The 144179-nt window shown below is 43.9% G+C and overlaps 3 protein-coding genes across 3 annotated transcripts; 2 read left to right on the top strand and 1 right to left on the bottom strand.

Moving 5' to 3' along the window:
• Window positions 1–23284: 23284 nt before the first annotated feature.
• ND-SGDH (NADH dehydrogenase (ubiquinone) SGDH subunit) lies at window positions 23285–118106 on the bottom strand. The gene is made up of 4 exons (XM_067095695.1): window positions 117826–118106; window positions 33748–33962; window positions 24081–24187; window positions 23285–23663 (listed from the first exon to the last, which is right to left on the bottom strand). Exons 1-4 carry the CDS (start codon window positions 117902–117904, stop codon window positions 23525–23527), a joined length of 540 nt encoding a protein of 179 aa, XP_066951796.1. The 5' UTR covers window positions 117905–118106; the 3' UTR covers window positions 23285–23524.
• Window positions 118107–121446: 3340 nt separating this feature from the next.
• On the top strand, window positions 121447–123321 carry LOC136833098 (uncharacterized). Its single transcript, XM_067094745.1, has 2 exons — window positions 121447–122324; window positions 122772–123321. The coding sequence occupies exons 1-2, from the start codon at window positions 121447–121449 to the stop codon at window positions 123319–123321; spliced, it is 1428 nt and encodes a 475-aa protein (XP_066950846.1).
• A 349-nt stretch (window positions 123322–123670) lies between these two features.
• Window positions 123671–124534, top strand: LOC136833097 (uncharacterized). Its single transcript, XM_067094744.1, has one exon. It carries the CDS (start codon window positions 123671–123673, stop codon window positions 124532–124534), a length of 864 nt encoding a protein of 287 aa, XP_066950845.1.
• Window positions 124535–144179: the final 19645 nt, after the last annotated feature.

The raw sequence follows: 144179 nt of genomic DNA, 5'->3' as shown, positions 1-144179 counted from the left end.
TGTTGAGAATTTGTGCTGAATATCTGATGACTTCCCTCTATACTTTCTTTCTTTTGAAAGCTTTTTAGCAAGAGTTTTGCCGAGTATATTTTCTTCTAACTATTTTACACACATTTTATCACCAGTTGTTCTTTAGGTGCATCGATAGTAATCCTTGTATTATCCAGATTAATAGCGCCAAGGATCTATCGGATAATGGCAGAACCCAAATAATAGCGAGTAAAAAAATCTAGGGGTGTTCAAGGGGAACTCTGTACCCTTTCTCACCTAACCTTATCAGTATCAGTATGCATACCGGTATGCTTATAAACGACAACTATCACACTTTAAACTGAAAAATTGATGCAAAAGGCAATTATCAACTGTTTTTCCCCTTATTTTTACCAAAATATACTGCATAAATACTTTTTAAAAAATGCAACCCCTTCTTTTTCTCTCCCCAGTAGGCAGGTAGCATACCTGTTTTTACTCACAGCATACCATGGTTTTATGATCATTCATGTATTTTTATTCAGCAACTTCGTTATCAGTTGTTACCATATTGTATTACCATACACGAGATAAAAATGGGTAGGTTATGTGTGAACTATAGACCTAGGCTAGCCCAGGTCTTACATGCATAGTATCCACAAGGGCAGCGAAGTGGGCGTCCACACCCACACCCTATCAACTGCCTCCAGCCGGAGGACTCCACCACAGAGGACATCAGCAACGTCGACAGGAGGAGGCCACACCACCAGCAGAAGGAAAGGCCGGGGCTTTGCTATTACCACCAGAGGTTCGGTAAAGCTGCTCGAAATTGTGAAGCCCCCTGCCTTTTTTCCCCTCCAAAAAACGGGGGAAGCGGCGGCCACCCTTACAGGCCGCCATGGCAGCAGCATCCGAAACACCCAGGGGCCCCACACCAGTAGGCTTCTACGTCTACGACACTGTCTCCAGCAGGATGATGCTGATTGACACTGGGGCCATGCGGTCAGTATTCCCGCCTTCCAGAGAGGACCGCAGACGTCCGCTGGACCCGGCTGCCTCCCTGATGGCCGCCAACGGATCCCGCATCCTCTCCTAGGCACCAGGCTCCTGTCGTTCCCCATCCTTGGCCGGAGGTACGAGTGGAACTTCATCGTCGCGGACATTAGGACCCCGCTCCTGGGTGCGGACTTCCTTGCTCACTTCGGACTGGCAGTCGACGTCGGTCGCAAGCGCCTGCTGGACACAGAGTCCTGCCAGTCCCTGCCCTTGTCGCTGGACCCCAGGGAGCCCACAATCTGTTCCGTTGCGCCCCACCAGTACGGCTCCCTCCTGAAGGAATTCCCGGAGGTGTTCAAACCCGAGCTTTGTCAAGTGCCTGGGCCCCTGCCAAACATGAGATATATCATCACATCAAGACAAGGGGCCCCCAACGCAAGCAAAGTTCCGGAGGCTTCCCCCACAGCGCCTTCAGGAGGCCAAGAAGGCCTTTGCTGAGATAGAACGGATGGGCATGTGCAAGAAGGCTCCCATCCCATGGGCCTCCCCCCTTCACATGGTACAGAAAGCAGTTGGCACCTGGAGACCCTGCGGCAACTACAGGCAGCTCACGCTCCCTACAGAATCCGACCACTACCTTCTACCAAACATGCAGGACCTAATGGCCTCCTTCCACTCGACCAAAATATTCTCAAAGTTAGATCTCTTGAAATCATATTTCTAGGTACCAGTAGCTCCAGAGGACATCCCCAAAACCGCCATCGTCACGCCTTTCAGGTCCTACGTCTTCGCCTTCTCCATCTTCGGCCTGAGGAACGCAGGGGCGACCTTTCAGAGACTGATGGACAGCATCCTTGGGGACCTGAACTTCTGCATCTGCTACGTCGATGATATCCTAATTTTTTCCAGATACCACAGGGAACACCTACGGCACATCCGGAAGGTCCTGCAGAACCTGCAGGAGAGTGGCCTCGTCGTCAGGTTCGACAAGAGCACCTTTGGCGTTGGTAAGGTGGAATTCCTAGGCCACGAGATATCCCCAGGAGGCATCCGCCCCGTTTCATCGAAAGTCGAGGCCGTCATCAGGTTCCCCATCCCTACCTCCGTCAGGGCCGTACAAGAATTCCTTGGAATGCTCAACTACTACAGGAGATTCATCCCGGGGATCACGCACACCATGGCCCCCCTGACGGAGATCCTCAAGGGCCGTCCGAAGACCTTGGAGTGGGGCCCCGACCAGCAAAGGGCCTTCTCCCTGACAAAGGCCACCCTCGCCAAGGCAACAGCTTTGGCCCACCAGGACCCCAGCACTCCCCTCCAGCTGACACCGGACGCCAGCAGAAAACTCAGCCCCACCGAGTCCCGCTACAGCACCTTCAACAGGGAACTCTTTGCGGTGTACCAGGCGGTACATCGCTTCAAATTCCTCCTGGAGGGTACGCCCTTCACAGTTTGGACGGACCACCAGCCGCTGGTCCACACCTTCACAAAGCTGGGGGATGCATGGTCCTCCAGGCAGCAGCGGCACCGTGCGGAGTTCACCTGCACCATCAAGTACCTCCCCGGCAAGAAGAACCCAGTAACTGACACCCTCTCGAGGATCAAAATCGACGCAATGCAGCTCGGGATCGACTACGAGGACCTCGTCCCTGAACAAGCCGCCGACCCAGAGACTCCAGCTTACCACACCTCCATCACATTGCTGAAGTGGAAGGATGTGCCCCTCAGCCCTGGAGGGCCAACACTGCTGAGCGACGTAAGCACTGGCCACCCCCTCCCACTGTGCCCGCCTCCCATCGGCTGGTCTTCGACGTCATCCACAGACTGTCCCACCCCTCCGGAAGAACGACGGCCAGGCTGCTGGTGGAAAAGTTTGTCTGGCACGGTATACAGAAGGACGCGACGGCCAGAGCAAGGCAGCGCATACAGTGCCAGGCCAGCAAAGTAGGGCGGCACACCGAATTGGAGGTGAGTGACTTTCCCTAGCCGGGAAGACGTTTCAGGCACATCCACGTTGACGTAGTGGGTCCTCTTCCCCCATCAGGAGGAGCAAGATACGTTCTAACAGTCGTTGACCACTCCACCAGGTGGCCTGAAGCTATGCCCATGGAAGAAGCCACCTCCAGTGCGTGCGCAGAGGCCCTCCTCTCCAGCTGGATCAGCCAGTTCGGTGTCCCAGACCATATGACTACGGACAGGGGCCCAGCCTTCCTGTCTGAGCTGTGGACCACCCTGGCATGCCTGTTGGGGACCACTCAGCACAGCACCACCGCCTACAACCTCACAGCCAATGGAATGGTGGAAAGGTTCCAAAGGTCCCTCAAGGCATTGCTCATGGCTCGGTGCACCTCCGAGAACTGGAAGTATCAGCTGCCCTGGGTCCTCCTCAGGCTGAAGACCGCCCCCAGAGCCAACGGCAACCCGTCCGCAGCAGAAAAGGTCTTCGGGGAGACCCTCGTAGTCCCTGGGGGAACTCATCACAGAGGACTGGGATGACTTAACAGCGCAGAGGCTCCACGACAGGGTTGGGAAGTTCGCCCCCTGCGGGCGGACATATAACGACAGGACGTCCCCCTTCATGCCTCCCGGTCTGTCCTCCGCCACCCACGTCTTCGTCAGAGACGATGCCGTACGTCCACCCTTAACCAGGCCCTACAGGGGGCCTTTCCTCGTACTTGAGAGAAACAAGAAGGCATTCCGGGTGGCCGTCCATGGGAAGGAAGACTGGGTATCAATAGACCGCCTCATGCCTGCATTCCTGGAGGAAGACGTCGGGGGCAATCCCCAAATCCCCCTGCAGGAGGTGGCGCCTCCACAGCCCGCCCCATCCCCAAGAAAACCTTGTGGGCGACCCCGGAAGGACCCAGGTCCAGCAGGAGGGCAACCCAACACACCCATCCACAGGGCACTGAAGAAGACAAACACCCCTCACCCCCCCAGCTGGCATCGAGAAGTCGGAGCCCCCTCCGCCGCCCCAGCAGATACCTGCTTTGATCAGACGTTACCTGTCTTGTGGGGGAGGGGTATTGTAAAGTCCCTGCTCAACGGGTTCTCTATGATGAACATCATTACCTGTTTTTGCCCTTATACCACGGCCAACCAGTGTTAATCATCATGTTTTCTGTATGCGACCTAAGGTCGCACGTCCGCATGCCGCTTTATACATCAACCTTATCATTATTGTATAATTGTATATTCATTACCTGTTCATTTGCCCTTATACCACGTATGTGTCAGAGTATTTTTATGTCCAACCAGCTATTGTTAATCATCATGTTTTCTGTATGTACCTGTCCTGTTTTGTGTAGAGAAATAGTTTGACCTCAGGTCACTATGTAAATTTTTGTACTATATACATATATATATATATATATATATATATATATATATATATATATATATACACATATAGTCTCTGTGTATACATATATCCATACATATGCCGCTTTATAAGTGGGTCATATATATACACATATATATACATATATATATATATATACATATATATACATATATACATCAATAAACCAGCAGTACTTGTCTTCCTGCTCATTATTTATATACACATATACTACATCATATATACACTCATTATATATATATATATATATATATATATATATATATATATATATATATATATATATATATATATATATATATACATATATATATATATATATATATATATATATATATATATATATATATATATATATATATATATATATATATATATATATATATATACATATATATATATATATATATATATATATATATATATATATATATATATATATATATATATATATATATATATATATATATATATATATATATATATATATAGGAACTGAAATGACAGTAATTTAAGTGAAACAAGATGCAATGAAAAAAATACATAAATATATATATTACATTGACTTATTTCAATAGTTTCATAAATTGTTCAGCTGAAATCAAACATTCCTTGAAAGAATAATGCAGTTATATACTGCATACAAATATTATACAATATATAATATGGATACCTTTAATTTACTTACACTGAAAGAATATACTGTACAATGGTAGGAAAACAAAGTCATGCAATTTAATGTAATGCTTTTTTTTAAAAGTTAGTCAGTGTTAATTTGTTTCCAGTGTTTCATCGGATAAAAACTGGCCCCTCTGCCCATTGAAAATGATGTAAACTGCATTATTATGAGAAAACCTTCAAATTATGATTATTCTGCCGTTTTGGGGCCATATTTCTTCCGTCGGATCGAGAGAGAGAGAGAGAGAGAGAGAAATAATTTCTGAGAGAGAGAGAGAGAGAAACCAGACTGCCTGTAATATGAGGTAAGTTTACATTGGAACTGAAATGACAGTTGTAAAGAAACAAGATGCAATGCATAAAGTTACATTGACTTATTTCAATACATTAATTGTTCACGAAATCAAACATGTATATTACCTGTTATTATTTCATATTTTTATATATCTTGCAAGGTGTCAAAGAAATTTAATGTAATGCTTTGTTTTTAAAAGCAGGTAAAGGGTTACTGCTACTTTATTACAGATCCAGGCAGTTTATTTCTATAATCACGTCATGTACTTACCTGTTATTATTTCATATTTTTATATATCTTGACAAAGCCAGCCCAGATCCAGAGAGACAATGGAATTGGACTGTGACCTGAGGTCAAACAATAAACAATAATATGCAGTGAACAAGTACAAATTACAATACAAAACATACAGAACTACAATATGGATACAGTCTTGATGCCTGTGAATGAAGAAACATGTGATACACAATGTGTGACATTTGTATAAATACGCATAAAGTAAAAATGGTTAAAAATGCGTGACCTGGCACGTTTTAGGCGTGACTAATTGAGTTTGAAGAAAATGGGAAGTCACCAAAGAAAACATGCTCAGCGGAGACTTAATCAATGGCGCCGCCGAAACACTACGCTGGCGCCGATGTGGTGACTTTACAAATACCAAGACTAAGTCGCCGTGTCGGTCCGTTAATGGCTCCGGGATACTCCGGGGGTCACCACTGTAAGGTGTCAAAGAAACGAGCAGGTAAAAGTTACTGCTACTTTATTACAGATCCAGGCAGTTTATATAGCGGCCGACTGACGCTGGCCCGCGAGAGACAATGGAATTGACTGTGACCTGAGGTCGAAACAATAAACAATAATATGCAGTGAACGAGTACAAATTACAATACAAAACATACAGAACTACAATATGGATACAGTCTTGATGCCTGTGAATGAAGAAACATGTGATACACAATGTGTGACATTTGTATAAATATGCATAAAGTAAAAATGGTTAAAAATGCGTGACCTGGCACGTTTTAGGCGTGACTAATTGAGTTTGAAGAAAATGGGAAGTCACCAAAGAAAACATGCTCAGCGGAGACTTAATTAATGGCGCTGCCGAAACACTACACTGGCGCCGATGTGGTGACTTTACAATCTCTCCATATGTATCATTGTCCGGCCTTTTTGCCAATGTATGTAACCACTTCTGTATGTTTATTGTAACACGAATTATTCTCATTTATACATCATCTAACAAACACAAATTCTTGCCCAAATGCGTGACATGGGATCCGCAGGTCGGTGAACATCTTTCCGTCCGCATTCATCGATACATGCCTGGCTTCCGAAAAATAAATCAGTCATACCCAGACCTGTCATTTTTAATCTCACAACTGGTGACCTGAGGAGTGACAGGTAAACATGCGGTTTTGGCCCAGCCATTAATGAACTAAATACAGCCGCATTTACCTTCAGAGAGCCTTTAGCTGACTCAAAATGGCGACACAGTCTCGGCCTCTGAAAGCTCTTTCCTCAGAGGAACCCCACGCCATTAACGGACTAATAACGGCGTCCCTGCAAGGGCACGTTTTCGCATTTTGAACGGTTTGGCCCTAGCCATTCACGACTCACCTCGACCACTCAAATTCTAACACCAATAGCGGACTAAATACAGCACATACTCGCGTTTTGGTGTGTGACAGTAAAGATGGCAGACTCTGAATTACAATGTGAATCCCGAAACACGGAAATCGTCTGCGTGCCCCTTTCGCCCACAAAGCCATCTGTGGTGAAGGTCCCCCCGCTTTCACGCCTGAACACAGCATCTTGGTTTCTGCGTGCTGATGCTCACTTCCACGTGGCACACATCACAGATAAGAAGACCAAGGAAGAAGTCCCAGGGTCTCCCCTCAAAACGCGCCTACAGACATACCCACCGCCCCCCCAAGGAGGGGCCGTGGGCGCCCCAGAGGCCGCGCTGTGGAAGATCCAGTAGTCGACGCTGCCCCGCGCCCACGGTTCTCGAAGAGAAGGGGTCGCCTCCTGCTCCCCCAGCGCCTCCATGATTAATTTTCATGTCATCTAGTAATTATCTCTGTAATCATTGTCTGGGGGGGGGAAGTACTTGTAAAGGCGTCAAGCACCTCTTCATTTCTGCATTAATCACGTCATGTATATTACCTGTTATTATTTCATGTCTTTGTATATCTCCCCATACATATTATTGTCTGGCCTTTTCACCGATGTATGTAACCACTTCTGTATGTTTATTGTAACATGAATTGTTCTCATTTATGTGTCATCTAACAAACACAAATTCTTGCCTAAATGCATGACATGGGATCCGCAGGTCAGTGACCACCTTTCCGTTCGCATTCCTCGATGTATACCTGGCTTCCGAAAAATAAATCAGTCATACCCAGACCTGTCGTCTTGAATCTCACATGCTAAACAAACGAACTGGGAAACAACTGTTTTGAGATTTTGAGGGATTGTCCTGTAACATAAAGTATGTTAGTTTATCTTTGTATATATACCTGTTTTACATTTATGTACAAAAATAAAAATAATTCCATTAATAAATTTGTTTCTTTTAGGAAGTGAAAAATTGTTTTCCTAATTCCTTTGGTAATAGGCTTAATCAGCTGATTCTGAGTGTGTAGACATTACAAATGGAGGGACGATCCATTATTTAATACATATTATGATGATTATATGTCAATAAGTTTCATTACCATTACCTATTCGACTTTTACAAACAGATACTATGCGTGTAATACCTGGGCTAGCCTAGGTCTATAGGTCACACATAGCCTACCCATTTTTATCTCATGTATGGTAATACAATATGGTAACAACTGATAACGAAGTTGCTGAATAAAAATACATTAATGGTCATAAAACCATGGTATGCTGTGAGTAAAAACACAGGTATGGCTAGAATGTACAGTATAGTAAATCCAATTTTCGAAGGGAAGGAAATTCCAACACTTGCAAAAATGTCACCTGTGCATGGAGTAAACTAATCCTCAAGTCTGCATGAACAAAATAGCCTTAGAAATAAAAAAAAAAACAATCGAGGAGGAAAAGTACATGCTAAAACAGGAAACAGAAATAGGTCTAGCTGAAGTTGACTCCACCCCTATTCAAATCTGAGAAGAGTTAAAATATAAAGTCATTTGAAGGAGATAACAGACTATACTAGAGAAAAACTGAGTGAGTATAACGGTTTAGTTGCATATATGGAGACACACTTGGAAATACAGAGGAGAAAACCCATAGAACAGATATTCCACACGCTCATTATTAAAATAGTTTAACCAGACCACTGAGCTGATTAATAGCTCTTGCAGGACTGGGCCAAAGGATTACAATAAAATGGAGTACTAGGTCTAAGCCATAGGCTAAGCACTGGGACTAAATGATGAATGAATAATGAAATTTTAAAAATATGCAAAAAGGCATATGCTCCCATACTAAAACACATGCACACACTAAATACATTTACTCAAGTTTCCATCTGCACAACAGAAAAAATAAAACTGAGCAATGACAAAAAATAAATAAAACTGAGTAATGATAAAATTCTGAATAACTTAGGATTTTTAAATTTCGATTTTTTTTTTAGCTGCCCCTTGGGCTTTTGTATTTTCATAAATTACTTTTTATATTTTATTAATTAATTTACATTTTCTCATGAATTTTAAAATTGGGCCAATTGAAAATGTTGCACTCTGATAAAACTTCATCAATCGATCCATTTCCATAAGTTGATAACCTATGTTGGTTATATTTTGGACATTCGTATAACATGTATAACTGTTATTATCACTTTGCATTCTGAGCATTTGGGATCTGGTTCATGTGGGGTCTCATCAAGTATCCATATATCAGACTAGTATTACCTATTCGGAGACATGTTAGAATTACTTGCGCATGTCTCTCTCTTTGGGGTGATGAACTCCATTTTTTAACTCCAGGTTTTATTTGCTTCAGGTTCTTCATTCCATTTATTTCTAATGCCTACTTCTATATGTTTCATATAATCATTAACAGGGATATTTACATTTGATCTTGTTATATGGGCTGCCTCTTTAGCTGCTTTACCAGCCTCTTTGTTTCCCTTAATCCCTACATGCTCCCATTATTATATAACTTAAGGAGTTATAATTTTATTTATTGTACAATTTTATGTTTTGGTTTGTAACTCTGAATGGCCTCGATGGTGCTTCTAGAGTCGCTAAAAATCATAAAGTTATTACATGAGGTTTTTTTAATTATTTTATGGCTGATGCTATTGTACATAACTCAGCTGTATATACTGAGGCATTAGCTGGTAGAGAGAATTGATACATTTTGTCTTGGGATACTGCAGTATATCCCACTCCAAGTTTTGATTTAGATCCATCCATGTATATTGCATAATGTGGAGATTTTCGGCTAATATTCCTTGTTGTATGTTGTCTATGATGTTCTGGGGTATGAGTAACTTTTTGATAAATATTTTAAGTGTGTGAAATTCTTATTTAATTAATAGTCCAAGGAGGAGATAATTTTACTATTGAAGGCAATTACACGTTTATATTCAACGACTTGTAAAGTCCCCGCTCAATGGGTTTCCTTTGGTGAACCTCCCGTTTTCTACGGTGCCTTTTTCTTCTGACCCTAGGTCATGATACCTAGCCATGTTTTTATTATGTAATTATGCATTTATTACTTACTCATTTGCACTCTTATGTATTGTATATGTGTCAGAGCATTTTTGTGTCTAATCTAATAATTTTATTTGTCACGTTATTTGTATGTACCTGTCCTGTTTCACATAGAGAATAATTGACCTCGGGTCACCTGTATGTCTTTGTACTGACATCCGCACGCCGCTTTGTAAGCAGGCTGCTCCCTCAATAAACTAGCAGTCAATGTCTACCTGCTCTTTCTTTTGCACCCTCTCACAGTGGTGACTGCGGAGAGGTTTCCGGAGCCATTAATGGACCCAGACGGCAACTTAGTTTTGGCCCGATGAACTACCCCATGCCCCTAACGGACTAACTACGGCGCTTTAACAGTGTTCGGGCGTACCAACCCTCGTCGGCAGATCACCAGCGTCATTTGCGGACCCACACTGCATGCTCCCAAGCGTGTATTGATGCGAGTGTTAACTCACACTCCAAGTGAGAGTGCAGAAGCGAGCATGGACGCAGACATTCCCTCCCACATACAAATAACCGCGAACTTCACGGAGTCTGATATCTCCCTCGCGCATAACCCACTCACGACCTCCCCAACGCCAAAGCCCGCAAGCTCCTCCACGCTGGCACCCGCTCCTCACGCGTTGCCCCTCCTGATGGACCAACCAAGGTCGGCCCTCACCATAAAGCTGCCTCCGTTCACACACCACAACCCATCATCATGCCTCTACAGGGTCAAGGGGCAATTTAGGGTGGCAGGCCTGACCGGCGAAGTGCTGCAGGCAGATGTTGTGATTAACGCCCTACTGGAGGAGGTTTACAGGAAGATCACCCCATGGGTGACGTCTGCCGCAAGCCCTGCCACCTACCAGAAACTGAAGGCCTCTCTCGTTGAGACCTGCTCCCTGCCGGTCTCCGAGAGAACCGCCCACGCCCTCGACCTCACCAACAATGCCCAGCACGACACGAACCTCCTGGAGACGTGGAACGCCCTCCAGGACCTTCTCCTCTTACTCGGGACGGACTGCAGCTGCAGGCACACGGAGATAAGCCTGTCGAAGGAGATCTTCCTCCGTCAGCTCCTCCCGGAGGTTTGGGCCCAGATCTTGGAGCCCTACACCCTGCCGGTCGAGGAGCTGATTAAAACGGCACAGCAGCTGGCTGACTCCACGAGGGCAGCGAAGTGAGCATCCATGCCTGCACACCCCATCAACTGCCTCCAGCCAGAGGAAACCATGGCAGAGGTACCAGTAGACCCAGAGGACATTCCCAAAACTGCCATCATCATGCCCTTCAGGTCCTACATCTTTGCCTTCTCCACCTTCGGCTTGAGGAACGCAGGAGCGACTTTCCAGAGACTGATGGACAGCATCCTGGGGGACCTGAACTTCTGCGTCTGCTATGTCAATGACATTTTAATTATTTCCAGGTCCCACAAAGAACACCTGAGGCACATCCGGAAGGTCCTGCAGCACCTGCAGGAGAACGGCCTCGTCGTCAGGTTCGACAAATGCACCTTCAGCATTGAAAATGTTGACTTCTGGGCCACGAGGTATCCCCAGGAGGCGTCCGCCCACTCACATCGAAAGTCGAAGCTGTCGCCAGGTTCCCCACCCCTACCTCCATCAAGGGCGTACAAGAATTCCTCAGGATGGTCAGCTACTACAGGATATCCATCCCCAGCGTTGCACACACCATGGCCCCCCTGACGGAGATCCTGAAGGGCCATCCGAAAACCTTAGTGTGGGGGCCTGACCAGCAGCGGGCCTTCTCCCAGACGAAGGCCACCCTCGCCAAGGCAACCGCCTTGGCCCACCAGGAACCCCCCCCCCCCCGCGCTAACAACGGACGTCAGCAATGTCGCCTGTGGGGCCATCCTGGAGCAGGTCGTCAATGGAGCCCCTTCTTCAGCAGGAAGTTCAGCCCCCCAAAGTCCCGCTATAGCACCTTCGACAGGGAACTCTGCGCAGTGTACCGGGCGGTACATCACTTCAAATTCCTCCTGGAGGGCATGCCCTTCCCAATTTGGACGGACCACCAGCCGCTGGTCCACGCCTTTACAAAGCTGGGGGATGCATGGTCCTCCAGGCAGCAGCGGCATCTCGCAGCCATCGTGGAGTTCACCTGCACCATCAAGTACCTTCCCAGCAGGAAGAACCCTGTAGCAGATGCCGTCTCAAGGATCAAACTCAACGCAGTGCAGCTTGGGATCGACTACGAGGACGTCGCCGGGGAACAGGCCACCGACCCAGAGGTTCCAGCTTACCATACCTCCATCACGTCGCTCAAGTGAAAGGACATGCCCCTTGCCCCTGGGGGCCAACACTGCTGAGTGACGTGAGAACCGGCCACCCCCACCCACTGGTGCCCGCCTCCCGCCGTCGTCTAGTCTTCGACATCATCCACGGGCTGTCCCACCCCTCCGGCAGGACGACAGCCAAGCTGCTGGCAGAGAAGTTTGTCTGGCACGGCATATGGAAGGACGCAACGACCTGGGCGAGGCAGTGCATCCAGTGCCAGACCAGCAAAGTAGGGCGCCACACCGACTCGGGGGTGGGAGACTTCCCCCAGCCAGGAAGGCATTTCAGGGCACATCCACGTCAACGTAGTGGGTCCTCTTCCCCCATCAAGAGGGGCCAGGTACCTTCTGACAATCGTCAACTGCTCCACCAGGTGGCCCAAAGCGACGCCCATGGAAGAAGCCACTGCCAGTGCGTGCGCCGAGGCCCTCCTCTCCAGCTGGATCAGCTAGTTCAGTGTCCCGGATCATATAACAACGGACAGGGGCCCAGCCTTCCTGTCTGAGCTGTGGACCACCCTGGCACGCCTGCTGGGGACCACTCACCACAGCACCACTGCCTACAACCCCGCGGCCAATGGATTGGTTGAAAGGTTCCACAGGTCCCTGAAGGCGTCCCTCATGGCCCGTTGCACCGCTGAGAAATGGAAGTACCAGCTGCCCTGGGTCCTCCCCGGGCTGAGGACCACCCCCAGAGCCAAAGGCGACCCATCCGCAGCAGAAGTGTATGGGGAGTCTCTTGTAGTCCTGGGCGAACTCATCACGGGACTGAGACAACCTAACAACCCAGAGGCTCCGCGACAGGGTCGGAAAGTTCACCCTCTGCCAGTGAACGTGCACCGCCAGTCTGTCCCCCTTCATGCCTCCCAGTCTGTCCTCCACCACCCATGTCTTCATCAGGAATGACGCCGTCTGCCCACCCTTAACCAGGCCCTACAGGGGGCCCTTCCTCGTGCTGGAGAAAAACAAAAAGGCGTTCTGGCTGGCCATCCACGGCAAGGACGACTGGGTGTTGATAGACCGCCTCAAGCCCGCACTCTTGGAGGAGGACGTCGACGACACCCCTCAAAGCCCCCCGCAGGAGACGTTGCCCCCGCAGCCCATCCCGCCCACAAGAAAGTCGCATGGCCGCCCCCATAAGGCCCTGGACCCAGGCAGGGGTACAGCCAACTGCTCCCGCACGCAACGCACCCCCCAGCTGACATCGAGGAGCCGCGACCCTCTCCACCGCCCCAGCAGATACCTGCTTTGATCAGACGTTACCTATATCTTTGGGGGGTGTGGGGGGAGGATTGTAAAGTCCCCGCTCAACGCGCTTCTTTGGTGAACCTCCCTTTTTCTACGGTGCCTTTTTCTTTTGATCCTAGGTTGCAATACCTAGCCATATTTTTATTATGTAATTATGCATTTATTACTTACTCATTTGTGCCCTAATGTATTGTATATGTGTCACAACATTTTTGTGTCTAATCTATTAATTTTATTTGTCACGTTATCTGTATGTACCTGTCCTGTTCCACATAGAGAATAATTGACCTCGGGTTACCTGTGTGTCTTTGTACTGACGTCCGCACGCCGCTTTATAAGCGGGCTGCTCCCTCAATAAACTAGCAGTCAATGTCTACCTGCTCTTTCTTTTGCACCCTCTCACAGACTGTCTTCTAGCTCTAACATGGAAAGGTGGTGAATGATTGTTTATAAATACATCTCTTAATTCAAATAATTTTTTTGTTGGGGAATCACTTGTCTGAATTCTCAGGGTACTCTTCATTATTACAAACTCTCTATGGAGAGACAGTGGTAGTTCACATGATGATGTTGGTGATGATCTAAAGGCTCCTGAACATATTCTAAGGCCTTCGTTGTGAACTGGATCCAAAGTTCTCAGCGTTGCGTCTGATGCTGAGCCATATATTTCGCTTCCATAATCAATGATACATAACACTGTTTTGCTTTGTACAGTAAAATAAGGGTATGTCTATTGGCTCCCCAAGTGCTGTTTGATAGTTTTTTAATTAGATTTAATGCTCTTTTACATTTAGATTTCACGTAAGTTAAGTGGGCTTTCCAGTTCAAGTTGGTATCAAATACTATTCCTAAAAATCTTGCAATTTGACCAATTGGTATGGAATGAGTTCTAATTTTTAAATCTATTTCTTCACCTTTTTTCCACTTTTTATTTTCATAAAACATAACTGCTTGAGTCTTTTGTATGGATAATTTAAAACCTACAAATGAGGCCCATCCATCGATTTTTATTACAGTTTTATTAATGATATGCTCTTCATGTTTTGTGTGAGATGCTGAATAATGTATGGTAAAATCATCCATATACAAGTTACTTTTAATTCCAATAAGTAGATTATTACTGATATCATTTATTGCTAAGTAAACAGTGTGCCACTAAGGACGCTTCCTTGTGGAACACCACTTCCAAGTGGAAATGCACTGGACAATACATCATTATTTCTCACTTGAAAAGTGCAATTTGTCAGAAAGTTTTGGATAAACCTGGATAAATGTCCATGGATACTGTTTTTAGGTAACATTTTTAATATTGCATATCTCCATGTAGTATGATATGCCTTTCCAGTGTCAAAAAAGACAGCTATAGTAATTTGTTTTTGTTCAAATCCTCTTCATATGTGGTCTTCTAAGTTAGACAGAGTCCAATGTAGTCCTGTTACTTTGTGACCCGAATTGAGTGGGAGTCAAAATTTTATTTCTCTAATGTGCCATGTTAGTCTAGCATTTACCGTTTTTGCTGGTAATTTGCATAAGCAACTTGTTAAAGAAACTGGTCTGTAATTGTTTACATTACTGGGATCCTTCCCAGGTTTGGGGATAGGAATAATTATAGCTTTACGTCATTGGTCAGGAAATAAATTTCAAAGCCATAAGTGATTATAGAACTGTAATAAGTATGACTTTGCCAAAGGTGCTAAGTGGCAGATCATTTTACAAAAAATATTGTCACCTCCAGGGGCAGATTTATTGCTGTTCAAGAGAGCAAATTCAACTCTTCTATATTAAATTTTTTATTATAATATATGTCTTCTATGGTTTCAAATTTATTGTTATTAATTCTATACTATTTTTCTTTGTGCAGAAGTGTTCTTCTCAATTTTTGTCACTACTTACTTTTGCTAAATTTTCTCCTATTATATTACTTATTTCTTTTGGATCAAGTATTCTTTTCCCATCTTTTATTATGGATGTCTGTGTGGTTTAACATGGGTACCATTTATTTTCCCGAATTTTTCCAATATTTTTTGTATGGGAGTATTAATAGAGAGATCTGATACATATTTTCCCCAAGAAATGATTCTTCCTCGAATTACTTCTTTTTAAATTTTTCAGATATTTTGTATTATAGAAGTTTTAATGTATCAATAACTAATAATATAGTTAGTTTTTGCAAATTTTCTTTTAATATCAGTAATGCTTTATTTATTTTACTGAACTTTCTATTCAAATTATCTAATCTTCCAATCTAGTGTTTTATTTTTATTTATTCTGTTAGTTCTTCAGACCACCATGGGACTTTGTATTTTGTTGGATGAGATTTTGATTTTGGTATTGTTTTATCAACAGCATTTTTAATGAAATCAACAAGAAACCTATTTGTTTCATTATTGCCTTGTATATACTAAAATGGTGGGATATTCCTAGTGTGTAATTCATATCGCTCCCAATCTGCTTTATAAATGTTATGATGAGGGACATGCTTGGTGTGATTATTTTGTAATAATGAAATTATTATTGGGAAATGATCACTGGTATACAAGTCATCAACTGTATTCCAATCCAATCTGTCTATTATGCTTGTACAAGCATAGTATGCTTAATGTACTGGGATAATGTTCAATGTGTTTTTGAAAAATATGTGCTGATTTTGTTATCATTTATACAGCACATGTCATTTGAATCTATGAATTCTTCCATTTTACTTCCTGCTGTATTTGAGTTTACACAAATACAGTCCTATATCGGGCTGTGAGCATTAAAATCACCTACTGTTAATGTAGGTTCCTTGGCATTGTTAAGTAATTATTTAAGTTTATCAGTGTCATAATTTTAATTAGGTTGGTTGTATAAATTATATATTACATAATTATTACATTTTTTATTCGAATTTCAATACCTGATATTTGCAAGTCAGTAATGTTTACAGGTATTTTTTGTTTGGGAGTATTAGTAGAGATATCTGATGCATATTTCCCCCTGAAATTATTTCTACTTGAATTGCATCTTTTTAAATTTTGCAGATATTTTGTTATAAAATGGTTTTTATGTAATAGTTGCTAATAATAATATAGTTTTTGTAAATTTTCTTCTAATATCAGAATTGTTTTATTTATTTTACTGAACTTTCTATTGAAATTATCTAATCATCTGCCAATTTGGTGTTTTATTTTTATTAATTTTGTTAGTTTTTCAGACCACCATGGGACTTTGTGTTTTGCTGGATGAGACTTTTATTTGGTATTGCTCTGTCAGCAGCATTTTTAATGAAATCAACAAGAAACCTATTTGTTTCATTATGATCTTGCATATACTAAAATGGTGGGATATTCCTAGTGTGTAATTCATATCGCTCCCGATCTGCTTTATAAGTGTTATAATGGGGGACATGCTTGGCAGATTATTTTGTAATGAAATTAATATTGGGAAATGATCACTCATATACAAGTCATCAACTGTATTCCAATCCAATCTGTCTACTATGCTTGTTGTACATAGAGTTGTCTACTGAGGAAAACGTTCCATGTGTTTTTGAAAAATATGTGCTGTTTTCATTATCATTTATACAGCACGTGTCTGAATCTATGAATTCTTCCATTTTACTTCCTGCTCTATTTGAATTTGTACAAGTACAGTCCCATACTGGGTTGTGAGCTATAAAATTACTAACTATTAATATACATTCCTTGGCATTGTTAATTAATTCTTCAAGTTTATCAATGTCATAATTTTTATTAGGTTGGGTTGTATAAATTATAAATTACATAAATATTGTTTTTATTCGGATTTTAATACCTGATATTTGCAAGTCAGTAATGTTTAAAGGTACTTTGTCATAACATACTTTGTTATGTACATATAGGGCTCTACCTGAATTTCCTTCTTCCTCTCATGATGTAGATGCTAAGGTGTATTTACCTATTGTTGACACCGTTTTGTTGACATTTTGTAAACATAATATGATTGGTTCATATTCTTTTAGTAATCATTGTACTTCTAGGTGTAATCTGGTCAGTAGACCATTTATGTTCCATCGTATAATATAGGTATTGAAAATATTATGTTATAGCGGTTGAGTTTTATTTTCTTTTTTTGTATTATCAATTTAGATTTTTTCTAATAATTTACTCATGACATTTACTTGTTTTTTATATAATATATTAAGTGTGTAATGCACAAGCAACCTTTTTCATGTGTGCTCAAATCACTGGTTTCTTTTTTTATATTTGTTAAACCATCCTTTGTTATGTTTTTGTTATTATTGCACAATGCAATGAAACAGTCGTTAAATCCACATTTGTTATCATGTATATTTCTTGTTCCATTTGTTCTTGTACCAATTACTGAAGATGGTGTAATCCCTTCTCCCTTGCCCTAATAATTTTTATCTATGGTAAGGATCAGTTCCTTGTTGGACTGGTCGGTACCGTTCTCGGATAGCACTCTGCAGGGCCCGAGTTCGAATCTTCAGCTGGCCAATGAAGAATTAGAGGAATTTATTTCTGGTGATAGAAATTAATTTCTCGCTATAATGTGGTTCGGATTCCACAATAAGCTGTAGGTCCCGTTGCTAGGTAACCAATTGGTTCTTAGCCACGTAAAATAAGTCTAATCCTTCGGGCCAGCCCTAGGAGAGCTGTTAATCAGCTCAGTGGTCTGGTTAAACTACGGTATACTTATTCATTATGATATGGATCTACTATACTTCGGTGTTTTGGATATCTGCTTCCATAGGTTTTACTACAATTTTAGGAGACAAAGGTATAATCTTAGCTTGCTTTTGTTTTTGTTCTTTCTTCATATCCTTTGTCTTTAGTTTAACCAATGTTTCTCTAATAATAGTTGGTTTCTTTGTTTTGGGTGGTGTTTTCGCCCAAGGTCTCTTTTTACCTTTATTTTCTAGTCCATCACAACTTTCCTCTGCTACTTCTGTGGTAGTATCTTCTGGAGCTATTTACATTAATATTTCAAATGAATTTGATAAAATATTATCCATATCATTTGCACCTGTTTCTTGATTCTTTACAATTTTAGTTTTTTTCTGGAAAGTATTTATTTCTTGAAATTTAGTTTTCTGTGCTCCGTTACTTCAAGCTGTATGCATTTTTGTTTCATTATTGGTTCTTGTTATTGAAGAGTATGCATGTTTCTTAGATGGATCTTGAATTCCGCTCACTTTTAACTCTCATTTAGACTTTTATAGACATTCCAGTTCTTTCTTGTAAGATTTTCAATTCTGTATTGTACATATAGTACATACTTTCTTTGGACCTTGAGCGATGATCTTGCCCACAGTTTACACACTTTGGCATGTTTGTCAGAACCACAATAAGCACTTATAGGTTCACTGCGAGAGTTTTTCTTCATGTGTCTATATTTACTACAATTTTGACATTGTAGTGGCTTTGGACCGTAAGGTCTCGGTTCTCTATTTTGGCCAAAATTTTTATTTTTTGAGGTAGATCTTGACCTTCAAATTTTATTTTTGCAATTCTTAATATTTTATTATTTTGTTTACTTGGTATTATATATATCTCACAATCTTGGACTTTGGGATTTCTCATTTTAAGAGAGTCCAATACCATATTCTTCTTGACCGGTTCGTCAGTATTTTCAAGTAGTACAATAACACCCTGAATGCTGTTCATATTGTCATGTTTTTTTTTATAATTACATTTACATTATCAATACTTTTTATGGACAAATAGCCTTCAGATTGGTTTTTGTTGTGGTTTTCATTTGTCTGGATGACATTTCTGTTGTTGGATGTCTTTTTAATAAGTAGTTTTCCAACTTCAAGGCTGCAATTTGTTGTTCTGTTTCCATGGTTAGAAACCATGATCAACTTCCACTCCCAAAGAGGGAATCGAAACGAGTCATGGTTCGGTCAAGATTATATTTACTTTTTTTGGGTTTGCTCTGTACTGGAGCATAGGGTTCCAGTGTACACTAGGATTTTTTTAGATTTTTCTAAACAAAGGTTGTCAGAGGAGGTTCCAGCGGTCATCAACTGTGCCAAGTCGGTACCATTAAAGGGCCCAAGGGTACTTGAATCTTTATAACTACTATTCATAAAGAATAAAATATAAAAAAAAATAAACCTGAAAACCTTAAAAAGATATCATCAGCCTTTCATGGAGTTTATTCTTCCACCAAAGGCGCAAGTGAGAACCAACTCCCAAATGTCTGGCCCCTACCCTACCACAAGGGATGGCACAACATGATTAGAATGGCCCAAGTGTAAGCCAAACCCGCTTGCTAGGACCAAGAGTATTACAAGAACACAATCATCCCCACCTAATAATATTATGGGCAAACAGGACAGCATGCCGAGAGTCCTAACCCAGAACCAGAACCCCCCTGGAATTTGTGGTCCAGCCCTGCAAAATTGTTCTGCTTTTGAGCCATCAATCTGATATCTCTCGGGTCCGAACATTATTGGGCAGTTGATGATCCTACCACAGTTCCCACTACTGTATTTAACTTCGGATATAAACCCATTCCTAGCTATGTATCTTTTCCTATTTATCGGGTCCAATAAATGTTAGCAGAAGTGGAAAATTCCACAAAATTTGATCCAAAGAAATATATAATGATATATGGGACTCTTGGACTCAAACCCAAGAGCAAATTCCTGGGGTTCAAGAGCCCCCTCACCACATCAAGGTGGTCCCAAATCAAGGGGGAGATATTCCACAAAATTCCAAACCAATCTACATACCTGCCTATAGAGTGGCACATTCCCAGAAGGAGAATATTGACAGAGAGGTTAAAAAAAAATTAAAAGAGAAGTGATAGAGCCTTCCAAATCGTGGTCTTTTCCACTTTTGTTAGTTCCAAAGACAAGACAAGATTTATAAGAGTAGTGGTAGACTTTAGAAAATTAAATATGATAACAGTAACAGATGCATACCCAATGCCATCCATGAGAGATCTTACTAAGTCCACTGGATCCAAGAAATACTTTACAACAATAGAACTGCTCCAAGGATTTCTACAAATTCCTTTGGATGAAGAAAGCAAACGATTGCCTTTTTCCACCAGTAATGGCAGGTATCAGTATGTAAGAATGCCTTTTGATCTAAAGTCAAGCCCAGTGACCTTTGTGAGTGTAATGGATATGACTCTGGGTGGATTGCTAGGTAAGGTGTGCATCGTTATATACTTTAGATGATCTGATAATAACCACAGATGCAATCGAGGAACATATAAAACTGGTCAGAGAAGTCCTAAAGAAATTGAGGGGAGCAAATTTTAAGGGAAATTAAAGAAACGCACTTTACTTAGAGAGAAATTGGCTATCTGGGACATACTCCAAGTGAAAGATGTGTTGAAGTAAATGACTTAATTAAAAAATATCCTAGACCTCGATGCAGAAAGGAGGTGAAGTCATTCTTGGGTTTAGCCAGTTTTTACCGGCAATATATAAAGAATTTTGCAACTAAATCTGCTCCACTAACAGATATATTGAGAAATATGTATCATCTGAATGGAAAACTATGTAACAAGAAGTATTCAAAGAACTGAAAGAAAGACTAACCGATTCACCAGTACTTATTTTTCCAGACTTTAGTAAGGAACTCTTTCTGGCAATAGATACAAGCTCTACCGGTATAGGGGCATGCCTAATGCAAAGACACAATGATAAATACCAAGCTATAGTTTACTATTGTAAAAAACTGAAGCCCACAGAAGAAAACTACTGTGACAGACAAAGAATATGCTGATTGGTTTTGCCACAAACTAATTATAAGTACTTTATATAATAGAAACCCTGTTTTTAATATACATTTCTACCAACCTCTATTCAAGTCAGTTTCAAGTTGTTCCTACACAAATACAAACCTTCATTCTTTACATATCACAGGATTTAGCTTGAAAACACATGCTGGAACTACCACTCAAATTTACTGACAATGTAGTAAAGTACCAAAAGGCACTCAAGGAAGGAAGCCCCGCCCACCTGTCGGTCTGCACCCTACTTTGCTTCCTGCAACTGTCGAGTTCAGACATCTTTTATGACTCTGCCCAACTTTTGCTGTTAAAACTTTTGTTGTTTGAACATGAGTATTCCTCTTCCTTGTTTGAAAGTGAACTACAGTTGATTTTTTGTGTTCAACTGCCCTTCTCCTCTGTGGGACAGCAGAGGTTGAACTTTGTTAAGGAAGGAGTTTTCCGAGTACACTATATCTCCTGACTCTGTAAGCTGATCTGTGGACGTCGTCTTTTCCAGTGTGGAAGGAGAATTACAGCCTGGATGAGAGCTCATGACAATAAGGGCACTGCCTTATACTTTGCACTCAGTAGGAGCCTGTCAGCTTTCAGGTATTATATGTGGAGAGGTGATCAGTTTGATCAGTCGCAAAATGCAGAATGATGCCCACTGGTTTTGGACCAGAATGGTGGCTGCTCAATGGGTTGGATAGTGAGCCCAGCTCCCTTTGAGGCACGTAGCACTTCATCTCAGCAGGAGACAAGATAGGAGTGACTGATTCTCCTCCCCTCTTTTCTTCCTCCTTTTCTGGTAAACAGTGCGCTATTCTGTTTACAAACTGGACGGACGCGAGTGCAGGTTAGTCATCTGGCTGGGCACCAGTTTTTTAATGAAGGGATGCAAGTTGCCCTCCTCTCTTGGCAAGGGGAAAGGACAGAAAATAAAGCAGACCTGTTGATCGAATTTACCTGTTTTATTGTCTCTGTCACTTCAGTATGGGTTCTTATAGTCTGACGAAGTAATGGCATACAAACCATTTACTTAATCGTCTGGAAATCTGGCAACTGCTACATCCTATATGTGCAGTATGATCCTAAATGGACCTGGAAGGTAACATCCCAGGTTGGGCGAACCTACCAGCCAGTTCAGAGTACCAAAATTCCTCCCACAAATGGGTAAATCTCCTATGGAAAGAACGAAGGTTTGTATTTGTGTAGGAACAAATAGCAAATTTTAAAAGTAATTTGTATTTTTCCTAACATACAAACCTTTAGTTCTTTAAACTAGCACCCCACCTCAGCCACTCATCTCTTGGGTACCTGGGCTGGAAGGTAAAGTGAAGTACAGACCGACAGGCGGGCAGGGGTCCCTCTGCCTGTCGGTAGTTTACTACCCTGTTAAATAGTTTGAATGGATGCTCCAGCTTGAGTTCACAAGCTAATTCCTATGATATGTAAAGAACTTCAGGTTTGTATGTTAAGAAAAATACAAATTACTTTTAAAATCCACCATTTTTCCTCTTTTGAAAGGCACATCAAGCATGAACAATCAGTGGCATAGTTCATGCTTTACATACAGTATATAATACGATTAAAAAAATTGTGCGGTACATTTAATACATATTGTTTAATCAGTACACAATAATTTTTATTCAAAATGCCATAATAAAATATTTCACATCTTGGCACAATGAACTTTACACATTGGCAGGCAGCCAACAAGTGAAGTGAAAAAGTCCTGAGGTTGGTTATCTAGGATTCAACAGTTCCGGTACAATAAGGTGTTCATCTTTCTCTCTTTACAACCAGTTTGTAATTTCAATCTATACAATCATATCAAATGACTCTGCATGTTTTAAGCTGTAGTAATTACATGCATTATCCTTTATCTGGTTACGTTTAATCAGGTGATGTGTATAAGCTGAAGTATGCTGGTTGTTAATTCATTTTATCCGTAAATTATTTTGCAGGAATCTCTCTCTTTAAAATTATACTGTATAATGAGGCTTTTGTAATAATTTTTGTTATTTCACTGAGGTAACAAAAATTCATTTAAGAAAATTACATTTTATTTACAATTAATTAAATAGAAAGAATCCCTTGATTCTCTTTCATAATAGAAACAGCAAAATCCCTTTCATAATAGAAACAGCAAATCCACTTCCAATATCCAAATCTTTTCCCAGTAATCTGAACTGATTATTTGCTCCTGGTGATCTGAGTAATGCTGTGAGCACAGAATATTACTTACACTAAATCTGGGACATTGGCTAAAAAGACAATTGCATGATTTAAAATCCTCTAGATTCTCTGTTCTTTTCAAATTCTTCCCTCACCCATTTGTGATACTTGGTAAGAACAGGCTGATAGTGGTAAGACTGGCTATCTCCTCGTTCAGCCATTACTGCTTCAACCTTCTTCTCCAGGAGCCTGTAATAATAGTCTCATTCAATATGTAACATTCAATATGTAACATGCATTTTCTTAGAAGACCTAATGTTACTAATAACTGGGAACTGCGGATTCACTTGAGTAACTTCCCATTATCATCAGTTACAATGATTACAGGTTTACTGTTCAATAGATATACTCAATTTACCAATAAAAAATTACTTCTGCTAAGTCAACATCTGAGGTCAAGAAGAGGGTACTGTATGTTAAAATCCTTACACAATTCTGGATAACACAGTTACAAAATGAGGATAGGAGACTGCTAAACCTAAGAGCACTAACTGTGACAATAGTGTGTCTGATAGTCAACAACAATCCTATTATAATTACTACTATAATACCTAAGCAGGAATATCACATCTGCATAAAAAAAAAACAGTAACCTTTACAACTAACCTCATCTGCTTTTTTTCATTCTCTTCAAACATGAAGTGAAGATACTTTTCATAATCTTGCTGATAGCTGGTGTAAACATATCTAGCTAGGAATCTGGTGATGGGATGCTGAAAAAAAATAATTAGGTAATAAGTACCTCAATACAATATTCAATAAAATGATATTTTTATAATAAAATAAAGTTTGTTCATACTTACCTGGCAGATATATATATAGCTGTATTCTCCCGAAGGTCCGACAGAATTTCAAATTTGTCATCTGACTTGTTCAGTGGCCGGTCAGTTGGTTAGTACACATTCCCGCTTGCCCAGATTAATGCAAACATCAGGAACCATTCCCATTTTCTATTCAGATTTTCTAACGCCACTGTCTCCTGAGGGGAGGAGGGAGGGCAATATGAATATATATATCTGGCTAGGTAAGTATGAACAAACTTTATTTTATTATAAAAATATCATTTTGTTCATGAGACTTACCTGCCAGATATATATATAGCTGAATACCACCTTTGGAGGGGGGTAGAGACAGCTAAGAATAATGGAAACAATTTTAGAGATAAAATATTTTGGTTCCTTACCTGATAGCATAGCTGACTGAGTGGTTACTGTCACCCTAGCCTGCTTCTGCTTTACTAGAGACCCCAGCAAGGTAGTGACCTATAAAGCTGGCGACTGCTAGATGATCTGTCAACGGGGGCGTGACCACAATGTGACTAGACCATAGATCATAATACCAGGACAAACGAGTATACCAACCACCTAACCAGCACTTTAAGATTTATGAAAAGATTGGGAAGACTGACTCCATCAATCGACCCACCAACCATAAAAAACACAACAAAACACAATTAAAAACCCCTCCTAAACAGGATTAAAGGATAGGAGCAGAGCTACCCCCTGACCCCAAGGTTGTAGCAGCAGCAACGTATGGTCCCAGAGAAAAGCAATTTTCGTATGCTACCTTGACATCTCTTAAGTAGTGTGAGGCAAACACCGATTCACTTCTCCAAAAAGTGGCACTGATAATATCACTGAGCGCCATATTTCTCTGGAAAGCCATGGAGGTAGCGACTGCCCTAACTTCATGGGCGTTGACTCTCAACAACTTAAAGTTGGAGTCGTTGCAACAAGAATGTGCCTCCTTAATGACATTCCTAATGAAGAATGCTAACGCTAAGTTTCTTATGACATGGGATTAACAGGATGTTTCACCTGCCACCATAAATTGTCCGAGGGACCTCGCAGGTCCTGAGTCCTTCTAAGGTAATACCTTAGAGCTCTAACAGGGAAAAGAACTCTCTCAGGATTCTGTCCAGCAAGGTCAGTCAAACCTTTAATTTCAAAAGATCTAGGCCAAGGATTAGAAGGCCTTTCATTCTTAGCCAAGAATATAGGGGACAACGAGCAGACAGCATTGTGTCCCTTGAAGCCCACATGACGGCTGAAAGCCTGAACTCACTCACTCTCTTTCGCCGTCCTGGAGCAATGAGGAAGACCGTCTTTCTAGTAACATCCCTTAGAGATGCTGAATGAAGAGGCTCAAAAGGACTGGACATTAAAAACTTGAGGACAACATCCAAATTCCAAGTAGGGGGAATAGGCCGGGGAACCTTGGACGTTTCAAAAGATCTCAAGAGATCGTGGAGGTCCTTATTATTAGACAAATCCAGTCCTCTGTGGCGGAAAACAGAGGAAAGCATGCTCCGATACCCTTTGATAGTTGGGACTGCCAACTTGAGCTTTTCTCTCAAAAAGAGAAGGAAATCAGCTATTTGGCTCAAAGAGGTCGAGGAAGAGGAAACTCCCTTCTTTCTGCACCAACCTCTGAAGGTTGCCCACTTCGCTTGATACACTTTGATAGAGGAAGCTCTTCTGGCTCTAGCGATGGCCCGTGCCACTCGGCCAGAAAACCCCTCGCTCTGACCAATTTCTGATAGTCTGAATGCAGTCAGGTTCAGAGCGGGGAGGTTTTGATGGTATCTCGCCAAGTGGGGTTGTTTGAGCAGATCTGCTCTCATAGGTAGTGACCTGGGAACGTCCACTAACCAGAAGAGAATCTCTGAGAACCATTGGTTCTGAAGGCCAAAACGGGCGATGAGCGTCATCCTTGTTCCTTGAGAGGCCGAGAACTTCATGAAGCACTTCTCCCAGAATTTTGAACGGAGGAAAGGCATAAACGTCCAGACCCGTCCAATCCCAGAGAAGAGCATCTATCGCCACTGCGCCTGGGTCTAGAACAGGGAGCAGTAGATGGGAAGCCTCGCCGTTCTTGAGGTCGCGAAGAGATCCACGAGAGGGCGACCCCAAAGATTCCAGAGGTCTCGGCAAACCTCCTGATGAAGAGTCCACTCCGTCGGAAGAAGTTGGTGGCGCCGACTGAGCAGGTCCGCTCGAACATTCTCTACCCCTGCAACAAATCTTGTGAGGATTGTAATGTTGCTGAGCTTGAGCCCAGAGGAGAATTACTCTCAAGGCTGAACAGGGAACGGAAGTGTGTTCCGCCCTGTTTTTTTGAGGCACGCCAATGCAGTAGTGTTGTCCGAGTTCACTTGAACAACGTGATTGGCAACTTGAGACTCGAAGACTTGGAGGGCTAGGAAGATTGCTGCCAACTCTTTGATGTTGATGTGCCAGGAAATCTGTTGCCCTTTCCAGGTTCCTGACACTTCCTTTCCCCCCAGTGTTGCTCCCCAACCCGCCAATGATGCGTCGGAAAACAACACTAGGTCGGGGCTCAGAAGCTTGAGAGAGATCCCTTTTCCCAACTTCACAGGATCGAGCCACCACTTGAGGGAGTCTTTTATGGAAGGAAGGATCCTTAATTCTTCTTCCAAGTCTTCCTTGTTCTTCCAGTTCTCCAGCAGAAAGAACTGAAGAGGTCTGAGATGTAGCCTTCCTAGAGAAACAAACTTCTCCAGCGAGGAAATGGTCCCCAGCAGACTCATCCATTCCCTCACCAAGCATGTTTCCTTCTCCAAGAAGACCGCGACTTTTTCGCAACAATGAACTTGCCTTTCTAGCGACGGAGACGCTAGAAAAGCCGCTGAATTCATCTGAATCCCCAGATAAACGATGGACTGGGAGGGGATCAGATGCGATTTCTCTACGTTGATCAGAAGTCCCAGGGACTTCACGAGATCCAGAGTAAAATGAAGGTCCTCCAGACACCTTCGTGCGTCGAAGAAGCACGGATCAACCAATCGTCCAGGTAGAGAGAGATCCTGACTCGAGAGGTGCAACCACATCGCTATATTCTTCATGAGAAGAGTAAACACCCTCGGGCTGTGCAGAGTCCAAAGCAGAGAGCCCTGAATTGGTAAGTCTTGCCCCCAAGACAAAGCGGAGATACTTCATCGAGCGGATGAATCGGGACGTGGAAGTACGCATCTTGAAGGTCTAAAGACACCATCCAATCCCCGGGACGAAGAGCTCCTAAAATTGATTGAGACGTTTCCATCTTGAACTTGTCCTTCTGGACAAAGTCGTTCAGCCTGCTGACGTCCAAGACAGGTCTCCAACCTTCTGGATGTTTCGAACCAGAAACAGTCTGTTGTAAAATCCCGGGATTTTGTGTCTAAGACTGGCTCCACTGCTCTCTTCTCGAGCATTTGTTCGAGAAGGTCGAACAGTATCTTCTGCTTGGCAGGGTGGTACTTGGGAGATAAATCTCTGGGGTCGAAGACAAAGGGACGGAAGAGTCAGGAAAGGAATTAGGTAGCCTCTCTCTACTACTTGGAGGGACCAAGAGTCTGCCCCTCTCTCTCCAGGCTTGAGCAAAATGAAGAAGCCTGGCTCCTACTGGCATCTGGAGGAGAACGAGTCACTTGCCCCCCTCTTGGGGACGACCTTGCCTCTATGGAAACCTCTGCCTCGAGGTGCGGGTTTAGAAAAACTTCCTGTGGAAGATCCTCCACGAAAGGGCTGCTTCTTCTTAGCTTGCTGAGGCAAAGAAGACGCTTTCCTTGTCAAGGCGCTGAGGGACGCTTAGAGGACCTGGAAAGGAGGTCTTGAGTGGCCTTCTCCTGAAGGCTGGAAGCGATATCCTTAACCAAGGTCTGGGGGAAGAGATGGCTAGAAAAGGCGCAATGAAAGCTCTCCTTCTGAGATGGAGAAACAGACTTCGCCAAAAAGGAGCAGAACAATGCTCTCTTCTTTAAAAGAGCTGACGAAAAACTGCGAAGTCAGATCTTCAGAGCCATCTCTGACGGCCTTGTCCATGCACCGCAGTATGCTGGACAGCTCCCCCAGACTAATAGAACTAGGGCTATTAGCCTTAGTGTGCAGAACGCCCAGACACCAATCCAAAAAGTTAAAGACTTCCACCGTCTTGAAAAGTCCTTTGAGGTGGTGGTCCATTTCAGTGAGAGTCCAGAAACCTTAGAAGAGGACAAGTGGGATCTCCTAGAGGCGTCCACAAGACTAGCAAAGTCCCCTTTAGAAGTAGAGGGAACTGTCAAACCCATATCTTCCCCTGTGTCGCATCAAATTCGGATTTACCCAACAACCGAGAAGGAGGCAAAGCAAAAGAAGTCTTCCCTTGATTCTTTCTAGTCGACATCCAGTCTTGAACTTTCTTAAAAGCTCTCTTGGTAGAGAAGGATTTCTTCATTTTAAGAAAGCCAGGAGATTTCCTCGCCTGAGACGAAGCCAACTGCGACGGGGGGGAGCGAGGAGCTGAAGCTTGAAAGGTTTCAGGAAATAAATCCTTAAACAGACAAGTCAGGGTCTGATAATCGGAAGAAGCAGAAGGAACAAGTTTCTCTTCGTCCGAGGGTTCTGACGGAAGAGGTTCTTCTTCCTCAACTGGAGGGTCAGGAGAGCAAGGAGGAAGGAGTCCGGAATCGCCGATACGCCAGCGGGACCTAACGTGCTTGGAGGTAGTGGCTACATCCTGAATAGCCTGAACAGAAGAAACGGGAAGTTGATCATCAAGAAAAACTGCAGGCGTGGAAGCAACATCCGCAGGATGAGAAGAGAGAACACGAGGAGAGCGAGGAGCGTCCTGGCGGGAAGCGCGCGCAGCTCCGTGAACTGGCACGGAAGGAGCTTCACGATGGAGAGCGCGAGAAGCGTCCTGGGTGGAAGCGCGCCGAGACACAGGGTGAGGCGCGCGAGAAGCGTGAGGAGCGCGCGAAGCGCTAGAAACTCGAACCTGGCGCGCATCGGGAGAGACGTCAAAATCTTCAAAGAGAGAAGGAATTTCTTTAAAACCTTCCTTAGGCGCAAGACGAGAAGCTTCAGGAGAAGCAGCAGACGAAGACGACGAAGAAGAGAGTGGGAAGGCCTAGACTTCTTCACAGGCAGATGCAAATCTTTACGACGCTAGCCTGGCCTTTCTACGATCCATAAGAGAATCCAGCTGCTGTTGCATGCCTAACAAAATCTGGCAAGTAGGGGACACAGCTCTCTTAGAAGACGGACTGAATTTGCGAGAAGGCGAGCGGTGAGAAGTCTTCTTCTTTCCCAATGGGGAAAGCTCTCCCGTCTTAGCGCGAGCAGCGTCAACCTCCGTAGAACGAAACTTCTTCCGTTGAGGGACTTCCTCGAAACTTTCAGGTGACGAGCGTAAAACGTCTAGAGGAAGAGGACGTGAAGCGTCCTCTCCTCTCAGGCTTCTCTTGAGGGGTCGAGAGTCCAACCGAGCGCTCAACCCCGACAAGGGGAGGACATGTCGGAGGACGAAGCATTCCTTATGGATGCGTGCCGAGCACGATCCCTGGCAGCCTGGGTGGAGTCAACAGGACCTGCCGAAGGGACGCCAGATCGGAGGGGAGTCCCCGTCCCCTTCATGCGACTTTCACATGCCCTCCCCGGGTCTTGGGAGTTCGGCAGAGGTCCAGGCCTAGAAGCATTATAGGGTCGATCTGACGCCCCTCCACAACACTAGGGGGATTAACACACACTACACTTTGCGCTTGCAGGGCATTCACTTTATTTTCAAGAGCGCGAATAGACTCAAGAACGAGAGTCAGAGCATTACTTTCTGCAACAACCTCAGGGCCCGAAGGCAACACTAAAGGGTTAGGACTACAAGCTACAGGGTTACTAACGTGAGAAATCCCTGACCGACCAACTCCACAGAAACACTCCTGGAGGAAGACCTCCTCACCCTATCACGCTCAATTTACGCATATAGGATTCGTCATACTTCTTCCATTCTCCCTCAGATAATCCCTCACATTCATTACAACGATTGTCCACAGAACATTCCATACCTCTACATTTCATACATAAAGTGTGAGGGTCTACCGAAGCCTTCGATAGCCTCACCTTACAACCACCCAAGCTACAAACACGATAGCTAGAGGAAGACATTATATAAAGAAAAGTCAAAGGCAAAATTCAAAAAAAGGTCCAGAAAAGCGTATGCCAAGCCACAGATCCAAGTCGATACCAAAAACAACCAAAATACTCAAGTGACAAAATATTGAAATCCAAAAGCAGAGGAACTGACAACAGGTGTTGACAGTCCGGCGACAGAGAAAATCTGAATAGAAAATGGGAATGGTTCCTGATGCCGCGCCTCCAGCGGGAATGTGTACTAACCACCTGACCGGCCACTCGCGTGTGCCGCGAAATTTGAAATTCTGTCGGACCTTCGGAGAATACAGCTATATATATATCTGGCAGGTAAGTCTCATGAACAAAATAATAATTCATGATTCTCCAAATATAATTCTCTTATTTTACTTATGCAATATCATCAGTATTGTGCACAAGAATTTATAGGTGTCATCTGACTTGTTCATGGATTTGGGTTTCAGAGGGGCCCTCTTACCCAGATTAATGCAAACCAGAGCCTTTTATCACAATCCAGCCTCAGCCACCCACTTCGTCCCTGTGGCTGAAGGAAAAATGTAGCTACAGAAGTGGCTAGTGGCAGGTGAGTGAGGGATATTCCCCTATTTATCCATCATAAAACATCACTTAATGAACTTGCTACCAAGTCAATGACCGTTCTACCTGGCACCAAATATATTCTTATATAAAAGGCTTTGGATTGTATACTTTGGAAATAAAATATCATCAGCACTGTCACTTGCAAAGCAACAAAATCTAGCTGCAAGAGAAGTTGTCATACTCATGTAGGCAAATTACCTTCTGATCTTTTGGTATTTTTTTGGTATAGGAAGCCATTGATAAAATATAAAATTTCCAATAAAGTTTTTTAGGCAAATGAAACAGAATATGTACTGAAGGCAGCTTAGACAAAGAAGTAACTGGACCTGATTTTATATAAAACAAGTAACAAGTCTTACTTAAACATCGTCAAATACAAATTACATTAGAGTGAAAATTATGAAATCCATATTAAACACATATGAAGCACTATCTGAAGAATCTAATTTATATGAATCAATAGACAAAGGTGAGACAATTAATCCTCAGTATTACTAGCACAAAATACTCTCCAAGTCAAAATACCATCAACACTAAAAAGAATTTTTCACCTGAAATTGCCTCATCTAAAAAAAAATTCTATAAACTCAACAGACTACAGTATTATTCCTGATTTTTGCTCCAAAGATTATAAAAATATCAAATACTTAAAAGTAATTTGTATTTTTCCTAAGTATAGACACTATAGACTTTTATACAAGCATATCTTTGGTGCCAGATAGAATGGTCACTGATTTGTTAACAAGTTCATTAAGTGATGTTATGAGGGATGAGTGAGGAATACCCCTCGCTCACCTGCCACTAGCCACTTCTGTAGTTACATTTTTCGTTCAGCCTCAAGGAAAAAGTGGGTGGCTGAGGTTGCATTATTATAAAAGGCTCTGGTTTGCACTGCTAGGAAAAATACAAGTTACATTAAAAAACAGGTTTTGATGTAGGAAAAACTGATTTTTGGTAGTCGCTGTTGAGTTCTCAAGGTGTTACCCTCCATGGTGTGCCAGCGCTCCATGGTAACTAGACAAATACGTCAAAGAAATATCTTTAGCCTGGTCTTGTAGCTGGGTACTGTGTCGTAATGAAAACACCATGACACTTTTATTATTATTATTAAAAAAGTTTAACCAGACCACTCAGCTGACTATCAGCTCTCATAGGGGTGGCCCGGAGGATTTGGATGAAATGACAGGTCTAGGCTAGAAGCCTAGCACTGGGACCAAATAGGTCACTCGGTAGTGATGAATGAATGAAAATGAAATTTAAAGCTGCACAAAGGCATACACTCTCATACTGGAACACTCACACAATAAATACATTTATACTAATGTTTCCATATGGAGTACAGTACACTCATTGAAAAGGTATATTAAAATTCAAAATAAATTAAGTAAAATTTTAAAATTCATTAGACGTCTAAGGGTATTCGTACTTTAAAATTCATTAGACGTCTAAGGGTATTCGTATTTCTATTATTTACTTTTTATATTTTATCAACTAAATCACAGCTCCTCATGCATATTAAAATGGGTATTAGTGAAAATATTGAAGATTCCGACAAAATTTCCCCCATTATTTCCAAAGGTTGATACTCGCTGTTGATTATATTTTGGACAGTCACGTAACACGTTTGACTGTTATCAACACTTTGCATTCTGGGCATTCGGGAGGAGGGCCATGTGGACTGTCCATCAAGTGTCCATGTGTCAAACGAGTGTGACCTATTCGCAGACGTGTCAGAATTACTTGTGTGTGTCTCTCTCTCTGACATGATGTGCTCCATTTTCCAACACTGGTTTTTATGTTTCAATTTATTATTTATAGGTTCCTTGTTCCACATATTTTGCCATTTATTTACAATGATCATTTTTATCTCTTATGCAATCACTAACTGGGATTTTTACATTTGCTCTTGCCATGCAGACTGCTTGTTTAACTACTTTATCGGCTTCTTCATTTCCCTTAATCCCTACATGGGCAGGAATCCAACATATTTCAATATTTTTTCCATTATTATACAATTTGTGAAGTTCATATCTAATTTCCTATACAATATCATTTTTTGAGTAGTAACCTTGAACTGCTTCTATAGCACTTCTTGAGTCACTAAAAGTCACTGAGGACATGGCTTCACACAAAAAATTTCCCCTTGCTCGACCACGTCAGGTAATCTAGTTTTATGAGTGGGGTGGCATGCCATCACACAATGCTGAGTGGTTGACAAGGCTACCAAAGCTCTTACTATTGGCTTTGAAAATGAACTTCCATCCCAGCAATGGTATACAGTACTGATACTGTAATCAAGAAAGATAATAAAAAGTTAGATAGGTTGGATAGTGCGGTGGGAAAAAGCCAACAAAATTTGAGAGGTTGAAGTAATAATGGAAAAGAAAGTAAGTATGGAGATTTCCCAAGTTCAAGAGCCTTTTTGCCTGTCATAAAGCTCCAACATCAACTAAGACATTCCATGCTGAGCCCATGTGACTTAAACAAGGAATTCTATACCTGAAATGGTTCACAATGGAAGGACTTTATTTGCAAATAAGCTTTTCTTTCATGTTTTCAAGCATATTAGGACTACTATAAAGTGGGGTGCTTTAACTGAACTTCACTGTAAAAAAAAAATTGTAATTTGTGGAGAGATTAAATTTAAATTTAAAAAAACTGCATACACTTGATGAAAAGAGTGAATATACCTATACAATTTTTGGTACTGTACAGTATATGCAAAAACAAAGCAAACATCAACACAAGGCAAATACTTTCATACTTACAGAATAGTATTCCCAGTGCTTTGGTGTGTAATCCTCTGGAATAGGTGCAAGCTGAGCAGGGCCAACAAAAATATTAGTGGCTAAAACCAGAGTGCCAAGTGGTATTACCCCTAACATGACATAAAAATGAAACATATCCTTAAACTTGTGCCATTGCCAACGAGAAGGCGTGATGTACATTTTTCTAGGGCCATGACTTCCCATTTCACGTTGAACTGCAAAGAAATTTTCTTTTAAATTCAAAAGGAAGGTTTTGACAAGACTGATCATGACACAAAAAAATCTTTGATTTTGAGATTGTGTAAACATAATTACATAAAATATATTTGAAATGGTAATTCCGATCAATGACTTCTCTTCCTATCACAAATATGGCAATATTTCAAGGTAGACCGCATTTTCCTAGATATACAACCTGAAGTGTTTTACACAGATATACCTTCACCATGAGTTGGTGTGGTCACTGAAGCTTAGTAATAAGGTACACCATAAACTAGAGGCCGGTAAGTGAGGAGGTGGGGATATCACCACTTACATGACTTGAAAACCATAATTTTTTACTTTGGCAAACATGGATAAATGCAAGAATGGTTAGAGATAGGATTATGATGAAAGAATCCAGGTTTGTATATCTAGGAAAAATGGGAATCTTTATAATAAACATAATTTTTGAGTAAAAAATCTTATATTTTTCCTTTTATATAGGCATATCTTTATGTGCAAGATGGAACCTATTAAAAACCTGGTAACAAGGTGGTTAAGCAAGTGGGGATGGGGGTGAGTAGGGGAGTATTCCTCTCTCACCAACTATCACTGTCACTTTTCCTTCAGCCACAAGGACTGCGCAGGGCAGCAGAAGTGGAATTATTTACCACTGATTTTCAAAATTGGTTACTTGTTCCCACGGGAATACAAAACGTCACCTTTTATAAAGGAGACTTACTCTTAGGTGGGAAGTCAGTCCCCTTCAACTGACTGGAGTTGAGAACCACCACAGAAATGCCATGAACCTGGTTGCCTTGCAAGAAGGGAAGTGAGATTGATTTATGTCTATTAAACTGGCATCACAACACCTATAGTACAGGATCATTTGCTTACAACATGGGAAAAAAATGCAGAAATGGTATTTTCATGATAAAAGTAAGTTTTATATATACTTACCATGTAATTACATAACTATACTTTTCTACTTGCACAGAACTTAAAAATTTGAACTTCGCAGTAGCTATTCGTTCATTAATAGTGCAGGTAACTACCCCGCCCCCTATCGGGGAACAATTAATAGAACAAAATAGAGATAGTCACTTCTTTTGTGTTTATGTCCATCAGAGGGGAGGGAGGGAGGGCTCTGATCTTGTAATACGCGACTATCTTTTGTGTTTATGTCCATCAGAGGGGAGGGAGGGAGGGCTCTGATCTTGTGAATACGCAAGTATACCTTAGTTTAACCAGACCACTGAGCTGATTAACAGCTCTCCTAGGGATGGCCCGAAGGATTAGACTTATTTTACGTGGCTAAGAACCAATTGGTTACCTAGCAACGGGACCTACAGCTTATTGTGGAATCTGAACCACGTTATACCGAGATATTAACTCTATCACCAGAAATAAATTCATCTAATTCTTCATTGGCCGGCCAGAGAATCAAACGCGGGCCTAGCAGAGTGCTACCTGAGTACGATATCGACCCGTCCAATGAGGAACTTGATCTTGTAATTACTTGATAAGTACATATGAAACTTAATTTTATCATCAAAATATCACTTTCATATACATTATGTAACTTACCAAGTAATTACATAGCTGAATCCTATATTGATAGGTGGTGGGATATCTGTTCCAAAAAGTCAGATATGAAGATGAATTTGCAACATAAAAATCTGTTAGCATTGATAAAATACTTGTCGTAACTTTACCTGGTAAGAAAGCCACAGTAGTTCATTACTGCCTTGGTCTGTGCTCATCTTGACCTGTGGCAACTTAGTGGAATAGCAGCGATAAGTCCCCTACTTTTGAGAGGGGGCTTTGGAGTGAAGGAGTCTTCCAAACACCCATAAAGCAACAGTAAAAGCTGCCCTTGCCCTGGGCACAATACCAAAATACAATAGACTGAATAAAATAGTTACCCACACCAATAACAGTAAAAATTAAAAACCATCACACCACTACTGCAGACTGGTGGGCACTCCTGGTACAAGTACCCACATGCTCCCCAAAGAACTTGACATCCAAAAACTTCAAGGCGAAGAAGTTGCGGATAGGAAGGGTTGCTTCCTATGCTTCCTCCCAAACACCAAGCCAGCCACGGACAACGGACCTAAGTTACTGCAATTTTCGTGTGTCATTTCAATTTCTTTAAGATGCTACGAGTCAAAACTGGAATTAAATTTCCAATATGTCGACTGGAGGATTGCTGAGAGCAACATATTATTCCTATTGTTATTATCATTATTATTACAGTATTAAAGTAGTTTAACCAGACCACTGAGCTGACTTTCAGCTCTCATGGGGCTGGCCCGAAGGATTAGAATAAAATACCAGGTCTAGGCCTGAGGTCAAGCACTAGGACCCAATAGATCATTCAGTACGATGATGAACGAATTAAAATTAAATTAACAACTGCACATAGGCACATAATCTCATACTGGAATGCATACAGTAAACCCCCCGTATTCGCGTTCTCATGATTCGCGGACTCACGCATTCGCGGGTTTCTCTGTGGAACATATCTAGCCATCATTCACGGAAAATTCACCCATTCGTGGTATTTTTCACTGAGAAATATTCACTAATTACTATATTTTCATATAATTTTCATGAATAAATGCACTTTTTGTGATAAAACTACTGCATTAAAATACTCAGGTATATGCATTTTTACAGGGTTTTTCTGTGTTTAAACTATCAAAATGGGCAGTTCTAAGTGTTTTTAGAGGGGTTTTAAGTATTCGAGGATTTTAGCTATTTGCGGGAGGGGCGTGGGACGCATTCCCCGCGAATACGGGGGGGGGGTTCACTGTACATACAATAAATACATTTACTCATGCTTCCTTGCATACACACTAAAAAGGTATATTAAAATTGAGAATATAAGTTAAGTAATATTTTACAATTTTACTTTTTTTTTTTTATTTCAACACATGCTATGAGGGTTTTCAGGTATATTAAAATTCAGAATACATATAAGTTAAGTAATATTTTACAATTTTACTTTTTTTTTAAATTCGACACATGCTATAAGGGTTTTCGTGCTTTTATTATTGACTTATTTTTATATTTTATTAATTAAATCACAGTTCCTCATGAACATCAAAATCAGAATGACTGAAAATATAAAAGATTCTGACAAAATTTCCTACGTTGATTTATTTCCAAAAGTTGACAGTCGCTGTTGGTCATACTTCGGACATTCATACAACACGTCTGACTTTCATTATCAACTTGCACTCCAAACACTTGGGAGCCAGGCCAAGTGAGCTGCTCATTAAGTGTCCATGTGTCAGACGAGCATGACCTATTCTGAGATGTGTCAGAATTACTTGTGCTTGTCTCTCTCTCTCATATGAACTCCATTTAAACATTAGGTTTTATTTGTTTTAGTTTATTATTTTCAGGTTCTTCACTCCATATATATTGCCATTTATTTATGATACCCACCTTTATGTGTGTTAAATAATCAGTAACAGGGATAGTCACATTTGATATTGTCATGTGGGTTCTTCTTTGGCTGCTTTATCTGCCTCTTCATTTATTTCCATCCCTACATGGGCAGGGGTCCAACATACTTCTACATTTTTCCCATTATTACATAACTTATGGATAAATAATTTAATTTGTTGTACAATATTATTTTTTGATTTGTAACTCTGAACAGCTTTTATAGCTCTTGTTAAGTCACTAAAACTCACAAAATTATTGAATGATATTTCTTTATTTTTATAGCTGATGCAATTCCACACAATTCTGCTGTGAATATTGAAGCATTATAAAGAGAACTGATAAGTTTTGTCTTGGGACACTGCAGCATATCCAACTCCATGCTCTGATATAGCTCCATCTGTATACATTGTGTAATGTGGACCTTTTCAGCTTATATGCTCTATTGTACGTTGTCTATGGTGTTCTGGTGTATAAGAGTAACTTTTTGATAAATATTTCGGGTGTGTACAAATTCTCATTTTATTCATTGTCCAAGGAGGAGGTGATTTTACTGTTAAAGGTAATTGTATATTTATATTCAGCGATTAAAACAATCTTCTAGCTCTAACTGGGAAAAGTGGAGGATGGTTATTTACAAATGCATCTCTTAATTCAAATCATTTTCTTGTTGGGGAATCACTTGTCTGAATTCTTAGAGCACATTTCATTGTTACAAGCTCTCGTGTAGAGATGATTTTGGTGATGATTTAAAGACTCCTGAGCACATTCTAAGGCCTTCATTGTGAACAGGGTCTAACATTTTCAGCACTGTGTCCAATGCCGAGCTATATACTTTGCTTCCATAATCGATGATAGACAGCACTGCTGCTTTATACAGAACAGTAAAGGTAAGTCTATCGGCTCCCCAAGTAGTGTTCAATAGTTTTTTAATTAGAGTGAATGCTCTTTTACATTTTGCTTTTACGTATGTTATGTGGGCTTTCCTGTTCATGTGAGTATCGAGTACTAATCCAAAAAATTTTGCTGTTTGGCCAACTGGTATATTGTACTATGGTTTCTGATTTTTAAATCTATTTCTTCACCTTTTTTCCAATTTTTATTTTCATAAAACATGACTGCTTGAGTTTTATTTATGGAAAATTTAAAGCCTACAGATGAGGCCCATTCATCTATTTTTACTTTGCTTTTATTAATGATTCGTTCTGCATGTTTTATTCGAGATGCTGAATAATATATGGCAAAATCATCCACATACTGGTTACTTTTAATTCCAATAGGTAGATTATTACCGATATCATTAATTGCTAATTATTATTAAAAAAGTTTAACCAGACCACTGAGCAGACTATCACCTCTCATAGGGCTGGTCCGAAGGATTTGCATGGAATGACAGGTCTAGGCTAGAAGCCTAGCACTGGGACCAAATAGGTCACTCATTAGTGATGAATGAATGAAAATGAAATTCATAGCTGCAAAAAGGCATACACTTTCATATTGGAACACATTCACACAAAAAATACATTTATACTCATGTTTCCATATATACTCACTACAAAGATATATTAATATTCAAAATAAATTAAGTAAAATCTTAAAATTTACTTGTTTTAAAATTCATTAGACTGACTGATTGATTTTTCATATTTTATCAATTAACTTACAGCTTTTCATGAACATTAAAATGGGTATTACTGAAAATGTTGAAGATTCCAACAAAATTTCTTTTATTGATCTACAGTATTTCCAAATTTAGATAATCGCTGCAGGTTATATTTTGGACATTCACACAGTACATGCTTAACTGTTATCAACACTTTGCAACCTGGGCATTTGCGAAGAGGGCCACATGGACTGTTCATCAAGTGTCCACGTGTCAAATAAGTATGGCCTATTGAAGATGTGCCAGAATCAATCTCTCTCTCTCTCTCTCTCTCTCTCTCTCTCTCTCTCTCTCTCTCTCTCTCTCTCTATGATGAGCTCCATTTTCCAACACTGGATTTTATCTGTTTTATTTTATTATTTTCAGGTTCTTCATTCCATGTACTTTGCCATTTACTTACAATGATTGTTTTTATATATCTTATATAGTACTAATAGTGATGTCTACATTTGCTCTTGTCATGTGGACTGCTTCTTTAGCTGCTTTATCAGCTTCTTTATTTCCCTTAACCCCCACATGGACAGGGATCCAACATATTTCAAAAATTTTTCCATTATTATACAATTTATGGAGTGAAAACTTAGTATGTTGTACAATACAGTAAACATCCCGTATTCACAGGGGATGCGGACCACATCCCCTGCGAATAGCTATAACCCACGAATACTTTGAATCCTTCTAAAAACACTTAGAACGGCCTATTTTGATAGTTCAACCACACAAAAAAACACTAAAAATGCTTATACAGGTATTATCCTACTTACGATGGGGTTAGGTTCCAAAAAACCCATTGTTTGTTGGAAAAAATGTATTTCGACTATAGCCTAGCCTACACTAGGGTATTTGGTACCAAGTATACATGTATGGTAGCCTACCCTACAATATAAAGTATACTCTATACATACACAGTATAGTGATTATTAATATTAGCTAATTCTGGAGGTTCATGCAGAGGGACTTATGATAATTCAACACAAAGAGAAATTGAATAGCCTACACCATGGTATATCGTAGGAATATACAATAGCGTAGCCTACATTATACTGTCATCTACTCTATCTTCACCTATCATATTACAAAACATCAACATAACAAATATGCATCTTTTCCACGAATCTTTTAAAATGTTATGTCTTAATTCACTGTATCCAATAATATTGTATATATGCTTTTGTATTATAAATTGGGATCACAGCGATCAATGTTTCAGTTTGGGAATGTTTACGCGGTGTTTATTTCGCTGCATTTCACTCAGTTCAGAGCACTTTTCTTGCTTCTAGTTAGCGTAAATGAATTTCTAGATACTTTATTTATATGGGGCAAGGTTATTTTTATTTACGCAAGAATATAAGAAGATGGGATACAGAGTTGGAGGAAAAGGAACCGGTCTATTGTAATTTGGTCTCTTGCTGCCTGATTGTACACTGCTGCCCACGCAAAATTTAAAAATATTTCATAAATATTGTCGTATCGGTATTAATTTCTTACCCAATTGCAAAATCGAATTATCGTAAGGTGAACTGTTGTAACTCGAGTACTACCTGAGTATTTTATAGTTTTATCACAAAAAGTGCATTTAGTCATGAAAATGAGATGAAAATACAGTAATTAGTGAAAATTTCTCAGTGAAAAATACGGTGAATGGGAGGATGTTCAGCGAATAATGCGTATATATGTTCCATAGAGAAATCCGCGAACTGGTGAGTCTGCGAATCGTGAGACCGCAGATACAGGGGGTTTATTGTACTCTGTCAAGGCGACTGGCGATGTTACTACGGGAGGAGCTTTCTTGAAAGGAATGGTGTAGCCCTCCTTGAGTACCTGGATTACCCAAGGCTTTGCTCCTCTGCATGATCATCCCTTCCAAAAAAGTAGAAGTCTGGCTCCTACTTGGGCACTGAGGCCTCAATTCTTATTTCTTGGGGTTAGGCTTGAACAAAGCTTCTTGATGGACTTCACTGGAGGTCGTAAGTTAGTTCTAGGTCTAGGCTGAGTTTTAGCTTTTCCCCAACGAAAGGGCTGGGGCTGTAAGGGGGAGAACGATCTCAACGCAGAAGGAGCCCAATCTCTAGGGCATCTGGTGGAATGAGCCAACAGATCAGTCGTAGACAAAAGTATCTCCTTAACTGTTACTTGAGGAAAAAGAAGAGCCTTATCCAAAGGAGCGAAAAGTAGAGCTGACTTCTGTGTCGGCGAAGCTCCTTTCGAGGTGAACGAACACCAGAGTTCTCTCTTTTTAAGTACTGTACACCCAAAGAAAAGAGGGAAGCAAGTTCTGCAGAGCCATCTCTTACCCCTCTATCAGCGCACGAAAGTACCCCTAGCCAATCATCAGAGGGAAAGTCCTCATTGACATCTAGGCAGTCTTCGATCTTTCTTGCAAGAGCCCCGACAGCCCAATCAAGAAAACTAAATATGCACTTATTGGCGCCGATAAATGACAAAAATCACTGATTTTCATTTATCGGTGCCAATAAGTGGAAATCGGTGAATATCGGCGGCAAAAATTGATGATTTTTGTCGCTAGACAAGCACCAAAAAACTGGATCGCCGCTGACCGGGTACTGCCTGTATTTTGAGAACTTTAAAAATATTCTTGATAAGATGATCCAGTTTCGGGGAGGAAAACATTACCTTGGCTGTAGAAAAGGCAGTTCTACAAGCCGAATCTACCAGGCCCAAGAAGTCCCATTGGGAGGAGGCAGAAACTCCCAAGGAAGGAGCTTCCCCGATGGCATAGAACGTGTACCTCATCTTCCTTAACTTACTGGGCAGAAAAGCAAATGTCACTTTGCCCTGCTCGGGTCATGTCAAGAACAGCTAACCCCATATTCACCATGTAAAGAATGACCAACCCTTTCTGGTCCAAACTCCAATTCCACATGAGGGCCAGTACCAAATATGGCAAAACGGTGATTCATCTACACTTGTTTCGCTGTGTTTAGTACTAGCCCTCGGGGGTCAAATGTATTTTGCCTTTAGTACTAGCACCTGGGGGCTCAACTGTCTGGTACTGAAGTGTTCAAATCTAGAACAGTGAACCTGATTACAGGCAGTCCCCCAGTTTACAACGGGGTTCCGTTTTTACGCTGCATTGTAAACCGAAAATCGTTGTAAACTGAAAAATCATTGAAAATCGTCAAAATTCCTAAGAAAACCTTACTTTTAATGCTTTGGGTGTATTGAAAACGATGTAAACTGCATTTTTATTGAGTTTTTCATCAAAAAACCCTCCAAATTTTTATTATTCTGCCGTTTTGGAGCAATATTTCTTCCGTCGGATCAGCGTACAATGCGTTGTAACCCTGGAACATGCGTTGTAAACCAGGAAATAATTTCTGATGAATATATTTGAAAAGCGTCGTAACCTCGGAACGTTGTAAGCCGGACCCGTCATAAACTGTGGACTGCCTGTATTCCCATGTAAAGAATAACAAACCCAATACAGTAAAGCCCCTGCATTCGCGTTCTCATGATTCGCAGACTCACACATTCGCGGGTTTCTCTGTGGAACATATCTAGCCATCATTCGTGGAAAATTTGCCCATTCACAGTATTTTTCACTGAGAAATATTCACTAATTACTGTATTTTTATATAATTTTCATGAATAAATACACTTTTTGTGATAAAACTTAAAAAACTCAGGTATATGCATTTTTACATGGTTTTTCTGTGTTTAAACTATCAAAATGGGCAGTTCTAAGTGTTTTTTAGAGGGGTTTTAAGTATTCATGACTTTAGCTATTTCTATGGAGGGTGTGGGGCGATCCCCGCGAATCACGGGGTTCACTGTAATTTTTTTGTAAAGAATAGCGAACCCTGTTGCAACTGGGTTTGCTAATCTTGACATGATCCCCCTTGCTCTCTCTTAAGAGGCCAGCCAATCATGTACCTCCAGCCAATCATGAACCTCTCAGAGAGTCTTCCTCAAGAAGAGGAACCTCTCAGAGAATCTTCCTCAAGAAGAGGAAAGGACTAACTTGGGCAGCTTGGTACCTTCAGAAGACTTGTTTCCTCATGAGGAAGGTAGAAGCTGGAGAAGATGGAGCAGCAGGAACGAAGTCTGTGAAGCTCTCAAGGAGAAACTTCAAAAGACACGAATAAGCAGAAGATGGGACTGTTCCTGAACAACTTCTTCCTCCTCTGAAGATATTGGAGACAAAGACTTGTCTTTGGTTGCAGGAACTGATAAGGTTTTCTTCAAAAGCTCCATAAGTTCCAACAACTGGCGCTGAAGAGGGGCTAATGAGTGATCCTCTTGAATCGATGTTGACAGCGGATGAGAAGGAGGCACCAGGCGTCCAGAAGCAGTCGAAGGGCGCTCGGCCGTTGGCGCCGGAAGCTCGGGAGCTGGCGCCGAGTGCTCAAAAGCGGAAGTCTGGCGCGAGACAGCAGGCGCCCATATAGCCCGACTTCTGAGGCGGCGCTCGGAAGTCAGGGCTATATGGGCACTTATAGCACTCAGGACTGTCTCCTATCAACTGATGAGAGTTAGTGGGAGAAACAGACTAATCCTGATAGCTGCAGGAGGGTTGTGGGCTAACCTTTCTGTACCTCTTTACTGCCAGAGGAGACGCATTGCCAAGCTCCGCATGTCTCTTGAGCAGGGGCGACAAAGAAGAGAAGCAATACGGGCACTTCCTGCCCAGACTGGACTTCTCTGAATCCGAGGAAAGCTGATACACAGAAATGTCTTTCCAATGGCTTTTAGCCGAAGCCTGGGAACGAATGACAGGCAAACCCCACCAACGTCCCTTTGACCTCCAGTAAGTCTTCCCCCAAGTGAGGAGGAGCAGGACAGGGACCTTCATCTAGGAGTACAGTAAACCCCCAGGATTCGCGTTCTCACGATTCGCGGACTCACGTATTCACAGATTTCTCTTTGGAACATATCTATCAATTACTTGTGGAAAATTCGCCAATTCGCGATATTTTTTTACTGAGAAATATTCACTAAATACTGTATTTTCATCTCATTTTCATGACTAAATGCACTTTTTGTGATAAAACTATTAAAATACCCAGGTAATGCTCGAGTTACGATAATTCACCTTACAATAATTTGATTTTGCAATGGGGTAAGTAATTAATACTGATACAGCATATATTATTTGTAAAATATTTTAAATTTCACGCGTGGGCACAGGCAGCAGCGTTATCAGGCAGTGAGAGAGACCAAATTACAATAGACAACTTTTCCTCCATCTCTTTACCCCATCTTCTAGTTTAAAAAGTAGAAGAGAATGATAAAAGTATTGTTAGTAATGTTATACTCTTGCGTAAATGCGTACAGCCATAAACCAAGAAACTGTTGTTTTGCTTATAACCGAATCGGATACCAAAGCCTTTTACCTGGTATTTCAACCATCCTACGGTAATAAACAATTACCGTACATTATGGCACAATTGACATTAAGTAGAATAGGACTGATATATTTTTACATTATACCCCTATTCGGTATGGATAAAAGATCGGCAAGGAAATATACTGCTAAATATAAGCTGCAAGTTGTAGCTGAAGCTGAGAAAACAATGTTCAGGCTGCTGATGACTATGCTGTACTGTAAATTATCATGCATCGGTAACATGGATAAAACTCAATCGTAATTAAAATGGGAGAGAAAGTATTTTAATCAAAACTACTGTGCATGAAAGAACACATTGCTGTTATTTTTACGCCGATAAACGATAAATACGTAAAACTTGTATTATGATGAAATCAAGTGAAAATAGCGAACGGAATCTTGAATTTTTTTTTTACACAGAAGAAACGCCCCCAAATAGCCATCGTCAATTTGTCATCTACTAACGAAAATAATAGATGAATTAATTTCACAACGAGACGTATTTTAGCTATATTTCGACTTAAAAACACTTCGTATAAAGAAAAATAACCTTACCCCATATAAATAAAGTATCTAGAGATACATTTACACTAACTAGAAGCAAGAAAAGCGCTCAGAACTGAGTTAAATGCGGCGAAATAAACACCACGTAAACATTTCCAAACCAAAGCACTGATCGCTATGATCGCAATTTATAATACAAAAGCAATATAAGAATATATACAATATTATTGGATAAAGTGAATTAAGGCATAACATTTTAAAAGAGCCATGGAAAAGATGCATATTCGTTATGTTGACGTTTGTATAATACAATATGTGAATATAGAGAAGAGTATAATGTAGGCTACGCTACCGTGTATGTAAACAATATATCATAGTGTAGGCTAAGCTAATTCTTGTTTGTTATTCAATTTCTCTTTATATTGAATTATCATAAGTCACTTTGCATGAACTTCCAGAATTAGCTGATATTAATAATTACTATACTGTGTATGTAAAGAGTATATTTCATAGTGTAGGCTAGGCTACCATATATGTATACAGTACATGGCACCGAATACCCTAGTGTATGCTAGGCTATGTTCCAGATACGTTTTGATATTTCTTATGTTTTTTCCAACAAACGATGGTTTTTTATACAAACGATGGTTTTTTTTGGAACCTAACCCAATCGTTAGTAGGATAATAACTGTATAAGCATTTTTAGTTTGTTTTGTGTGTTTGAACTATCAAAATAGGCAGTTCTAAGTGTTTTTAGAAGGGTTCTAAGTATTCACGGGTTTTAGCTATTCGTGGGGGGGTGTGGTACGTATCCCCCGCGAGTATGGGGGGTTAACTGTATTGGTGGGATGGACAGCCACCTCTTCAACATGCACAACACTGTCACTTTTCACTGCATTGTCACTAGTCACATTTTTCTCCATAAGAGATTTAATAGCACTTCCCATCTCCATAATGGTATTAGATAATACTCCAAACTTCTAATCAAACCTTGATTTGAGGCTGGCAATGGCGCGGAGAGCGGAATCATGGGACCCTGGATCAGGAGTTAGTGGTAAAGTAGGATGGTTTAGGATGGGACAAAGTGGAGGATTTAGAGAAGTAATAGTACTATCTTCCTCTAGGAAAAAGGGCAGATTCTGTACTATCCCTATTCTCAGCCCTTCTTCTTTCTATCTCTCTCAAGTTTCTCCTCTAGGAAAAAGAGCAGATTCTGTACTATCCCTATTCTCAGCACTTCCTCTTTCTATCTCTCTCAAGTTTCTCTAAGTGAGATTTTTAGGTCTTCCATTTTTTCTCCGCCCAATCCTGACACTCTAAGCAAGTATTATTCATACTACTGTACACTCTTGTCCCCTACATTTAGCGCATTTAGTATGCAAATCATAAGAAAACTTAGTTTCTGAGCTCAGCCCCGTGTCACCTGGTGAAATTCCATTCTTACACAAATTTCTAGGTATAAATATTGCTAAATATACCAGAGAAAAAAGCTTTCAGGAATGCTGGAGTTACTACCCCCAGATCGAGCATCTTCAATAAAGACGTCGGTATAACCAAGGGTGAGTGAAGGAATCACAACCACAGAGCCACACTCGATAGACATCCCCATGTCAAGATCCCCGGGAAGAGTGAGGGGCCGTACCAGCGCCCATGCTCACCAGCCCGCCACGCGGCGACTCCAGCGCCATCTGAACTCATTCCATTTCTAGCACTTGATTTTGACGCTGCGGTGTTTTGTTTGCCTTGTGTTTTCGGCTTATTTTTCTTCTGCATCATGTCGTCGAGCAGCTTTACCGTATCCAAGTTAAGTACCATCTTATTGTGGGGTTGTCTTATGAATTGTTGGCTGTCTTAGCCCGTATTTATTAATTATTCGTGGCTTTGTTATGACGCTATGGCGTCCCCCAGCCAGCCATGTTGTCCGCGAGGTTTACCCACTCAGCTTGTTCTGTTTGGGTTTTTCCTGGTCGGCTCATGCCTTATACTTCCCCATAGGTCTCATCCTGGTGGTTTTCTAAGCTGGGTTGTTCGGTTTTTCTCTAACGATAATGTTTTTGATCCGTACCTTTGGGTTCCCGCATCGGGTTCCTGTTATATTCCCGCTTAGACGTCTCCCCAGGATGTTTCCTCTTGGACAGTTTAGCTTTATATTTATAATTTATAATTTTATTATTTTATTATTATTATTATTTGGCTGGTGCTCGACATCATGCTATCTTCTGCCTTGTCTAGTTCCGTGGGGACGTCAGGCTCATCCTGTCGCTTCCTTCGGTTAGGCTATGCGCCGAACACAAGTATATTTTTATTTTATTTTATTTTGTTTATTTTCACACACATTTGGTGATTTATTTGGTTATTTATGCTGTAGCCTAGTGTATGTTAGGCTTTTATTGCCCCTTTGACCTCCTGCTCTCCCTTCCCCTGAGTTAGGTTAAGTGAGAGGAGAGGGTCAGCAGGTTGAGGGAATTTCTGTTGTCGTGCCTTCCTCTGTCCGTTGTTTGGGTGTTGGAGTGAGTCCCCACTCTCTTCCCTCTTCTTTACGAAGGGGTTGAAGTTTTTTCCGTGGGTGTGTCTCCTCCACGAGTGTTAGCCCTCCCTTACGTTCGGCTCTGGCTGGTCTTCGACTCGGAAATTTCTCTCCCTGTTGTTCCCTTTTCCCCCCTTTTCCTTCCCCCCCCCTTTTTTATTTTGGACCATAGGCTATGTCTATGTGTATAGGTGAGAGTACAGAGGTCTTAGTCGTTTTTTCCCCCTTTCCCTTAGGTGTAGGCCATGATTTTGGGTATCATGCAGTTGAGCGGGTGAGCTTCTCCCCAGTCTCCTGTTTGCCTCTGCTCTGGCCTACTACCTTCCCTGTCCCACCCCTCCCCCTACCCTGTTTTGGGTCCAGCTTCTCGTCATCTTCTCATGCGGGTGATGTCGGTGTCCGACTTTCATTCCGAGTTGTGGATCTTTCTGGTTGAGGGATTCGCTCCCTCCCAGAGCTGATTCCAGGTGACTCGTTGCTGGACTCAATGCTTCGTTTACCCGCTCTCCTAGGATTGAGCAGGTTCTCGAACTTCTCAGGGTTTCCTTCTCGGCCTTGTTCTATGTTTGCTCCGGCGTTCGAGATGCTCTAGTTGGGTTGACTGGCGCTTACATCTGCCCTGGTGGATCGTGGTGTTTGACAGCCTCACCCTTCTTTGGTTCTCTACGATAAGGTCCTGAGATTCCCGGTGAGGGTGGTACCGGACTCCGGGGAATGTAGACTTGTATTTATTTTTGTTAACCAATTATGTTACCATCTTATATATGTTATATTTCCCGGCTCATCCCGCCTGTGGATTTGTGTGTGTTTATATAATGCCCGGCTTACCCCGCCGTCAGATATTCATTATTTTAATTTTTTCCGCGCTCACCCGCCCGTCGAATAGGTATTTATTTATTATTATTTCATGATGGCCATAGAGTCCGGTGATTTCACCCCTGGGTTCCGCCGTCCTGTTCCCGGCATCCCTTGCGGTGAAGGTCCCGTTGATTCAGCTCCCTCGTTCCGCCGGTTTACTCCGGCAGTCGGGTTTTTTTTATCCAGCTTACCTTATTTTAAGTTACTTTCTAGTAGGCCCGTCTTTGACAAGGTTTTTTCATTCCGCCGGAGTACTCCCGTGGTTTACTGAAATACCCTTGCCTGCTTAGTTTAAGTTTCTTAGGAAGGTAAGCTCATTTACTGTTTTCACTTACAGACTGTTCACTGTGAGGAACCCGGGTGTACCGCCACTCTTCAACAACCCTATGGCCATGTGGTGTGTCGGACCCACGCTGGTTGTGCGGTCCGACTTGATGATTTGATCGTTTGGCACCCGGAGGGCTGCGAGGTGTGCTTTGCTCTTTGCGGGTGCACCCAGGACGAGTCGGTAAGCTGTTTGCTTTCCACCCGCATGTTAATTTCTGCCTTCCATATCGCGATATTTTGTATTTTATTTTATTTAAGGTATTTTCTAGCCTCCCTTTGATTCACCCCCTTTTTTCAGGCCGACGAGTCCTCCAAGAAGGAGGCTCTTGAGTCCCTCCGCGCTTGGGTGGCTGGGTTTGGGAGAAACGTTCCGTCGGGGAAGCCATACGTCCTCGACGAGAAGTGGAGAGATCTTCTCTACCCCGGAGCCCGGATTGCTGCGGCCGTACCAGCTGAAGTGGCCGCACCTATCATCGAACAGATCCGGGTCGTGACCCAGCCACTCATAGATGAGACCCTCTATGCGGAGGTTTCGGAGGACGTCGCCGCTCTGGACTTGGACCTGGAGCCCATGAATACTGAGCAGGACCAGGTAGGTGGTGAGGTAAGTGAGGCAGCGGGGCGGGCGCCCTGTTTGATTCCCCTTCTTCATCCACCTCTTCTTTTCAGGGCTTCTCTAAGTCTTCCATCTTGAGGGACAGTGCCCCACCTACTGTCCCCAAGTTGAAGGCTTCGTGGAAGGCGAAGGGCTTTAAGTCCTCGTCTTCCCGGAAGGCATCCCCCTTCCCCCCGTCGAAGGCAAAGGTTTCCGCACCTCTGGCCTCCGGGAGCAAAGCTGGAACCTCGGGCAAAGGAGCGAGTAAGAGGGCGGCCAGACCCAGCCCTCCTCGCCAGCCTCCCTTTGACCCTGAGGCATTTGCTGGGATGCTTCTGGCTAGATTTTCTTCAGAGGTTGATTCCAAGCTTTCTAAGCTTGCTGACAGGTTGCAGAGTCAGGAGAATCTGATCGCTGATATGGCGAGCTCCGGCGGTGCCGGACCTAGTTATCAGATCCCTGATACTGCTTCCCTCCCTCCTTTTGATGTTGGAAACCCGTGGCGTTTTGCTCTCCGTGCCATTCGCCATGAGGATACCCTGACTATCGAGGGTATCGAGGGTTTGGGCACGAGACGTCTGGAGGAGTTGGAGTTCTTCCCTCCTGACCTCTTGCCCCCCTACCCAGGCTTCGTTAGGCTGACGGAGGAGGCCTGGGTACGATCAGATAAGGTCCCAAAGGAGACGGTGATCTTCCCTAGGGACCAAGCACAATCAGCTCTGCTTCGCACTCTCACAGAGTGGCAAGCGGAGAATACAAAACTCACTCCGTTCAAGGGCAACTATACGATGTTCTCCTTAGGAGACAAGTTGCCCACTCCCTGCCTGAATAAAGTTGCTTTGGCGACGGCCCAGGCCTGCTTCGAAGGCAAACCCTTGCCTCAGCTCAGGGAGACGGACTCCACATCCCTGGTATTCCCGGGAGGTGAGGAGTTCTGGAGGGACGCCCCATCCACCTTTACGGTGGGTAAATTAGATGCCTTCTGTGCGTCCTCGCAATTCAGTGAGCAGCTTCCCAAACTCCCAGAAGCTCTCCTGAAGACGGAGTTCGAGGCAAGGACAAGACTGAGCCGGTCTTTGAATTCCTTGTGTCTGTCAGAGGCGGTCGCCGTCTCATGCGCAGACGAACAGCTCTTCCAGGTTCTGGCTAAATCCCTGTTAGCAGGTTTTCAGTCAGACCTGTATGACTTCATGGTGGCTAAGTTGGAGTGCCGCAAATTCATTTTTGCGGATGCCACCATTCGTCATGAGCCTAATAAGCTCATGAAGAGTTCCATCTAGGGGATTAATCTCTTCCCAGAGGACGAAGTCTCGAAGGTTCTGAGCGAAGCTACTAGGGCTAATCAAAGCCTTCGCGCTAGGTGGGGTATTTCCGCCTTCAAACGGAAAACTCCCGAAGCTGGCAGTTCCCAGGGTAAGTCGGGGAAACGCTTCAGGAGAAGGAGGCCTCATCCCCAGACAGTGGTTCAAGCTGTCCCAGTCTCGGCGGTAGGCCAACCCTCCACCTCCAAGGCTCAACCCCACCAATACGTGCTGGTTCAACCAGCCCAACCCCTTGCTGCACCATCGTACGTCTCTTCTCCGGCGTACAACTCCTCCTATGAGGGCTGTGGTGTCTTTCACGGCCTTAATAGAAGCGCAAGGGGAGGCAGAGGTCGCGCCCCATACAGAGGTAGAGCTGGATCCGCCTCTCGGGGAAAATCAGGCCGTGGTAGAGGAAGCAAACCCTCTTCCTCCCACTGAGACCAGTCAGGTAGGTGGTCGCCTCTACTGGTTCAAAGACCAGTGGACCTTCAGCCCCTGGGCACACAGCATTGTGTCCAAAGGTCTGGGTTGGAGCTGGATCAAGGATCCCCCTCCTTTGACCAGGTTTTACCAACCCCCCTCCAAAACCCTACAGGATTTTGTGACGGAGCTTCTCAACAAGAGAGCAATAAAGAAAGTAAGGCACCTCAAATTTCAAGGCAGGTTGTTCACTGTTCCAAAGAAAGATTCCGGTCAACAAAGAGTGATTCTAGATCTATCACGTCTAAATCGCTACATAAGATGCGACAAGTTTCGCATGCTTACGGTAGCTCAGGTACGGACTCTACTTCCGCGTGGAGCCGTCACCACCTCTATCGATCTTTCAGACGCTTACTATCACGTCCCAGTTGCGCGGAACTTCTCTCCCTTCCTGGGTTTCAAACTCGGGAAACAAGCCTACTCCTTCAGAGTCATGCCTTTCGGACTCAATGTAGCTCCCAGAATTTTTATGAAACTGGCGGAAACAGTCGTTCAGCAACTATGGTCCCGGGGAATCTCCCTGGCGGCTTACCTGGATGATTGGATAATCTGGGCTCCGACAGTTCAGGAGTGCTGGAAGGCTACGACCATAGTGATCAAGTTCCTGGAGTCGTTAGGCTTTCAGTTGAACAGGGAGAAGTCCCGCCTGACTCCGGAATCCCGGTTCCAGTGGCTAGGCCTCCAATGGGACCTGACCTCGTACAGACTGTCCCTCCCGCCATCCAAGCGGAAGGAGATTGCCGCCGCTACCAGGAAATTTTTGAGGGACAAAGCAGCATCCCGCCGGTCTCAAGAGAGAATTCTCGGCTCACTTCAATTTGCCTCAGTGACGGACCTGCTTTTGAAAGCGAAACTAAAAGATATAAACAGTGTGTGGCGGAGACGAGCCAATGTCAGGCTCAGAGACAGGGTCTCTTCAATCCCGCGAATCTTGAAGACAAGGCTCCGGCCATGGTCCACAGCCAGTGGCCTGTCGAAGTCAGTTCCACTCCAATTTCCCCCTCCGGCGTTGGTAATCCACACGGACGCTTCATTAAGCGGTTGGGGAGGGTACTCACCAACACAAAAAGTTCAAGGAACGTGGTCTACAATGTTCCAACAGTTTCATATAAACACCTTGGAAGCTATGGCAGTGTTTCTAACACTCAAGAAACTTCGCCCCACCGGCCAGATTCACGTCAGGCTTGTGCTGGACAGCGCCGTAGTGGTTCACTGCATCAACAGGGGCGGCTCCAAATCAGGTCACGTAAACCAGGTGATGGTAGCTATCTTCTCCTTGGCGAACAAGCACGGCTGGCATCTGTCAGCCACCCACCTAGCGGGGGTGCGGAACGTGGTGGCGGACTCCCTGTCCAGGACTACTCCGTTGGAGACGGAGTGGTCTCTGGACGGGGACTCCTTCAGTTGGATTCGCCGCTGGGTTCCGGGCCTCCAGGTGGATCTGTTCGCCACGGAGAGCAATCACAAGCTTCCCTGTTACGTGGCTCCCAACCTGGACCCCCAGGCTTTCGCCACGGATGCGATGTCCATAGATTGGAATTGTTGGGAGAGGATCTATCTGTTTCCTCCAATAAACATGTTGTTAAAAGTTCTGCACAAACTCAGGTCATTCAACGGCCAATTAGCTCTGGTAGCTCCCTATTGGCCGAAGAGCAACTGGTTCCCTCTACTACAGGAACTCAAGTTGCGGTGTCATCAGATACCCAAACCCAGACTGACCCAAGTAGTACAAACAAAGACTGTCAGCTTCCTTAAGAATTCAGAATGCCCTGGTTTTATGGACTTTATAAAGTTTGCTGCAAAGAAGGGAGCAAACATTGACCCCGTCAACACTCTGTTTTTGGAATCAGACAAGAGAGATTCTACTCTCAGACAGTATGATTCGGCAGTCAAAAAATTGGCGTCCTTTTTAAAGGCATCTGGAGATCAAACTATGACAACCAACCTAGCAGTTACTTTCTTTAGGTCATTGTTTGAAAAAGGCCTTGCCCCGGCCACTATTACTACAGCTAAATCAGCCTTAAAGAAGGTATTTTTGTACAGTTTTAATATCGACCTTACAGATTCATACTTCTCCTCCATCCCTAGAGCATGTGCCCGTTTGAGACCAGTAACTCGCCCTCCTTACGTTACCTGGTTCCTCAACGATGTTTTGAAATTAGCCACTGACATTGATAATTCTCTATGCTCATATCTGGATCTGTTAAGGAAAACCTTGTTTCTGATTAGCTTGGCTTCAGGTGCCAGAATTTCAGAGCTATCGGCCCTCACTAGAGGTGATGATCATGTTAATTTCCTTCCGTCCGGAGAAGTCCTCCTTTCCCCTGATCATACGTTCCTAGCAAAGAATGAAGACCCTCAGGACAGGTGGTCCCCCTGGAAGGTGGTGCCTCTTCCTCAGGACCAGTCATTATGTCCAGTATATACCTTAAAGTCTTACCTACAAAGAACTCCACAGTTTAAGTCGGGTCCTCTTTTCATCAGGGAGAAAGGTGGTACTCTCTCTTTGAATGCTATAAGACAACAAATTCTGTATTTTATTAAACAAGCTAACCCGGATTCAGTCCCAAAGGTTCATGATATCCGAGCAGTAGCTACCTCCACTAATTATTTTTATAATATGGATTTTGCCGAACTTACCAAGTATACAGGATGGAAATCACCTCTAGTGTTTAAACGCCACTATTTAAAATCACTCGAAGCTCTAAAATTTTCTACAGTGGCTGTGGGGAGTGTCATCTCCCCACCTTAATTATCCTTATCCCTTCCTTTTTCCCCCCGCCCTGCCTCATTTATTTCACTGCCTGCCTTTCTGGATCAATCATGCCTCACTGCCTTGCTCCTCATAATCGATACTGGTATTACCTGATTATTGTTTGTCTTATGATTTGGATTTGATATGTTGTGGATTTAGATTAAGTCAGAGGTACTGAAGCGGTTTTTATTTTGTTTCATGTACCTCAATTTTTGTCTTTCATTATATCTCATTGCTCTTAGGTTTAAGTTTGTAATTACTGGTTATTCTATTGGATTGTAGGGGCCCTTTATTTTCCCCTATTTGTACTATATGTTGGTTTTTCTACCTTGTTCCTAGATTAAGTTTACTATTTCACTGTATCTTTTTGATGTGGGGTGTATTATTCCACCAGTATTTACCTATAGTTAAGCCCAATTTTCATTGTTGAGATATTTTAATTAAATCTATTTTTCCATAGCATGTGTTTCTTTCCGATTACCTTTTGTATACTGTTGTAGCTTTGCAGTCTTGGCATGATTCTCTGACACTATTTCACTGGGTGACACGGGGCTGAGCTCAGAAAAGGGATTTTGACAAAGGAAAAATCTATTTCTGAGGGAGGCCCCGTGTCACCCGGTGACCCCCCCAGAGTATTTTGAGGTACAGGTTCGCCCCCCTACTGGCTCATGCCAAGCCTGGGGGTGGTGCTAGTCTGGAATGAGTTCAGATGGCGCTGGAGTCGCCGCGTGGCGGGCTGGTGAGCGTGGGCGCTGGTACGGCCCCTCACTCTTCCCGGGGATCTTGACATGGGGATGTCTATCGAGTGTGGCTCTGTGGTTGTGATTCCTTCACTCACCCTTGGTTATACCGACGTCTTCATTGAAGATGCTCGATCTGGGGGTAGTAACTCCAGCATTCCTGAAAGCTTTTTTCTCTGGTATATTTAGCAATATTTATACCTAGAAATTCGTATAAGAATGGAATTTCACCGGGTGACACGGGGCCTCCCTCAGAAATAGATTTTTCCTTTGTCAAAATCCCTTTATTCTAGTTTTACAACACTCTGAGCAAAAGCAAACACTACATGCACTAGAATCCGACATGTTAACTGAGGAAAATAAAAAGTTTTCATAATAAAACTAATATTGTACTACTTACCTGAACACCTGAATTAGCCCTGGTTACTGACCAGCCCAAACTATATCCCCATAATTTTACCCACAAAGTGGGTAATTAACTGTCAGCGTTACCAATGCTACAGGTAAAATCTTGTCAAATGAGTTACCTGAGGTACCATTGACAATGCTGCTGCAAATACCGGCCGACAGTGGCCGACATCCCCAATAAAGTCACTCACTATCAAAAATTGAAGTAGGGAGGAGGGTGGGAATCATTCAGGTGTTCAGGTAAGTATTACAATATTAGTTTTATTATGAAAACTTCATATTGCAATACACCCCGTGAACACCTGAATTAGCCCGATTAACAAAATTTTAATGGAGGTGCGATCAATCTAATTCAGCCCGACCTGTCAACGGAGAATATGCTGGTAACTCATTATCAATCTACTATGTGTAAATGTATGTGTAAATGTACATCACCATTTCAATCAATGCTTTCGGTGAAGAGACATGCTGGAGAGTACTTTGATCATCATTCAGGTCAGTACTGTCTCGGTCCGTTGACCTCCCATGTGGCTCTTCAGAACCCCTCATGTATGGAGGAACACGATGAACCTCCTATGTGGCTATTCAGAGCCTCTCATGCATGAAGGGGAATGAAGCAGTGTGCCGAACAGCTGATCCTCCGGGTAACCCATCTAGGTTGCAGATAAGACCCGACGATCGACAAGCGAAGAAGTCTCTCAGCGCTGACGAAAGAGCCTAGCCTACTAGAGAACCCCCTTGGACTATCATAGGGAAATTATCAAAGACTAAAATGCTTAAAAAAAAAAAAGTACTAAACCTAAGTTCATGTGATTATACTATTACTGCTGCCTAAGATTCTAAAGACTAAAAGGAATTCTGGTTAACCTAAGAACTTTCACACTAAGAGAATACCACCTCAGCTAAATGAACTCACCCTAGCTAACAGAGTTAGCCGCTACAAACAGACTAAGAGAATAACCCTCCGACAAGGCGAATTGAAATGTCTCTCATGTAAAAGGAAGTAAACATTGAGACAGACTTCCAAGTAGTCGCCTCCAGAAAGGAAGATGAAGTGGCCATATACCGAATACTGTGTGGTTGGGGTAACACAGAGCTTGAAGACAACAAAGAAGAACCCTGAGAAGCCTGGGAAATCATCTCCCTCAGAAGGTAACTAATCGCATTCCTTGACAGCGGACGGGAAGGATTCCGCGGAGAGACAAGAAGTGTACGTGGACGAAGTTTCTCAACCTTTGATAAACAGACTTTTAATGCTCGCACCGGACATAAAGACATCTCTGCTGGATCGCTGGTAACGAACTCTTGCAGATAAAGAACGCTAAACGAATGAGGCAGTGGGTTAACCTCCGACTCTGACTTCGCAACAAATTCCGGAAGAGACATATACATATCATTCCCTGCCTAGGAAACCACCCTAGAAACTGCCTGAAGCTCACCCACCTTTCTAGCTGTAGTTAAAACCGTAAGAAAAAGCACCTTCTTAATCAGTTGTCTTAACATTAGAACCTGCGACAAATCCCACGGAGGAGCCAGAGTCAGCAAGACAGGACGTTTACTCGTAAAGGAACATAATAAATCATGGATGATCTTACTACTAGAAATTTTCGGGAAGATGGAAACTACATGTGCTGCTAGGCATTGAGCGGTAGCCAGCAATAGCCGAATATGAAAGAACCTTGACTTTCCGAAGGAATAAAAGAAAATCAGTTATTTTGGCTATAGAAGGCCTAGAGATGGAATGACCTTCCTTACGACACCAACTTCTATACATTGTCCAGCTGACCTGGTAAAGTTTAGGGGTTGACTTCTCAAGCTGAAAGAAAGCTGTCTAGACACAGCTTTAGAGAGCCCGGTCTGCCTAGCTACTCGCTCGGCAGTCGCCTGCAACTAGGTTCAGCACACAAGGGTTTGGATGATAATGGTGAAAATGCGGTTGTTTGAGAATATCTTCCGCATGGGAAGGAACATCAGAACTTCCATAAGGAGCTTTAGGGGTTCTGGAAACCAAGGGTGTAGGGCCAGCAAGGAGCTATTAGTCATAGACGTCTTGACACTCTCCTGCAATTTCCTGATTATCTGATGAATGAGACCGAATGGCGGAAATCATGAGATTCCAATTTTGTAACATCGCAACAGTGCCTATCGACATGGGGTCCACCACTAGTGAGAAAAACCGGAAGACGATGGTTTAATCTCGTCACGAAAAAGTCCACAGATGCTGGCCACTTCCAGAGAACCTGAAATACTACTTCCTGAGCCAAAGTCCCCGATTCAAGTTGGGGAAGAAAAGACACTTTCCATTCTTTGCATCTTCTCAGGACTCTCTGTGTTATAGTATTGAGTTCTGTTGATCTTGTTCCCCCCCCCACCAAGCTCTTCAGATACGACATGGCAGTTACGTTGTCGCAAAACAGAGCCACTACTCTGTTGCGCATTAGGACTGAAAAAATACCCGAGGGCTTCCTTTACAGCCCTGAGTTCCCGAAGATTTATTAACCACCACAGAAGATCCGACAGGCAAGAATCGCTCCAGACTATAACAGCGTTCTCGTTGCGGAAGTCCCAGCTATTCCTGAGACATACCTGAAGAGAAAACTCATCTGGACACGAGACCCTGGAATTAAAAGAGAGAGAAGACATTCTCCCCAAGAGGCTTCTCCAAGTTGGTATTGGCTGTTCCCTGTTGGACAGGAACACCTCTACTTGCTGAAGGACCAACTGGATCCTCTCCAGGGTTAGGAAAAAACCTCAAAGGAAGAGAGAGAATCCGCATCCCTGAAAGTTTATATATTGTGTTGGAACTAGGCAACTCTTGGCAAAGTTTAGATGAATTCCTAGTATCTTGCATAGATTCAATAAGAAGTCCCTCACCCTTACTAGCTCCTCCAGAGAGGAGGCAAGGATCAGCCAAGGGTTAGATACTTCAACATTCTGTACCCTCAACAATGAATAATTGCTGACACCAGAGACATGAATTAGAAGCAACAAAGTTCATCGTACTGGCCACATCACCTGAACCCTGAGTAGCCACACGAATCACTGCCTCCTGTGACGCTACTGCTGACGACGACGACACGAAATTGACCATGGAGGAGACATCCTTCTCTCTAAAAAGACTGTTGCAGAGCGCAAAAGGCACCCTCAACAGAACCCTCTTATGTATGTCCGGATTGAGAGGTGGAAGACGATTTAAAAAGAAGTCCCTCCTCTTCTTGCCAAAGAACATTGTACAGCAAGCCAAAATGTTAGCCTGGTAAGCCAACCCCACCGAAACCGAAGTGATGAGGATGTCAAACAACACAGGATCGGAGGGAGTATATCCAACTTGTCTGAGAAACCCTATCAATCCAGACAACACCCACATAGAGTGTGAACAAGGCCTCAGACTGGCTGCGAAAAGTGTCCTCCAAAATACAAGCCTCACGAGATGTAATCGCTACCAAACGATTCGACGAAGGAACCCGAGAGGGAAGAGTCTCAACAGATTCGTTGAAAGGAACTCTGACACAGGCAGAAGGGTTACCCACTACCCTATAGAACCCCTTCCGATTAGGAAGCAAGGTTGAATCCTGTCTACCCGACCCGATAAGAGAAGCTAACCTAGAGTCCGCCTTCTTCAATGCCTGCTCAACTCGGCCAAACCAGACCAGTTTACTTGATGTTTGGGAGACTACTGGATTAGTTGCATACAACAATTCAAACATTGCTTGGTTTGTTTGTGTAGGTTCCTGGAGCCTGGACTGCGGATAGAGAGAATGGATAAAGTCCACCGTCCCCTTATACTCGCTTTCATTCGCTGGAGAAAAACCTATATCTGGTACCGGCTCCTCTTCTTCAAAAGAGCAATCTCTGTTAGACTGCTTTGACCGAACTGGGACAGGAAAAGAGACAGACTGGCCACCAGCAAGAGCTACATCCGATAACCCGGAACTCGCTACACCTGGATGTGTGAGACCAACACCTGACATATCTGATCCCATCATACCTAAGCCAACTGTAACCGGGTTGCACAAACCCTGTACCAACTAAAGCCGATGACAAAACTTGAGTCAGTCGCACACGACTGCGTAAACTCCGTACCACCCAGTGACGATGATGTAACACCTGGGACGAACACACCTGGGCGACAAACACCCATCCTGCGAGCGGAAAGGCCGCAACACCTGATCCATCCAACGCCAGATGAACCAATGCCGAACCAGGACGGATATCCGGAGCTGAAGTCACACTAATTAAGGGAGAGGGAGGAAGAACTCCCTGATGACCCAGAACCAAAACCGAACCCTCATTTAACACCTTAGAAGGAGGAACACAAATAGCCACAAGAAAAGTTGAGAAAGAAGTAGAAGAAGGAGAGAAAAAAGAAAGAAGCCACACTCGGAGTAACACCAGAGCACCTACCGCCGACGTTGGACAGGTGGAGAACATACTAACTGGTCCAGACTCAAAGGTGTTTCTCAGGACAAGCTATGAGCTGCGGAACCAATGGGGACCAAAGAAGGAAAATTACCAGTTACTCTAGTGAAAAAGAGGGGCTGAGGACACCATCGGTACTGATACACTCAACGATGGCGCAGACGAAACACCAAATGCCGTAGCATCCGCAAGAACCGCGGTGGGCACATTACTTTTTAAACCAAGTAAAGGATGAAAATATGGAGTTGCGGAAGACTCCACAACCGCCTGTGAAGCATCTACACCAGAAGCCTGAGAAAACTACAAGACCCGTGTAAGGTGCTAAAGAAGACAGCTCCGCCAAAGGTACACCTTACCTCAACCCCAAAGAGAGAGAGAGAGAGCTGCTGAAACTCCAACATTACAGGATTGAACCAATGAAAATTCTTTGCTCTGCTGAGTTAATGGCAAAGAAATCAGGATGAGCACGAGAACACTCCGAAGAGCCCTCCAAAGAGTGACCCAATAAAGAAGACTGTGTAAAGACATTGGAAGAAGGCTTAGAAGAAATCAGGAAAAGGAAAACTCAGAAGAGGCAGAAGAGGCCATAGCTTTTAGAGAAAGAAACTAGACTGACTCTGTTCCCCCTTGATAATCTTGACAGACATCTCATTAGCAAACTCAGGAAAATTCTTCAAGGCATGATCGTGAATATTGGAAAACCCAAATTTGAAAACATTGTCTAACTAGTAATCTATAACCCTGTGACAAACCCAACAATTCTACATTATACTAGGCCAAACTGAAAACCTGATCACCAGAATTACCACCACCGCAAGACAAACCAAACTCATCCACCGAAGGAAAAGGAACCTTCGAAGACGAAGGAGCATTCTCCAACACTTCAGAACCCAACAAACCTGAAGCCACATCTGAACGACGAACCACGGACTTAGAAACCTTCTGTTTTAAAGAACTTGAAGCAGGAAATAAAACCGAAGATGGATCCAAATACAAAGTCATCACACTAGAGACCCCAACCGAACCCAAAGAAGACTGCAGCTTCCACTTCTCTTCCTGAACACTTTCTAACCTATTTTCCCTACTCGTCTGTGTCTTGCCTAACTCTACATGAACCTCATAACTTACACCTTGAGTGGGAAAGGGGGAATCTGCTACCAACACTGCCTGCTCCGTGCCAGGGGGGCCGGCAGAACCTACCTTCAAGACTAGCAGTTCTCCATGACCGCCGGCACCCGTTAGGGCTGATTCTGGAACAGGCAGGGGGACTGAAAAAGAACGATTACAATCAACTATGCTACTATTATCACTATCTCTATTCTCTGTTAGCTTACTCATCAGGCTAGAAATAGGATGATAAACTGTCCTCTAACTTCTTGAATAACTCTGAATCTAACGCTTCCTATCTACTGATTGTAATCCTACAGCTGGTCCTGACCTGCGCTTACTCTTCGAGGCAAAGGATTTTCTGTGTTTCATATAATCCACCAATTGATCTACTGACCAAGAACTATACTCGTCACATCTCTGACTGATACTACACTGAACCTTCCTACAAAAAATACATACAGAATGTCGATCGTGTTTGAGGGTGCTCATCCTACGCTTGCAGGACATACAAGACCAATGAGTGGCAGTATCTCCAGCGGTAGAAGGCTCGGTCGTTGAAGCTGTAGACGAAGTGGAAGCAGCAGTGCTAGCAGACGATTACGTCTTCTTGTCTGGCTTATCTAATTGAGTCCAAAGTACCGATCCAAAGTCAATATCAGGAGAGAAGTTCCAAATCCAGTCAATAAAGCAAAAAACCAGGAGAAAAGGCATTGAAAACACTCCAAAGGCATAATTTGATATCCAAATTCTTTAATGGGGGTTGAGCTAAATGACCAAGAGTTCGCCGGATGCGGGACACACCCACATAGCACAGTGAACTAATAACAATTGGGGATGTCGGCCTCTGTTGGCCAGTATTTGCAGTAGCATTGTCAACGGTACCTCAGGTAACTCATTTGACAAGATTTTATCGGTAGCGTTGGTAACGGTAACAGTTAATTACCCACTCTGTGGGTAAAATTATGGGGTTATAAGTTCTGGAATTCAGGTGTTTAGGGAGTGTATTGCAACAGGAAGTTTTCATAATAAAACTAATATTGCAATACTTACCTGAACACCTGAATTAGCCCTTAATCCCACTAGCCCAAACAACTCTCAACTACCCATCCCGCTATAGTGGGAATTTTAACAGCCATCGTTACCAACGCTGCAGGTAAAATCTTGTCACTTGAGCTACCATAACAAACAGTTGGCAACGCTGACACAGGTGTGCGCCGACACGCCCCATTTTCGTCAATTGCTTTATTCAAGGCCAAAATTGATGTGGGGAAGGAGGGTGGGAATCATTCAGGTGTTCAGGTAAGTATTACAATATTAGTTTTGTTATGAAAACTTCATATTGCAATACACTCCCTGAACACCTGAATTAGCCTGATTAACAACATTTAGAGGAGGAGGGATCAATTTTATTGCACGCCCCTTTGACAACCACAAGAGATGGTAGCTCACCAATCTACTCTGCATAAGATATCCATTTAGTCAAACACTCACCATATCAATCAATGGTTTCAGTGAAGAGACCTGTTGGAGAGTACTTTGATCGAGTCAGGTCAGTGCTCTCGGCTAGGATACCTATCTAGTTAAACACTCACCTTATCAATCGTTGCTTTTGGTGATGAGACATGATGGAAAGTACTTTGATCACCTGTCAGGTCCGTACTGTCTCAGTCCGTCGACCTCCCATGTGGTTCTTCAGAACCTCTCATGTATGGAGGAGTACGGTGACCTCCCATGTGGCTATTCATAGCCTCTCATGTATGGAGGGAAATGAAGCAATGTGCTGAGCCGCTGATCCTCTGGATAAGGTCCAACGATTGACGAGCGAAGAAGTATCTCGGCGCCAATGAAATAGCCTAGCCTACTAGAGTACCCCTTGGACTCTCGTAGGGAAACTATCAAAGACTAAGATACTTAAAACGTACTAAACCTAAGTTCATGTGATTATATTATCACTGTTGCCTAAGAATTCTAAAGACTAAAAGGAATTCCACTATCTGGTTAACCTAAGAATCTCTTCATTATGCGAATACCGCATAACGCCCCTAGAAAATAGACTTCGCCGCTAACGTGGCCTAAGAGAATAACCCTCCGCACTAAGCGAATACCACCTCAGCTAAATGAACGCACCTTAGATAATAGACTTCGCCACTACACGTGCAAAATAGTGCGACATCTCTTGATCTCAGAGTCACTGGTGTTGTTACTGTTGTTACTACTACAACTATAAACTGAAGTTTGATGTTCGACGCGCGTTCTCACATTCAAACGGTTTGTGGCCAATGAAGCCCTACCCACAAAGTCAGGCTTGAACAGACTTTCTTCAAACCGTTAGACAATGTGTTCGACAACCAAATACCCCATTCACACGTTTGAACATCACTTCAAACAGTTCTGTCGAACCGCGTTCGACGAACCGTTTGACCGTGTAAACCCCCCCTTAAGAGAATAACCCTCCGAACTTCCGCGTTAATACCCCCTCAGCTAAATGAACGCACCCTACATAATAGACTTCGACGCTAAACGCTGTGAGGTGAATAAAACATCTCTAAGTAAAATGAGTAAACACCGAGATGGACTTCCAAGTAGCTGCTTCCAGAATAGACGGCAGTAAATAATTCCGGGGAAAAGGAAGATGAATTGGACATACTCCGAATACTGTGCGGTCGGGAAAATAAAGAGCTGAAGACGACGAAGAACAACCCTGAGAAGCCCTCCGAAAGTAACTAATCACATTCTCTGACAGTGGACGGGAAGGATTCGCGGAGACACAAGTGTGTGCGGAAGCGGAAGGAGTTTTGCAACCCTTGATAAATAGACTTTAATGCTCCCACCGGACATAAAGGTATCTCCGCTGAATCACCAGTGATGAACACTTGCAGATAAAGAACTTTAAACGAACGAGGCAGAATTTTAACCTCTGACTCTGTCGTCGCCGCAAATTCCGGAAGACAGACAAATATGTATCATTCTCACACAGGAACCCAACCTAGAAACTGCCTGAAGCTCGCCCAACCCTTTAGCTGAAGCTAAAGCCGTAAGAAAAGGCAACTTCTCATTGTCTTAACGTTATAGTTTCAATAGGTTAAAAGGCAGGGGAAAGCAAGATAAATATTGAAATACTTCCAATAAGTCCCACGAAGGGGGCCCGAGTCGGCAAAAACAGGACGTTCAATCTTACAAGAACTTAATCAACGATTATCTTACTACTTGAAACTTCAGGAATGTTTAAAGTAAATATACCGCTAATCGTTGAGCGGTAGTCAGCAATGGCCGAATATGAAAGACTCTTGATTTTCCGGAGGAATAAAGGAAAATCCGCTATTTTGGCTATGGAAGGTCAAGAGATGGAATGACCTTCCTTACGACACTAACTTCTATACCATTTCTAGCTGAACCTGGTAAGGCTTACGGGTTGACTTAATCTAAAAGAAAACTATTTAGGCACAGTTTTAGGGAGTCCGGACTGTTTAGCAGCTCTCTCTACAGTTGCCCTGCAACTAGGTCCAGCATGCGAGGGTTTGGAAAATAATAGAAAGAATGCGGTCTTCTGAGAAGTAGTAGTTTCGCATTGGTAGGGACAACGGAACTTCCGTAGGGAGCTCTAGGAGTTCCGGAAACCAAGCGTGTTATGGCGAGCTATTAGAGTCCAGGTCGCCTTGACACTCTCCCGTAATTTCCCTATTACCTGATTAATGAGACCGGATGGAGGAAAGGCGTACACTTGCATGTGAATCCAACTTGTAACGTCACCTTGGTGACTATTGAAATGGGGATACCATTAGAGAAATAATCTGGAAGACGATGGTTTAATCATGTTGTGAATAAGTCAACAGTTGCTGGTCACTTCCGGAGAACCTGACATATTACTCCCAGAGTCAAAGTCCACTCTCCCCCACAATACCTGAATGAGAGCGACCTAGCGAATCTGCCCGTACTTTGAGACTCCCGATATAAAGTGGGGAAGAAGAGACACTTTTGTTCTTCGCACCCTCTCAGGACTATGTGCTATAGTATAGTATTGAGTTCTGTGAGCCTGTTCCCCTCCGAGTTCTTCAGATACGACACAGTAATTACGCTGTTGCTAAACACAGCCACTACTCTGTAGCACACTAAGACTGAGAACAACTGAGGGCTTCCTTTACAGCATTGATTTTCCCCGAAGATTTATTGACTACTCCCATTCCGAGGCCTGGATTCCTCCAAGGTTGATTCCCAACCTTGATCTGAGGCATCTGTGTACAGATGAACGTCAGGAAGAGGGGAGTCGATAGACCTTTCCCCTGTCAGATGCATTTCTGACTACCACAAACGATCCAACAGGCAAGAATCGTTCCCGACTATAACAGCGTTCTCGTTGTGGAAGTCCCAGCGATTCCTGAGACATACCTGAAGAGAGAGCGCATTCAGACACGAGACCCTGGAATTAAAAAAGAGAGAGAGAGAGAGAGACACACATTCTCCCCAAGAAGCTTCTCCAAGCTGGTAATGGCCGTTCCCTGTTGGACGGGAACCCTTCTATCTGTGAAGGACCGATTGGACTCACTCTAGGGTTGTGAAAACCCTCAGAGGAAGAGAGAGAATCCGCTTACCTGAATATGTTAAGAATTCCATAGAATTCCCTCGCTCTTACTAGCTCCTCTGGAGAGGAGGCCAGGTAAACAATCGTCTAGATACTTCAACACTCTGTATTGTCTACCTACTTCAACACACTGTATTGTCTAGATACTTCAACACTCTGTATCGCCTAGATACATCATGATCATGATCATGATCATGATCTGTATCGTCTCGATACTTCAACACACTGTATCCTCGACGATGCATAACTGCCGACACTGGAGACAAGAGTTAGAAGAAACCATGTTCGTCATACTGGCTACGTCATCATCCTTAAACAAAATTAGCTAAGGCTAATGGTGTTCTAAGCAATCCCTCTTATGAACGTCCGGATACTGAGGGGGATGATGACCAAGATAGAAATTTCGACTTTCCTGCTCCAAACGTCGTAGACGAAGCCAAAGCTTTCGCCTGGTGAGCCAGACCCCTCGAGATAAATTTATTAGGCTGCCAACAGCCACGGATCTGAAGGGACATAGCCGTCACTCTTTAGAACCCACATTATAATAACTTGAACCGCATCCAGAAAGAATGCGCAAGAGCCTCAGTCTGATTGCGCAACACATACCCCTAAGCACCTGCTTCCCTACGAGCCAAAACGACTCTGGAGACTCAAACAGGAATGCCTCAACCGATTCGTTGAGGGGCAACCTGACACCTGCCGAAGGATTACCTCGAACTGCGTAAATTGTCCTACTCGGAGAGATAAGAGAAGAGTGCTGTCTATTAGAAGCAACTACCGATGCTAAGTGAACATCCGCCTCCTCCAAAGCCTGGCTAACCCGATCGGACCAAACCAGCCAACACGAAAAAGAGGCAGGAGCTGGTTTATTGTCATAAAAACCTCAAATTCGGGAGGTCCGGAGCCCTTGCTTGAGGGTACTATGAAGTAACATAATACTCAAGCCTGTGTCCTTAATCGTACTGCTGGCAAGAGGACATTCTAAGTCCACCAGAATCTCCTGCACCTACGGATAAGAATCCGCAATCGGACCAACCTAACCAGAATGCTGCGCACCCGCTCCTAATCGGGTACCCGGAGCTGAATCCGCATTATTGGACCCGCCGGGAAGAGAAGGCTAAACCGATAAAAACCTGGAGCCGATTCCCCATTATTACCAAGGGGAAGACGAGTGAGAGTAGCCAAACCAACATTGTTAAATCTTGGGGGAGGATGCACAAACGAAACCGCTGCAGAGGGACGGAAGAAGATGAAGGAGAGGGAATGAAAGAGGTATAAGCTAGCCTGAGTTACTGCCACGGAAAATGCAGGCGATGAAAGCCGCAGACCGCTCGAAGGTACCGCATGCTCTGCCAAAACCCGAACTGGAATCGACGGGAAAACCCTGTGAAATACCTGATACTATCGGGACAGCCGCATGAAGCGGAAGCAAGGGGATGGAACAAGAGACCCCTGTGGCCAAAATCTGCCGAAACAGGGTTTTCGCCTGTCCGGAAGCTTCTCCTACCAGAGAAGACTGTACTAAGGAAGGAAAAGGCGGGAGGCATAAGCCGCAGAAAAGACTGGAGCAGAAGAAGAAAGGGGCGAAGAGGAGACTGAAAAGGGAGCAACAGAGAATGTGGGAGCAGGAGATGAAGCGACAGATAACGAAGAAGAAAACTTAGAACAAAAAGGAACGAAGGTATACCGAATCTGGCCCCCCTCAATAATCCTGGAAACATATCTGACATGAATTCTGGACATTACTGTGTCACATACTCTCTAATGTTAGAGAAAGCATTCGAGAAAAACTATAACCTCTCGCCATAGGTCTATACCCGTCGAAAAACCCCGCCATCCGTCTTATAACCTGCCACAGCTAATTGCAGGTCCCGCAAATTACTTTAGAAGCCGAAAGGGCACACCATAATCTGCCTTACTAGATGGAGGATTAGAAAATACAGGGAAGGGGGGAAACTACAGTAGGAGATTTAGAAAACAGTAGGAAGTGAGTTAGAAGCGAAAGCAGAAGGATTCTGCCCCACGTAACTGAAACATTGACTTGAGACAGAGTCAGGTCGAAAGAAGAGATGGAGAAACTCTTGTCAGAGCACAACAAAAACCACTCGAACCCGAAACCGGAACCTGTTCAGGAGAACGACACTGCACCGTTAAAACCTTCTCCTCACTACCAAACCTATCCTCTTTTATCACACCTAGATCTTGATCCTACCATTATCAACATTACATTTATCAATATTACAAGGGGGTTGGGGGGGGGAATCCTTCACTGCTTGCTCCGTGCCGAGGGGGCCAGCAGACCCTACCCACTCAGAGGCTTGTGGTTCTACCATTACCCTCAGCACCCGTTAGGGCTGGTTCTGGAAAAGGCAGGGGGGCTGAAAAGGAAGATGAATTAGACATCCTAATACTACTATTATCCCTATCTGAGAAATGTTGAAGACTAGCTATTGAATTTTCCTTACTAACTGCAATCCTATCCTCTATCTGTTTGACTACCATTGAACTCGCTAAATCCATCAACTGATCTGTAGCAGAAGTCTGAGACATTTGAGGCAACAAGAATCTGACTGACGTCTGCCGCCATTACTAGCCAAAGACTTGCGATGACGAATGTAATTGTCCCTCTCTTGTGCCTTCCAATGGGAACATTCATCACAATGAGTCTGGACATCACATTTACCCTTCCTACATACCTGACGGAATGTCTATCGTGTCTCAATATACTCATCCGTCTTTGCAGGAAGAAGAAGCGATGAGCGCCAGAGTACACCGTCGTAGGCAGTCGAGGCTGACGTCAAAGCCGTTGGCACGGTAGTAGAAGGTGAAAAGTCCGTGACGCACAATAGAGACCAGGAACCAGCGAGTCCAAATCCAAAAGACGTTCCACGTCGAAGATATTCAGAAAATCCAGGAGAAAAACCGTTAAATACAACCCAGGTCTTCACCACAAGTCCAAAATACAAAGAGAAGTCGGGCAATAGGATTAAAACCTCGCACAGCAGAAGGAAACAACCTTCCAGCAGCGCGAACAAAAAGCAACTGATGAAAATGGGGCGTGTCGGCGCACACCTGTGTCAGCGTTGCCAACCGTTTGTTATGGTAGCTCAAGTGACAAGATTTTACCTGCAGCGTTGGTAACGCTGGTTGTTAAAATTCCCACTATAGTGGGATGGGTAGTTGAGAGTTGTTTGGGCTAGTGGGATTAAGGGCTAATTCAGGTGTTCAGGGAGTGTATTGCGATCCTAAAGTTAACTAACAAAAAATCCAATAATGATAGAAAACCACAGCAACAAATTGTGAATACTTCACCAAGATCAGACAAAGAAACATCCAAAATAGTGATGAAGTTAGCTGTGAAAAACTACCGATGTTGATCAGAAGCCAGCAGGAAATGAATTGAACTCTATGCTAAGTTGTTTCCCCAAGTCCCGGATAGTGGGCGGGACCTTACCACCTATACACAAACGATAGAACCACCGCCGCACGAATATCGCATTTTTTAAAAGTAAAATGCATTTTTCCTAACATACAAACCCAAGGTCCTTTACACATGGGGAATACTTTCGGCGTAGCTGAACTTTCCGCTAAAGACTTACAAGGCATGAGTTGGTATTACTACCAGCTGGGCATGTGGTTGGTAACAGAGGGAAGCCCACGGTATCAACCGGCAAGCTTCACGCATTCACTTTACTTTCTGGTCTAGGGCAGATTGTGGGGAGGCTGAGGTGGGTAACCTGAGTAAAGGACCTCGGGTTTGTATGTTAGGAAAAGTGCATTTTACTTTTAAAAAATGTGATTTGTTCCTACACAAATACAAACCCTTGGTCCTTTACATATGGAGACTCAAGATTCTGTGGGAGGAATCTGAGTGGAGGTCTCTGAATGATTGGAAGTTCAACTGCACCTTATGTTCTGGAATAAGAGCCAGGAGGACATGGCCACTGGACCATGGGCACCGTTGTGAGAACTGTGGTGTCACAGGCCAGTCTACTAGACCGTCCTTGCTGTGACGGGGTTACGGAAAATAAATGATCACACAGCAAGGTTAAAGCCAAAGAGAACCCTTCCCAGCCACATAAGGGGTGATTGGGAAACATCAGGGACTAAGGATGAACATAAGGAATGGGTTTGGTAATTAGCCCGCAACCCCTTCCCCGCCTTGCAGGGGAAAGAGGGGACATTACATCTAATGTGTACCTGGAAGGCAACAAAGATCGGACACTCAAGGAATGAAACTCACCTACGTCAGATGTCTGGTTCAGCTTGTACGGCCTAAACTCTCTGCCCAAGAGAAAAGGTTGGATGATAGGGGGGAAGCGAGAGCCAGTCACTCACCTTTCACGCCCAATCATGCATGTACAACAGACGAGACGCAACTCTGTCCTATACGGGAGCTGGGTAAGTTACACAACTTGTTGAGCAGCCACCACTGGTCCCAAGGAGAAGGTATCCAAGGACCGATGGGTAACGTCCCTTAGGTAAAAAGAGGTGAATGTGGTCTGGCGTCACCACACCCCCGCCTTCAGTACCTGCTTAACCGACAGGTTCTTCTTGAATGCTAAAGAGGGTGCAATCCCTCTGATTTCGTGAGCATGAGGGCGTAAGGTACTGGTGTCGTCCTCTCCAGCTGCTACATACAATTTCTTGATAACCTCACGAAGCCAGAAAGAGATCGTGTTCTTGGACACCTCTTTCTTAGGGGTCCCAGTGCTAACGAAGTCATCGACACTCAGGCCTGAGGTGCCGTGTTCTCTTCAGATAGCGCCGTAGCACCCGTACAAGACAGAGTCGTAACTTGTCAGGGTCACTGTCTGCAAAGTCAGTTAAGGATGGGATGTTTAACTGTAAAGGAAAGTCCCTGTAATTCGCTAATCCTCTTCGCAGTGGCTTGTAAGGGGCACGAGTTCGGCTCCACAAAACGAGAGACGCGTCCCACTCAGGGGGTCTGAGTTCCCTGGGTGGGCAAGACCATTCGAAGCTCTTCATCAGCAAAGATATTTCCAGGGAGGACGAAGTATCGATGCCTTTCAGCTTCAAGACCAAGGCTATGGCCGCCCTGTATCCTTTTACCGCTGAAACTGATGAGCTTCTCCCAACGAAGAAAGACGAGGAAATCTGCTACCTGCTGAAGAGTGGCTATGACACCAACCACAGAAGACGGCCCACTTACCCTGGTAAACCGCTGCTGAGGACTTCCTGAGGTATCCTGCCATCTCTGTTGCTGCCCGGCGAGAAAAGCCTCTCGCTCGCAAGAGATGATGGATGACCTCCAGGTGAAAAGAGACAGGGAGGCCACGGCCTGATGGTACCATTCTACATGGGGCTGACGAAGCAGGTTGTGCCAGAGGGGAAGTTCTCTCAGAATGTCAGAGAGCAGAGCCAGCAGGCCTGGATACCAAAAGGCTTCCGGACGCTTGGGGGCCACTAGGATCGTTCGAAGCTTCGTCGATCCCAGAACCTGACTGAGAACTGGGCGAAGGAGACAGAACGGGGGAAAGGCATACACTTCGAGGTTGTCCCATGAGTGTTGGAAGCTTTCTGTTGTACCGGGTGGTGAATAGGTCGACTACTGGACACCCCCACAGATTAAAGAGTGTGTCCGCCACGGTCTGATGGAGGGACCACTCGGACCCCACTATCTGATCCCGACGGCTGAGCACGTCCGCCAGGACATTCCTCTTGCCTGAGAAGTACCTAGCCAACAGCTCCACGGAGTGGGCAACTGCCCATTGATGCACCTGCAACATCAACTCGTGAAGAGCTCAGGAGACAAGACCCCCTTGCTTCTTGACGTATGCCACCACAGTCGTGTTGTCGATCATCAACGCTACCAAGTGTCCCACCAAACAGTCTTGGAAGCACCGGAGGCCCAAGAATGCTGTCTTCATCTCAAAGACGATGTGAAGGTGCCGGTCGTGTTGGTCCCACACACCTTAAGTCAGCAACTCCACCAGGTGAGCGCCCCAGCCCACCTTCGATGCATCTGAGAAGAGAAGCAAGCCCGGGGGGTGAGAGGCCAGAGGTGTCCCTATGCAGAGGTTCCTGTCGTCCACCCACCAGGCGAGACCGTTCCTCACCTCCTGCGAGATGGGGACGAGAACCGACTGGGGTTCCTGAGACTGATCCCAGAAGTCCCTCAATCTCCACTGGTGAGACCGAAGGTGGAGTCTCCCACGCGGAACGAGTTTCTCCAATGATGACAGGTGGCTGATCACAGCTTGCCACTGTTGAGCAGGCTGGTCCTGATGTGTTAGGAACTGCCTCACCACTTTCCTGAACATGCCGATTCGAGCCTGAGAGGGAAAGACTCTGCTTGCTGCCGTGTCGATCAGCATGCCCAGGTACTGGGTCCTCTGTTTGGGAGTGAGATCGGACTTCCGAAAGTTAATCACGACACCCAGTTCGTGACACAACTCGAGGAGACAATTCCTGTCTTGTAGCAACTGCAAGCGAGAGCTCGCCAGGACTAGCCAATCGTCAAGATACCTCAGTAGACATACCCCACGCGAATGAACCCAAACTGAAATGTGGGTGAACTCTCATGAACACCTGCGGAGCGGTCGATAGACCAAAGCAGAGAACCTTGAATTGGTAGACCACTCTGTTGAGGACAAAGCAAGGGTACCAACGAGACGATGGATGAACTGGTACAGGTATTCCCCTACTTACGATGGGGTTAGGTTCCAAAAAACCCATCGTTTGTTAAAATAATCGTAACTCGAATATGGCCTAGCCTACACTAGGGTAATTAGCACCATCTATACATATATGGTAGCCTAGCCTACACTACACAGTATACTTTATGCATAAATGGTATAGTAATTATTAGTGTCAGCTAATTCTGCAGGTTCCATGCAGATTGACATGATAAGTCAGTACAAAGAGAAATTGAATAACAAACAAGGCCTAGCCTGCACTTTCGTGTATCATATACGGTAGCCTAGCCTACACTATACTGTATTCTATTTTCACGTAACACCGTACTATACAAACATCAAAATAACGAATGTGCATCTTTTCCATGGATCTTTTAAAAAGTTATGCTTTACTACACTGTATCCAATCGTAAATATTCTTATATTGCTTTTGCATTATAAATTCCGATCATAGCGATCAAATGTTTTGGTTTGGAATCGATCACGTGGTCTTTATTTCGCCGCATTTAACTCGGTTCAGAGGGCATTTCTTGCTTCTAGTTGGCGTAAATGAATCTCTAGATACTTTATTTATAAGGGACATATATATTTTTCGTTATACGAAATGTTTTTAAGTCGAAATATAACTTAAATATGTCTCGTTGTGAAATTAATTTAGCCATTTTTTTCGTTAATAAATGACGTTGGCGGCTGGCCGTTTGTTTTGTGTAAAAAAAAAAATCAAGATTCCGTTCGCTATTTTCTCTTAATTTCATCATCATACTACGAGCTTTTTGTATTTATCTTTTATTGGCGTGAAAACAGCAGTAATATGTGTTCTTTCATGCCCAGTAATTTTGATTGAAATACTTTCCAATTTTATTTGCTGTCGAGTTTCATCCATGTTGCCAATGCACGATAATTTATAGTCATTAGCAGCTTGAACATTCTTTTCTCAGCTTCAACTACAACTTTCAGCTTAAATTTACTGTAGCAGTATATTTCCTTGCCGATCTTTTCTCCAAAGCGGATAAGGGTAGTGTAAAAACAAATCAGTACTTAACGTCATTTTTAACATAACTACGATAATTGTTTAACCGTACGATGGTTGAAATATTAACAAAACAACAGTCTCGTTCGGTTGTTTATGGCTGTACGCATTTTTGCAAGAGTATAAGGTTACTAACAATACTTTTATCATTCTCTTACTTTTTTAACTAGAAGATGGAATAACGAGATGGAGAAAAAGAAGTTGGTCTCTCTTGCTGCCTGATTCTACAGCAACTGTAGTATACGTGTTGCCTGTGCCCGCTCGAAATTTAAAAATATTTTCTAAATATTGTCGTACTGGTATTAATTGCTAACTCCATCGTAAACTCGAATTATTGTAAGACGAATTATCGTTACTCATGCACTATCTGTATTTACAAACGCAGAAAAATTGCAAACGAACACTGACCTATTTTAACTTCCGACACAATGAGAGCGAGGTCAGCTCATTGAATTAATCCTATTCCAGCCTCTCGGGCCAACGTATCGTACACCGTACGCTGCCTGATTGTACGTTGTTGCCTGCGCCAGTTGCCTGCGAAATTTAAAAATACGTATTTTCAAAATATTGTCGTATCAATATTAATTGCTAACCCCATCGTAAAAGCGAATTATTGTAAGTCAAATCATCGTAACTCGAGCACTACCTGTACTTGGAAGTACGCGTCCATCAAGTCGACCATCAGCATGAAGTCGTTCTCCCTGACGGCTGACAGTACCGTGCATACCGTTTCCATCGTGAACCGTGTCTGGCGAACAAAATGGTTCAGGGGAGAGAGATCGATTACCAGTCTCCAGCCGCCAGAGGCCTCTCCACGAGAAAGATCCTGCTGTAGAAGCCCGGGGACCGATCCTCGATGACTTCGATGGCGCCCTTGCTCAACACCGTTTCAACCTCCTGAAGAAGGGCCTGTTTCTTCAGTGGGTCTTGGAGATAAGATGGGAACTGGACCGGAGTGTCAGTGAGGGGAGGCAGTGACACGAAGGGTAAGAAATATCCCTCCTGGAGGACATCCACTACCCAGACCTCCGCTCCGTATCGCTGCCACGTTGCCCAATGGCTGGAAAGGCATCCCCCAACCAACGGCAGCATCTGAGGGGGCTCACCGTCCCTAGTGAGCTCCTCCCCTCTTCTTCTTGCCCTTACCTTTCCTTTTGGGGGGACAGGTTGGCGAAAGGGACCCTGTGGTTCCTTCTGTGGAGGCGACGAAGAGGAGGGCTGGACTTTACCCCGAGCAACCGTCGAAGCACCAGACTTCTTCGGGGCTGGGGTGCTAGCCTGGTTCAGGGACTGGGCCGTAGGACGAGAGGGCTGCGCAACCCCTTTCATCGCTGCCTTGTGGACAAGACGGTCGAGTTCGTCAGCCTTTCTCTTGCCCACCGCAGCGTCCACCTCCCCCTTGGGGAAGAGGGAGGTGGAGTCCAGGATAGGTCCATTACGCAGAGACACTGCAGCTTCCATACCTAGAGACCTGGTGATCCGGGATAGCACTGCATCCCTTCTCTTCAGCAGTAAGTTGGCCCAGAGGTTTGCTGTCTGGTGGGCTAGAAAGGAAATAGCCTTACCCCCCGACTGGCAAAGACTCCTGAAGGTCAGATCCTCGCCCTGAGTAGACGAGGCTGCGGTTCTCGACAACGCGAAGGCCCAGTTGTCAAGCTAAGACACCACCTGGAGGGTAGACAGAGCCGTGCCCTCCAAAGCGCCCATCTCAGCTTGCGAGAAAAGCGCATGCTCTGCCAGCAGCTGAGCCGAAGTGGCACCGGGTGCTAACCCAGTCAGCCCTGGTTCCACGACCTTCATCTGCAGTCCACCTTCTGACGGTACATAGTACTTCTTCTGTCTCGGTAGAGGGGGAGGTAACAGCTCGAGCAGAGCGAAGTGACGACGACTGTCTGGAGACTAAGTCGTCCAATTGGCTGAGAACACTGTCCACAAGAGGAGACCACGGGAGACCAAGAGAGGGCTTGGGCTCCCTCCTGGAGGCGTAGAACACCTCCAGCCTAGACGACCGTTCCTCCAAAGGAGCTGGAAGCGGTTCCTCTAGGCCGCTGTGCTGACGGATCAGCACAATAACTTCTACAAATGCCCTCTGCATTTCCAGGGTGTTCAGATCCCTCTGAAAAGGGCCTTCCGGGAAACGGTCATCCAGGAAAGCCCCACCTGCAGGTGAGCCCGAGACCGACCCCGCCTCTCTGCCTCGCACTACAGCAGCGTACGACCTCTTGCTCAGGGCCGGACGCTCCTAAAGTTGATTGCCCGAGAGCCTCAGCCCCGGCAACCCTACCGACCCCGTTTCCTCCCTGAGTATCCCGAGGAAGTTGAGGGGATGGAAGAGACCGAGCGAACACTACTGTCGCATCCGCTGGTATAGCCAGTGGAGGGGACAGACCCCTCACAGTCCCCAACCCGCAATGGCGGATCGTGAGAGGGCCTAGACGGACTGGTTCGTCTGGGCGAGCGACCATCACGACAATCAGGGGACGGTCTCCTCACAGCCGATCCACGCTCTGACGCTGGGCGAGCCTCTACACTGGGGCAGGTGAGAGAACCAGCAGTTCGTCCCCGAGGGGGGGAGAGTGTCGCCTTAACAGAGCGAGTCTTCTTGGAAGGAGGAGGAGGTGCCCTCCCCTTCCTAGCCCAATTGGACTTAGAAGAGGGAGGGGGAGACGAAGACGAAGACAAAGACGAGGATGACGACAACGAGGATGAGGATGAAGAAGAAGACAGGGATGGTTGACGAGCATGCTCCTCCTTCTTCTTCTTATCAATCAGGGATAAGACCGCATCCCCCAGCTTGCCGAAGACAGACCATATGGGGTCGACGGAAGCTGGGGTAGGAACTGAAACAGGAGCAACTGGCCGAGGCGAATCTAGTTGGGAGTGTCCGCTGTCTGGAACGATCGGTGAAGCAGGGAATGCCAGACAGTCCGGGGTAGGCAAGGGTAATGGTGGAAGCGAGGCAGGAGGCGTGAGAGCGTATCCGGGAGGTGGCGGAGTGACTGAGCAGACCGGGCTGGCCAGGGTCGACACAGAGATGGCAGGGGTAGGGCCGCACCATACACATGATGCATTTCCACCAAAGTTACTACACTCCTCGGCAACACAGTGGTAACAGTGGTGGTCGTGAGAGCATCCACTGTGTGAGTAGTGGGGGGTAGGGGGCAGTACCCCTCCCGGCACCACCGAGCTGATGTGCTTGAGAAGCGAGGACAAATCAGGATTGCCAACCATCCCGAGCGACTCCCACACCCGACTCAAACCCAGCACAGAACCCAAACCTGAGGAAGAACACAAAGGCGGGCAAGGTCCCCCCCCTAACCCAAGGATGAGGGACTCTGGGTGAGGGGGGGAACTGAGGGGCGTGTAGGCTAGGTCAACTGATCTCACCTCCTCTGTGGCCGCGGATGCAGACACGGGACAGTGAGATGGATTCTGTCAGGGGCAGTAAGGGGAGGCCATCGGGACTCAGATAAGACTGAGAAGAATTAACCACAATAGTGGTCGAAGGAGCCAAAGACAGCCCCTCCGATGCCTTGGATTCCTTCCGTTTATATCTGGGCCTATGCGAGTACCTATCCCACTGCTCAGGAGACCAAAGCCTGCACTCATCACAGGGGTCATCAACAGTACAATCAGGGGGGTCCTTGCTCCATTTACGACATTTTAAGCACAGGGAGTGGGGATCTGAATCCGCACTACAGCGGAAAGTGCTGCACTTTTTGTCCTTACCTGGACAAATCCAGCGCACAGGCTTATGTAAGTCATGGGTTTGCAAGAGATCATCCATCTTACAAACACACACAAATACATGGTAACAAGCCACAAGGAAACAGGAACAAAGACACCATGAATAGGTTGAAGCTTTAGCATCCAGAAGTCGAAACAGAGAGCCGTGAGACACGGCTACTCATATGTTCGAATATGTCTTAAAAATGTCTGCAGGTCAGTGTAGGAAGCCTGTTGTTAATATGTGACATATGAGATTCAGGACTGATTTTTGTAAATTTTGTGTTTAAGATTTCCTGACAAGAACAAAGATCACCACCGCTACCTTACTTGGGTTAGAAACTGCAGAAGGGATAAAGACACAAATGATGGATCACACATGTGCAGCAAGCATTTTCTGCCCAAGTACATTTTCAGACCTCCTGGTATGCATGAACTTAAGTTTCTGCAACAGACTTTGAAGTCCTGAATACGTTAAGGGGCAACAATTTGGCTACCGAAGTAGATTTAGTCTACCAGAATTTAGTAACCAGAAGCGGCAAGCCAGCATATACATCAGTACTGGCAACGGCAAGATTTATACATCCCTGCAAACTACAATATTAATTGTATCCTGTTAACAGTATCAGGTACAGTACAGCATATTTTAAAATCCTATAAAATTATTGTACAGACTATTGAATATTGGCTGTTAGGTATCAGGCTATTAAACCTAGGCTATTAATAATATGATTATGCCATGGGCTTATATGGGATGACAGCATTGGAGATGATAATTATTTTAGCACACTGCTGTCAAATTTTACTGCCTGTCAGTCTGACCCATGAGTAAAGAACGATAATAATTAGTTCTGCCTCTAAAGAGTAAAACTGTAAGCTTATGGTGGCAAGAAAGGCACGAAACGTTGGAAAATTGGTCAACTTTATTGCTCAAGTGTATAAAAACTACAGCAGATAGAATTAGTATTTTTATTTCTACACCTAGTACACACTGTACTTGGTAAATGCTGCAAAGATTATTTACCAATCTTTAAAGACTGCTGAGAAAATTAGCCATCAATGCAGCATGATAATAATGTAACGTCGCCATATCTGCAAAAATGATTTTTATAATAAAATAAAGTTTTATAGATACTTACCAAATAATTACATAGTTTCTATTTTACATGGCAGCTCAAAATTCGGAATTCGTGGTAGCACTTTTTTTGGGTGTAGGTATACTGCCCCACCCACTTTCGGGGAATAATAGGTACAACATAGCTAAAGAGCTCAATTTGTTTATGCTCTATGTCCATGAGAGGGGAGGAGGGAGGGCTCCGACCATGTAAATATTTGGTAAGTAAATATAAAACTTTATTTTATTATAAAAATGTCATTTTTATATAAGTAACTTACAAATAATTACTGCACATAGGTGAATCCCACATTGATTGAAGGTGGGATGAATGGACATATACTACCCCAAAAAAACTCTGATATGGAGAAAAATTTGGAATAGAAAGTTAGCTAGCATCTTGAAATGCTTGTTGTAACCTTACCTGGTGAGGGAGCAACAGCAGACGGGTACTGCCTCTGGTTGTAGCTCCTCTAGACATTCACGACTCAGTGTTCACCAGACTTCCCAAGAAGTGCAACTATCCTTATTCAAGGAGAGTGGATAGAGGAAAAAGAAGGCGTTCCTCCTATCCTTCATCCCCAAATACCATGCCAGCTGCGAAGAATGGACCTAAAGTACTGCATTTTTCGTACACCATTTCAATATCCCATAAGTAAAACATGGCAAACACTGACTTGCACCTCAAAACAGTTGCTTGCAAAATTGAAGAGAGACAGATTATGTCTGAAAGCCCAAGACGTCGCCACGACTCTTATTTCATGAGCCTTTACTTTACATAAGGACAGTAAATCATCTTGAATTACCGAATGTGCTTCTGAAATCACGCATCTTAAAAAGAATGATAATGCATTCTTGGACAAAGGACAGCTCAGGTCTTTCACAGAACACCAAAGATTCGAGGCCGATCCTCTAAGGTTTTTGGTTCTTTAAAGGTATATTCTCAAGGCTCTTACAGGACAGAGGACTTTCTCTTGATCGGATGGACCGAGTACTTCGGACAGGCCCTTGATTGAAAACTAGCGAGACCAAGGGTTAGTCAGGTGCTCATTCTTGGCCAAAAAATTCTATATCAGTGAGTATACAGTAAACCCGCCATATTCGCGGTCTCTTGATTCGCGGATTTTCCTGTGGAATGTATATACAGTACACATTATTCACAAGAAATTCGCCCATTTGCAGTATTTTTCACACAGAAATACTCACTAATTACTGTATTTTCATATCATTTTCATAACTAAATGCACTTTTTGTGGTAAAACTATTAAAATACTCAAGTATAAGCATTTTTAGAGGGTTTTTGTTGTGTTTGAACTATCAAAATAGGCAGTTCTAAATGTTTTTAGAGGGGTTTTAAGTATTTGCGGATTTCAGCTATTCGCGGGGGGTGTGGTACGCATCCCCAACGAATACAGCGGGTTTACTGTACAGCATTGCCTTGTGAGAAACCTACCCTTTCATCAATGGCATGAAGCTCACTGGCTCTATTGGCTGTAGCTAGAGCCATCAGGAATAAGGTCTTCTTCGTCACATTCCGAAGTGACGATGAATCCAAGGGCTCAAACAGCGGTCCTGACAGCCATTTAAGGACCATGTCCAAGTTCCAAGCGACTCCCAATGGTTTTGCTTGCTTACTAGTATTAAAATGTTTTATTAAATCGTTGATGTCTTGGTTTGAAGACAGGTCTACTCTTCCATGTTTAAATACTGAACTCAACCTCGCTCTGTAACCCTTGATGGTAGATGTTGTGAGTCCTTTCAAGGTTCTAAGAAGTAATAGAAAATCTGCGATTTGGGCTACTACAGACGTTTAAGAAGAGGAGATATTTCGCTCCTGGCACCACTTCCGAAAAACTGCCCACTTGGCTTGGTAGACTGCAGAAGAAGATTGTCGCCTACACTTAGCAATAGCCTCTGCAGCCTTCCTTGAAAATCCTTTCACTCCGACAAGCTCCCTGACAGTCTGAAGCCTGTCAGAGCGAGTGGATAACCCTTGATGGAATTGGAGAAAGTGCGGCTGTTTGAAAAGACTTCTCTTCTGAGGAAGTAGCCTTGGGAAGTCCGTCAAAAGGCCTAGCAGATCAGGGAACCACTCCTTGTGTGGCCAAAAGGGAGTGACTAAGGTCACTGACACGATGTTGTGTGCGTTGAGCTTTTTCAACATTTCCCTTGCCATGCTGAAGGGAGGGAAGGCATAAAGGTCGAGGTTCAGCCAGTCCTGCAGCATGGCATCCGTAGCCTATGCTTGCAGATCTGGAGCCGGGAATCAATACAACGGAAGACAATGGTTCCCTGATGTCGCAAACAGGTCTGTCGACGGCTTTCCCCACAGCTTCCACAGGTCGGTGCACACCTGTGGATTGAGTGTCCACTCCGTCAGTAGAGCCTGTTTGCCACAACTCAATTCGTCCGCAAGGACGTTCATCCTCCCCTGAATGAAGCGGGTCAGTAATTGGGTCTCGTTGCTCCTTGCCCACAGAAGAAAATCCTTTGTTACTTCGTAGAGCATAAAAGAATGAGTCCCTCCTTGATTCTTGATATAAGCACTGTCTTGTTGAAGGTTTGCATTGCAAAATGCTGAAGTGCAAGATGAATCGCTTTTAATTCCTTTACACTGATGTGGAGGTTTCTTTCAGTAGGAGACCATGTTCCTGAAACCTCCGTATCATTGAGAAGGGCTCCCCAACCCAGATCCGAAGCGTCTGGGTATAACATTAGGTCGGGGTCTGTTGGAACCACAGACCTTCCTGTTGCAAATCTGTCTTTCGCCAGCCACCACCGAAGGCCCTCTTTTATCTGGGAAGTGATGTTGTAAACGAATGAATCTGGGAATAACTTCCTTTACCAATTGGCCTTGAGGTAAAATTGCAGTACTCTTGTGTGTAGCCTGCCTAACATACTTCTCTACGGAAGAGAGGGTTCCCAGAAGACTCATATATGCGTTGGCTGAGCAGGAGGGGCGAGTTACAAAGTCTTGGACTTTTCTGCAACAATTTAGGATCCTTTGTTGGGATGGAAAAGCCCGAAAACTTAGAGAGTCTATCTCTATACCCAAATACAGAATAGACTGAGTCAGGACTAGCTGCAACTACTTCTTGAGGTTTACTAAAAGGCCTAAATCTTGAGCGAGACGAAGCGTTTTCTGCAAGTCCTTCGTGCACTGAGATCTCGAGGGGGAGCGTACGAGCCAATCGTCCAGGTACAGAGAAATGTTTATCCCCATGAGATGTAGCCATTTCGCTAGGGGAGCGAGTACCCGGGTAAAAACTTGAGGGGCCGTGGAGAGTCCGAAGCAAAGTGCCCAAAACTGGAAGACTCTGTCCTGGAACATGAATCTCAGATACAATACTCCCTGGAATCTGGGTGAACTGGAAAGTGGAATTAAGCATCTTGCATGTTGACCGTAACCATCCGGTCTCCCTGATGGATGGCCGACAATACCTACAGACTTGTCTCCATTTTGAACTTCGTTGTTTGAATGAAGAGGCTCATGGCACTGACGTCCAGGACAGGTCTCCATCCTCCCGATGACTTGGGAACCACGAAGAGGCGATTGTAAAACCCCTCCGTATTTACAGCCTCAACTACTTCCACGGCTTTCTTTTCTAGTAGGGCTATCACTTCCCAAGATAGGGCCGAAAACCTCTCTGAGTCTACCGAGTAGGCTGTTAAGCTGATGGGAGAGGTTACTAAGGGAGGTTTCTCCCTGAAAGGGCTTGCATAGCCCTCTTTCAATACCTTCAGCACCCACAGTTCCACATTCTTCTTTTTCCATTCTGTCCAGAAATGGGAAAGTCTTGCTCCCACTGGAACATGGAGGACGGACAACTCACTTTCAAGGTGCTGGCTTGTTAATGGGTTTCTTGGTTGGTCTGGAAGTTAGGAGGTTGGCTTTAGGTCGGGACTGGAAACGACCTTTAAAACTTCAAAAGGGCTCTTGCTGCAAGGGTGACGACATTCTAGTACCTGTGGTAGAAGCTGTGGCTTGTGCGGGGAACTTAGTCCTTTTGGTGGATTGAGTGAGGAGGTCCTGAGTCGATTTCTTTTGTAGCTCTACTGAAACCCATTCCAGGGTGTCCTACGGGAACAGACTATTCTTGTCCAGGGGGGCAAAAGGAAGCAAAGAACGCTGTGATGGGATGACTCCCTTTGCCGTGAACGAGCACCATAAAGCTCGTTTTTTTAAGGACTCCTGTTGTGAAGATGGTTGCTAGCTCTAGTATTCCATCTCTTATGGCTTTATCAGTGCAAACCAACACTCCCAGCCAGTCCCATGCGAAGTTCTCTTGAAGGGACATATAGTCTTCTATTTTCTTGGCTAGAGCCTCCACCGTCCAATCCAGAAAACTGAAGACCTCGAAGACTTTAAAGATGTCTTTAAGCAAATGGCCTAATTCCGAGGCGAAGAGAATTCTGGATGACAGAAGCATCTATGATATTGGAGAAGTCCCCTAACAGATACTTCTGCCTTATCATTCGAGAGGGAGGCGAACAGAACATCAGTTTCCCAACATCTCTCCTTTCCGCTAACCAGTCATCCATGAAGGCGAAAGGTTTCTTCAAAGACCAAGATAAAACCGTATGTGGAAGTCTGGCGGTGCCTGATGGTTGTCACATCAAAAATTGAAAGTAAATTGTATTTTTCCTAACTATACAAACCTAAGGTCCTTTACATTAGGAATTACTTTCAGGTGTAGGCTGGAAATGGCCGTTAAACTCGAGCAAGGTGGTTAGGCAGTAACTACCGCCAGGTAGGCGGGAATACGAGGCTGCCCGGATATAAACATTCCAGTTTGCCATTCATTCCAGGTTCAGATTGAGGGGTGGCATGAGGTGGGCATAGTATGTGATGTAAAGTACCTTAGGTTTGTATAGTTAGGCAAAATACAATTTACTTTCAAAAATTGTGATTTGTTCCGACATGCTATACAAACCGTCGGTCCTTTACATTAGGAAGACTCACTGGTTGGAGGGATGAATCTGAGTGAGTCTCCTGAACTGACTGGAGTTCTGCACACCTGGGCTACTCCTGGTCGAAAGAGCGAGGAGGAGTACCGTGCCTCTGACATATTGATCGGAGTGTAGGAACTGCAAGATCAAATGTCAGATACTGGACCTTTTCGCATGAGTGAGGAAATGTAACTCCTAGGAAATAGGCTGGAAGGATCTAGTTGGAGGCAGTAAGGAAAAGCCGAGATAGGGTTCACTTACTGCCAGTCTCTCTTTCCTCCCCTTGTTAGAGGAAGGAGCGGAATTGCTTCTATGATTCTATAAGAAAACTAGAACGGGTGCTCGATGTGTAGTCTTACCGCATCAGTGCCAGTTCCAGCAGCTATTGGTTTGAGTCCTATTCTCATCCCTAAGGAGGAGAAGTTGGAGGATGGGAAGGAGGAGGAAGAGAGGCCAGTCACTCTCTGAATCCTTCTCACTTCCAGAACCAACACCTTAGTAGAGATGCTACTTGTCCTCTGAAGGAGCCAGGTAAGACAACACAACTTGTTGAGCAGCCACCACAGAGCCAAGGAAAAAGGGTTCCAAGGGCCTGTGGGCAAGACCGAAGGGAGAAGACAAGAGTGTGGTCTAAGAGACCACGTCTTGCTTCCAGACCGACAGAAACTTCCGGAATGCGAGGGATGGACTAAGCCATCAACTTTGTGAGCTCTTGGGTGGATGGTACCAGTATCGTCGTCGTCAGCTGCCGAGTACCTCCTTTGATCGCTGCATGAAGTCAGGAGGGAGATGTGTCCTTAGACACTTCTTCCTTGGGAGAGACAGTACTAGCAAAAACGTTGACGACATCCAGGTTAGGAATGTCGAGCCTTTCGGAAAGTACCACAGCTCCCTAATAGGACAAAGTAACGAATGATCTGGATCATCGACACAAAGTCCAAGGAGGAGGGGAACAAGAAGGACTCGAACCCGACAGTAGATGCCAATGAATTTGGAGTCCACCTACGACATCCGAGGAGTCGAGGTATGATCCCCATCCCTGTTCTTCCACCTTCTACGCCAAGGCCAGGGTAAGATGAGAGATGGTCCTAAGAGGGCATATCTCTATCCAACGACTCTCGTAAGGCGTGTGCAGAGCACGGACAGGAACCCTAAACGAGAGTCACATGCCACCCAGGAAACAGTTCCCTGGGATAGCACGACTGAAGAAGCTTCTTGTCCATAGCTAACTCTCGACTGAGGAGACGAAGGCTACTTCATATAGAAGACTAGGTCGCAAGGGCCTACGTTCTTCACAAATGAAAGGAAGAGAAGCAGCCCTCGGCGGAGAAGACAAGTAAGTCCAGACTTGACGAGCGACTCTGACCCGAGAAGAAGTTCCGACAACGACACCACCAGCAAAGACGGATCCAGTCCCTGGGAAAGTGTTGCAGAGGACTTCAAGGGATATCCAACTATATCCGTTGCCGCTTGGCGAGAAAGCCTGTGCTTGCAAGGAAAGCTGGAAAGTCTCCCAGTCCTGAACACACAGGGATGTACTGCCTCAAGAACCGCTTCTTGGGTAGCTGCTACAGGAGGTTGGGTCAAGCGGAATTCTTCTCGATGCCTCGGCAATCAGGTCAGATGAGGGCGAAGTCTTCAAGTATTTGTCTGTAACTCAGGGTGAGCAATGTTTGAACCCCTAGCGAAACAAACAAATACGGAGGGAAAAAAAACGCTGATATCGAGTTTTCCCCAAAAAGACAGCATGCCTTACCGGAGCAGCCCCTGGTCTGGTATAAAGGAGTGAGAAAAAACTACCAACTTGTGTGCAGGGAGGCAACAGAAGAACGGAAGGGATTTCTCAGTCCAGCAGTCTCTGCATGAATCTTCGTGAAGAAAAGAGCAAGCAGCATGTTCCGTCCCAATCACTCAAACCCGAGGCCAGGCTTGCCTACCAATACATCCCCACCAGGAATACATCTGGTTAATTGAGCTGTCGAGTGTGCAATAGAACAACACTCGAGATGAAACAGGAGGAAAAAACAATTACCTCTTGTTTGTCGACAAATGCCACTACTGTGGTTTTGTTGTTCAAAGAACCCAGGAGTGCCGCAAAACCCATCCTGAATTCTCAGACGGCCAAAAGGCAGCCCTGAGCCCAGGACGGTGATGAGAAGGTACTAATCGTCTCGGTCACACAACTTCAAGACAAGGTCTTACCAGTGTGCGCCTATTCCTCAATCTGTGAATCCATAAGTAGACACAAGATGTGAGGGGAATATGCAAGCATATTCGAAGGTTCCTTCAATCAAGCATTAGCCTAAGTCTTTCCTCATACTTCGAAGAGGAAAGAAGGACGGAGGAATGGAAGCAGACTTCCAATCTCCACCATGGGGAAGCTTCTGCAAGATGACAGGGTACCGAGGCAATTAGCTCTAGCCGGGCTGGCATTTCCCGAATAGGGAGCACAGGAGAGGAGGCGGGATGGAAGTTCGAAGGAAAGAATTGCTGAGACCTAAGGGAAATAGATACTTCTCCTGAAGGAATCCATTCTAAGGTCTCGGCAATGTTGTTGCCAGTTCCAGAGATTCGATAAGTATCATTTCGTCCAAGCATCAGCAGTTGCAATTTTCTTCTGAAGCCTAGGACTTCTTAGCTAAGGAGTTGAGGGGCTGGCTTGAACTCAAGGTCGAGTTGAGATGACTAAGACCCAAAGGTCTTGGCCATTTTCCAAAGGACAATTCAGTGCCCTGGTACGAACCTTGATTACCGAGGTATCTGGCAAATCTCTGAAAGAGAAAGGCAGAACCAAGTAAAGGTTCATTCATAAGGGTCAAGCCAACTCAGGACTTACGAAACCGGAGATCTGAATTGGGACAAAGTCCTTCTTCTTAGCACCAGAATTGCCCAAAAAACTGCAGTCAGCAAGACCCTCCGAGGCAAGAAGAATTCATATTCTGTCGAGGCAGGGTGTGAAGCTTGTGTCTCGACCTGAATTAACTCCTTGAAGAAAAGAATTCATCAGGTCGAGAACGCTCTCGGAAGCCAGGACACGGCGGTCCCCAACACTCGGCCCCTCGGGAACATGGGGCAATTGATGAAGGTTATTCAGAAGAAGACCCTCGCTGTTTCCCTGAAAACATGGCGTGAAACTCCTGTGTACCTCTCCCTTGGAGGGAGACCTTGACAGATCCCATGAAACCCTCCTCGGCTACCTGGTTATACTACGAGAGAATTGGGGGACTGACACCCAAAGCACACCAGGCAGCCGAACTCCAAAGATAATTTCGTCGGAGCTCTCTCTCTCCGTTTCACGCCTCTCGGAACAACCGAGAAGAGAAGGGAACAGGTGAGAAGGAAGAGTATCCCTACCTGTCCTGCCAGTAAGATAAGCAGGAGAGGCGGACCGTGAGCGATAATCAACCGAAGGAGATTACTGCCACACGGGGGAAGAAGAGCACTTGTGCCGTGGCAAAGCACTTTCCTGGGAAGAGCAAAAAGTTTACTCGAACACAGCCAAGAACCCGAATCGGAAAGAACCGAGAAGGGCCGAGCCGAGCCGATCACGTGAACGCGATCCAGCTGGTTGGTATACGGCGGACTGGGAGACAGGCAGTGCGAACCGAGCCAGTCTGGCAAGCCGAGTCGAGCCAAGCCAGTCTCGTAAGTGCAACCAGGGGCCGAGCCAAGCCGAGCCGATCGCGCGAACACAATCGGAACTGGGCAGGCCAGAGCTCGTCTGCCATGAACAATTGCTAGTTTCCCGAACTCTAAACCCCTTCGAGGCTGAGGCCCCTTGAGAAGAAGGTTCAAAGGGGAATTCTGTGTCTGCTATCTTGCATGCTCGAACCTTAAAGTTCAAGACACAAGAATGAAGCCCAGCCGAGCAACCAAAGCAGCTGGCGGGCAGTATCGAGACACCTGGCGTCTCGGCACCCAGACACCTGGGTGTCCCGGCAACCAGACACCTGGGTGTCTCAGCACTTTCTCTCGTCCTGTGCCTCTCGTCAGGAGAGCACTCGTGATTCATAGAATTCGAGCTACCCACGAGACTCCCAAAAATCGGGAGCGGTTGCTTGGTTTCCTAAGAGATCGAAAGAACCAAGCACAGAACCAGTCTTAGAAGCAGACTTCCAAGACTGGCAACGAGGGCGTGGCCTCGAGAGGCCGCACTCTCGCAGTCCCAGAAACGCAAGATCCCACAGGAGAATGCGAATCGGTTCGGAAGAGCCAACGAGAGAAACTTGTCTCCCAGAAGTCAGTCAGTCCCTTAGAAGTTCCACAGGACTCCCTGAAGGAATCTCTTCCCTGCTTCTTCTGATGTTCCAACCGACAGGATCGAGACACCAGGCTGGGAACCCAACCGAGCACTGGCAAACACTCAGGGAGAACTTGCGGTGCTGGTAGGAAGAGGAGCCAAGACACCTGGGTGCCTCAGCCCTTTCTCTCGCACTGCTCCCGAACTGGGCCCAGGAAAATCTCTCCAGACCAGATCGGGATACTCAATATTCCATAGAATCTCGAGCACTCAAAGCGGCTCGTGAACAGCGCCAAAGCAGCCCCCATCTTAGAGGCGGAACCTCTAAGACTGGGAACAGGATCGCAAACTGAGGTCTGTGCGCCCACGGCTTCGAAACACAAAACCCAGGGCTATGCGAATCGGTTTCCCAACCCGAAGGTCGGGAAGAGCCAACGAGACCCACTGCCTCCTCGGAAGGAGGCAGTCCCTAAACGTCCAAGGGCATCAAGGGAAGAAGCAGCATTCCTTTCCTTCGGCCGATGGAGGTCTGTCTGATTCACGGGACCCCCTTGGACCTCGGGAGAGGAAGGGAAGACGCAGCAGAAGACGAAATTGAAGATAAGATGATGAAGACGGCGGCTACTTCCACAGGACGGCTTCCTTCACCTCCACTCCGACATCTTCTACAGGATGGTGGACACGAAACATCGTAACCTCAAGGGTAGTCCGGCAGGAACACAACGGACGCAGCCAGGACACCACCACCAGGAGAAGCATGATCAGGACAGCCGATGCAGGAGCTACGGCAGCAATTCAGAAGGCAGGAGCTACTGCAATGGCCAGGAACATCACCTCAACAGGACCACTTCCTACATCTTCACGCTGACATCTTCTACAGGATGGCGGACATCGTAACCTCTGGGGCAGCTGGCAGGAACGCACGGAAGCGGCCCTGGGCACGACCGCCAGAAGCGGCAGGAATGATCAGGACAGCCGATGCAGGTGCTACAGCAAAGGTTCGGAGAGCAGGAGCTATGCAACGGCCAGGAACATCACTTCCACAAGGCGACTTCCTTCCCTTTCACGCCAACATCTTCTACAGGATGGCAGACATCGTAACCTCCAGGGCAGCTGGCAGGAACATAACAGAAAGCGGCCCGGGCACGATCACTAGGAGAAGAAGCGGGCACGATCAGGACATCCGATGCAGGAGCTACGTTAGCGGTTGGAAGGCAGGAGCTACTGCAACGGACAGAATGTCATTTGAAAGTCACCAGCAGCGACAGGAGCGATCAGGGCGGCTGTGGCAGGAGACCAGGAGAGCAGCCCAGAGACTGTCGTCGAGTTGACAAGAGCATAACACAGGGAACAGCAGGAGCAGATGGACCACAGATACGCAGGAAGCATTGCAACAGCATACATGAAAACCAGTAATGACAGCGATTGATCTACATCGGCGGGAACAGAGTCAGAGCGATCCCGACGTAGAAATATGTCATCTAATCAGGTATTGTGGTCGATCCCGAAGCAACACTGAATGAATGTCGGGACTGCTTCATGCAAGATATTCTTGATATATCCAGCCAACTACTGCTGTGTCTGCGATGCTCACTGTCAACCTGAAAGAAAAACAAAGATGATTAGTAGAGGGAGGCTCCTCCCGCTACAAGGGGAACAGCCCTACGCAGCAGGAGGAGGTACTCTAGACGAGGAGCGAGCGAAGAGGGCGAAGGAGAGAGATCTACTAAGGGGAGAAGGAAGAACCTATGGGAAGAGAAAAAAGGACGGAGGGGAGGCCACCAAGGGCGCTGTGGAAGCGGAACTTATCGACGACGGCCGTGACCTCCCGCTCGGCACGCAAATCTCTAAGCGCAGGCGGCAAGTAACACTCAGCATAAGTAGGAAGAAATTAGTGATGCCCCTTACACACGGAGGGCGGAAGCCCAAGAAGGGAACTAACTCTTACATCCCGATGGATGTAGGGGAGTGAAGATATTGCGTCCCAAACTATATCTCTGAAAGTACAGGGGCACCTTCAGTATTTACGTAAAGGGCTGCTGGAGAGAAGCATTACTACTTGGTTACGCTACTCCAGTTATGCCCTTGGCCGTCAAACCCAAGACACAGGCAGGGAACGACGGCTTACGCAAGATTATCGCAAATAGTGGGTTTGTATTAATAAAAATCAAACACACGTATATATAAACAAAAATACAGAAAGATCCCACCGGGATAATAAGAGCTTAACGACAGTCAGGCAGAGAGAACGAAAACACGTCAGCAACGCATGATGGCGAAAGCAAACTGGAATGTTTACATCCGGGCAGGCGGGTATCCCGCCTACCTGGAGGTAGTTACTGCCTAACCACCTTGCTCAAGAGTTTAACGGCCGTTTCCAGCCTCGCCTGAAAGAAAAATCCTAATATAAAGGACCGAGGGTTTGTATATTGTGTTGGAACAAGTAAAGATGATTAGTAGAGGAAACTCCTCTCGCTATAAGGGGAACTGCCCAAGTTCTGTAGAGGGAGGAGGTACTCTGACAAGGTCGCCCGATCGCTCCCGCCCTGGTCTTCGGCCCGAGTCTCGGCGAAGAGGGCGAAGAAGAGAGATCTACTAAAGGGAGAAGGAAGAACCTACGGGAAGAGAAAAGGACGGAGGGAGGCCACCAAGGGCGCGTGGAAGCAGAACTTACCGGCGACCTCGCAACTTCCACCAGCCCGCAGTTCTCCAAGCGCAGGCGGTGAGCAACACTCAGCATAAGTAGGAAGGAATTAGTGATGCCCCTTATACACGGAGGGCGGAAGCCCAAGAAGGGAACGAATTCTTACGTCCCAATGAATGTGGGGGAGTGAAGATATTAAGTCCCAAACTATATCTCCGAATGTACAGGGGCGCCTTCAGTATTTACGTAAAGGGCTGCTGGAAGAGAAGCATTACCACTCAGTTACACTTCTCCAATTACGCCCTTGGCTGTCAAACCCAAGACACAGCGCAGGGAACGACGGCTTATACAAGGTTATCACAAATCGTGGGTTTGTATGAATAAATATCAAACATACGTAAATATAAACAAAAATACAGAAAGATCCCACCGGGATAATAAGAGCTTAACGACAGTCAGGCAGAGAGAACGAAAAACACGCCAGCAACGCATGATGGCCGAAAGCAAACTGGAATGTTTACATCCAGGCAGGCAGGTATTCCCGCCTACCTGGCGGTAGTTACTGCCTAACCACCTTGCTCAAGAGTTTAACGGCTGTTTCCAGCCTACGCCTGAAAGTAATTCCTAATGTAAAGGACTGACGGTTTGTATATCGTGTCGGAACAAAGGCCAAACCCAGAGACGAAGGGACGGCTGGAGAGAAGAACGACGGGTAACAGATCAGGAAAAACAAGAGCAGTGCCGAGTAACTAGATGCAGATTGCTCCTCTTCTACAGGTTCCTCGACAGAGGAAGTGGATGATCCTGGGGGTCCACGGTCTCTTGCACTGCTGGAGTTGGCTTTTAAAGAAGGCTCAGAACTTTATCAAGCCAGAGTTGAAGCGGAGCCAACAAAGGATCTTGAGCAATAGACAGAAATCCACCTCAAAAATCAGGTACTGGAATCTCTCCTTGCAGGGTCACGAAGATGCTAGAAGTAGGGTGGACTTCAAGAGAAGCGCCCACAGAGACTGGACGCACGGATGTTGGCCGCCCACTCGCTGCCAGAACAGACACTGACCCCTTCAAAGCGGCTGCATTCTTCGCTGACACTTGGCGCCCCAAGGATGGGCTCTCAGCACCTGGGCACTTGGCGATTTGACATTCAAACTTTGAGCGGTCATACATGGGCTCTTCCAGCTCGGAATCTGGGTGCCCACGAACTGGAAAAGCAGAAACTGCATGCTCATGCAACGGGCGCTCGGATGAAGTGCGCTCATACGATGGGCGCTCGGGCGAAGTGCACTCATACGATGGGCGCTCTAGAGATGATAGCTCGGACATTGAACAATCAAGTTGGCACTTACACAAAACACTATCATACACTGGGCGCTCGGTCTCTTTACGCCAATAAGCTGGACTGGCACACACTCTTTTGGGGTCAGAACGCACTTTTGCAACTGAATGGGCGCGAGAATCTCTCGCTGGCGACTCCCAAAAACTACAAGAAGGGAGAGGGCTACGTTCTCTCTCTACAGCTCACTTACGAGATTGGGGCGAATCTGTTTCCAAGGAAGCGCCCAGCCTTTTCAATGACCTAGAAACTTTTACAAAACAGCCACTGCGCTTCCTGGATGCGGGAGAGTCCGAACCACTTGATGACAGGGCATGTACGCCTGTACGCCCATTCGAATGCTTTTCCAATGGCGTTCTTCTGCAGCCTGGGATTGGCGGAAACAGGCTCGGATGAGGCAACAACCGCTCGTGGGCAAACCCAACCGACCTCCCTTGGACTGCCAGTTTGCTTCCTCCAAGGTGAGCAAGGGGAGTCCAGCAGGAACCTTGGTCTAGGAGCATCGGTGGGACGGACAGCACTGACACTGCACTCGCCACTACACTATTAAATTTGTCCATCAGTGCCTTTACAGAATCACCAATCTGGGAAACAGTATTAACCCTTAAACGCCGAGCCTCTATTTACAAAAGTGTCTGCCATATGCGGCGTTACGGGAGTTAAGCGCTGAAAGCGGAAAAAATTTATTTTTAAAAATCACAGCACTTAGTTTTTAAGATTAAGAGTTCATTTTGGCTCCTTTTTGTCATTGCCTGAAGTTTAGTATGCAACCATCAGAAATGAAAAAAATATCATTATCATATATAAATATTGAAATATATGAGCGAAAAAAAATTTCATATATAATTGTATACAAATCGCTGTGAGCAAAACGGTTAAAGCTAACGAGTTATTTTTTTCTTTGCATTGAACACTAAATTGCGATGATTTTGGTATATAACAAATTGTAAAATGATCAAAGCAACACAGAGAAAATATTATCACAAAATGATGCATGAATTCATAACGGACGGACTAAAAAAAAAGTTTTTTCAAAAATTCACCATAAATCAAAATATTGTGCTAGAGACTTCCCGTTTGTTGCAAAATGAAGGTAATTGATTGAATACTACTAGACTGTAAGTGTTTTAGCTTACAATTGCAGTTTTCGACCATTTCGGTCGAGTTAAAGTTCACCAAAGGTAGAATTTTTTCTATTTATCGTGATTTATATGAAAATATTTCAAAACTGATATAAGCTACAACCATGAGTTATTTTTTGTTGTATTCTAAATGAAATTGCACACATTTTCATATATAAAACTTTATGTAACAGTTATTAGAAAAACGGTGCAAACATTACGACAAAGTGACGAAAGAATTTCTGAGATTTTCAGCCGAGTTACATAAGACATAAGGAAAAAAGTTTTTCAAAACTTCACCATAAATCGAAATATTGTGCTAGAGACTTCCAATTTGTTGCAAATGAAGGTAAATGATTGAATATTACTAGAATGTAAGAGTTTTAGCTTACAACTGCGTTTTTCTCATCCATTTCGTCGAGTTAAAGTTGACGAAGGTTGAAATTTTTGGCACATCGTGATATGAAAATATTTCAAAACTGATAAAAAAGCTACAACCATGAGTTATTTTTTTTGTATTCTACATGAAATTGCACACATTTTCATATATAAAACTTTATGTAACAACTAATATAAAACGATTGCAAACATTCGACAAAGTGACGAAAAGAATTTCTGGGATTTTCGCCAAGGTATCAAACGTCTGAAGTAAAGGAAAAAGTATTTTTCAAAAATTCACCATAAATTGAAATATTGTGCTAGAGACTTCCAATTTTTTGCAAAATGAAGGTAAATGATTGAATATTACTAGAATGTAAGAGTTTTAGCTTACAATTGTGTCTTTCGACCATTTCAGTCGAGTCAAAGTTGACTGAAGGTAGAAATTTTGGCACATCGTGATTTATATGAAAATATTTCCAAACTGATAAAAGCTACAACCATGGGTTTTTTTTGTTGTATTTACATGAAATTGCACATTTTCATATATAAAACTTTATGTAACAGCTAATATAAAATTGGTACAAAAATTACGACAAAATGACGAAAGAATTTCTGAAATTTTCAGCCGAGTTAAATTATTAATGGACGTAAGGAAAGTTTTTTCAAAAATTCACCATAAATCAAAATATTGTGCTAGAGACTTCCAATTTGTTGCAAAATTAAGGTAAATGATTGAATATTACTAGAATGTAAGAGTTTTAGCTTACAATTGCGTTTTACCATTTCGGTCAAGTCAAAGTTGACCGAAGGTTGAAATTTTTGTAGTCGACGTCTGGTGCGTCCACTCGGCACCCGACAGACAATTTTAGTCGACGTCACGATATGTCCAGTCAGTGTTTAAGGTTTAACAAGTAAATTAAAATTTTTATCTACCCGTGCTTCTAAAGCTGGCAATTTCATTGGGTTCAGCAGAATGAGAGCTTAATGGGTGACAGGAAAAGCTGGAGGACTGGAAATGGGAGAAAAAGCTGTCACAGGTGTTGAAGGGATAGGCATAACATCAATACCAACTCCTGGAGAATGACCTGTACTAGAGGAAGCCTTAGCTTCAGGCCTAGCTGTAGCTTTTCTCAGTCAGTCACGCCGTAATTTATCTAAGTGTGTCTATAAAGTCTTACACTTCCTTATCCCAGTCCTTACATTCTTTCACAATTATGCAAGTCATATTTTGCAGAAGTGAGTCTAGTTTGCAGCCTTTGCTGCAATACCTAATGCTAGACAAACTCATGTTTTTGAACATGAGTCCAAACATAAAAACTGGTCAAAACACTAGCTAGGCAAATACAATCAAGGATATAAATCCAGAATTCTATCAAATTCTTCGACAGACAAAAAAGTTTCTAATAAAACTAATCCTGAAATAACAATACAAAGCTGCTGAACACCCAATGTTTAGGTCATCACTGACCAGCCCGAACTACATCCCAATAGCTTTTACCCACTAAATTGGGTTCTTCCCCAAAGCGTTACCAACGCTTACAGGAAAATCTTGTCAAAAAAGTTACAAAAGTACCGTTGGCACCACTAATTTTCAAGTCTTCAGCTGCTGTTTAAAGTAAATCCCCACCATTGTAATCCACTTTCAAATTTTCAAGTATAAAAGGGTGGAATCATTCAGGTGTTCAGGTAGTTGTTAAACTTAGTTTTATTATGAAACTTCATATTACAATACACTCCCTGAACACCTGAATCTTCTCATTAAACAAAATTTAAAGGTGGGATCAATCTAATTCAACCTTGCCAACAGGAAAGCAAAACTCATTATTTGCCTACTCTGTATAAATGAATGTATTTTCACCTGGTTATCCCACTGGCAGGTGAAATGTTCATATACAGAGGCATAACATCTAATATCAGTCTCATGTCTAGGTACTGTCTGATAAATGAATACCTTTCATGTAAAATTCAAACTCCTCATGGAAGAAGTAGCAAAAATAAAACCAAATCTACCATGTGGCTAATCACAGCCTCCCATGATTAGTGTTTGTCCAATGAACCTCCATCTAATTAATCAAAGGACTCCTCTGCACTTATGGAGGGTCTGATGTCCTACAGTCTCATGTGGTATTCAAACCTCCTCATGGACTAGAGTCAGTAAAACACTGTGATGTTGGATTTTCTCAGCCTTCTTTTATGAAAACTGGAGACAACCAACCTCCATGTGGCTAATCAAAGCACTCATTTATGGAGGGTGGGAAAATTGCTACCTAAAGATGTTGTAACATCAAACCTTCATGGATTTAGCAGAACTTAGTAGCAAAAAATAAAAACCAACCTACCATGTGGCTGAATTGGACAGCCTCCCATGATTAGTGGAGAACAATGAACCTTCCATGTGGCTAATCAAATTGGATGTCATGTATGGAGACAGCAACTACAAACCTCCATGTGGCTAATCAAAGGAGGATTATCTCATTATGGTGAAATGAACCTCCCATGTGGCTGTTGTAACCTCTCATGTATGGAGGAGAAAGTTGAGTGTGCTGGATCTTGACATCAGAACCATTGACGCCATGGGCAGAAGAGGTTGAAGAAACAAACCTGCTCCACTGGATCTGCCTATCTTGCTGGACTAAAGTCAATACTTAATATCCCATCAGTATGCTACCAAAGCATTTAACATAGATGGATCAAAATTCCAAATTTCCAGTGAGACAAAGTCATTAACTATAGTTCCCCACCCTTAACATTACTACTAAATGCTGAAATTCATTTGGTCGTGCACTGAGATCATAGTAAAAATTTCAAGAAGAAACTGGAAGAAGGTAGGTAGAAGTCTGACAAAATGGACCGACTTTAAGTATGATAAAGCTAAGAACCTCCGTGAAAGACAGGACCCCAGGCTAAATGATAATTCTTAGGATAATTTACCTCGGCTAGACTGACTAAGAGTCCCACTTCAGTGGAAAAAGGCTGATTATGATTTCTCTCATTTAAGTGGTCTGCCACAATGACTCGACCCTCTCCATTCTGCAGGTTGTGGCAAATGCTGCCTCTGTCACAAATATCCAGTTTATAAAACAACCTTGTCAAGCCTTGAGCAAAATCATTTGGACTCTCTAAAAACTATCAAAGACTAGGATACTTAAAGATACTCTGAAAAGTTCATTTGAAAATACTATCAACTGTTGGCAAATTCTAAACAAAACTAAAAATTAAGGCAAATCTCCTTCTGGTTAACCTAATAATCACTCACACAATACTACCTTAGGTAAATGAGGCACAATAATATGATAAATACAATCAGTTTATGGCAGTTATTTTACTTTTGTGGATTTAAACCAATAACCTTCCAATAAATTCCGGAATAACAAAATACCACCTTCAGCTAACTGATTCACCCGTAATCTGGAAACTAATTTCCCTATATCAGCCACAATACAGCACCACCTTGTTATGAACAATCTCTTAAAACATGAAGGAAGAAACAAACAACTGGAATCTCAAATTAAGAATTGTGTTCTGAACCATTCCTTAGAAAAGAAGATGAAGTGGACATAGTTCAAATTTTGTTCTGTAAGGCATAACCTTCTCCACATACAGAATCTGAATGTGCCCGCACCTGTGTTTCAGGATGAAAAAACATACAACACTGTATGAACTTTAACCAGGAACCATTTCTCCGAAAGAACTAAGTAACTACCTTACAAACAGCTGTCTGGAAGTAACTCATTTGAGACAAGAAGTGTGGTGTCTGGGCAGTTATCAACCTTTTCATAATTATTCAGCTTTAAACATAAAGATATCCCCGCTGATGCCAAACTCTTCAACACTTGCAGAAAAAAACCTTAAGTATCAGGCACCTAGTTTAATTTTTGGCCACTGACTTCGGAAGAAGACCTTCTATACTTATCATTTCCGCATGGAGAACCTGGCCTAACAAACAAATCCCTCAGTTTGCCCATTGTTTTATCTGCAGTAAAGCCGAAAGTAATAAAGAAAAACACCTAACCAATTATCTTAACATTAGAACTTCCGACAAATCTCACTAGGGAGCCCGAGGGACTGAAAACAAAAAAGATGATCTTGACATAAAGAAATTTCAGGGAAAAAAAAAATGTAATTCAAAGTGCTGAATGAACAAAAAGCAATAGAAAAATAAAGAATCTTGACTTTCCTGAAGGAATAAGAGAAAATCAGCTATTTCTTATGGCAGGCCTAAAGATGGAATGACCTTCCTTACGACACAGACTTCCCCATGTCAAGTTGACCTGGTAAAGCATTCCGGGTTGACTTCTCAAGCTGAAAGAAACCCAAACATAGCTTCTAGAAACTGGAACTAGCTGTTTGCTCAGGCAGTCGCCTGCAAAAAGGTTCATCACGCAAGAGTTTGGATGATAATGGTGAAAAACTTTATTTGTCTAAAAATATCTTCCATGATGAGGAGGAATATCGGAACTTCCATTGGAGCATTAGGAATTCAGAACCAAGGGTGTTAGAGCCAAAAAGGAGCTAGAGTCATTGACGCCTTGACACTACTTGCAATTCCTGATTACCTGATGAATGAGACCCAATGGCTGAAACTTTACACCTCTAAAGTTCTAATGATCTTGTTCCCCCGTGGAATCTCAGATCTGTCACGGCAGTTACAATGTGACAAAGCAGACCCACTACTGAGGTGCGACTAGGACTGAGAAACACCTGAGGGCTTCCTTAAAGCCCAGAGGTTCCTGAATCTTATGACTCCTCGTTCCATCCTCCAGAGGCCCGAAGCCTAAAAAACAACACAAAAAATGCTCCCCAACCTTGAAATGAAAACTGAGTACAGATGAACGTCGGGAAGAGGAGACTATCTGTTCCCATAGACCTTCCGGATGTCAGATGCGCTTCTTCACTTCTGTGAGATCTGACAAGCAAAGACCAGATTATCGTTCCAGATTATACCTGAATTCTTGAGAGCTGGTTTTCTGTCCCACTGATTCCTGATGACTCTACCTGAAGACCTTAGAAAAGTTCATGTCTTCACAAGACCTGGAATGAGAGTCTGGATGGTGAGAGAGAGAGAGAGAGAGAGAGAGAGAGAGAGAGAGAGACCAGAGAGAGAGAGAGAGATCTACAATTCTTCTTCTTCAAATAAAATTCTTCAAGTGACAGGACACAGGCTGTTCCCTGTTAAACAGTGAACCCTCTATTTCAACATTTGTACCCTCAACGATGCCAATTGCGACACTGGTTCTCATGAGTTAGAAGAAAAAGTTCGTTATACTGGCTCAGATCCCAGACCCATCAGGGCCACACTAAATCATGCTGAGCTGTGACACTACTGCTGACGCCAGGCTAAACAAAATAGACCATGGAGGAGATATCCTCTCTCCCTAAGCAGACTGTTGCAGGCGCAAAAGGCGCCCTCAACAGAACCCTCTCCAAATGTCTGGAAGTGACAGCGGAAGCTTCAAAAGAAGCTCCTCCTCTTCATGCCAAAGAACTTGTATTGTCAGGCGATATGTTAACCTGGTATGCCTGAAGACCGTTGACAGCCTTACTGATACCTTTGAAGTGAAGACTGTCAGGTTCAAACCCTTTCTCAGATATAAAGGATCCGCTCATCTTGGAAAGAGCAACTCCAACTGGTGGAGTTCTGTCGCCCACCTCCTGAAAATGAGACAGACAATTGGACTGGTAGACTGCGCTGGAAGAGGCTCTCCTGGAACGTTGGAGAGGCAGGCCACTGGTCTAGCAAAAACCTCTCGCTCTGAAAACCCTCCTGACTAGGAAGTCTGTATGCAGTTAGACTCAGGACAACTGGTATTGGTGGTACCATAATGGGGTTGTTTGAGAAGATCTGTTTGAAGCAAACCCCGCACCACCCAACAGGAGATGATGCAACACCCTGGGCAGACCATTCTGCCCTCTCCAAGAGAGAAGAGGCCGATTAAAGTCATTCCCTTCTCAAACTTTCTGATGTTTCCCCAAATCTTGAATGGGGGAATCCGGAACTGAAGACCCGGAACCAACATGGATGCCTAGAAATGCCAGGGACAGAGAAAACCCTGCCGAGAACAGGAGAGCAAAAGAAGAAGCCTTGTGGAGGGAAGAAGGAAAAAAGCCACACTCGGATTCCGTCCCCAAAGGCGCAAACGATCCTGGCACTTTGGACAGATGGAGAAGTCCCAACTGACCAAAACCCTCAAAATTGTCGAACTGAAGAAAATTTAACCAGGAAATTCTTTCCCCATGCAACAAAAGAAGAAGAGGTAGACCAACCCTGGAGAAACTGAGAAAGGCTGCCCAAGAAGGATCTCCTTGAAGCTGATCAACACTGAACACTGGAATGCGTAACTCCCTGTTGGACTTGAGAGTGCCGCCAATCCGGGTGGAACTCACAATTGAGGAAACTTTTGGTGCTGATAACTTATTCTGGCGCGAACTGAAGAACAGAGGAAAATCCATTCAGTTCTTTGAGGATACATTACAATGAGGAAACTATGGTGCTGATACACTGAACACTGCCTGAACCACCAACTGCCCCTAGCATCCGCAAGAATCGCGGAGGATACATTACAGTTAGGAACCAACATAAAGTCGGAAATAAGATAGAGTTGCTGACCCTCCTGCCAACAACTGAGAAGGAACTAGCCACGGATGCCTGAAGATGGTCCAGGTTTGCAAAGGTGATAAGATGATGGATCCGTAAAAGTACCCTTCCTTTAACCCTGCAAGAGAGAGAGGGGGTCTGAGCTCTAAAATCCAGGGTTGAACAAAAAAGCCTTGCTCTGCTGAGTTAAATGCCAAGAAAACAGGATGAACATCAATTCCCACCGAGATGCCCTTTCCCCAGAGCGGACTGAAAAAGAAGTGCTGCTGAGAAGGTCAATGGAAGAAGGCTTAGAAGAAAAAGGGGGAGAAAGGAAAAAAACAGGAAAAGAGGCCAGATAAAGAAAATGGACTGAGAGACCAATCAGATGCCCTGATAATCTTGATTTCAAAGAAAATTCAAAGAAAATAGACTGGTCCTGTTCCCCCAGCCCCTGATAATCTTGATACACATTATCAAATCAGAAAATTCTTTAAGACATGATCATGAATATTGGAAAAACCCTTATCGCCAGAATTACCACCATCAAAGACCTCATCAGGAATTTTAAAACCCCAAGGAAAAGGAACCTTCAGAGGAAAGTATTCAAGGAAACACTCAAAAATTCAGGACCAGATACCTCAGAAACCAAATCTGATTGACCCTCCATGGATCTGGAAACCTTTGTTGCACAGGTCACGAAGCAGGAAATAAAACCGACCATTGATCTGAATGAGAGATAAAAACCCAAAGAAGACTCACGCTCAACTTCTTTCCTGAATACTTCCTAATTGAATTCCTACCCTGCTGAGTGATTCCTGGTCTAAATCCACCTTAGAACTTACGCTTTTGGAACCAGGAAGAGAAATTGTCTGCTGCCAACACTGCCTGCTCCGGACTGCTCTATTGCTCTCTTCTGATCCTACCTTCGAGGTTTTGCGGTTCTCCAAAGACCCCTGTTGCACCCGTTAGAAGGCTGGTCTCTGGAACAGGCAGGGGTTTGAAAAAGAACGATTAGTATCTACAACACTATTTGACTCACTATCCTTATCTCTAGTTTCCGCCCTTTAGTCATAAAGCTTCGAAAATAGACTAGACATACTCAGCTGTCTGGACTTTTGAATAATTCTTCCATCTGATCTACCAAGAAGACTATCCTCTGACTGATACTACCTGTTCTTCCTACATAAAAACACAAACAGAATGTCGATCGTGTTTGAGGGCTTCTAATCCTTCCGTTTGCAGGATGTGTGAAGGGACGATGAGCGTCAGCATCTCCAACAGATCTGGAAGGCTCTGTCCTTCGGAAGATGTAAACAAGAAGCTGAAGAGATCGGCACTAGCAATCCTAAAAGTCTTCACAAGCGGCTGTTTGACTTATCCAAAGCCGAATCCAAAGTAACGATCCCAAAGTCAAAATCGGAGACAAAAGTTCCAAATCCATCAAAATAAAAAGTATCCATCCAGGAGAAAATGCGTTGAAAACAGTCCAAATCGTGATCTGATGTCCAAAAACTTGAATGGGGGCTCCCCTAAATGAAAAAGTTCGCCTGATGTGGGACACACCCACACAGCATGAAAGAACAAAAGCAACCTCTCATCCTCACTGGCCGGGACTTGCAGATGTTGGTCGGTTTCAGAAAAACTCATTTGACAAGATTTTCCTGAAGTAAGCAGATACCGCTGACAGTTTAAACCCATTTAGTGGGTAAAAATGGGGATCTAGTTCCAATTGGTCAGTGACCAGGGCTAATTCAGGTGTTTAGGGAGTCTATTGCAATAGTAAGCGAATGATGAACTTCACCAAAAGACTTCCTGACCATCCAATCAGAAAAGATTCACCCTGCTAAGAACTTTGTTCAGTCAAAAGCCAGTCTTCATTTGAAACGTGGAAAGGTCTTTAGCTCACCTTTCCCATTCTAATGCAAAGTCCTTCATTAGCAGAAGGCCTGAAATTTATCAGGAAAAAGCTACTCTTAAGCATACTTCAAAATCCTTAGTGGGAGAAAAGTAGACTATATCTATATCTTATTCAGCAGAAGGACTCTGATATAAACCGCCTCTTATTCGAACAACAGGAAGAAAAAATATACGGGCTAGAGAAAACAAAGATTTTTATTTTATTCATCCCAAGACCTATTCGTGGGTAAATGGTGCAAAATCATTTGAACAACATGTTTAGACAGCGTTCTGCACATTTTGAAAAAGTACAGGAGTTCCTCCTGATGAAACATGACCAGTGTCACTTTAAAAATCAACAAATGGGAGGCGTCTGTCTTACAAATGCCTGGCTATCCTGGCGAAAGTCAATATCTCTCATTCTTGGCGGGACCTAAATGAGTCATTCAGTGATGGAAGGAAAAAGCGAGAATAGCGTAGGTCTCCTGCCCATTCAAAGCGAACAGGAGGAAAACCAGGAAATGGTTATCAAGAAACTGTTTGGAGAGTTACTAGCAAGGTGGGAGCTGCATATGAATGGAGGTACTGATAAAAAAGCCAATGAAACTTAGTTGGCACTAGGGGCTGATGATCCTGGTAGCGAACTTCCTTTACTACGATGCAAAAGTGCATCCCGAAGAGAGGAGCATTGACAGCACTCTTAGATCTTTTAACTGGCATAGCGACAAATCCTAAGTAATTCATTAGGCTGCTTTCTTCATATTCTAAACTGCAGTGTAAATATCAAACACAAGTGGGCTATTAGGCTAAGCCCTCTCAGGAAAAGGGCTGCTCTTAGATATGGTTATGAAGAGGGAGAAGGAGACCTGCTCTGCTCCTATCCACCAAGAGGACAGGGACTTTTCTCTTCTTTTGCGGCTGGGGCGTTCAACATCCTCCTGAATTTATCTGACTCCTCTTGGTCAAGCACTGATATGTTTCTGAGCAAGACTGGCTGGCCAGTCCTGAGAATGCTATTCACAAGGCAATGAAGTTATAAAACGTCCTCTTCAAGCTTTTGAAAAAAAAGTCCAACCGAAGTTTCCCCACCAAGGTTTTAAAACAGAGCATAACCCAAAACTGAAATCCGTGCGAACACAGTGCTAGCCTGGACAGCGTTAACAAGGCCTGCAAGTATAACCATTTCTAAGCAAACGTGGGGTCCAGATAACCCACTTGCAAATTCTCATGCCCATTTTTCCTAAGTCCTGGGAGTTCGAACAGGTTAATAGACCAAAGAGGCATTATAGGGCTCCAAAAGTGGCAGTTTCTTATAACATTTTGGATGCATTAACAATTTGATAATTTTTGAGGTCGCCATGGTTTAACTTCAATCACCTATGAACTTCAAAAAACAAGAACTTACCTTCTAATCTTCACAGGGTTATAAAATAGTCTTGAGGAAAGGAGAGCATTAGTAGGGTTAACAGGAGATAAATCATTGACTCCACCTCCGACACACTCCTGGAGGAAGACCTCCCGTACTGATCAAAATAGCTTTGAGCGTAAGAACGGTAACTTTCCAATCAGAATGGGGCCAGTACTAAACTCTGGTTTGCATCATCCAACATTTCTTTGCCCCTTAAAAAACATCTCAATGCATATCTGTGTGAGGGTCTAAAAGCTTTTGAAAAAATCCTCACCTTAGGCCACTGAAAAACACACACCCTGAAACGCAATAGATCCAGAAATCGTTCAAGTGAAATGCTGTTGTAAATCAAAACAGTCTCAAAAAATATTAACTAGCTATCCACAAAGCCAAAGTCAAATTTGACAATCAGAATACTTAGTGGAAAAAGTTTACCACCAACAGCTAAAAACAACAGGATTGTTGACAATGAAGACAAGAGAAAATCTGAATACAAAAAAGGTCCTTTACATTATGGATTACTTTCAGGCGTTCTTGGTAAACCACCTTAAACCATCTTGTGGTGGTTTTTGAAAAAATTCCCTTCAACTCAATCCAGTTTAAACCAGAAAATATATATAAACATTCCAGTTTGCCTTGTCATCCCAGGTAAATCTTTCTTGACATGAATAATAAAAAAAGGACAATAATGGTTTTGGAAAATTGAAGAAAAAATGATATTTTAATGATAAAATAAGGTTTGTTCATACTTACCTGGCAGATATATATATAGCTGTATTCTCCGAAGGTCCGACAGAATTTCAAATTTCGCTTTACACGCAGTGGCCGGTCAGGTGGTTAGTACCCATTCCCGCCCGCTGGGAGGCGGGTATCAGGAACCATTCCCATTTTCCATTCAGATTTTCATAGTGCCGTTGTCTCCTGAGGGGAGGTGGGTGGGCACTACGAATATATATATCTGCCAGGTAAGTATGAACAAACCTTATTTTATCATTAAAATATCATTTTGTTCATGAAACTTACCTGTCAGATATATATATAGCTGAATCGCACCATTGGAGGTGGGCAGAGACAGCATAGGATTGAGAAACAAAACAATGTAGATGATTACACATCTTGGTTCCTTACCTTTTAGCATAGCTGACTTCGTGATTACTGTCACCCAAGTCTGCGTCTGCTTTACTGGAGTTTCCAACGAGTGTAGAGACCTATATGGTTGGAGAGTTCCAGACGATCTGTCAACGGGACGTGACCACTATGTGCCCAGATCGTAGCCCTCAAGAAGGAAGCAAAGAGACAAAAATAACCACCTGACCTACCAAACATCGTGACTAGTTAAAAACTAAGGAAAGGAAGACTGCCCCCACAGTCTACCCACAACCATAAAAACACAACCAAAAATTTTAAAAACTATTCCTAACCATACATTAAAGGATAGGATGGGTACTGCCTCCTTCTCCCAAGATCAGTGTACCAGCCAAACGTAAGGTCCCAATGAACAGCAAGACTCATACACTGTTCTTACGTCCTTTAGGTAATGAGAGGCGAACACAGAATGACTTCTCCAAAAGGTGGCATTCATAATATCGTTTCAGAGCCATGTTCTTTTGAAAGGCTACTGACGTTGCAACAGCCCGAACCTCATGTGCTTTAACTTTCAAAAGTTCAAGTCACTCTCCTGACAACTCTTATGCGCTTCTTGAATGGTGGACCTCAAGAAGAAAGCCAGCGCATTCTTTGACATGGGGACGTCAGGTCTTCTCACCGAGCACCATAACCTGTCTGCAAGACCTCTCGACTCTTTAGTCTTGTTCAAGTAGAACTTTAGAGCCCGAACAGGGCAAAGCAGTCTTTCTGGTTCCTGGCCCAGAATACCCGCCAAACCTTTCAATTCAAAGGACTTGGGCCAGGGGTGAGACGGGTTCTCATTCTTGGCAAGAAAAGACGGTTGGAGAGAACACACTGCATCGTCTCCTTTAAAACCAACTGACTTAGATATCGCATGAATCTCACTGATTCTCTTTGCAGTAGCGCCTAGCAACTAAAAATAAAGTCTTCTTTGTTAAGTTCCTCAAAGAAGCAGCATGAAGGGGTTCAAAAGGGCTTTGCATCAGGAACTTAAGAACCACGTCCAAGTTCCAAGATGGAACCAAAAACTGAGGCACCTTAGTCGTCTCGAAAGCGACCTAATGAGGTCATGGAGGTCCGTATTGTTGGCGATATCTAATCCTCTGTGTCGAAAGACCGCCGACAACATACTCTTATACCCCTTAATAGTAGAGACTGCCAGCTTCGGAACTTCCCTAAGGAAAAGAAGGAAGTCTGCAATCTGGCTCACAGTGGTCGAGGAAGAGAAATCCCTCTGCGTTTACACCACTGCCGAAATACGGCCCACTTCGATTGATAAACTGCGATCGAGGATGTTCTCCTGGCTCTCGCGATCGCTCTTGCCACCTGCTTCCTAAAAACCTCTCGCTCTCGCCAGCATTTCGATAGTCTGAACGCAGTCAGACCGAGAGCGGAGAGGTTTTGATGGTATCGTTCGAAGTGGGGCTGTCTGAGTAGATCTGGACGAAGAGGTAACACCCTTGGAAAGTCTACCAGCAGCGACATTACCTCCGAAACCACTCCTTGTAAGGCCAATACGGAGCGATCAGAGTCATCCTTGTGTCTTGCGGCGACGCTAACTTCCTGACCACTTCTCCCAGGATCTTGAAGGGAGGGAAAGCGTAAAGGTCCAGACGAGACCAGTCCCAAAGAAGGGCGTCTATTGACACTGCTCCTGGATCCAGGACAGGAGAGCAGTAAAGCGGAAGCCTGTTGTTCTTTGATGTTGCAAACAGGTCTACTAAGGGACGACCCCATAAACCCCACAGTTTTTGGCACACTTCCTGGTTCAGAGTCCACTCTGTCGGGAGCAGTTGATGACGACGACTTAGCAGGTCCGCTCTCACGTTCTGAACGCCTGCTACAAACCTCGTCAAGATCGTAGACGTTCCTGGAACTCGCCCACAACAGGATCTCTTTCGCAAGAACGAACGAACAGGGAACGAGAATGAGTGCCTCCTGTTTTTTCAGGTAAGATAGAGCAGTGGTATTGTCCGCGTTCACCTGGACTGTGCGACCGGACACTTGATCTTGGAAGAATCGAAGGGCCAGAAAAAATCGCCCCTAATTCCTTCATATTGATATGCCAGGCCACCTGTTCCCCTCTCCAGATGCCTGACACTTCTCTCTTGCCCAGTGTTGCTCCCCACCCCGACATTGGCGCGTCGGAGAACAACACTAGGTCGGGTTCGGAAGGCTGAGAGACACGCCCTCTGAAAGCCTCGAGGATCCAACCACCACCTGAGATGCTCCTTCACTTCGAGGGAAAGTTTGAGAGACAACTCGAGATTTTCCTTGTCTTCCCAGTTGTCTTGCAGGAAGAACTGAAGAGGCCTGAGATGTAGTCTCCCTAGGAAAACAAACTTTTCCAGTGAGGAAATGGTCCCCAGCAGACTCATCCACTCCCTCACCGAACAGGTTTCTTTCCCTAGGAAGGCCAGGACTTTTCGTAGCACAGCTGTTGACGTTCGGGGGACGGAAAAGCCCGAAAAGCCACTGAGTCCATCTGAATCCCCAGATACACGATGGACTGCGTTGAGGGTCAGGTGTGACTTTTGAAGTTGACCAGCAGGCCGAGTTCCTTCGTCAGGGTTTAAAGTTGCTTGAAGATCCTCCAGACACCTCTCCCTCGATGGCCTTTCCGAATCAGCCAGTCGTCCAAGTAGAGCGACACACGTCGCCTGCCAGATGCAGCCACCTTGCTACATTCCGCATGATGACGGTGAAAATCATGGGAGCTGTGGACAGGCCAAAGCAAAGAGCTCTGAATTGATACACCTTTCCCCTCAAGACGAACCTCAGGAACTTCCTTGACTGAGGATGTATCGGAAGATGCGATGGAAGCACGCGTCTTGAAGGTCGAGGGATACCATCCAATCCCCAGGTCTTAAGGCTCCTAGAACAGACTGCGCCGTTTCCATCTTGAAAGTTTCTTTCGCTTGACAAAAGGTTCAGGCTGCTGACATCCAGCACAGGTCTCCAACTTCCCGACTGTTTCGGGACCAGGAACAGCCTGTTGTAGAAGCCCGGGAAATCAGGTCTAAGACCTGTTCTATTGCTCTCTTGACGAGCATTTGCTGCAGCAGGTCGTATAGGATCTCTTGTTTTCCTGGACCGTCTGGACGGAGAGGTCCAAGGGCGAAAGGCTTAAGGGAGGGGGAGAAAGGAAAGGGATCTTGTATCCTTTCTCTAAAACCCGAAAGGGACCAACTGTCTGCCCCTCTCACTTTCCAGACTTCGGAAAACGCAAGAAGCCTGGCACCCACCGGTATCTGGAGGAGAATCACATCATTTCTTGCCCCTACCTCTAGCAAGGGCTTTACCTCTCGAGAGGTTCTTTCCTCGAGAAGAAAGCTTTGAGGATGCTCCGGCACGAAAGGGCTTCTTCATCTTGGGAGAATGTTGACGGTTTGACGTCGTCGAGGTCACAGGAACCGCAGGGCGCCGATGACTGAGCCAACAGGTCCTGTGTGGTCTTCTCTTGCAAGCTTGCAGCGATGTCCTTACCATCGAAGCCGGGAAAAGATGATTGGAAAGGGGAGCAAACAACAGTTCTCCTTTCTGTGCCAAGGAGACGGACTTTGTGTCAAACCGCAGAATAGAGACCTCTTCTTGAGCACTCCAGTTGCAAAGTGCGAGGCCAATTCGTCAGAACCATCTCGGACCGCCTTGTCCATACAAGACAAGACGCTCAAAAGGTCCGACAAGGAGATCGAGTCCTGACTCCGAGACTTAATGTCCAAAGCTCCAAGACACCAGTCAAGGAAGTTGAAAACTTCTAACGTCTTGAAAAGGCCCTTCAAAAGATGGTCCATCTCCGTAAGAGTCCAGGGAATCTTGGCCGTCGACAGATGAGCCCTCCTACTCGAATCAACGAGAGGCGAAGTCTCCTTAGATGAGGAAGGAAGACGTAAGCCTAAGTCTTCTCCGGTCTCATACCACATCACATCGCTTTTCCCGAGAGTCTTGAAGGGGGAAGGGCGAAAGAAGACTTTCCTTGAGCCTTTTCTGCGGAGTCCATCCACAAATGGACTTTCTTGAAGGCCCGCTTAGTGGAGAGCGATTTAGTCATTTTCAGAAATCCCGGAGCTTTCCTAGACTTAGAAGAAGTCAGTTGAGAAGGAGGGGAGAGAGGAACTGCCGGCAGAAACTTGTCAGGAAACAATTCCTTCAACAGCTTGACGAGGATCTGGTAGTCCGATGACGAGGACTGATCCTTCAACTCATCTTCAGACTCCGAGACCCTGAGTCTATCTCCAACATCGGGCGGGGAAGAGCAGAGAGAAGTTGGAGAGGAAACACGCCGCAGGGACCTCTGCTTGGAAGAGGAACTGGCGTGCAAAGCAGCTGGAGAACCAGGAACCACACGAGAGCCGACAGCAACGGCAGGTGGAGCGTCTTGAAGGGAGTCAAAAACGTCCATCGGGCGCCACGTCTGGCAGCATGACGAGCTTCTTGAGCGCCCAGCCGGCGTCACGTCTGGCAGCATGACGGATGGTCGTCGCCAAGCCTGACCAACGTCATCAACAAAAACAAAAGGTGAACATGACGTCTAGAACGAGAAGGGAGGGGAGGACGTCCTGGGGTGACGTCAAGACGATCCTCCCCAACACCCTCTGGGGACGAGAGTCTAGGGTTCCTTCCACGACGAGCAGGCGAAGCAGACGAAGGTGACGAACGAGGAGCAGGAGAAGGAGACCGCCTAGATCTCTTCACTGGAAGTCTAACATCCTTCCGACGAGGACGGGACCTGGACTCTCTCTCTGCAATGAAAGAGGAGAGTTGCTGCTGCATGGAGGCAATAAGGGTCCTCGTTGGTGGCGCCTCTCTCTCTGGAGAATCACGGAACCTAGAGGCAGAAGGACGAGGGGCGTCCTAATCCTCTTCTCTTGAGGAAGGAGAGCTCTTGGGCGCTCAAAACGTCTTCTTGGGATGACGTCCGGTACTTCTTCTTTGGGGAAACGCATCCACAAACTCTGGCGAGGAGCACAGAGTAGGAGAGAGAGGACGTGAAGCGTCCTCCTCCCTAAAGCTTCTCTTAAGAGGGCGAGAGTCTATCTGACGGTTCCAACCCCTGCGTGGGGAGGACGTGTCAGAAGACGAGAAGCAGTCCTTCAGGACCCGAACACGAGATCGAGCCTGGGCAGCCTGGGAAACGTCTTCAGGACCTGCCGAAGGGACGCCAGACCGTGGGGTTCCCCGTCACCCTCCTTTCGGCTTTCGACATGCTCTCTCCTGAGTCCTGGGAGTCCAGCAGAGGTCCAGGCCTAGAGGCATGATGGGGCGGGTCTGACGCCCCCTCCACTGCACTGGGGGCACTAGTCACTTCACAACACTTATCTTGGAGAGCTGACACTTTAGATTCTAAAGCACGAATCGATTCCATCATAGCGAAAGCATATTAGTCTCCACTGGCACGATCTCAGGGCAGGAGAGACAAAACCACAGGGTTAGGATCTAAAGGTACAGGGAGTTAGGGCCGACATCAACACTTCCATAAAGAGAAGCACTCCTGGAGGAAGACCTCCTCAGTCGATCACGCTCAACTTCCTCACATATTTATCATACGCTCTCCATTCATTTTCAGACAAAGAAGCACATTCATCACACCTATCATTCAACATGCATATATGCTTCCTACAGTTAGAACAAATAGTGTGAGGGTCAACCGCAGCTTTCGCAACCTCACCTTACATTCAGACATCACACACGCACGGTAACTAGCAGAGCTGGACCCAGACATAATGATAATCTAAATCAAAACCCAAAGAAAAGTCAAAAAAAAGCGTATGCCGATCTACGATCCAAAGTCAAAATACCAAAAGACAATGAGATACTCAGTAATCTAGAAAAAGCAAATCTTATGGCGGAGGTGCAGACAACAGTTGTTGACAACACCGGCGACAGAGAAAATCTGAATGGAAAATGGGAATGGTTCCTGATACCCCGCCTCCCAGCGGCGGGAATGGGTACTAACCACCTGACCGGCCACTGCGTGTGCCGCGAAATTTGAAATTTGCCTTTCGGACCTTCGGAGAATACAGCTATATATATGGCTGACAGTGGGCAAAAGTGTAAAGGACCTCTTTCATTAGGAAAATACAATTTACTTTTAAAAATTGTTATTTGTTCCGACACAATATACAAACCCTCGGTCCTTTACATTAGGAGACTCACTGATTGGAGGGAGGAATCTGAGTAAAGTCTCTCTGAACTGACTGGAGTTCACCACCTTGTCTTCCCTTCCTGGTCGTGAGAGCGCGAGGAATGGAAAAAACTGCCTCTGACAAAAGATCGGGTTGTAAGAAACTGCAGGATCAGTTGTCAGACTTCTGGGTCCCTTTGCATGAAAGAGAAACGTCAATTCATGCAAAGTAGGCTAGGAAGAATTTGACGTCGGATGACAATAAAAACAAATACAAGCATTGGGTTTGTCTTATAGTCATGGTCTCCTTCCTCCCCTTGCAAGAGGAAGGAGTGGGGTTGCTTCTGATTAACCTGAACGAAATAGAACGGAGCTCCCGTTATGTGCTTATCTGCCTCGATCGCCCGGTCCAGCTTGTAACGGCATGACCGCTCCCTGCCCGTGGGAAGAGAGCCAGGATGGGGAGAAAGAAGAGAGGCCAGTCACTCAACATTCATTCTCCCAATCACAACCAACAACATAGGCGAGATGCAACCTGTCCCTTAGAAGAGCTGGATAAGCTACACAACTTGTTGAGCAGCCACCACAGGACCCAAGGAAAAAGTGTCCAAGGACTTGTGTGCAACATCCCGGAGGTAGAAGGAGGTGAAGGTAGTCTGTTGGGACCACACACCCGCCTTCAGCACCTGTGGTACCGACATATTCTTCCGGAATGCGAGGGATGGACCAAGCCATCAGACTTCGTGAGCTCTCGGGTGAAAGGTACCGGTATCGTCGTCATCATCAGCTGCCAAGTACCTCCTTTGATCGCTTCACGAAGTCAGGAGGAAGATGTGTCCTTAGACACTTCTTCCTTGGGAGAGACAGTACTAGCGAAAAACGTTGACGACATCCAGGTTAGGAATGTCGAACCTTTCGAAAGTGCCACAGCTCCCAATAGGACAAAGTAACGAATGATCTGGATCATCGATACAAAGTCCAAGGAGGAGGGGAACAAGAAGGACTCGAACCCGACAGTCGATGCCAATGGATTCGGAGTCCACCTACGACATCCGAGAAGGAGTCAAGGTATGATCCCCATCCCTGTTCTTCCATCTTCTATGCCAAGGCCAGGGTAAGATGAGAGATGGACCTAAGAGGCATATCTCTATCCGACGACTCTCGTAGGGCGCATGCAGAGCACGGACAGGAACCCTAAACGAGAGTCACATGCCACCCAGGAAACAGTTCCCTGGGAGAGCATGACTGAAGAAGCTTCTCATCCGTAGCTAACTCTCGACTGAGGAGACGAAGGCTCTTCAGTTTTTTCAGATAGAAGACTAGGTCGCAAGGGCCTTGACGTTCTTCACAAATGAAAGGGAGAGAAGCAAGCCCTCGGCAGAGAAAGACGAGGAAGTCCAGACTTGACAAGCGACTCTGAACCGAGAAGAAGTTCCGACAATGACACCACCAGCAAGACGGATCCAGTCCCTGGGACAGTGTTGCAGAGGACTTCAAGGGATATCCAGCTATATCCGTTGCCATCTTCGGGCGAGAAAGCCTGTGCTTGCAAGGAAAGCTGGAAAGTCTCCCAGTCCTGAACACACAGGGATGTACTGCCTCAAGAACCGCTTCTTGTGTAGCTGCACAGGAGGATGGGTCAAGCGAATTCTTCTCGATGCCTCGGCAATCAGGTTGGATGAAGGCGAAGTCTTCAAGTATTTGTCTGTAACTCGGGGTGAGCAATGTTTGTGAACCCCTAGCGAAACGGACAAATACGGAGGGAAAAAACGTCGATATCGAGTTTTCACCAAAAGACAGCATGCCTCAACAGAGCGGCCCCTGGTCTGGTATGAAGGAGCGAGAAAAACACTACCGACTTGTGTGTGCAGGAGGCAACAGAAGGACGGTAGGGATTTCTCAGTCCAGCAGTCTCTGCATGAATCTTCCTGAAGAAAGAGTGAGCAGCATGTTCCGTCCCGATCACTCAAACCCGAGGCCAGGCTTGCCTTCCAATACACCCCCACCAGGAATGCATCTGGTTAATGGAGCTGTCGAGTGTGCAATAAAACAACACTCGAGTACCTTCAAATGTCGAGATGAAACAGGAGGAAAAAACGATTGCCTCCTGTTTGTCGACAAATGCCACTACTGTGGTTTTGTTGTTCAACGAAACCAGTGAGTGCCGCAAAACCCATCCTGAATTCTCGGACGGCCAAAAGGCTGCCCTGAGCCCAGGACGGTGATGAGAAGGTACTAATCGTCTCGGTCACACAAATTCAAGACAAGGTCTTACCAGTGTGCGCCTATTCCTCAATCTGTGAATCCGTAAGTAGACACAAGATGTGAGGGGAATATGCAAGCATATTCAAAGAGTTCCTTCAATCAAGCATTAGCCTAACTCTTTCCTCATACATCGAGAGGAAAGAACGGGAAAAAGGAAGCAGACTTCCATTTTCCACCATGGGGAAGCTTCTGCAAGATGACAGGGTACCGAGGCAATTAGCTCTAGCCGGCTGGCATTTCCCGAATCGGGAGCACAGGAGAGGTGGTGGGATGAAAGTTCGATGGAAAGAATTGCCGAGACCTAAGGGAAATAGATACTTCTCCTGAAGGAATCCATTCCCAGGTCTCGGCAATGTCGCTGCCAGTTCCAGAGACTCGATAAGTATCATTTCGTCCAGGCATCAGCAGTTGTAATCTTCTTCTGAAGCCTAGGACTTTTTAGCTAAGGAGTTGAGGGGGGCTGGGTTGAACTCAAGGTCGAGTTGAGATGACTAAGACCTAAAGTTCTTGGCCATTGTCCAAAGGACAAGTCAGTGCCCTGGTGGGAACCTTGATTACTGGGGTATCTGGCAAATCTCCGAAAGAGAAAAGCAGAACCAAGTAAAGGTTCATTCCCAAGGATCGAGCCAACTCAGGAGTTACAAAACCGGAGATCCGAATTGGGACAAAGTACTTCTTCTTAGCACCAGAATTGCCAAAAAAACTGCAGTCGGCAAGACCCTCCAAGGCAAGAAGAATTCATATTCTGTCGAGGCAGGGGTGGAAGCTTGGTGTCTCGACCTGAATTAACTCCTTCGAAGAAAAGAATTCATCAGGTCGAGAACGCTCTTGGAAGCCAGGACCACGGCGGTCCCTGACACTCTCAGCCCCTCGGAAACTGCAAGGGTTGCGAGTGATGAAGGTTATTCATTGGGGGAGCCGCGGTCCTGTCCCAGGGATCCTCGCACCGACGAATCAGCGCGAAGTTCTCCGAGAACACGGGGACGATCGTAACTTGAAGAGGAAGACCCTCGCTGTTTCCGATGCTTGAAACTCCTGTACCTCTCCCCTTGGAGGGAGACCTTGACAGATCCCATGAAACCCTCCTCGGCTACCTGGTTATAATACGAGAGAATCGGGGGACCGATACCCAAAGCACGCCAGGCAGCCGAACTCCGAAAGAAAAGTTCGTCAGAGCTCTCTCTGTCCGTCTCGTGCCTCTCGGAACAACCGAGAGGAGAAGAGAACAGGTGAGGAGAAAAAGAGTATCCCTACCTGTCCTGCCAGTATGATAAGCAGGAGGGCGGACCGTGGCGATAATCAACCGAAGGTGATTACTGCCACACGGGGAAAGAAGAGCACTTGTGCCGTGGCAAAGCGCTTTCCTGGGAAGAGCAAAAAGTTCACTGAACATAGCCAAGAACCCGAATTGAAAAAAAAGTAGGGCCGAGTAGGGCCGAGCCGATCACGAGAAAACGCGATCCAGCTGGTCGGTATGCGGCGGACTGGGAGGCAGGCAGGGCGAGGCGAGCCGAGCCGAGCCAGTCTGCTGGCCGAGGTCGAAGCCGGTGTCGAGTCGAGTGAGTCGAGCCAGTCTGGCAACCCAGTCCCGTGCCAGAGCCGACTGGGGCCAAGCCGAGACTGAGCCAGTCTGGCAAGCCGAGCCAAGCCAGTCTCGTAAGTGCGACCAGGGCCGAGCCGGCCACCAATTCGCGAACACAATCAAAACTGGGCAGGCCGGACTCGTCTGCTGTGAACAATTGCTAGTTTCCCGAACTCTAAATTCCTTCAAGGCCGAGGCCCCTCGAGAAGAAGGTTCAAAGGGGAATTCTGTGTCTGCTATCTTGCATGCTCGAACCCTAAAGTTCGAGACACAAAACGAAGCCCAGCCGAGCAACCAAAGCAGCTGGCGGGCAGTATCAGACACCTGGCGTCTGGCACCAAGACACCTGGGTGTCCCGCAACTGACACCTGGGTGTCTCGGCACTTTCTCTCGTCCTGTGCCTCTCGTAAGGAGAGCGCTCGTGATTCATAGAATTCGAGCTACCCACGAGACTTCTGAAAATTGGGAGCGGCTGCTTTGTTTCCTAATAGATTGAAAGAGCCAAGCACAGAACCAGTCTTAGATGCAGAATTTCCAAGACTGGCAACGAGGGCGTGGCCTCGAGAGGCAGCGCTCTTGCGCCCCCAGAAACGCAAGATCCCACAGGAGAATGCGAATCGGTCAACGAGCCAACAAAACTTGTCTCCCAGAAGAGAGTCAGTCCCTTAGAAGTCCCACAGGACTCCCAAAGTGAATCTCTTTCCTGCTTCTTCTGGTGTTCGAACCGACAGGATCGAGACACCAGGCTGGGAACCCAACCGAGCACTGGCAAACACTCAGGGAGCGCTTGCGGTGCTGGCAGGAAGAGGAGCCAAGACACCTGGGTGCCTCGGCCTTTCTCTCGCACTGCTCCCGAACTGGGCCCAGGAAAATCTCTCAGACCAGATCGGGATACTCGATATTCCATAGAATCTCGAGCACTCGAGCGGCTCGCGAACGAGCGCCCGAAGCAGCCCCATCTTAGAGGCGGAACCTCTAAGACTCGGGAACGGGATCGCAAACTGAGGTCTCTGCGCGCTCTACGGCTTCCGAAACACAAAACCCAGGGCTATGCGAATCGGTTTCCTAACCCGAAGGTCGGGAAGAGCCAACGAGAGACCCACTGCCTCCTCGGAAGGAGGCAGTCCCTAGACGTCCAAGGGCATCAAGGGCAAGAAGCAGCATTCCTTTCCTTCGGCCGATGGAGGTCTGTCCGATTCTCGGGACCCCCTTGGACCTCAGGAGAGGAAGGGAAGACGCAGCAGAAGACGAAATCGAAGATAAGATGAAGAAGACGGCGGCTACTTCCACAGGACGGCTTCCTTCACCTCCACTCCGACATCTTCTACAGGATGGTGGACACGAAACATCGTAACCTCAAGGGTAGTCCGGCAGGAACACAACGGACGCAGCCAGGACACCACCACCAGGAGAAGCATGATCAGGACAGCCGATGCAGGAGCTACGGCAGCAATTCAGAAGGCAGGAGCTACTGCAACGGCCAGGAACATCACCTCAACAGGACCACTTCCTACATCTTCACGCCGACATCTTCTACAGGATGGCGGACATCGTAACCTCTGGGGCAGCTGGCAGGAACGCACGGAAGCGGCCGCGGGCACAACTGCCAGAAGCGGCAGGAATGATCAGGACAGCCGATGCAGGAGCTACGGCAAAGGTTCGGAGAGCAGGAGCTATGCAACGGCCAGGAACGTCACTTCCACAAGGCGACTTCCTTCCCTTTCACACCAACATCTTCTACAGGATGGCAGACATCGTAACCTCCAGGGCAGCTGGCAGGAACACAACGGAAGCGGCCCCCCTACACGATCACTAGGAGAAGAAGCGGGCACGATCAGGACATCCGATGCAGGAGCTACGTTAGCGGTTCGGAAGGCAAGAGCTACTGCAACGGACAGAATGTCATTTGAAAGTCACCAGCAGCGACAGGAGCGATCAGGGCGGCTGCGACAGGAGACCAGGAGAGCAGCCCAGAGACTGTCATCGAGTTGACAAGAGCATAACACAGGGAACAGCAGGAGCAGATGGACCACAGATACGCAGGAAGCATTGCAACAGCATACATGAAAACCAGCAATGACAGCGATTGATCTACATCGGCGGGAACAGAGTCAGAGCAATCCCGATGTGGAAATATGTCATCTAATCAGGTATCATGGTCGATCCCGAAGCAACACTGAATGAATGTCGGGACTGCTTCATGCAAGATATTCTTGATATATCCAGCCAACTACTGCTGTGTCTGCGATGCTCACTGTCAACCTGAAAGAAAAACAAAGATGATTAGTAGAGGGAGGCTCCTCCCGCTACAAGGGGAACAGCCCTACGCAGCAGGAGGAGGTACTCTAGACGAGGTCGCTCAATCGCTCCCCACCCCCCAGGTCTTCGCCCGACGAGCGAGCGAAGAGGGCGAAGGAGAGAGATCTACTAAGGGGAGAAGGAAGAACCTATGGGAAGAGAAAAAAGGACGGAGGGGAGGCCACCAAGGGCGCCGTGGAAGCGGAACTTATCGACGACGCCCGTAACCTCCCACTCGGCCCGCAAATCTCTAAGCGCAGGCGGCGAGTAACACTCAGCATAAGTAGGATGAAAATAGTAATGCCCCTTACACACGGAGGGCGGAAGCCCAAGAAGGGAACTAACTCTTACGTCCCGATGGATGTAGGGGAGTGAAGATATTATGCCCCAAACTATATCTCTGAAAGTACAGGGGCGCCTTCAGTATTTACGTAAAGGGCCGCTGGAGAGAAGCATTACCACTTGGTTACGCTACTCCAGTTATGCCCTTGGTCGTCAAACCCATGACACAGGCAGGGAACGACGGCTTACGCAAGGTTATCACAAATCGTGGGTTTGTATTAACAAATATCAAACACACGTGTATATAAAGAAAAATACAGAAAGATCCCACCGGGCTCTTTCCTCATACAAATAAGAAGAGCTTAATGAAAGTCAGGCAGAGAGAACGAAAACACGTCAGCAACGCATGACGGCCAAAAGCAAACTGGAATGTTTACATCCAGGCAGGCGGGTATCCCCACCTACCTGGAGGTAGTTATTGCCTAACCAGCCTTGCTCAAGAGTTTAACGGCCGTTTCCAGCCTACGCCTGAAAGTAATCCCTAATGTAAAGGACTGAGGGTTTGTATATTGTGTCGGAACAAACGTTGAATTGTAAATAAGCGACCAAAATACTATAAGAAACTGCAATTTCTCGCTAAATACCCACAGTGTATCTATTACTTAGAAATACCCTTTTAGTGTTACTGATGAAGGAGGTGGTGGTGTTTATTGTCAGCCAGTTATTATTAACCTCATATCTACCCAACACGGCTGGGGACCCTTTGGGAACGAGGAGTTTTAGAAATGTTGGGTGAAAGACCAGACCACCATGTTGTTGGTGTTTATTGTTGGTCAGCTATTATTAACCTCATATCTACCCAACATGGCTGGGGACCCTTTGGGAACGAGGGAGTTTAGAAACATTGGGAGAAAGACCAGACCACCATGTTGTTGTTATATGGAATGGTTCTGCGCATGTGCAAGTCATCAGGGAGCCACATGTTTACGAAGGGATTGGCTAAGGAAGCCTGTTATAAAAGGAACTATACTAACCCTACATACCCTAACCTAGCAGGCCGTGTTACTTAGTCGGGGGGCAGAGCACTGAATCCCCTGGTGAAGTAAACCAAAAGCTCCCCCTATAGGACTGCGCATACGCGATAGCATTCCAGGATAGCCAGTGTACAACTTCTGAGGTTAATTACAGGTTACTTACAGTCAACTGACAAAAAATAACAGTAAATTCTTGATAAGCAACCAAAATACTGTAAAAAAATCAATTTCCAGACCTCCTGCTTAGTTCTATCTGTATACAGTAGTTCCTTTTATACTGTTTCCTTAGCCAATCCCTTCTTGAACTTAAGGCTCACTACTGAATCGCGCATTTGCGGAACCATTCCACAGGCTAACGACAACATGGCAGTCTGGTCTTTATCTCAATGATTTCCCCCACCAAAAATCCCGCGTTCCCAAAGGGTCCCCCCGACATGTTGGGTAGATAAGAGGTTAATGATAACCGACCGACAATAAACACCACCACCTCCTTCGTCAGCAACACTAAAGTACACGAAAAATCAACTTCCAAGGTAATGGGTAGTCTGTGCAGAGTTAGCCTACCCTGTGGTTTTACCTCGCTGAGTTTGGGACGGTGAAATGAGATCCCTGAGGCTGAACTTGTCACATCATTACGCTTAGCCTACTAGGCTCATGTGTCTTGGATCGATACCGAGAAGGCTCAAAGACTACACAATTCACTCAGCTTAGGCTAGCCCTCCTTTTGCAATGGTTCACCTAGTCTTAGGCTATTTCCGGGAGCATTGAATAAGCAAACTAAAAATGCAACTTATGAAGGTAATGGCAGCAGGGCAGGAATTGAGCAAACTTCGATCGTGGCGATCATGCTCAGGGCCTTCCTTGTACACGTCTTGGCTCGGTCAAACCTGCTTTAGCCTAGGTCCAAGGGCCACCGGCTGGAATAGCCACGGACTGCCTTAACACTGCGTGGCCAATTAAATTTTAAGGATTAGGTTCACTAACACCTATCAAGATTAAATAATACTACTTACTGATCGCCATGTAATTTCCAGCACGGAGGGCATTTCCGATAGGAACTCCCGCACCCCTTAAAGAACTGAACACAGTCATGTTTGCAGACGATAACCTTCGTAAAATGTCCGCCAGCAATGTTGTCTTGTGGAGACAATATTAGTAGTAGTAACGAATAACCTACGCAACGGCTCATTGTTGCAGTATCATTTGCAACTTGGCACGTTTCATTTTTCCACTTTAGTCACAGTGCTCCTTCGTCAATTTTCTTTCTCCGTCTTCTTTTTCTCTTAGTTGTATAGGGAGACGATTTTAAGAGTTGTTTTCATCTTTGCTTTCCTGGGAAATTTAATGAGAAATATTTTATCAACCTCCTATTTCATCACTTCATATCATGGATTTATTGCAACAATAACAAAATAGGAAAGAGATTAATAAACTTTATGAAATCATTTAAATACATTATATATATATATATATATGTATATATATATATATATATATATATATATATATATATATATATATATATATATATATATATATATATATATATATATATAAATTTTTCATCACACCGTGATTTATTTACAATCATGAAGCTACGAATGTCGCTTAATATCAAATCCACACTGCCTCGGGAATATCCCGATGGGGAATTATCACCGAAGGAGAATTTTATAAGTGATAAATGGACGGGCACTGCCGAGTCTCGATCCCACTACACAGATACGCATCCAGCAACTCCAGTCGACGTTACCACTGAGCTATCAAGAGAGGTAGAAATCAATGCCGAGTCTGGTGTACTTTATTTACCCGTCGAGAGCGGGGAACTTGTACTTAGCTTCGGCATTAACCCACCTCCACCATGATAGTTCTTTAGTACGTTTGTAAAGTCCCCGTTAAGCGGGTCTTCTATGATGACGACCCGTTTTCTATGCCGCTCCTACAGTAGCGGGTCAAGCAGGAGCAGCCATACTGAATTTTCCAAACTAATCTGTGTAAATTTATACCTGTTACTAACTTATATTGCATATGTTTCCTTTGCTCATGTATCAGAATGTTGTCAACTTGATCACTGTCCAATTTTGTAACTCAGAGTGCATTTATTCATTGAATTTATTGTCAAGAGTAATTGACCTCAGGTCACCCTGGTTCTCATTGTGTTCCTTGGCGTGACGTCAGTCCGCCGCTATATAAACTGCCTGTGTCCTCAATAAATCAGCAGTAACTTTTTTTCTGCTCATTCTTTAGCACCTCTTAAAGTGATGACCCCGTAGTGGTTCCCGGAGCTATTAGCGGACTCACACGGCGACTTAGTCTTGGCTCCACGAACTACCCCACGCCCCTAATGGACTAATGATGGCACTGTAACCAGCGTTTGGGCATGCTGACTCTCATCGGCAAATCACCAGTGTCATTAACGGACTCACACGGCGCGCTCCCAAGTGCGTATTGACGCGAGTACCCCACTCCAATTAAGAGGGCTAGAGTGAGCATGGACGCGGACATTCCCTCCCAAACCTCACGGACTCAGACGTTTATCTCCCGCTCATATCACCCACGCCCTCCCCCGCGCCAAGATTCACATGCTCCTCCACACCGCTACCCACGCCCGCATGCTGCCCTGCCCGGCGGTACTAACAAAAGCTGCTCTCGCCATAAAGCTGCCGCCCTTCACACAGGGAAACCCATCACCTGGCTTTACAGGGTCGAGGGTCATTTCAGGCTGGTGGGACTCACGGACGAGGTGCTGCAAGCTGATGCAGTAATCAACGCCCTGCCGGAGGGGGTCTACAGGAAACTCATCCCGTGGGTGTCTGCCGCATGCCCCCTCACCTACCGCCACCTGAAAACATCCCTCATCGAGACCTGCTCCCTGCCCATCACCGAGAGGGCTGCCCGTGCCCTCAACCTCATCACCAACCCGCGGCATGACCCGAGCATCATGGAGTCGGGCGTGATCCAGGACCTCCTCACCCTCCCCGGCACCAACAGCAGTGGCAGGCAGTCTGAGATCAGCCTGTCGAGGGAGATCCTCCTCCGTCAGCTCCTCCCAGAGGTCCGAACTCAGATCCTCATCCCTATACCATGCCACTTGAGGACTTGATTAGATATGTTTGCTTGGTAGCACAGCTGGTGCTGTTATTTTTGGTCCTATTCCAAATTGGGCTTGTAATGATATAAGTGATGATGAAAATGGAAGGTCTGTAATAAGTACACAAAGTATAGTTTGCCAGAGAATCACTACTTCTGTAAATCCTCTTGATGATGAGGATATTTCTAGATTGTGGCCTTTAGATACGATCAGCACTGGGAGGGATGCACAATCCTGTAGCGATCAAGCAACAATCAAACATTTCAGGGAAACTATTGTAAAAACTGATAACAAATATACGATTGATTTACCATTTAAGAGCGATGCCAGACCCCTACAGGTTATAGAAAATCCTTGGGTCAATTATATTCACTAAAGAGAACTTTTCAGTCTAAACCAGAAATGTTTGATCAGTATCAGTCTGTTTAAGATTGTAAAGTCCCTGCTCAACGGATTTTCTGTGGTGAACCGCCCATTTTCTACAGTGACTCTCCTACGAGACTGGGTCAAGCAAAAATAGCCACATTTTATCTATGTAAATATATATCTACTACTAATTCATTTGCACCTGTTTTCTTTGCACATGTGTTAGAATATTGTTGTGTCAGTTCTTGTTAACTTACCTTTTATGTTATTTGTATTTACCTATTATAATTAATACCAACAGTAATTGACCTCGGGTCACCTGTATTCTATTGTATTCCTCTGTGTGACATCCGCACGCCGCTTTATAAGTGGCCTGCGTTCTGAATAAACCAGCAGTACATGTCCACCTGCTCATTATTTAGCACCTCTTACAGTGGTGACCCCGGAGTGGTTCCTGGAGCCATTAGCGGACTCATACAGTGACCTAGTCTTGGCTCCATGAACTACCCCCACCCCTAACGAACTAAACACGGTGCTTTAACAAAGTGTTCGGGCATGCTGACTCTCATTGGCAGATCACCAGCATCATTAGCGGACCCACACAACTCACTCCCAAGTGCATATCGACGCAAGAAACCCACTCCCAGTAAGAGGGCAATAGTGAGTATGGACGCAGACATTCACTCCCACATACAGTTAACTGCGAACTTCACAGATGCAGACATCTCCCTCGCGCACAACACGCCCGCGCCCTTCCCACACCTGGGCTCGCGCGCTCCTCCATGCCGGTACCCGCTCCCCGCATGTTGCTGTCCTGACGGAACAAACATGGTCTGCCTTTGCCATAAAGCTGCCACCCTTCACACAAAGCAACCCATCATCATGGCTTTACAGGGTCGAGGGGCAGTTCAGGCTGGCGGGACTTACAGTCGAGGTCCTGCAGGCAGACGCTGTGATCAACGCCCTTCCAGAAGAGGTCTACAGGAAGCTCGTCCCGTGGGTGTCTGCTGCACGTCCTGTCACCTACCCAAAACTGAAGGCCTTTCTCGTCGAGACCTGCTCCCTGCCGGTCTCTGAGAGGGCTGCCCGTGCCCTTGATCTCGTGAACAACCCTTGACACGACCAGAATATCCTGGAGACTTGGGCCGTGATCCAGGACCTCCTCACCCTTCCCGAGATGGACAGCAGCGGCAGGCAGTCGGAGATAAGCCTGTCAAGGGAGATCTTCCTCCGTCAGCTCCTGCCAGAGGTCCAGACCCAGATCCTCGAGCCTTATACAATGCCGCTCGAGGACCTACTCAAGACAGCGCAACAACTGACGGACTCCACAAGGGCAGCGAAGCGGGTATCCACGCCCACACACCCCATCAGCTCCCTCCAGCCAGAGGAAAGCGAGGAGGAGGAGATAAGCGCCGTCAGCAGGAGGTGGCCAACCTACCACCACAAGAAGCATCCGCCACCAGCAAGGACGCCCAGAACTGCCAACCCCCCTGCTCGTTCGCCCAAAAGACAAGGAGGTGGTGGCCAACAGAACAGGCCACCCTGGCAGCAGAGGAACCCAGGAGCCCAAAACCAGTGGGTTTCTACATCCGCGACACCATCTCTGGCAGAGTTCCCACTATCCAGAGAGGACCGCAAATGCCTGCCAGATCCGGCTGCCTTCCTGACGGCCGCCAACGGGTCCCCCATCCTCTCCTATGGCTCCAGGCTCCTGTCAATCTCCATCCTCAGCTGGAGGTACAGCTTGAGCTTCATAGTCGTGGACGTAAGGACCCCACTCCTGGGTGCGGACTTCCTTGCCCACTTCGGTGTGGCAGTTGACGTCAGTCGCAAATGCCTATTGGACACCGACTCCTGCCAGTCCCTCCCCCTGGCGATGGGCCCCAGCGCGCCCGCCGTCTACTCCGTCGCCCCGCACCAGTACGCCCAGCTGCTGAAGGAGTTCCCCGACGTCTTTAAGCCTGAACTGCGCCAGGTGCTCGGGGCCCCTGCAAAGCACGGAATCTATCACCACATCAAAACAAAGGGCCCCCCAGTGCACCCAGAGCTCTGGAGGTTTCCCCCTCGGCGCCTTCAGGAGGCCAAAAACGCTTTCGCCGAGATGGAGCGGATGGGCATATGCAGGAAGGCCTCCAGCCCATGGGCCTCTCCCCTCCACATGGTGCAGAAACCGGACGGCTCCTGGAGACCCTGCGACAACTACAGGCAGCTCAACCTCGCAACTGAACCTGACCATTACCCCCTTCCAAACATGCAAGGCCTCACGGCCTCTTTTCATGGGGCCAAAATATTTTCTAAACTAGACCTTCTGAAGTCCTACTTTCAGGTACCAGAGGACATCCCCAAAACCGCCATCATCACGCCCTTCGGATCCTACGTCTTTGTCTTCTCCACCTTCAGCCTGAGGAACGCAGGGGCAACCTTCCAGAGACTGATGGACAGCATCCTGGGGGACCTGAACTTCTGTGTCTTTTATGTAGATGACATTCTAATTTTTTCTAGATCCCCCAAAGAACACCTGCGGCACATCCGAAAGGTCCTGCAGCACCTGCAGGAGAATGGCCTCATCCTCAGGTTTGGTAAGTGCACCTTCGGCGTTGAAAGAGTTGACTTCCTGGGCCACGAGATATCCCCGGGGGGCGTCCGTCCACTTGCACTGAAGGTCGCAGCCGTCACCAGGTTCCCCACCCCTACCTCCGTCAAGGCCATACAAGAATTCCTCTGGATGGTCAGCTACTACAGGAGGTTTGTCCCCGGGGTTGCGCACACCATGACGGAGATCCTGAAGGGCCACCCGAAGTCCTTAGTTTGGGGACCCGACCAGCAACAGGCCTTTTCCCTGACGAAGGCCGTCCTCATCGAGGCAACCGCCTTGGCCCACCAGGACCCCAACGCCCCCCTTCAGCTGACAACGGACGCCAGCAACGATGCCTGTGGGGTTGTCCTGGAGCAGGTCATCGCCGGAGCCCCCCAGCCCATCACCTTCTTCAGCAAGAAGTTCAGCCCCGAGGGGTCCTGCTACAGCACCTTCGAGGAAGAACCCTGTAGCTGATGCAGGGAGCTCAAAGCAGCAGCTGTATTGGTTTGATGAGACTGCGTCACGTCACCCCTGGTACCCGCCTCCTGTCGCCGTCTGGTGTTCGATGTCATCCACAGGCTGTCCCACCCCTCCGGCAGGATGACGGCCAAGCTATTGGCAGAGAAGTTCATCTGGCACGGTTTGCGGAAGGACGCGACGGCCTGGGCGAGACAGTGCATTCGGTGCCAGACCAGCAAGGTAGGGCAGCACACCGAGATAGGGGTGGGCGAGTTTACCCAGCCGGGGAGGTGGTTTGGACACATCAAGCTGGGGCAGATATCTCCTGACGATCTTTGACTGCTCCACCAGGTGGCCTGAAGTGATGCCCATGCAGGAAGCCACAGTCAGTGCGTGCACCGAGGCCCTCCTCTCCAGCTGGATCAGCCGGTTCGGTGTCCTGGACCACATAACCACTGACAGGGGCCCTGCCTTCCTGTCCGAGCTGTGGTCTGCCCTGGCACGCCTGCTGGGGACCTCTCACCATGCCACTACCGCCTACAACCCCGCAGCCAGCGGATTGGTGGAGAGATTCCACAGGTCCCTGAAGGCATCCCTCATGGCCCGCTGCACAGCCGAGGATTGGAAGCACCAGCTGACTTGGGTCCTCCTCGGGCTGAGGACCGCCCCCAGAGCCAGCGGCGACCCGTCCGCAACAGAGAAAGTCTACAGGGAGCCCCTTGTAGTCCCGGGCAAACTCACCACGGGAGATCGCCACAACCTGACAGTCCAGAGGCTCCGAGACATAATCGGGAAGTTCGCCCCCTGCCAGCGGACGTACACCGATAGGTCGACACCTTTCATGCCTCCTGGCCTGTCCTCCACCACCCACGTCTTCGTCAGGAACGATGCCATCCGCCATCCACTAACCAGGCCCTACAGGGAGACCTTCCGCGTGCTCGAGCAGAACACCATAGCATTCCAGCTGAACCTGCATGGGAAGGACGACTGGGTGTCTGTCGACCATCTCAAGCCCGCCCCATTGGAAGAAGCCGTCAACGATACCACGCAGCACCCTCCGCAAGAACTGTCGCCTCCGCAGCCAGCCCAGCCCAAAAGAAAGTCGTGTGGCCACCCCTGGAAGCACTCAGACAGCACCATAGCCAGCCGCTCCCGCTCACACCGCACCCCCCAGCTGACTTCGCAGAGCCGCGGCACTCTCCAGCGGCCCAGCAGATACCTAGTTTAATCAGATGTTACCCACGTGTTGTGGGGGGGGGGGGAGTATTGTAAAGTCCCTGCTCAGCGGGTTTTCTATGGTGAACCGCCCGTTTTCTACGGTGACTCTCCTACGAGACTGGGTCAAGCAAAAATAGCCACATTTTATCTATGTAAATACGTATCTACTACTAATTCATTTGCACCTATTTTCTTTGCACATGTTTGTTAGAATATTGTTGTGTCAATTCTTGTTAACTTACCTTTTATGTTATTTGTATTTACCTATTATAATTAATACCGAGAGTAATTGACCTCGGGTCACCTGTATTCTATTGTATTCCTCTGTGTGACGTCCGCACGCTGCTTTATAAGCGGCCTGTGTTCTGAATAAACCAGCAGTACATGTCCACCTGCTCATTATTTAGCACCTCTTACAAGATGAGTATGTTAAGTTAGGATTTATTGAGGAAGTAAAGTTATGATCCAGTTGATGGTATTAATCATTATTTACCTCACCATCCAGTTTTTAAGGAATCTGCTACGACTCCAATTAGGATAGTTTTCAATGCAAGTAATAAGGAATCACAACATACTAAGTCCCTCAATGATTGTTTACATGCGGGACCTAATCTGGCGATGAAGTTGACAGACATGCTGCTGGAATTTCTTCAAAACAAATATGCTGTAGTAGCAGACATAAGTAAAGCTTCCCTTAGAATAGGAATTAATGAAAATCACAGAGATTTCACAAGATTCTTATGGTTTGCTGATTGGGATTTTAAGCATGTCAAGACTTTCAGATTTAAGGTTTTTTTGTTTTTGTTTAGAGCAACTTGTTCACCTTTTTTGTTGAATCAGACTATACAATATCATTTGCAGAATCATTTAGATCCCATCGCCAATTCAGTAAAGAAGTCCTTTTATGTGGATAATTTCATGAAAACTTATGAGAAATGTGAAGATTTAGAACTTGAGAGTAATAAGGTAAACCAAATTATGTTGGAAGCTAATATGCCTTTGGAAGAATTGGCTAGCAATTTGAGCTCATTTAATGATAAGCATTCCCCACATACTGTAAACTTGAATGGAGTAAAACTACTTGGTCTTTTGTGGGATACCTGTAATGACTCATTGAGTGTAAAGATCCCTTCTCAAGTTGTTACATATCTGAATAATCTAGGAAATGTTTGTACTTTGACCAAGAGAAAGGTTGTTTCTCTCCTTTCAACCATTTTTGACCCCTTTAGGAATGTTAACTCCCGTAACAATCAAGGGGAAACTGTTTGTGAAAAATTATGGGAACTGAAAACTGATTGGGATGACGAACTGATGATGAATTTAAAGAAAGAGTTTGACGAATTGTTAAACCAACTCGAATCTACTGAGGAGATCAAAATCTCTAGATCTTGTTTTAATGAAGGAACTTGTAGCTTACATGTATTTGTTGATGCCTCTCAGGTGGCTTATGGAGCCTGTGCGTATGTTGTTAGTAGTAAGCACACAAGCCACTTGCTAATTAGCAAGTCTCGAGTAGCCCTGAGCCCTCCGCTCACTATTCCCCGTCAAGAATTACTTGCTTTGACTATAGTCATGTGACTAGCTGTTCATTTCTTAGAGATATTTGGGGATAAAATTTCAGAATGCACTGTTTGGAGTGACTCCCAAGTAGCTTTGAGTTAGGTATTTTATGAAAGATCTAAAGAAGTGTTTGTAATCAACAGAGTAAAAGAAATTAAGGACTTGAAGTCCACTCATAACATCAGGTTGCTATATGTCACCAGTGAGGATAATCCTGCTGACTTAATTACACGGGGTATTTCAGTGTCTCTTTTGAGTACGTCATGTTTGTGGTTTCATGGCCCTACCTGGATTGTTGACAGAAATCAGTTTCCAGAACAAGAGGATGTAGTTTACAGGGAGTCTGTTAATGTCAATGAAATTATTGTAGAACCAGTTTTGAGAAAACCTGATGATGATGTACTAGTATTTAATTGTTCTGAATTCTCTTCACTGAAACATGCATTAAGAATTGTAGGTAGATTGATCCTGTTTGGAAGAAGAGTATTTCCCGACAAATTCAGGGATGGTAATAATTTACTTGTTTTAATCAGAATCATGCAACGTCAAGCCTTCCCAACGCTATATTATGCGTGACTAATGGGTTACAAACCAGTTCTAGTGTTCCTCCTGAGTTAAGGAATCTTATCAGACAGTTAGGTCTTTATGTTGATGAAAGCGGTGTCATTCGGTGCCATTGAAGACTTCACAATGCAGATTTGCCCGATTCCGCTAAGCATCCAGTATACGTCACCAATCGACACTCCTTGTGGCAACTTATAGTGTCTCATTATCCCGTACTCAACCTCACTGCAACACGAACACGCTTGTGGTTATATTGAAACAACAGTTTTGGGCTGGAAACATGAGACAGTCCGTTAAGAAGATTCTGAAAGAGTGTTTATTGTGCAAGAAAGGACAAAATCAACCTCTAAGTCTACCTGGATTTCCCCCACTGCCACCCGAACGTGTTAAGCATGAAGTACCTTTTTCTTGTGTTGGCGTCGACTCTATGGGGAACATTAACGTGTCTGAAAATGAAACTGAAAACGAGAAGGCGCATGTCTTGTCATTTACATGCGCTACGTCAAGAGCAGTAGCCTTATACGTGTGCAGATCCATGAATGCACAAGAATTCCTGTTTGTTTTTAGACAATTCGCGGCAAGACACGGACTTCCGAAGGTTTTGATAAGTGATAATGCACCAAACTTTACTGCAGCTAGTAAGTTTCTAAGAGATGTCAGCAAAGAGCCCGAAGTAAGAAGTTATTTGACGGATCATAATTTATAGTCCAGCGGCTTAATGACAATTTTGGGCTGAATTGTGCATTTTTTGCTACAAGCAAGAAATTTTGCAAAAGGTACCTTTTGATATCCTAAAAAGATATAGATATGGATATATTTGAAAAAATGGGTTTAAACCATTTTTTTCGGCCATTTTTCAATATGGCCGCCATAATTGCTAATTTTGTCTATCTTTGCTTCTAAGATAACTGAAATAACAACTTTGGTGTCGTAACCTATGTTTTTGGGGCCAAGGAATTCGTTAAACCATATGAAAACACTCTAGGCTTTACAGTTTTAATAATAATAATAACGGTTTGTTATTTTTGGTATCATTATTAATAGAAACAATAACTCTTGAGACCAAAAAAACAATAGGTTGAAACATGTCTCATAATTTGCTTTATTTCATATATTACTGTTGATGAAAAATGAATAATATAAGTACTCCTGAAGAGCCTGGAACATCAACTCAGCGTCCACCTATACCACAAAATTATTGGACTTGTGTATTTTATGTCAAAAGCAAACATATGAGCCACTGCAATGCCCAGGAAAATCAAAGCCGACTGCGTTAGTGTGTCACTGTAGTCCTGATTCCTCGTCCGTCGCTGGTTCGACCCCATGGGACGGTGGACTTATTATTAACTAAAAATTCCTTCGGTAACATATAGGAAAATATATTATTTCCGAGGTAGAGTGAATTGGATATTAAAGGACGTTTGTAGCTTTCTGATTGTATATGAATCACGGTGATGTGATAAATAGTCATAATATGGCTATGTGCGACAAGCGCACTACGGTCAACATGGCAGAGGTGGTGGATATCGTCTCCAAACGCCAAAACACCTGAGTTCGACGGGTGAGATGATGGGAGATGTTATTCACTTATACCTCTCTTGTGGCCGACTGCGTTAGTGTGTCACTGTAGTCCTGATTCCTCGTCCGTCGCTGGTTTGACCCACGGGACGGTGGACTTATTATCAACTAAAAATTCCCCTTCGGTAATATATATGAAAATATATTATTTCGAGATAGAGTGAATTGGATATTAAAGGACGTTTGTAGCTTTCTGATTACATATATATATATATATATATATATATATATATATATATATAATATATATATATATATATATATATATATATATATATATATATATATATATATATATATATATATATATATATATATATATATATATATATATATATATATATATATATATATATATATATATATATATATATATATATATATACATATATATATATATATATATATATATATATATATATATATATATATATATATATAAATATATATATATATATATATATATATATATATATATATATATATATATATATATATATATATATATATATATATATATATATATATATATATATATATATATATATATATATATATATATATATATATATATATATATATATATATATATATATATATATATATATATATATATATATATATATATATAATATATATATATATATATATATATATATATATATATATATATATATATATATATATATATATATATATATATATATATATATATATATATATGACTATTTATCACATCACCGTGATTCATATACAATCAGAAAGCTACGAGCGTCCTTTGTAATATCCAATTCACTCTACCTCGAAGTAATATATTTTCATATATACGAAGGGAATTTTTAGTTGATAATAAGTCCACCGTCCGATGGGTCGAACCCAGCGACGGACGAAAAATCAGGACTACAGTGACACACTAACAGTCGGCCACAAGAGAGGGTATAAGTAATTCCATCTCCATCAACCCACCCGTCGAACTCAGGTGTTTTGCGTTGGAGACGATATCCACCACCTCTGCCATGTTGACCGTGTAGTGCGCTTTTGTCGCACGAGCCATATTATGACTATTTATCACATCACCGTGATTCATATACAATCAGAAAGCTACGAACGCCTTTAATATCCAATTCACTTACCTCGGAAGTAATATATTTTCATATATACCCGAAGACAATTGTTGATAATAAGTCCACCGTCCCCGTGAAGGTCGAACCAGCGACGGACGAGAATCAGACTACAGTGACACACTAACCAGTCGGCCACAAGAGAGGTATAAGTGAATTCCATCTCCCATCAACCCACCCGTCGAACTCAGGTGTTTTGCGTTTGGAGACGATATCCACCCACCTCTGCCATGTTGACCGTGTAGTGCGTTTGTCGCACGTAGCCATATTATGACTATTTATCACATCACCGTGATTCATATACAATCGAGAAAGCTACAAACGTCCTTTAATATCCAATTCACTCTACCTCGGAAGTAATATATTTTCATATATGTTACGAAGGAATTTTAGTTGATAATAAGTCCACCGTCCCGTAAATTCGAACCAGCGACGGACGAGGAATCAGGACTACAGTGACACACTAACCAGTCGGCCACAAGAGAGGGTATAAGTGAATACCATCTCCCATCAACCCACCCGTCGAACTCAGGTGTTTTGTGTTTGGAGACGATATCCACCCACCTCTGCCATGTTGACCGTGTAGTGCGTTTGTCGCACGTAGCCATATTATGACTATTTATCACATCACCGTGATTCATATACAATCAGAAAGCTACAAACGTCCTTTAATATCCAATTCACTCTACCTCGGAAGTAATATATTTTCATATATGTTGCCGAAGAATTTTAGTTGATAATAAGTCCACCGTCCCGTGGGGTCGAACCAGCGACGGACGAGGAATCAGGACTACAGTGACACACTAACCAGTCGGCCACAAGAGAGGTATAAGTGAATACCATCTCCCATCAACCCACCCGTCGAACTCAGGTGTTTTGCGTTTGGAGACGATATCCACCCACCTCTGCCATGTTGACCGTGTAGTGTGTTTGTCGCAAGTAGCCATATTATGACTATTTATCACATCACCGTGATTCATATACAATCAGAAAGCTACAAACGTCCTTTAATATCCAATTCACTCTACCTCGAAGTAATATATTTTCATATATGTTACGAAGGAATTTTAGTTGATAATAAGTCCACCGTCCCGTGAGGTCGAACCAGCGACGGACGAGAATCAGGACTACAGTGACACTAACCAGTCGGCCACAAGAGAGGTATAAGTGAATACCATCTCCCATCAACCCACCCGTCGAACTCAGGTCTTTTGCGTTTGGAGACGATATCCACCCACCTCTGCCATGTTGACCCGCGTGGTGCGTTTGTCGCACGAACCATATTATGACTATTTATCACATCACCGTGATTCATATACAATCAGAAAGCTACAAACGTCCTTTAATATCCAATTCACTCTACCTCGGAAGTAATATATTTTCATATATGTTACCGAAGGAATTTTTAGTTGATAATAAGTCCACCGTCCGTGAAATCGAACCAGCGACGGACGAGGAATCAGGACTACAGTGACACACTAACCAGTCGGCCACAAGAGGGGTATAAGTGAATACCATCTCCCATCAACCCACCCGTCGAACTCAGGTGTTTTGCGTTTGGAGACGATATCCACCCACCTCTGCCATGTTGACCGTGTGTGCGTTTGTCGCACGTAGCCATATTATGACTATTTATCACATCACCGTGATTCATATACAATCAGAAAGCTACAAACGTCCTTTAATATCAATTCACTCTACCTCGGAAGTAATATATTTTCATATATGTTACCGAAGGAATTTTAGTTGATAATAAGTCCACCGTCCGTGAGGTCGAACCAGCGACGGACGAGAATCAGGACTACAGTGACACACTAACCAGTCGGCCACAAGAGAGGGTATAAGTGAATACCATCTCCCATCAACCCACCCGTCGAACTCAGGTGTTTTCACGTTTGGAGACGATATCCACCCACCTCTGCCATGTTGACCGTGTAGTGTGTTTGTCGCGCGTAGCCATATTATGACTATTTATCACATCACCGTGATTCATATACAATCAGAAAGCTACAAACGTCCTTTAATATCCAATTCACTCTACCTCGGAAGTAATATATTTTCATATATGTTACCAAGGGGGAATTTTAGTTGATAATAAGTCCACTGTCCCGTGAGGTCAACCAGCGACGGACGAGGAATCAGGACTACAGTGACACACTAACCAGTCGGCCACAAGAGAGGGTATAAGTGAATACCATCTCCCATCAACCCACCCGTCGAACTCAGGTGTTTTGCGTTTGGAGACGATATCCACCCACCTCTGCCATGTTGACCGTGTAGTGCGTTTGTCGCATGCGTAGCCATATTATGACTATTTATCACATCACCGTGATTCATATACAATCAGAAAGCTACAAACGTCCTTTAATATCCAATTCACTCTACCTCGGAGTAATATATTTTCATATATGTTACCGAAGGGAATTTTAGTTGATAATAAGTCCACCGTCCGTGGGGTCGAACCAGCGGACGAGGAATCAGGACTACAGTGACACACTAACCAGTCGGCCACAAGAGGGTATAAGTGAATACCATCTCCCATCAACCCACCCGTCGAACTCAGGTCTTTTGCGTTTGGAGACGATATCCACCCACCTCTGCCATGTTGACCGTGTATTGCATTTTGTCGCACGTAGCCATATTATGACTATTTATCACATCACCGTGATTCATATACAATCAAAAGCTACAAACGTCCTTTAATATCAATTCACTCTACCTCGGAAGTAATATATTTTCATATATGTTACAAAGGGGGAATTTTTAGTTGATAATAAGTCCACTGTCCCCGTGAGGTCGAACCAGCGACGGACGAGGAATCAGGACTACAGTGACACACTAACCAGTCGGCCACAAGAGAGGGTATAAGTGAATACCATCTCCCATCAACCCACCCGTCGAACTCAGGTGTTTTGCGTTTGGAGACGATATCCACCCACCTCTGCCATGTTGACCGTGTAGTGCGTTTGTCGGTAACATATATGAAAATATATTATTTCCGAGGTAGAGTGAATTGGATATTAAAGGACGTTTGTAGCTTTCTGATTGTATATGAATCACGGTGATGTGATAAATAGTCATAATATGGCTACGCATGCGACAAAACGCACTACACGGTCAACATGGCAGAGGTGGGTGGATATCGTCTCCAAACGCAAAACACCTAAGTTCGACGGGTGGGTTGATGGGAGATGGTATTCACTTATACCCTCTCTTGTGGCCGACTGGTTAGTGTGTCACTGTAGTCCTGATTCCTCGTCCGTCTCTGGTTCGACCCCATGGGGACGGTGGACTTATTATCAACTAAAAATTCCCCACGGTAACATATATGAAAATATATTACTTCCGAGGTAGAGTGAATTGGATATTAAGGACGTTTGTAGCTTTCTGATTGTATATGAATCACGGTGATGTGATAAATAGTCATAATATGGCTTGGCGTGCGACAAACGCACTACACGGTCAACATGGCAGAGGTGGGTGGATATCGTCTCCAAACGCAAAAGACCTGAGTTCGACGGGTGGGTTGATGGGAGAGATGGTATTCACTTATACCCTCTCTTGTGGCCGACTGGTTAGTGTGTCACTGTAGTCCTGATTCCTCGTCCGTCGCTGGTTCGACCCCACGGGACGGTGGACTTATTATCAACTAAAAATTCCTTCGGTAACATATATGAAAATATATTACTTCCGAGGTAGAGTGAATTGGATATTAAAGGACGTTTGTAGCTTTCTGATTGTATATGAATCACGGTGATGTGATAAATAGTCATAATATGGCTACGTGCGACAAACGCACTACGGTCAACATGGTAGAGGTGGGTGGATATCGTCTCCAAACGCAAAACACCTGAGTTCGACGGGTGGGTTGATGGGAGATGGTATTCACTTATACCCTCTCTTGTGGCCGACTGGTTAGTGTGTCACTGTAATCCTGATTCCTCGTCCGTCGCTGGTTTGACCCCACGCCGCGAACGGTGGACTTATTATCAGCTAAAAATTCCCCTTCGGTAACATATATGAAAATATATTACTTTCGAGGTAGAGTGAATTGGATATTAAAGGACGTTTGTAGCTTTCTGATTGTATATGAATCACGGTGATGTGATAAATAGTCATAATATGGCTTACGATGCGACAAACGCACTACACGGTCAACATGGCAGAGGTGGGTGGATATCGTCTCCAAACGCAAAACACCTGAGTTCGACGGGTGGGTTGATGGGAGATGGTATTCACTTATACCCTCTCTTGTGGCCGACTGGTTAGTGTGTCACTGTAGTCCTGATTCCTCGTCCGTCGCTGGTTCGACCCCACGGGACGGTGGACTTATTATCAGCTAAAAATTCCCCTTCGGTAACATATATGAAAATATATTACTTCCGAGGTAGAGTGAATTGGATATTAAAGGGCGTTTGTAGCTTTCTGATTGTATATGAATCACGGTGATGTGATAAATAGTCATAATATATGGCTCGTGGACAACGCACGCACACGGTCAACATGGCAGAGGTGGGTGGATATCGTCTCCCAAACGCAAAACACCTGAGTTCGACGGGTGGGTTGATGGGAGATGGTATTCATATACCCTCTCTTGTGGCGACTGGTTAGTGTGTCACTGTAGTCCTGATTCCTCGTCCGTCGCTGGTTCGACCCACGGGGCGGTGGACTTATTATCAACTAAAAATTCCCCTTCGGTAACATATATGAAAATATATTACTTCCGAGGTAGAGTGAATTGAATATTAAAGGACGTTTGTAGCTTTCTGATTGTATATGAATCACGGTGATGTGATAAATAGTCATAATATGGCTACGTGCGACAAACGCACTACCACGGTCAACATGGCAGAGGTGGGTGGATATCGTCTCCAAACGCAAAACACCTGAGTTCGACGGGTGGGTTGATGGGAGATGGTATTCACTTATACCCTCTTGTGGCCGACTGGTTAGTGTGTCACTGTAGTCCTGATTCCTCGTCCGTCGCTGGTTGGACCTCATTGCAGGACGGTGGACTTATTATCAACTAAAAATTCCCCTTCGCAACATATATGAAAATATATTACTTCCGAGGTAGAGTGAATTGGATATTAAAGGACGTTTGTAGCTTTCTGATTGTATATGAATCACGGTGATGTGATAAATAGTCATAATATGGCTACGTGCGACAAACGCACTACGCGGTCAACATGGCAGAGGTGGGTGGATATCGTCTCCAAACGCAAAACACCTGAGTTCGACGGGTGGGTTGATGGGAGATGGTATTCACTTATACCCTCTCTTGTGGCCGACTGGTTGAGTGTGTCACTGTAGTCCTGATTCCTCGTCCGTCGCTGGTTCGACATTACCGGACGGTGGACTTATCAACTAAAAATTCCTTCGGTAACATATATGAAAATATATTACTTCCGAGGTAGAGTGAATTGGATATTAAAGGACGTTTGTAGCTTTCTGATTATATATATATATATATATATATATATATATATATATATATATATATATATATATATATATATATATATATATATATATATATGTGTGTATGTATGTTTATATATATATATATATATATATATGTGTATGTATGTTTATATATATATATATATATATATATATATATATATATATATATATATATATATATATATATATATACATACGTATATATATATTCATGATGTGCTGTAATATGTATATCATACGATATTTTGATATATTTACTCTTTTATTTATGATGTATTATGTGTAATAATAATAATTATTGAAATATAACAGATCTCAAAAGAATTAATGCTTTAGATGACTTAATAATGTAGTTTAGAATGAATAATATCTTTCTTGACAAAAGCGTAGTATATGAACATGTGTGTGTTCAGCAAAGACTTGTTTCATTTCAATTGTCATCAGTTGAGATAAGAGAGAGCTTTGTTTTGGGTTACACGATGAAAGGTTAGAATAACAATTGCTGATCAGTTCTGGAAATCCACTCGAGTTTTCCGTCTTTTTATAAAAGCACGTTAATCATAATTAGCCAATTGCTGTATGTTTCGGTCGTGTAGAGGTTTCTGTTAAAAGTTTGTCCCATACGTGAATAAGACAAGTGATTTCATATTATTACGTGCATTGCTCGAGTCACGTAAGCCACTTTGAGAGAATGGATACATGCCCTGATCAATTACGGTATGTTATGTAAGATTGCATTCAAAACGTTTTGCTGGAGTGACGTCACCTTCCTTCTAGAACTTTTCTTTTGTATCTCGTAACCAAAATGCTTTAATGACGTCATGCAATGTTTCATGTGCTGCTGGAATTCTGAAATCTGTTTCATTCTTATTCTTGAGACCGATCAGTTTGGTTCCCTCTCTCTCTCTCATTCTTAAATAGAGATTACTTTTACTTTTGTGGTCATGTATTAGCATTAACCTTTGAGATCTGAATTTAGTAAAATTATTTAATTTGTAATGGCGCCTGGTAAAAAGTGTGTTTAGTGAAATGACTGCGACTGCAAAGGGATTTTACAGAGGTTTTCACAAGTTTGTGTAAGGTAACGTGAGTTTTACTTATTAATACCTTGGTATAATAAGTTAGGAAATTTTGCCTCAGTGAAATTATTATTGATAAATCTTATGTGTATATTTTTGTGTGTTTGCAATTTCTTCATATTTTCACATTATTTTTTTTATGTTTGTGATATAACGTTTATCTATGTAGGATTTTTAGAATATTTCTTGGTAAGTTAACATTGCATACTTAATTTAATTTTTCATTTATTAAAATTTTCTTTTCAAATCTTAGGTGATTCTTGATAGTTTAAATTTTGCTTGATTAATTTAAATTCCTGATAAAGTTTTTGTGAATTAGTTTTGTTTCATAATTTAATTCAAGAATAAATTAAGTTTTGTGTTATTTTCAAGTAATAGTAAATTTTTCAGATTGTGAATTCTAACTATAAATTTTGAATTTAAAAATAAATTTTTGTATTTAATATTTTTAGAAAAACAGTGTTTCATTTATTGACCACCAGTGAATAGGATTAATTGTGTGTGCATAAGGCGAAGTGATGAGCATGTTTTGTTCTTTTAGTTTTGCTAAATTGAGTTAAGACCAGGGAAACAGTTAAAGTTATTTGATGGAGTGATGCCCTTTTACTCTAGAAAATATTTCTTGTTTAATTGTTGATACCTCACACATATTCTGATAAACTTAGTTTGATTTTTCAAGTGATTAATAAATTTTTTAAGGGATCACTGTTACCTTTAGAGTACTCAGTTGTAATTCTTATTGTTATGAGAGTTCAGGTATCTGGCTGAAGTGAGGTATATTTTTGAATTTTGAGATTAGTTGTGTAATAACCAGGTACAGGTACGTATCGTGACAATATTATTTGGTGCCCAGACCTGGGAACCAAACAAAATATCACTCTGGTTTATGGTTTATACTGGTGGTGTTAGGGATATATTTTGATAGGAGAGTGACCACGTAGTAATTGTTTTTGCTTTATATTGTGAATTATTTAGTTGAGTAACTTAAAGAAAATGGCCCTGTTCGATGTACAGAAATTTTTATCAGCTCCATCCATCCAAGAGATATCTGAATTTAACCCCTATACCTCTCTTGATAGCTCAGTGGGTAGAACATCGACTGGAGTCGCTGGATAAGTATCTGTGTCGTGGGTTCAAGACTCGGCAGTACCAGTCCATTTATCACTTATAAATTTCCCTTCAGTGATAATTCCCCATCAGGGATATTCTGAGGTAGTGTGAATTTGATATTAAGCGACATTTATATCTTCATGATTGTATATAAATCATGTTGTGATAAAAAATTCATATATATATATATATATATATATATATATATTGCTTATTCTTTTGATATATATATATATATATATATATATATATATATATATATATATATATATATACATATATATATTCATATATATATTTAGATAAATATATATATATATATATATATATATATATATATATATATATATATATATATATTCATATATATTTAAATATATATATATATATATATATATATATATATATATATATATATATATATATATATATATAGATATATAGATATATATATATATATATATATATATATATATATATATATATATATATATATATATATATATATATATATATATGTTGAGGATTATCTTCTCCCTTTTATGTTCTTTGTTATATGTTTATATGGATTTTAGTCTTTCTCTTCTTACCTTGGTTTCTTTCGAGGTGTCCTTCAGATAGCTTTGCAGATGATGTGCTATCTTTGTATATTTATTATTTTTAAGTATTGATATCTCTCAGAAAGGCGTGTAGAGACGAGATCGGTAATTTCTTCACTTTAATTAATACTTAGTATTATAAAGATCAGTACAAAATTAACAAGTTACAATGATAGAAAACGAATCACTCTTGACTCAGTCTATATGGGGAACACTGAAGCGAGGGGAGACGTACTCTCCCTTGAAGGACACAGTTCTGAACTCTCCTCTCCTCGTCGGTCTCTAACTCGTTGAACTCCAAGAAAAACTTGGTATCTGCAATTTCCACCTCCTTGTAGCCTTATTGGAAGGATTAATCAGCAAGGCCTCCCCTTCAAGTAGCTGATTGGAAGGACTGTAGTGGGTGTGATTCAAATCTCTCCTTATAGGACTTGATTGGAGGTGATCTTAGGAGGGTGTGTGAAAGACCCCTCCCAAACATAATTGATTGGAGGTTGAAGAAGTACATCACTTGCGCCAACCCCCAAATTCCTGGAACTTCCATGAAAACACCTTCCTGAGAAGGCAGGGCTATAGAACCAGCTGCTGTAAGCATTTAGGCTGTGCTGACTCATGTTTTGGTTAGCTTCAATCGCGAGGCCATTATTTCTCACTTTTACGACTGTTTTTATGGCTTCAACATGATATACTGCAATGGTTCATGTAAACATCCCGTGTATTGATAACACGATACAACAACAGCATTTGGGCGTTATCACTGTGTTCTTTGCCTCTCTCTTTATTCTTATTTCTCTCTCCTTCTCTCTCCTAACTTTTTCTCTCTCTCTCTTTTCTATCTAATTTCCCTATCTATTCTACACCACAACATCACTCGGTCACGCTACCTCACACTGCCCTCAGTGTGACAAAAAGAATATAGTTCAATGGATGATTGCAAAACCACACAAATAAAATAAAGTATTTATATGATTGACCATCAAGTAAATTTTCAAAAAAAATATTTAAATTGCACAAACTCTGTCAATGCACTAATGTAAAAAATCAATTAAGAATATATGGTAGAAAATACACATATTGTAACATGAATCAAAAAGAGATACATATAGCCTACATATACATATATATATATATATATATATATATATATATATATATATATATATATATATATATATATATATATATATATATATATATATATGTATATATATATATATATATATATATATATATATATATATATATATATATATATATCTATATAATGAATTATTATACTGTAAAAATGGTTAATTGTTTTAACACATAATGCAAATAATAATACATAAAGAATTCAGTAGTAAATTATGTCTATAAGATTATTTTGCTCTTCATTGGCCCTTTTTATTTCTGTTATAATCTTCTCAATATTTGAAATTACCACACGTTTGACCAAAATTGCAAACACTATTATTACAATAATGATTATTACCAAATTGAACAGAGGCAGAACTGGTGAAACATTTTCTTTGTAGTAGAAAAATTCATCTACTAAATCCAACTCATTTATTTGTTTTAACTCTAATTGAGACAGTTTAAATTCTTTAACTTCACCAGAGTAGTTCGTGTATGGGTTATTTTTATGGATTGTGATTTCTGTGAAGACATGAAGTTCATAATATAATTTATTAGGAATAACTAACTTGCATGTCTTATCAAAAGCATGGACATTATTGAAATTAATTTCAGTACTTATATTATGGCAATTAATAGTTGCTGTTACTGAACTCAGTGAAAACACAAAAACTGACTGTTCTACTAGGATGGAAACAAAATCATGTTTGGATAATTGTGTACACAGTACTGTCTCTTGATTTTTGTTTTCAATTATTTCTTGAACACAAGGATAGGCATTAGTAGTTTCATACAGGTTGTCAAGGTTGCAAATATACTCTTTATCTTTCAAAAGTATACAATCCCTTAATTGAGCATCAGTAATAAATGACATCATTAGCCCATGTTCTTCTAATGCAAAATTGATGTGGTTGACATTTGAGATAATTACGTTTTCCTTTATCAACATGGGAAAAGGATGTATGGACACCAGTACATCTGCCTCTTTTTGATTAAAAGGTAAAATTAGAAGGATCTTATTTTTAACTACCTTGGTGGTTATCAAATTATAATAGACCATTATATCCTTTACCATAGGGTATAATGTCCTTCTACCAAAAATCACTAATTATGCCCCTAATTCTCTTGGGTTTATTAATGTTGGACTTAATATTCCTTTACAGACTAACAAAATGGCATTTAACAGATCTTTATGGTCTTGCAATACAATTCTAACATTGTTCATAAATGTAATTAAATGTTATTCATCTGTTATTATCTTAATCTCTTTGGTAATATTTGTGTTCACTTGATTAATAAATTCCTTTATTTTTTTCAATTCCTCACTGTTTAAGTTTTGAGAGCTTATAATCTTATTTAACACAATGCCCCTTGTTGCTGCCCATTTCTCCAGTTTGTCTATACGGACACTTTCTTTTTCTACATTAGAGTCCGTCATGACTCAAACAATTGATTAAGTGCTGTTCCTATAAAAGGTAAGAGGGATCGTTTGGATCTTGTATTTAACACACTTCCTATGTCATTATCTAGTTTTTCAACAATGGTAAAACACTGTTATTTTCACTTTTCCTAATTAATGATTTTAATTCCCTTTGAACATCTTTCAATGTCATTTCACTGATAAGCACTGATGTAATGTCAATACTCACTATGCCCAAGTCCTTTATTAATTTCACAGATCCCCTTTCCTCTAGTAGTGCACCCTTCCGGATCACCACCTCAGATGACATAGAAAGCAGTGTTATGATAACCAAGAAGAACCGCATGTTTGTATCTGTAAGAATAAACCTTATCAGATATTCTGTGTACATGAGGTGTTTTAATGCCTACACATTGTTTATATCTAACAGTTCAACACTTTACATAAATTTATCTTTTTCTTAAGTTGCATTTGTTATTTATTGGTTCCTGTTTATCTTCTTTCAATAATTCAATTATTCTCTTGCTGGACCAAGAGTCTGTTTTTATTACCTTTACATGATTGGTATGAACAATTCTTTCTTTTAGATCAATCTCACTTATGATCTTTAGCTTATTTAACTTCAACACTTTTAATACCCTATAAGGACCATTAAACTTTGAAGATACTTTTATATTAGGACCTTCAGGAACATGATTCTGAACATATACCTGAGCACCTACTACATTTTTTGGTTTAGCTGTATTTTTGTCATAGTACTTTGCTTGGACACTCTGAGCTTCCTTAAGTCTAGTCCTCGTCTGTTTGATCGTTTCATACGTACGTCTAGTTTTCCAGGCAATATAGTCATCGTAGTTATAAGTATGTCGGGGTGGTGTGACATCATCTAGTAACGTATTTGGTAGTCTTTTCTCGTATCCGTATAACAAGTAGTGTGGTGATTCTCCTACTGTCTCATATACAGTATTGTTTATAGTAAACTGTACGTCTTCCAAAGCTAAATCCCAGTCTTCTGTATTAGGTTTAACTAAAGTTTTCAGGATATCCTTTATCTTACGATTCATTCTTTCTACTGCTCCATTTGAACTTGGTTTATATGCTGTGATTTGACATTTATTTATCTCATAAAATTCACATAATTTTCTTAAAAGTTCACTAGTAAATTCTGCTGCGTTATCAGAAAGAAGAACTTGTGGACATGAATGTCTCGTAATAATTCTAGATTTAAGAGCTTCTGCTACTGTAATTGCATCTCTATTTCTTACTGGTACAATCTCTACATATCTTGTTAGATAGTCTAAAAAGACTAATATTTGTTTATTCCCCCTAACAGTGGTAGGAAATGGACCTAAAAAGTCCATAGATACGACTTGAAATGGATTCAACTCCGATGAGAATTTTTCAAGCGGAGCTTTTGGATTTACGTTACCTTTATTTCTATTACAAACTACACAATTCTGTACAAAGTTCTTGGCATCCTCACTGCAATGGGGCCAAAAATAGTTCTGGTTAGGATTCTAGTTGTCTTTTTGATTCCAGGATGTCCTGCTAACTTGTATGAGTGTGTTAGTTCTAAAACTTCTCTGATTAGTGTTTTTGGGATGTATAGACGAGAATAACCATTCTTCTCTGTTGGTCTTTTATACAATAATCCATTGATTAAAACAAAATCAGGTTTTAAAGATTCATCTGTCATTAATTGTCCTATTATATTCCTGATTTCTGTATCCATCCCTTGTTGTATTTGTACTCTTTCTAAATCTAAATCTACCACCTGACAGCTAAAACAAAAAGTATTAGTGGTAATACATTTCTCTGTTTCTTCTTGGGCTCTGGATAATGCAGATGCTAGTGTATTAATTTTTCCTGGGATATATCTGAATTTTGGTGCAAATTCTAGCACACTAATGAACCATCTATTGAACTTCATGTTATTTGTAAAAGTCCTCTTCTTAAACAAATCACAAATTGGTTTGTGATCAGTAAGTACATTGACTTTATGTCCTAAAATTATGTGTCTAAATTTCCTTAGACCCCAGTATAATGCTAAACATTCTCTTTCTATTGTGCTATAATTTCTCTCTGCAGCATTCAAAACTCTACTGGCAAAATATACTGCTCTCATTCTTGTTTTGTCCTTTTGTAATAATACAGCCCCTAGCCCGGTACTTGAGGCATCACAGGCTAAGTAAAAGTCTTTGGAGAAATCTGGGTAGACTAGTACGGGATTTCTGGTCATTTTACTCTTTAGTGTATGGAAAGCTGTCTCTTGTTCTTTATCCCATTCATATTTGACATCTTTCTTTGTTAATTCTGTTAATAATTTGGCTATTGTAGCAAAGCCTTTAATGAAAGGTCTATAGTAGCCTACCATTCCTAGGAATCGTCTCAATGCTTTCAAATTGGTAGGAGCTGGATATTCAACTATTGCTTTTATCTTGCCTGCTTGCACTCGTAGACCATCTTCACTAATTACATGTCCTAAATATTCCAAAGATTTCATTAAGAATTGACATTTCTTTAATTTGATTTTCAATCCTGCTCTTCTTAATCTTTCCAAGACTATTTCTAATGTTTTGAGGTGACTTTCTAAATCTTTGCTAAAAATGATAACATCATCTAAGTAAACTGCAACATTTTCTATATCCCTAATATTTGAAACATTAATCTAACAAACGTTAAAGGAGCCAAAGTGAGTCCAAATGGCATGACTTCAAATTGCAAGTGTTCCTTGTGTGTGCTGAAGGCTGTGAATGGTTTCGACTCTTCGTCTAAAGGTACTTGCCAGTATCCACTAAGTAAATCTAAAGATGAAAATATCCTTGCACCTCCTAATTGAGCTAACATATCTTGAATCACTGGCATTGGCATTCTATCGGAGATGGTGTTGGAATTTAATTTTCTATAATCTATCACAAGTCTCCAATTTCCATCTTTCTTTGGAACAAGTGGTAATGGAGAATTATATGGAGATTTAGAAGGAATGACTACCCCATCTTTCTGCATTTCTTCTATCAAATTATCAACTATGGGTCTTTGGCTTATTGGTAATCTGTAATTAGGAAGAAAGAATGGTTTTGTTCCATCATCTAATACAATTTTATGTCTTAGGACGTTTGTTCTACCTAATTTATCTCCTGATATTGCTATTACATCTCTGTATTTTTCTAATACTTGAATTAGTCTATCTTTGATTTCTGGAAAATCTGTTTTATTCACTTCTTTGCCTAATTCTGATGTTTCACCAGTTACAGAAAAAAATGCTTCTTCTTCTAATGTTATTAATGGATTGTTAATGGGTATTCCTTTACAAAAGACAATGCCTGCATATAGTGTTAGTTTGTTATTTGAGTAATTCTGGACATAAACTTCACAAGTATCACCCTTCATGTGGACTAAAAGAACGTCTTTAACTCCTATCTCTTCTTTTCCCCTTAGATGTATTTTTGTTAAACACTTTGGATGCAAAATTACCTGTCTGTTTAGTATAAATTGTACTTTATTATCATCGGCAGTGCTTACACAACATACTTCCTCATCTTTTGTCTCTGCAAAGTAACAATGTTCTGCATCTATACTAGTTTCTTCAGTTACTGCTATTATATCATTTATATCTACTTTATTTATTTTGTTTAACAACAGTACCTCATTTACTAATTTCCTTCATTATCACAGCTGATTACTACATTGCTATAATGTTCTGTATTTATCTCTGTATAATTATCACATAAATGTCTTGTTCCTAGTCATATTCAGAACACTGGGGATCACCTTTATTTATTTCTGGGTCACTTCTTTTGTTGGAGGTATATAATTTCTGGATGTGCACATCTTAAATTTCTAGTCTGTAATTGTGGAAATTCCTCCTTTCCATTACCATTCAATTTAATTTGATTGTTCTCTTGATGATAAGTTATTTTCTGTATGTCTTTGTCGCTTGTTGAAGTCGTCTCAGACAAATTGATCAGATTTGGGTGAAACTTTCTTCTTCAAGCGTAAAGCATACGCTCTTTTTATTATCTTGTGTAAGGTTAATTCTTCCTTC

This window comes from Macrobrachium rosenbergii, chromosome 51, assembly GCF_040412425.1.
Source record: "Macrobrachium rosenbergii isolate ZJJX-2024 chromosome 51, ASM4041242v1, whole genome shotgun sequence".
Taxonomy (NCBI): domain Eukaryota; kingdom Metazoa; phylum Arthropoda; class Malacostraca; order Decapoda; family Palaemonidae; genus Macrobrachium; species Macrobrachium rosenbergii.
Note: the sequence above shows the minus strand (reverse complement) of the source record. Positions and strands in the feature narration are given on the sequence as shown.

Bases quoted from the DNA above. Each gene is read 5' to 3' on its own strand.
- LOC136833097 (XM_067094744.1), top strand. From the start codon at position 123,671: ATGCCCATGCAGGAAGCCACAGTCAGTGCGTGCACCGAGGCCCTCCTC.
- ND-SGDH (XM_067095695.1), bottom strand. From the start codon at position 117,904: ATGACTGTGTTCAGTTCTTTAAGGGGTGCGGGAGTTCCTATCGGAAAT. The intron at 33,963-117,825 runs GTAAGTAGTATT...ATTTCTTTGCAG, and splicing joins TGGAAATTACATGGCGATCA to TTCAACGTGAAATGGGAAGT. The intron at 24,188-33,747 runs GTAAGTATGAAA...ATTTTTTTTCAG, and splicing joins AGCACTGGGAATACTATTCT to CATCCCATCACCAGATTCCT.
- LOC136833098 (XM_067094745.1), top strand. From the start codon at position 121,447: ATGGACAGCAGCGGCAGGCAGTCGGAGATAAGCCTGTCAAGGGAGATC. The intron at 122,325-122,771 runs GTTTCCCCCTCG...AATTTTTTCTAG, and splicing joins GTGCACCCAGAGCTCTGGAG to ATCCCCCAAAGAACACCTGC.